The sequence below is a fragment of the Mirounga angustirostris genome, unplaced genomic scaffold (assembly GCF_029215605.1).
Source record: "Mirounga angustirostris isolate CCGP_5_RB_7025 unplaced genomic scaffold, mMirAng1.0.hap1 SCAF_17, whole genome shotgun sequence".
Classification (NCBI taxonomy): domain Eukaryota; kingdom Metazoa; phylum Chordata; class Mammalia; order Carnivora; family Phocidae; genus Mirounga; species Mirounga angustirostris.
In genome coordinates, this window is record NW_026991725.1 from 53,996,032 (window position 1) to 54,123,592 (window position 127,561).

Sequence of the window (127,561 nt, forward strand, 5' to 3'; positions counted from 1 at the left end):
AACTTAGCATACAATTTCAGAATGTGCTGTTCAAAACCAGCAACAGACTTTGTTTGAAAATCACCGCACTATGGTAAAAATTGGCACAGCTCAATTTCACCTGCAAACATATATTGTTTGGTTTCACATGTTTTCTTTTCTTTTTTTTTTTTTTGAGAGCAAGCAAGCACACACAAGCGGGGTTGGGTCGGGGGTGGAGAGAGCAGAGGGAGAAAGAAAATCTTAAGCAGGCTCCACACTTAGTGCAGAGTCCAACGCGGGGCTGGACCTCAGGACCCTGAGATCATGACCTGAGCTGAAATCAAGAGTTGGGGACACTTAATCGACTGAACTACCTGGGTGCCCCTCTTTCTTATTTTTAAATTTAATTTATAAGCACTAAAAGATCAGCTTTCATGTAAACATCTAGACTTCTCACTTCTCTTGAAAAACCGAAAAATGTAGCAACAGAGGGACCATATTCCTGAGTGGCAACAAACGGCTGGAAGTGAGAAGCTTCTGGTCCCTCAGATGGTGAGTGGACTCTCCTAGTTGGCAGTTTTCACCTGGTCAGCTTCACCTGTCTGGTCCCACCTGCACTACAGGACAAGGAATCCAATTTCTTGCAAAAAGAAACAGCATGGAGCAGTTGAATTAGGACTTAAAGTTTTCTAAGTGTGACTTATTGTTTGTGCAACTAGTAAGTGAAAGTAGGCTATTACGTCATGTTGTGGAAACAAATTAACCAGGTAATCAAGTGGCTTAACACACCAAAAGTTTCTTCCTCACTCACGCTCTATGTCCCACAGGAGTTGGCAGGGGGATTCTGCTCTACAAGTCACCTTGGGACCCAGGCTGGCTGAGGGTCTGCCATCTTGAGCACCACTAGTTGCCCTCAAAGAGGAGGAAAGATTAGAGATTCCCCTTCTTCACCCAGAAATGACACTGGCCACTTTCACTCACATTTCATGGCCATAACTACTCACATGGGCTCAATTAATTAAGGGAGCTGGGAAATGTAGAACAAATGGACTAATTGGTGAGCATTACTATCTCTACTACATGCAACCTTCAGTAAATTATTTTACTTATGGGGCGCCTGGGTGGCTCAGTCGTTAAGTGTCTGCCTTCGGCTCAGGTCATGATCCCAGGGTCCTGGGATCGAGCCCCGCATCGGGCTCTCTGCTCAGCGGGGAGCCTGCTTCTCCCTCTCCCACTCCCCCTGCTTGTGTTCCTGCTCTCGCTATCTCTCGCTCTGTCAAATAAATAAATAAAATCTTAAAAAAAAAAAAAATTATTTTACTTATCTCACGGGGCACCTGGGTGGCTCAGTTGGTTAAGCATCCCCACCCTTGATTTCGGCTCAGGTCATGACCTCAGGGTCCTGGGATTGAGCCCAATGTCAGGCTCTGTACTCAGTGGGAACTCTGCTTCTCTCTCTCTCCCCCTCTCACTCTGTCCCTCCCCCTGCTCGCACATGCTCTCTTCTCTCTCTGTAAAATAAATAAATCTTAAAAAATTTACTTTACTTATCTCAGTCCTAGTTATGCATCTGTAATATGAGGCGATTAATGGTCTTTCCTCCCTCTTGATGTTATGAGGCAAATCAAATGAGATCATATATGTTGGCGAGGATGCGGATAGAGGGGAACCCTCCTACACTGTTGGTGGGAACGCAAACTGGTGCAGCCACTCTGGAAAACAGTATGGAAGTTCCTCAAAAAGTTAAAAATAGAACTACTGTACAACCGACCAATTGCACTACTAGGTATTTATCTGAAGGACACAAAAATATTGATTCGAAGGGGCACATGCACCCCGATGTTTATAGCAGCATTATCAACAATAGCCAAATTATGGAAAGAGCAAATTATGGAAAAATGTCCATCACCGATGAATAGATGAAGATGTGGTGTATATACAATGCAATATTACTCAGCCATAAAGAAGAATGAAATCTTGCCATCTGCAACAACGTGGATTGGAGCTAGAGTCTATTATGCTAAGTGAAATATGTCAGAGAAAGACAAATACCATATGATTTCACTCATGTGGAATTTAAGAAACAAAACAGATGAACATAGGGGAAGGACAAAAAGAGAGAGAAAGAGAGAAGGGAGCTAACCATAAGAGATTCTTAAAGACAGAGAACAAACAGGATTGATGGAGGGTGGCGCGTGAGGGATGGGTTAAATGGGTGATGGGCATTAAGGAGGACACTTGTTGTAATGAGCACTGGGTGTTGTATGTGATGAGCCACTAAATTCTACACCTGAAACCAATTTTATCATCTATGTTAACTAGAATTTAAATTAAAAATTGAAATTAAAAAAAAGGGAGATCATACATACAGAAGAATTTTGATGAGCTCTAAAGAGTTATACAAGGGGCGCCCCTGGGTGGCTCAGATGGTTAAGCGTCTGCCTTCGGCTCAGGTCATGATCCCAGGGTCCTGGGATCAAGTCCCGCGTCGGGATCCCTGCTCAGCGGGGAGTCTGCTTCTCCCTCTCCCTCTGCCTCTCCCCCTGTTCATGCTCTCTCTCTCTCTCTGTATCTGTCTCAAATGAATAAATAAGAAATCTTAAAAAAAGAAAATGGGACTCCTTTAAAAAAAAACAACATAAAGAGTTATACAAATTTAAAAGGATCATAGTATCTACACTATGGTGGAATATGCTATCTCACACACACACCGGCCTATTTATTTCAGAGGTGTGGTCCAAGCATAGGTACTCTGGGAGCTATAAAATGCAATGTTGCTTTCATTTTAATGGCACCATGCAGCCAGTTCACCTGTACTCAAGGCTGACCCAGGGAAGAGAAAAAAGAAAATAATGCTCACTACGGCCTCTCCCAAGTAACTTTTCAGTCTTGATGAAATGATTAAAGTAGATGTGGTAGATTTTACTTTCCAAAGAAGGCTCACAGTCTCTCCAAGCCCACATAATCTTGTTTATAATGTAATCTTACAGTCCTCTCATCAAGCTTGGGTCCACCACGTACCCTTCTCTTGAACTCAGGGGGACCTTGGCGACCGTGTCAACCACCAGAGAAAGAGCAGAGTGATGTTAGGTGGAGTCTCAGACTAGTCGTAAAAACACCATGTGCTTCTCTTGCTCTCTAGGGAAGCTTGCTCTGAGAATCCAGCTACCAGGTTGCGAAGAAGCCCAAATAAGCCTACACAGAGACTACACAAAGACGTCACAGATGTAGGTGTTCCTGGGGCGCATGAGTGGCTCAGTCATTAAGCGTCTGCCTTCGGCTCAGGTCATGATCCCAGGGTCCTGGGATCGAGCCCCGAATCAGGCTCTCTGTTCAGCGGGGGCCCTGCTTCTCCCTCTCCTTCTGCCTGTCACTCTGCCTACTTATGATCCCTCTCTCTCTGTCAAATAAATAAAATATTTAAAAAAAAAAAAAATGTAGATGTTCCAACAACGTAGCAGAGGTCCCAGCCGACAGCCAACATCAACCTCCAGACCCTTGGCTAAAGACACCCCCGAGTTTCCTGCCCCTAGCCATGTGTAAAGACGGGCCTACAGCTGAGCCCCAGATACTGTATAGCAGAGAAAAGCTGTCCCCACCAGGCCATTTCCAAATTCCTGTCCCACAGCACGTGTAAGCGTAACAAAATGTCTTATACCACTAAATTTTTATGCAGCAATGGCATCTGGAACCGCTGAATTCAGTAGCACCAGTAACAGTAGCTTAATTACCACACAGAGAAAAGGACAAGTATGTGTTTACTGAATTACTACATCCTAAATGCTATACTTACAGAAACCATTATAGAGGATGCTAAAAATATACTGTACTGATAAGAATTCCGTTAAGCTATAGGAACAGAAAAGCCAAAACAGTAACACTTGAACAAGAGAGAAGTTTGTTTCTCACCTAAAAATTCAGACAGGCAGCTCAGGGCTGCTATCCCTGTCAGGGAGAACTCAAACAATCCCTACCTTATTTCTGTTATTCATAAAAAGAGGCTTCCATCCCACAGTCCAAGATGGCTGCTCAAGCTCCATCTATCATGTCTACATTTCAGCTAGCAGGAAGGACAAAAGGGGATGGGATGAGTAGGCCCCTCTTTATTTTTTTTTTTTAAGATTTTATTTATCTATTTGAGAGAGAGAGAGAGTAGGGGGTAGAGGGAGAAGGATAAACTCAAGCCGACTCCCTGCTGAGCGCAGAGACCCAAGCAGGGCTCAATCCCAGGACCCTGAGATCATGACCTGAGCCGAAATCAAGAGTCGGATGCTTAACCGACTGAGCCACCCAGGTGCCCCTAGGCCCCTCCTTTTAAGAATGAATCCCTCCTGCAAGTGCATCCATGGGCCAGAACGCAGTCACACGGCCATACCAAGATGCAGGAAAATCTGAGGAAAGCTGTCTGTTGCCTTGTCCCTGCTAATAAGGGGGAAACCTGTTGAAGAGAAAACCTGAATTTAGGAAATAAGTGGTGGATTGTGCCACAGGCATATTCCAAAACTCAATTCCTGTTTGGCTTAGGATTACAGGTTCAAATAATGACACAGCTACCTCAGGTACCATACCAGTGTGGCCCCGATCAGACTCTCAGCACCAAAGATTTGGTTTAGAGCTTTCCGATTCAACACACGTCTTTACACGGTATCAACTTGCCTCACCAGACGAGTATAAGCAAAATGGCAAATAAACACTTAATAAATTAATGATTCCTAAGAAAGCAAAAGACATTCAGAGACAAATATTTCCTCTAAAAACCATAATATATCCTGGCGGGTCTTCCTATAATCTGTGTTTCCTTGGACAAGGCACTCGATAAACCTAAAAGCCAGTTTCATAAGCTGTAAACACGTATCACACAGAACCGGTTTGTCGTGAGGATGAAAGATTACACATGTTGAAGTGCTTTGTAAACGGTAGGGTTTTATACAAATATAAAGTTATGCACCTTCAAAAGCTATCACTCCAGTAGATACTTAATCAATTAAACATCTTTTTAAAATTTTTAACAATGTATAAATACATTCCACAAAATAATCTGCTGGTTAAAAGACACCAACAAAGTTTACAGAACCTGCAACAGAATTTATAGACTCCTACAGCCCCTTGTAAATTGTGACATATACTGCTTTAAGAAATACCATTAATACAAAGGCATGATTTACAATATCCCCATTATAGCAAGAAAAAAAAATAGATTCATACAATAAAATGTCTTTTAGGCATTTATTATGCCAAGTATTTAAATGATTATTCTCACTATGACATAAGAATAATACTCTTTTAGTGATAAAAGATAGATTAGGCCAAGCCCCACTGAAGAGCTTCCAGGAAGTTCTAAAGTAAAATCTGGCTTTCCCTTCCAAAAAATAAATAGAACAGCAGCAATCTCTAAGGAATCCCCTAACCATAAACTGTGAAAATTCCATTTGTATTAATTGGGCCTTAAGGATACTAGTTATTACAAATAAAAATAAAATTTACAAACTAGTTAAACCACTGGCCCAAATTTCTTTTTACCTGCCTGTGAGTAACTAAGACGTTTCATTGCGAAGTATACGTTAAGTTGTAAAATTAGCAATTATCTCTAACTTACACGTGAGCCAAAGTGCTCACTCTTCCCATGGAAGCAAAACTTTCTTCTGACAATAATCTACAGAAATAATATGTACACACCTAGATTTCTGAGACAGACCGAGAACATCCTCCTATATTCTACGGATCCAAATGCAAAGGTCTCCATTACGTACGTACACAAACACACTTTCAGTAATTTGGGATATACGGACATTACAGGGCTATGTGCATTTATGTATAAGCCAGGAACCAATTTGGACAATGTTCCTGGCCACACCATACTTTCAATCCCCAAAATGCTAGAAAGAGAATAAAAACTTGGTATGAAAACTAAACTTTCCATTTTTTTAAAGTAAATTTTAAACCGGAAAAACAAACCCAACACTCCTCTTTGCAGCATGTACTGAGTTCCAAAAGCCTCAGAGTCAAGAATCTCTTCAGCTGTTCCCCAATGCAACAGGACACATGAGCTTGCTCTCGCTCTCTTCAGGAAGTCTGCTCATCTCCGGTGTTCTGCAAAAGAGAAAGAACTCCTTCATAGTGAGGACTATTCTACTTGACATGCCGGCCTTCAAAGCACTAGGAAAACATCCCATGTCTGTAAGCAGGACCAGCTCTGCACTACTACCTCACAGTGCATGGCCCGATTACGTTAAAAACGTTGGCGAGGTGGAGAAGTACATCAAAGGATCCCCCGAGATGTCCAGCAAGCCGGTCCTATGCTAGCTGAATACCGCCAGGTACCATGCAACTCTACTGCCCGACCCGTGTTATGTCAGGGTCAAGGCTCAATTTCCCTGTATTCAATGTCCCTCCCTGCCTCATAAATGCTAAAAATCCAAAGGGAAAAAACTATTCAACACACACTTGACAATTACCATACGGAAGACCCCTGCAAAGGTGTATCTGGGACTGTGCAAAAGTCCTTCAGGCGGAGAATCATGTCCCTACAAGATTATTCGTTTTCTGGACTTTTCATCATTTATACAAGAGAAACTGTACAGCAGAATGGAAAGAAGAATGAATTTCAAGAGAGAAGAGTGGGTTAGGCCCTAGCTAAGTTCCATGTATTAGCTGTATATCCTTATGAAGTCACTCAATCTGTCAGGGCTCTAGCCATCTAACATAGTCCCTGGACCACCAGCATCATAGTCCTGGGACCACCACCCACCTGGGAACTTGCGAGACATGCAAATTGTCAGACCCCGCCAGGTCAGCTCTGGGAGTAGGACTCAGCCATCTTTGTTTTAGCCCTGCAGGGGATTCTTAGGCAGGTTCAAGTTTGAAAATCACTGTCCTGTAAACGTTACCTGCCCAACCTACTGCACTAAAAACAAATGTGAGGTATCATACAAAGTACCTAATCAATTCTCCCAAGTGATTTAACTGTTAACTATTCACCTATGAATAGTACTTATTCCACTGAAATCCCTGATTTAAATCTTCATATTGGGGAGCTATAGTAAAATCTTTATGTTCTAAAAAACAAACAAACAAATCTGAGTACTCTAAAACAATCTTTAATGATACAGTCTTATGTTTCTACTTGTTCTTACCATAAATCCTAAAATCATAATATACATTCTCCAAAACTTCATTTAGAGCCACCAGAATTAATCGAAAGCTACTGAACTTAAGGGACTTTTTTAAAAATATAAGTTGTTATCAATGATAGTTTATTCCTGGTTTTAAAATAATTTCAGGGAGAAACTGCTGGGAAGATGGCAGAGTAGGACGTCCCTGGGCTGACCTCTTGCCGCGTGGCCGCCTAGAGAACACCCACGTCGGTATAAATAACCCAGAAAGCAGCCCGAAAACTGGCAGAACAGACTCTCTGCAGCCCGGCATAGACAAGAGGCCACAGCGAAGCACATCCACCCCCACCGATAGCTCTTGGCAAGATCCCATCAAAGCAGTGCCACCAGCCTGGCAGTGTGTGCGCAGCCCAGACAAGAGCCAGCACTACTCCAAAGTGAGTCCTGCTCCAGGGAGAGGGAAAGATAACCACACACCAGTCTGTGACCCCAGGAGTGGGCTGGCGGCAGGCAGCTCGTCTGACTGGAGGCCTCACCCACAACAAAAGCTTCTCAGGGGACGACACACGGACAGTGCCTGCAGTCTGGTGCTACCGCATCTCTGGCAAACGCCTGGTCTGCCTCAACTCAAGCCCAAGGCAGCCCCGGGCCGGCCCACTAACACCACGGAGACCAGACTCTGCCCACAACAGGCAGAGCGCCATCGCAGGCTGGACTGAAGGCAAACACACCCCCGCCACAACGGGAGCACACCCCTGGGGCAACACACATAGGAGACACCCTTCAGACACCCTGAAGCACCATTGTCTGCTGAAAACGAGACATTGCATCGTAGGACCTCCTCTTCAGAAAGCCACTACTTTCAAGTGCAGGAGACGTAGCTGACTTTCCTAACACAGAGAAACAGACACAGCAATGGACAGATTGAGGAGACAGAGTAGTATGTCCCAAATGAAAGAACAGAATGAAATCAGAGCAGGAGACCTAAGCGAAACAGAGATAAGTAATATGTCTGATAGTGAATTTAAAGTAATGCTCATAAAGATACTCGCTAGAATTGAGAAAGGAGTGCAGGACCTCCATGAGACCCTCCACCAAGAGACAGGAGATGTAAAAAAGAACCAATCAGAGCTACGGACTCACTAAATGGAAATAAAAATAGACCACCTGGAATAAACCACAAACAAGAGGAAGTAGAAGAATGGATCAGCCACCTGGAGGACAGAGTCATGGAAAGTAATCAAGCTGAGCAGATGAGAGGGGAAAAATATGCAAATAAGAATAGGCCCAGGGAACTCAGCAACATTGTCAAGCATAACAGTTGCATGATAGGGATCCCAGAAGAAGAGCAAGGGGGCAGAAGATTGTCTGAAGAAATAATAGCTAAAAATTTCCTGAATCTGGGGAAGGAAAGAGAAATCCAGATCCAGAGGCACAGAGAGCCCCCAACACAACCAACCCAAAGAGGTCTGCACCAAGACACAAAGTAAATAAGATGGCCAAAAGTAGTGAGAAAGAGAGAATTTTAAAAGCAGCAAGAGAAAGGAAAGCAGTTACATACAAGGGAAACCCCATATGGCTATCAGTGGGTTTTTCAGCAGAAACTCCATGGGCCAGAAGGGAGTGGCATGATCAATTCCAACTGCTAAAAGGAAAAAATCTACAGCCAAGAATACTCTATCCAGCAAGGCTTTCATTTAGAATAGGAGAGATCGAGTTTCCCAGAAAAACAAAAGTTAAAAGCAAAACCAGCCACGTCCCTGTCACACAGGAGGCCATTGGCCTAGGGATCTCAAATTCACAGTCCAGCTGCCCTCCTGCCCAAGTCAGCATGCATGGCCTGCTACCTGCTCAATGCCAAGTCAACACGCCTTCACCTCAGACTGCCAAGGGCTCAAACTGGGACTCTTCCCCTCAAATTCCAGCCCCTGTGCTCAAGTTTGTGCACAAAAGTGAGCATAATTATAACAGCAGAATGAAGCAACCCAAACAGTGACACTATTTCTGTAGAATATAGAATGGATAAAGGGAGTGTGCTAGGCTGAGAACATCAACAAGCACATCAAAGAACAATACATACAGCATGATTCTGGTTAGTAAAAAAAACAAAAAAAAACCTGGGACAAATGAAACAAGATGAAATCAGAGAGGGAGACAAACCATAAGAGACTCTTAATCATAGGAAAGAAACTGAGGGTTGCTGGAGGGGAGGTGGACGGGCAGCTGGGGTAACTGGGTGATGGGCATGAAGGAGGGCATGTGATGGAATGAGCACTGGGTGTTGTATGCAACTGATGAATCACTGAACTCTACCTCTGAAACTAATAATACACTATATGTTAATTAATGGAATTTAAATTAAAAAAAGGAAACCATAAAATAAAATAAAATGAAATAAATAAAATAAAACAAAATAAAATAAAATAAAATAAAATAAAAAATTTCAGGGCAGGGTGCCTGGGTGGCTCAGTCGGACTATTGATTTCGGTTCAAGTCATGATTTCAGAGTCATGACACTGAGCCCCCATCAAGCTCCACATGAAGCCTGCTCAAGATTCTCTCTCACCTTCCTGCTCTGCCCCTCCCCCTCCAAATTTTTTTCTTAAAAAAAATAATAAATTTTTTCCAAAAAAATAGTAATAAAGAATAAATAAAATAATTTCAGGGCACTGACAACACATTTCTAGAATGTCCTAAAAGTCAAGAGTAATTAACATAACTTTATCATCATCTCATACTTAAATATGGGCTTTAAAAAACTTATTTTTTAAGTATTTCCTAAAAATCAAACTCTGTAAGTAGAAATGATTGCATTAGTCACTGACCACACCAAAATGAAACATGCAGAAAACACTTACTTGTTTTAAAAACTGCTTTCCGAGATAAGATGTAGCCATGTTGGTTAAATTCTTCCTGCTGCCCACCTTGCACCTGATGTAACCATACAGGTTGGCACCTTGTAGCACCACACCCATGATAACCACTGCCTGGGAAAGAAAAAATGGTTAGTGGTTACTGGCCTAAAACTGAAAGACCTTTTTCCGTGCAACAAACAAAGCAGACTGTCATGGGAAAGAGAAGGAAAAGGAAGCTTGTGGGTGGGGCTTGTGCCAATGAGACTCCTTAACTTGTCAGAACAGACCCATCCAATACCTAATGAGCACAAGGCACTCATCAACCACCCACAAATATTTATTACACAAATACGCTATATACCAGTCCCCATGCTAGCCCCTGGGGATGCAGTGGAGGGACCATTTTCTCTCTCTAGTATTTTCCATGGGTCTGCAAATAAAGATATTAAAAAAAATGAGATTCAGAAGAGACTCAAATGTTAATTATTCCTTTAAGAATTATGAAAGAAAAGGGATGCCTGGGTGGCTCAGTACTTAAGCATCTGCCTTAGGCTCAGGTCATAATCCCAGGGGCCTGGGATGAAGCCCCGCATCGGGCTCCCTGCTCAGCAGAGTCTGCTTCTCCCCCTGCTCATGCTCTCTCTCTCTCAAATAAATAAAATCTTTAAAAAAAAAAAAAAAAAAGAATGGTCAAGAGATTAACCTCAGTAAACCGAGAGCATGCAGAGGAATCTGCTCTATGCTAATGTGTGTGTGTGTGTGTGTGTGAGAGAGAGAGAGAGAGACACACACACAATCGGCTTCTGGGAAAAGAGCCACGAGAGAGAGAGAGAGAGAGAGAGAGAGAGAGACAATCGGCTTCTGGGAAAAGAGCCACGAGAGAGAGAGAGACAATCGGCTTCTGGGAAAAGAGCCACAAGGGCAAGGCAGCAATCAACAGGTGTTTGCCTCCTGTGAAGAACAGGGTGCAGGGGAAACACTAGGAGGAAATGCACTTTGGCAGAGTGGCTTCTTCCTTGTGGCCACATCTGGGAACCTACAGGTGATCCCACTAAGAACATTAAAGACTGAAAATAAGAAACTCAAGCCTACTCTTTAAATATAATGGAAGAAAAGTTAATTAGGACAATGTAAGGAGGAGGTCCCACGGTAACTCTAGAACAGCGGTTGGCAGTTTTTCTGTTAAAGTTAAAGGCCAGATAAATATTTTAGGCTTTGCAGGCCATGTGATCTCTGTTGCAAACACTCAACTCTGCCATTCAAGCCCCAAAGCAGCCACAGACAATATGTAAACAAACAGGAAAGGCTGGGTCCCAATAAAAAGTTACAAAAGCAGGTATTGGGGCGCCTGGGTGGCTCAGTTGGTTAAGCGACTGCCTTCGGCTCAGGTCATGATCCTGGAGTCCCGGGATCGAGTCCCACATCGGGCTCCCTGCTCAGCAGGGGGTCTGCTTCTCCCTCTGCCCTCTTCCCTCTCGTGCTCTCTGTCTCTCATTCTCTCTCTCTCAAATAAATAAATAAAATCTTTAAAAAAAAAAAAAAAAAAAGCAGGTGTTGGGCTAGATTTGGCCCACAGGCCATAGTTTGCCAACCCCTGCTCTAGAATAAACAACTCATCAACCCATCTGTTGTTAAAAGGATTACCCTGGAAATGTTTCTATCCCTAAAAAGCAACACAGCTAAACAGAGTATTTCTCTCCAATCCAGACTTACTCTCCTTAACCCTTAACAAGCTACGCAGCTGATTTTAAGGAAGTTAAAGGGTTTGAATGTTTAAGGAATAGATACAAATTCTTAGTAAAAGTGGAATTGTACTTGCTGTTTAAACTTGTGTTTCACAGAAATAAATACATTAGAATTATACAAGGTTGTTGGTCACCTAAATAAACATAAAACTATATTTTTATTTAAATAAATCTCTTTCAACTTCTCCTGCTTCTCAAACTGGGACACTCCTAACATGCCAGGGACCACCTGAATTCACAGACTGAGCATGGGTCCCGCAACAAATTTTAAAATCTATTTATAAGTTAAAACAAGCAGACATCTGGTTTAAGATGGTGTAGTGAAACCAGACATCAAGATCTCTCTATCCCTAATATGGAATATATTTTAAAATATACAGGTTTAAAAGAGGTTTAAAAAAAGAGGCTAAAAAAAGAGGCAAATGAGCTGGTACTAGTAAACATTTAAAAAAAAGCGGGGGGGGGGATGTTTGCTGGTGGTCGGAGAAAAAGCCAGCTTGTTTTGCTCTACGCAACTCCTAACTCTCCAAAGACCCTCTAACGGAAATTTCACTGATGATCACCACCCCCAACACCTTGGAGGCAGAAGTCCAAAGGATACAGACAGCCCTGAGAAAAAATGCAGAAAGAGACATGACTCCCAACCGCTAACCACACAACACAGGCAACAATCCCAGCAGCCTGCAATGAGATGCCCCGCTGGTAAGGAGAAGGAGAAGCACAGAAGGACCAGCAATCATCAAGCCCATGTTCTCAGCGGGACAGGGGTAGGAAGAGGTTCCTGGAGAGGCTGAGTGATGGGATCCCAAACCACCTTCCACATAACCCTTCCCAGCTCTGTTTTAGAGAAGTGGAACCAGGGCTAGGGAAAGACGGGGCTGACTCCCCCAGATGGATGCTAAGGCTCCGGGGCCTCACAAACGATCTAAAGCAGGAGGGTAGCACCGGCATGAAGCACACGCCCACCCAGGAGAAAGAACCACACGACCTAAGAGAAGGCAAAGCCCAAGCAAGCTAGTGAGGCAGCCGGAGGCCGGGGTGTGGCCCTTTCCTCACATCTACACCGCAGGCCATGAAAGCCAGGGTTCTCGCTCTAGCCCAGAGCAGAGCCCTGACGTCTCAGACACCACCCGGAGGCAGTCAAGGAGAACTCACCCGCACTAAGCCAGCATGGAGAGGAGATCTGGACAGAGCTGCTACTGCAAGCATGAGCAAACTGGAAAGGGAAAGAGGGAAAGGCATCCATGCAAAACTATGGAGGAGGAGGGGGAGGGGGAGGAGGAGGAGGAAGATGATGATGATGAAGAAGAAGAAAATGATGAAAAAGAAAAAAATGAAGAAGATGAGGAGGAAGATGATGATGATGGAGGATGAGAAAATAGTAAGAAAGGAATATAGCATGTAAAAGGTGAAGAATCGGGCGCCTGGGTGGCTCAGTCGGTTAAGCGACTGCCTTCGGCTCAGGTCATGATCCTGGAGTTCCGGGATCGAGTCCCGCATCAGGCTCCCTGCTCAGCGGGGAGTCTGCTTCTCCCTCTGACCCTCCTCCCTCTCGTGCTCTCTGTCTCTCATTCTCTCTCTCGCAAATAAAAAAAAATATAAAAATAAAAAATAAAAGGTGAAGAATCTATTCTGAAATATAGCCCCCCAAAATAAGAGCATTTCTGGGAACACTTCACCCTATGGAAGAACTTAAAAGAATCCAAAGGAGCGTGAAGGTAACGCAGGGCAAGAGGTGGAGAGGAAAATGGGGCTGGCCGAACTAAGGAAGTGCACATGGAAGCTGCTGCCGCCCACCCACTGGGAGTGACCACTACTCTCACCCCTGCCTCTCCAGCGTGCTCCACCAGCACAGAGGCTCTACCAGAGCAGTGACCTTGTCTAGCTGGTCACCAACCGCACCTCAGGGCCTGGAACAGCTCTGGCATCTGGAAGTCCTAAGGAGACTTGCTGATTGAATAAGCAGGGGAAAAGATGAACGATGACAGAGGAGAACAGATAAAAAAAATGACCCAACAGAGAGATAACTGGTCCCTCAGAATCAGAGAAGCCCAAAAATAAAACATAAATGAATGTGAACACTTGACAGAAGACAACTGTCCTGATTCAAGGCAAAACCTGCATCTACATATTCAAGGAGCACATAATTTCCTAAAAAATCAATATAGAAAGATAAACACAAGGATACTATGGATTTTTTTAAAACTCAAGAATTAAAAAAAATTTCTTCATTCAGGGAGAGAAATGATGCACTCACTTACATGCAGGTTAAGTGAACCTGGCCTCAGATTTCTCTGTATTATTCAATATAAAACAATAATGATGTAATGTCTTCTAAAGCTGCGAGAAAGAACCTGTGACCCACCCTGCCACATCACTGATCAAGAAGGAAGTCAACAGGAGGGCGCCTGGCTGGCTCAGTTGGTAGAACATGCGACTCTTGATCTCGGGGAGGTTAAGTTAGAGCCCCCTTGTTGGGTGTAGAGATTACTTAAAAATGAAAATAGTAACAATAAAAAAATTTTAAAAAATTTTTTAAAAAGAATGAAGTCAACAGGTTCATATTCTTTTTTTTTTTTTAGGTAGGCTTCAAGCCCAGCATGGAGCCCAACACAGGGCTTGAACTCACAACCCTGAGATCAAGACCTGAACTGAGGTCAAGAGTCAGACGCTCAACCAAATGAGCCACCCAGGCGCCCCAACAGGCTCATATTCTTAAATATGACAGAGCCAAAGGAAAATAACATCTATAAGTTTTTTGGAAAAAAAAAAATCACCCAACAATGAAATTTAGCCAACCAGGAGGTAAAAGGAAAAGGTGCAGTTAATAGAACTGAATCAGTGTATTTAAATAGATCAGAGAATGAACACCCAGTAAGAAACATCATTTCAAAAGGTAATTGTTAAACCTTGATGACAAAACTAATACTGGAGGCAAACAGAGTTTGGGCAAGAGGAAGGGAAGAAACAACAGAAGGGACAGAAGAGTGTTTCTCTCGTTCCCTTTCTAACAGACTCTAGAGATCAAGAAACAGGCTTAAGTACAATTAAAACAACTAAAATAAGCCTATAACCAACAGAAATCCAAAGGCAGAAGCAGGGAGGAGAGGTGGGAAAAAGCATGGGTGTTAACTGTGCCATCCTTCACAGCAGGAAACCAGGACATACTCACTACATTTCCCAATCCATGAAAGAGGGTGTGATACAAACTATAAAAGAGAGACCTACAAGAAAAACTAAAAATACACAATAAACCTCCCAAATCCCAAAAGGGAAAGCATATATGTGCACCCACAAAGAAAAAAAGAGCCTATATAGCAAAACAGAGACAAGAAAATATTCAAAATATGGGGGAAAAACATAATTAAAGCCAAAATATACCTGGTATCAAGAAATGTTATGTGAGATAAACTCAACTATGAAAAGAACAAGAATCACGTTTGGGTCAAGTGACAGATCATATTTTCCAAACATGGTAGTAATATCTGTTTCACATGCTTTTCTAGAACTTTCTTATTCCCCCCATCAGGCTACAGAGCTTAATTCCCATTCCCCTGAATGTGGTCAGGTGACAAAAGGATGATTTCTGAGCCTAGATTGTTGCCATGGCCTGAGTTGTATCTCCCCAAAATTCTAATGTTGCAATCCTAACCCCAGCACCTCAGAATGTCACTGTATTTGGAGACACGGTTTTTAAAGAGTAATTAAGGTAAAACGGGGTCACTAGGGTCGACCCTAATCCAGTATGACTGGTGTCCTTGTAAAAAGAGATTAGGACACAGACACGCACAGAGGAAAGACCACATGAAGACACAAGGGAAAGACGGCCATCCACAAGCCAATGAGAGAGGCCCCAGAAGGAAGAAATCAAACCTGCCAACATCTTGATCTGGGGCTTTTAGCCTCCAGAACTGTGAGAAAATGAAGTTCTGGTGTCTCAGTCCCCCAGAAGGCAGCTGGAGCAAACTCACACAGCTGTAAAAGGCAATTCAGCGTCTGAGCTGAGCCACTCCCAGTCAGAGCTCTGACCCTCCAAGGAAGCATTCTAACTGCCATGAAGCCTCCATGCTGTGAGGAAGCCCTACATGGCCATGTGGTGAGACCACATGGAAAGGCCATGGGACTTCACAAAGAGGAGATGCCTGAAGCTGCTCCAGCCACTGCCTGACTGCAACCACATGGAACCCAACCCACAACCTCCCAGACCAGGCCCCCCCACAGTTCCTACACCAGAGAAACTGTGAGAGATAATAAATTTTTTTATTGTTATTATTTTATTTTATTATTTATTTTATTATTTTATTTATTATTTATATTTTATTTGTAGCTTGATGAGGGAAATAAAAATTTATTTTTAAGCCACTATGTTCTAGGAAGATTTACGATATAAGCAACAGACAACCAGAACAAGTTACCAACTAATATTTTCAGAGAACACCCCTCTGTTAGTTCCAAACTAAGCTAAACATGTTTGGAGTTTACTGAACATCCAACAAGATAATACTGTGATAAATAGATGGTAACCTCTGTACGAAGTGGGTTAAATCAAAATTCTGCTAGGCACTTGGGGAATCGGTGAAACTGGGTGTTTAAGAGGATTCTGCTCCCCAGCTTTTAGAGAAAAGCAGAGTTGGGGAACAGAACTTGGGAAATGTGTAATGGAGCTGCCTATTCAAGACAAGCCCCTAATGTTAACAAAGATGGTTGCTTACGGTGATTACCCATTAGACATCCTAATGAATTAGTTGGTACATCCTCACTGATACTCACCAACCACTTCACTCTGAAGGAGAAGAGCGCGCTAAAGGCAAATATCACCCACAGCACTGGACAGGCAATAAGTCCTAACCAAAAGATTCTTGATTCAGCCTCGGAAACAGTTTTACTCTCTTGAGCAGATGCCTAAGAAAGAACATGAACTTAATAACCAGTATTGTAGTATTCATCAGTAAAAAGTTTCTCATTTTTCATGAAAAACACCAAAGTCTAAAATCTGAATAAATTAATAAAGATGACCCAAGCCCCAAGTTAGAAGCCATACCCCCCAAAAAACAGTTAGTATATCTACCACTATTTAATTTTAGGAACTGGCTTAAACATGCTTTAACTCAAGAATTTTGTATTATCTGCCCATTCAGGGCAGAACGGACAGTCTGTCATGACCCAAGACATGGGTAAAGGTAAAGGTTGTTTCTGACAGGCTTCTACTCAATTCTTCCTGCTCTTATACTGTTTATTCATAAAGAAGCTTTGAATCACACCGTATGAGCTAAGGATCAAGGAAATCAAGGCTATAGTCATCCCGGAGACTAAAAAGTCAAGTCAGGGCACAGGAAAAGAAATGGAGTCAGGGGATCTGGGACAATGGCCAAAATGTCTTAGCAATACCCAGAAATCTTAAAAGGGTGGTGAGTTGCTTCCATATAGTTTGTATAATATAAGGGAATATGGGCTTATCACTAAGCACAATACCGCTTTCTCAGAAGTAGAGCTCGTCAAGGCCCTTCCAAGCAGAAGGCAAACAACTTAATTAGTAGTGTTCTGCAAGAATTCGGCCCTCTGCCTCCCATGCTGATTCCACAGGGAAACTGAATGTGTGCTACAGATAAGGTTAACCCAAAACAGATAAGCATCCCCGAGGGCTCCCGAAGGCAGGGGCTTAAAGAACACTGTACTGGCTGATCCAGATTTTCGGTCTACTTGTAATCCCTCTTTTTCTTTTTCTTTTCCCTACCCACATGTGGAAATGAACCACGGGAGCAAGGACAGAAGGAGCTGTTGGAAGCAGCTATCTGCTGACAGGGACAGATTCCTGGAGAGACCAGGCACAGCAACACAAAGCTGAGGGTCCTCAGAGTCCTTTATCAGCAGCCCCTGATAAGCAGCTTAGCACACAGAACACACTTGGACCCAAAATCCTTTCTCAGAGGCTTCTTTCCTGTACCTGCCTTACTTCCAGTCTCAACTAGACAGAAAAATGCAGCTTTAGAAGGCCATCTGGTTTAGTGCTGACATGCCAAGTGATCTGGGGTAGTACTTTTTACTTTTACTCCTGAATACTTCACCCATAAATATTCAAATGTAATCTGCACATAATTTATTGAATGACATTTGGGGGGAAAGAAAAAAAAGGGCAGGGGCGCCTGGGTGGCTCAGTCGGTTAAGCGTCTGCCTTCAGCTCAGGTCATGGTCTCAGGTCATGGTCCCAGGGTCCTGGGATCGAGCCCCACATCAGGCTCTCTGCTCAGCAGGGAGTCTGCTTCTCCCTCCCCCTCTGCCTGCCGCTCTGCCTGCTTATCCTCTCTATCAAATAAATAAATAAAAATCTTAAAAAATAAAAATAAATTTAAAAAAAAAAAGGGCAGTTTACCTTCCTGGACTCAAACACCCAGTGGCTTTTTCCATCTTCATCTATATGATTCCACCAACGCAGACCAACCATGAGTCTACCTGTGACATTCTGGTAAAGATTAATATAAACGCACGCATTTTAAAAGCATTGTTTAAAGACCTACCATAAGGTCTTATCTTAGTGTAACATATCACAAACCAAAAAAATCTTCAGCTCTACCTCCCATAATATCCAGTTAACAAAGACCACCACACACCAGGCCTGGACAAAAAAAATAAAGATAATGCAACAGCATGACCAGCAGGAGTGGAGGTGACAGGGTAAGCCTATCAATAAACATCACCCTTCTCTTTTTTCTCATGAATTCCTGTCCTTTCTTCCAATTCCCTAAAGTGTTCCTTTTTTTTTTTTTAAGATTTTATTTATTTATTTGGAGAGAGAGCGAGAGAAAGAGAGCACGAGCAGGGAGGAAAGGCAGAGGCAGAGGGAGAAGCAGACTCCCCACTGAGCAGGGAGCCCAATACGGGACTCAATCCCAGGACCTTGGGATCATGACCTGAGCTGAAGGCAGACGCTTAACCGACTGAGCCACCTGGGCGACCCCCCCTAAGCCCCGTGTTCCTAAGCCCGGTGCTCTTTAGCTACCAAGACCTACTTGTTCCTATATATCCTGACTGTAGCTACGTTTATTTTATAACTGTGTATCCCTAAAAATGGTTTCTCTGGACTCAATGTTTGTTTCCCCCCGAAATTCATATGTTGAAACTCTAACCGTCCGCCCCACCCCCCGCCGGCACCACATGATGGCATTAGGTCAGGCCTTTGTGCATTGATCAGGATTAGATCAGGTCCATAGCATGAAGCCTTCTTGAATGGGATTGGTATCTTTCTAAGAGTCAGGAGAGCTTTCTTCCTCTCTCTCTGCTCTGCTCTGCCATGTGAGGATAAAGTGAAAACTGCCAGTCTGGAACCCAGAAGAAGGCCCTCACCAAAAGCTGACCATACTGGCACCCTGACCTGGGACTTCTGGCCTCTAGAACTTGAAAAATAAGTTTCTGGGATGCCTGGGTGGCTCAGTCAGTTAAGCGCCTGCCTTCGGCTCAGGTCACGATCTCAGAGTCCCGGAATCAAGTCCCACATCGGGCTCCCTGCTCAGTTGGGAGTCTGCTTCTCCCTCTCCCCCTATGCTCTGCCGCTCTCTAAATTAAATAAATGAAAGAAAGAAAGAGAGAAGTTCCTATCCTTTATAAGCCACCAGGCTATGGGACTGTTACACCATAGCAGCCCAAACTAAGACAATGCTCATAGGCACTAGCCCTCATTTGGTACCTCAAAGGTACCAAGCCCTTTCCTCTTACTAACGCAACAAATTACTGTGATAGCTCTCTCAAGGTTTATTTACTCAACTGGTATTTATTCAGCACCTACTCTGTGCTGCTAGTAAAATGGTGACTAACAGATACCATCCCTGTCCTCATGGAGCTTCAAGCGTTACGGGGAAGAGAGGCAGTCAAGCAATGCACAAATGGGCCGCCACCAACTACCTAAGTGTGGTGAGGGAGAAGCGCAGGACGCCTTCAGAGGCTAACAGGGAAATCTGATCTAATCTGGGAGTCAGAAAATGTCTCCCCGAGGCGTCAACCTTGGGGATGAAATTTAAAGGATAAGCAGGAATCACTAATGCAGAAGATTTTTAGTTAGAGGTGTCCACTAACAGATCCAGGGGTTCTGTGAACTTGGGTGAGGAAAAAAAATTCTCTTTAATTTCACTGACTTTGGGCTAAAATTTAAATTATGAATGGAGACAATAAACCACAGTAGAATTAACAGCACCTGTGACTTGGACCAATAAAACCACGGATATTTTTCACATTGTATTACACCTGGTGCAGAGACCACAAAACAGTGCTTATGCTCATCACAGCTTTGGAAGGAATTAGATCTGCCTCTGGATCTTGTTATTCAATGCATTCATAAAGAAGCACATAGGACAGGGGCGCCTGGGTGGCTCAGTCGTTAAGCTTCTGCCTTCGGCTCAGGTCATGATCTCAGGGTCCTGGGATCGAGCCCCACATTGGGCTCCCTGCTTAGCACGGAGTCTGCTTCTCCCTCTCCCACTCCCCCTACTTGTGTTCCCTCTTTCGCTGTCTCTCTCTCTGTCAAATAAATAAATAAAATCTTAAAAAAAAAAAAAGCACATAGGACAAAAGCAGAAATTTGACTTTTTAATGTTTTCATTATATTTCAATATAAGTGACTTCCTTTGTAATCTTATGCATTCTCTTTCACGTATTTAAAAGCGCTCCTAGCAGGGGCCCCTGGGTGGCTCAGTTGGTTGAGCGTCTGCTTTCGGCTCAGGTCATGATCCTGGGGTCCTGGGACAGAGCCCCACGTCAGGCTCCCTGCTCAGTGGGGAGTCTGCTTCTCCCTCTCCCTCTGCTCCTCCTCTCTACTGGGATGTGCTCTCTCTCAAATAAATAAAATCTTAAATTAAAAAAATGCGCCCAGAGCTTCATGAGACTGTGAAACCAGGCCACGGCACAACCGCTTAGAATATTTTCAAACTCTTTTCCCATTTTCCCATTCTTTACTTTTCAAATGCTTTGATCATTAGAGGATTTTCCAAATTTCTCTCTGGCCTATTGTTTTTGAAGCTTCTGGACCTCTCTCTAATAATAAAAGCCTTCAGTCTACTGTTTTTCCTCCGAGTTCAGCCTTAGACACATTCTGAAAGTTTCAACATAGATGATCATCATCACTAATGCATAAATAACCTGCATTTATAGTCTATTTCCTGTTTAAGCCAACAGTTCTCAGCAGGTTGGCTTTTACTTGTAATTCAGATTTTGAAAACCATTTTTTTAAATTAATTTTTAGTTTTACTGTACTGGACTAGAAAATAGAGCTGCTCTGAGGAATTTCAGTCTTCTTCACAGTGATACCTGAAATCAACTTTTGTAAATGTTCCACAGGAATGGAACAGGAAAGTAGTCTCCATACGTACAAAGTTCCACAATACCGCTATTAAGTTGACCTGGTCATTTCATTCAGATCCTTTAAACTTTATTTATTTTTGTTCTTTTGATCTGTTAGACCCCTGTCACAGCAGTTTTTCCCACCTTCTCCTAGTGCTTCTAATAGTTTTTCGCTACACGTGGTCTGAAGGAAGGCCATTCTGTGAATGGTCCTCACTGTGACTGACAAGATGACCTTTTTTGTTCCCTGTCTATCCCTTACCTTACTCTCTATTTTGTCTGGTAATATTACAATGCTAGGTTTCTTTTGTTTCAATTCGGCTGATACTATCTTTGTGTCCTTTTACTTTTTCTAATGCTGCCATTTTAGTTTGATCTTTTGGGTGGGACTTTCGATTTTTGACCCAATCTTCAAATTGTTATCTTTAAAAACAGAGTTTAATCAAATTACATTTACTGTTATAACTAATTTGCTACTACTTCCATCACCTTGTACTATGCCTTGTGATATTTAAGCTTACTTTGCTTTCCTTCTCTTGCCAAGTGAATTATGCTCTAGTTGATCCTATCCTCTCCAACAATGTGGAAGACACACAACTTATTTTAAATTTTACTAACAGGTACTATTAAAATTCTAAAACCATTATTTAACCTTTTTTACACTGTGAGAAAAAGGATAAAACAAAAGCCCCACAGAGGCGATTAACATTTAAAATTTTTTAAATAATTTTATCTTTTATTTGCCTCGTTTTTATTAATAGGTTAAAATAAAATAATAATAGAATTAAAAATAAATCTCCTTTTGCTAAGTGCACTGAGATTTATAATAATTATGATGCATCTCTGTTCTAACAAGGTTCCGAACTGGATCTACTCCTTTTACCAAATCCATTTAATAATTTCCCTATTCTTGCCCTCTTCATTTTGCATCACATCTCAATGGTTTGGATATCTGTAAGTAATTGTGCCACAGATAAAAGAGTGACATTTTTTAAGCCCTTGTTTAGAAAGAAAGAAGGAAGGAAGGGCGGGAGGGAGGGAGGAGAGGGGAGAAAGGGAGAGGAGAGGAGGGGGGGAGGAAGGGAGGGAGGGAGGGAGGGAGGGAGGGAGGGAGGGAGGGAGGAAGGAAGGAAGGAAGGAAAGAAGGAAGGAAGGAAGGAAGGAAGGAAGAAAGAAAAAAAAAGGAAAGGAAAGAAAGGAAAAGTTTATCAGAAAATATACTTTTGGGTCACATTTTTTAAAACCCTAAATACAGAAGTATTTATTTATTCTAAGAATTTGGAAATGACCAGGAAGAACTGACCAAAGGCCGTGTTCTACCTGGCTAAACAGAAATTACATGAACAACAAAAAGAAATATTCCCCAAAACAAAATTGTGACCAGAATACAGTAAACACTGCAGAGCATAGAAGAAATTCAAAGAAATACAAGCCAAAGACAGTACAAAAGAAAAGCCTAAATAAAAGAGACCTTTATAATCCTCATTCTTAGCGTTCTATGGCCTGTGGAAGCTGACCACCACCAAGCCAGCCACTTCTGGTGTCTCTAAGAATCAAGAGGTCTAAAAATGGCAGGGCTGGTGGCTGTGAATAGATCTGTAACATCTTCCTGGTCTTTGAATCAATACACATCTCTGAAATCCCAAAATTAGCTGTTGGGGGTTTTTTTGTTGTTGTTACTTTTGATTTCTTTTCCCCATTTTACTATGAAACTTCCATACACACAGAAAAGTCAAATTTTATAGTGACCACCCACATACCTACCACCAGAGTCTACGTTTAATATCTTACTATAGTTACTTTAACACGTCTCCACCTACCTAGGTACCTGTCTATCCATCCATCTCTCTATGCATCACTGCATTTGAGTTTAAAACCATTTCTTACTCCCTCCTATCCCTTACAATAGGGTTTCTCAACCTCAGCACTACTGACATTTTGAGCTAGATAATTCTTTGTTGTGGCAGGCTGTCCTGTGCATCTTAGGATGTTTTGCAGCATCCCTGGCCTCTACCTGCTAGATGTCAATAAAACAGCTCCCACAACCCCAGCTGTGACAACCAAAAATGCCTTCAGACATGGACAAACATCCTATGGGGGACAAAACTGGTCCTGATTGAGAAACACCACCCTAGAACACACACAGGAGCCTTTGTGAAGGGTGGGCACCCCTTAAGAATCTGTGCATGATCTATCCTGAGCTCTTATCTAGAAATCATACACAGCACACCTAGAGGTGTGGTATGAATGAGAAGCAGTATACGGGATCTGTGGTTGCTAGTACAATTTGTCTGTTTACTTTTAAAGCTGACGTAGGCTGACATAAGGCACAGACAAATCAGTGGTATAATAACCTACATGTGATCTGAAGATATTAACACAGATGAGGGCTGAGGTAGACAACAAAAAGATACATTAACACAAATCCAAATTCCTAAGGGTCATTTTTCCCCCCACAGTTCATGCATCATTCAATCTTATCATATTAAACACAATGTTAAAATAAAAACGATCAAACCTACCTTGACTGCCCAAAAGTCACATGACAACAACAAGATAATGGTCACCATACAGGCAATAAAGCTGCTGCTGAACAATTCACAGAGAAGATAGACTACAATTGCACTGACTCGAAAGAATAAATGGAAAAATGATGCCACTGGGTGTCTGAAAACCAAAACATAATAAAAGAAATGCAATTACATTTCACGACAGGTACTGTAGACAGAGATGAACAATGTTTCAGCCATAACATAACCATGCAGAATTTTGTCAAAGCAAAGGTGATGACCTGAGGAAGAAGCAAACCGCCTACCTCTCCTCTTTGTTCATAACTTCCCAATATTTGACTAAGCCGTGTTCTCATAGAAAATATACTACGGAAACAGGACTTTAACACCTCACTGAATATAAACTTTCACAAAATATAAAATGAGAAACTTTGCCAAGCTTGGAGAATTAAGGAAACTATACTCTTGGGATTAAATCCTATTTGCACATAAAAAACTAATTCGGGAGTGCCTGCTGGCTCAGTCGGAAGAGCGTGTGACTCTTGATCTGGGAGTCATGAGTTCAAGCCCCGTGTTGGGTGCAGAAATTACTTAAAAATAAAAAAAATAAAAATAAAAGAATTCTTGGGCCCTCAGAAATCACTTCAGGCTTAAGGCAAAGTAACTATCAGGTAGGCTTGTTTTTGCTTTTTAACAGCTTTATTGAGACATAATCCACATACCATACGATCATCTATTCAAAGTGTATAAACCAATGGTTTTTGGTGTATTCACAGAACTGTGCAATCATCACCGCAATCACTTTTAGCACCTTTTCATTACCCCAAAGAGAAACTCTATACCCACTGGCAGTCCCTCCTCACCCACCCCAACCCCACCCCTCTTCAGCCATACGTCACCACGGATGTACTGCTGTCTCTATAGATCTGCCTATTCTGGACAATTCACACAAATGAAATCATACAGTATGCGGTCTTTTGTGCCTGGTATCTCTCACTGAGCGTAATGTTGTCAAAGGTCGGGCAGAATTTGACTGCAGTAAGTGAATTTCTTTAGAGGGAACTAAATTTGGAATCGAAATATGTCTGGCTTGACGTGTTCATGTTATTTTACAGATAAAAGATGTGATTTTGAAATTTGCACAATAAATCAAAACGGAACAGGTCTATAGAAACTAGAGAAATGGTGTATTCTTGGGAAACAGTAGCTAGAAGTAAAAACACCAGTGTTCACAAAATCGGATTCACAGATGTGAAAACTCGGCATTGAGTACAATTCCATATGCCATTTATTCCCAAAGAAAATCTGAAATGTCCTCTTTGTCTCAGACCAAAGCTCAAACTAGCCATGTCCACTACTCACAAGTGCAGAACCACCGCTCCCTCTTCCCTGAATCCCATCAGCTGGTACCCACCTACACATAAAACAGCGCTGGGCTCTCACACACTCTTACAACGTGTCCTCTTACCTGATCTTAGATTTTTTTGGTCTGTTAGTTGTCTCCTCTTCCGCATCAAACAGGGAAACATCCTCGGTGTCATCATTACTGTCCTAGCAGGAAAATTGAATATCCATGAAGCAAGACGAAATTCAGTACCTGCATGCCTCCTACACAGAAGGCAGCGCGCTAGTCCAAATGGAAGACAAAAGACACGGTCACGGACACTGGGGAATTGACAACCTAGGGAAAGGGCACTCCGGGATCATCCGGCAACGAGCCATCGCTCCCCCGCTGCTGAGCCCTATGAGAAACCCCAGGGGTGTCGATGGCGCTCCTGCAAACTTCCCACGTGAGCTCTCGGCTGCTCTTTCACCAGTCACAGAGAAAGCAGAGACTGTTGGGGGACACACTCGATGCTTTTGGCTCCTTCACGAAATCACCTGCCTGCATCCTTGTTTCCCTGACCCCTTCTCACCATTCACTTTGTATCCAAGGTGAAAGCAACTGTTGGGCTTGGAACCTCTTTTCCTGCCTCCCCGGGGGCTTCCTCCATCCACTTCCCCCTTTACTTACACTTTCTTGTATCTTCAGGTCTTTCTATTGGATCTTTCCAATCAGCAAATCAAGTTTTTCAGAGGTCATTTATTGCTTGAAAAAGATGTTTTAAAAACCCTGATCCTGAACCTCCCCTTCTATCTTTTGCTCTCATCCCACGGCATTCCTCCCCTTTCACAGCCTTAGATTTGAAGGGTGGTTCACACCTTAACTCACTGCTTCAGCCTCAACCACAACAAACCTGCTTTTACACCTGGCCTAGGGCCAGCCACCCACCACTCACCTGCCTTTCTTTACCTCATCCCTGCCCGACTCCAGCCCCTCATTACCCACAGAGCCATCCTCCTAACAGGAAGGTCACACCAGGTCGTTCCCCTCTGCAAATGTTTTCAATGGCGCTCCTACATGTATAGGATGTAAGTTAACTCCTCCATGTACAGTACAAGACCTGTCATGATCTTCTGACTCTCCCTTCCACTGGTCAGGGCCACACCACCGTTGCCGCGTGTTCTCTGAAAACCCCCCAGATTCCCATCTGTCTGCCTTTCCCGTGTGTTCCCCGCCCAGAAAGCTCCTCCCTTCACCATCCCCTACGTAGCTCGCCATCAGGCAACACCAGATCTTTCCAATTTCAGCTAAAATACTGAAAGGGCTGAGAGACTCTCCCTGCAATCCCCAGGCTTCCCGTTTCCCATGATCCCACGGCACCAGGACAAATGTCCACTCGCACAACTATCTCAGGCGATCTGCAGGTCTCCAACGACTACCGCCATCTAGACTCCGGGCCACTGGAGGGCAGGGAGTGTCGCTGCATTGTAGTAGGTCCTAGTGCCCAGCAGAGCACCTGGCCAGGTGGTACAGTATTTATCGAAGGCACGATCAAACGCACAAAGGAGGCAACTGCAGACTGTGATCAGAGCCAGGAGAAATACAAGTACAAATGGGAGCACAGGGAGGAAGAGAACCGTTCCTACTCGAGGGCTCTGGAGGAGAGCTTCTGTGCTGGGTGCGGACAGAGCAAAGAGGCCTTCTGCTCACTCCAGTCCCTTGACGAGGTAGAGTTTCAAAGGCAGAGAGTGGAAACACACAGGTATATACAGGGAATGGCGAAGGAGTCCAGAGATGCAGAGCAGGAACTAAAGCTTTAAAAGGAAAGTGGACTCGGAGATCTGAGACCAGTGGTTCTCAACTTTGGCTTACAGGCTGGAATTGCCTGGGGTGCTTTAAAAAAGGCAAAAAAAGGGGGCGCCTGGGTGGCTCAGTCGGTTGAGCGGCTGCCTTCGGCTCGGGTCATGATCCCGGGGTCCCGGGATCGAGCCCCGCATCGGGCTCCCTGCTCCGCGGGAAGCCTGCTTCTCCCTCTCCCACTCTCCCTGCTTGTGTTCCCTCTCTCGCTGTGTCTCTCTCTGTCAAATAAATAAAATCTTAAAAAAAAAAAGGGAAAAAAAGAAAAAAGAAAGCCCTGATGCCTGGGTCTCCACCCAAGACTCAGATGTAAATGATCTGGGGTGTGGTCTGAGTATCTACTTTTTTTTTGACGCCCCCCCAGATGATAATAATCTGCAGCCAAGACTGAGATCCACTGTATGATGCTGTGGACTGAAAAACTGAGACTTCTGCCCTTGATCCCAACAGTCCAATCTATACCCAGCAGCCAGGGTGACCTTTCACACTTAGATCATATCATCCTCCAACTGAAAACCTAGAGGACTTTGACTGAAAGACTGACTCCCTATCAGGACCCGTCATAATCATGACCCTGCCCACCTCGAGGTACCTATCTCAGGCGACCTACTCTCCCTCCAGGAACTGTGATGGACTGAATAATGCTTCCTCTCCCTCCTGCCATAGACATCCTGGTTCTAATGCCTGGAATTTGTAAATATGTCCATTTACTTAGCAAAAAGGTTTTTTGCAGATGTGACTGAATTAAGGATCTTGAGAGGGGAAAAGCATCCTATTCAGGTGGGCCCAATGATGTCATTACAATGTCTTTTAGAGGAACACAAGAGGGTCAGAGTCAGAGAAGACACTGAGACCGTGAAGAACAGAAGTCAGAGAGAGAGAGATTTGAAGATGCTATGCTGCTGACTTTGAAGCTTGAGGAAGACCACCAGCCAAGGAATGCAGGTGGCCTCGAGAAGCTGGAAAAGGCAAGGACAAATCTGATTCTCCCCGAGAGCCTCCAGAAGAAACACAGTCCAGCCAATACCCTGATGTTAGCCTTTAGGACTCCTTTTGGACTTCTGACCCAGAACTGTGATATGATAAATTTGTATTAAGCCACTAAATTTACGCTAATCTGCAGCAACAGGAAACCTATATAGTAACTAAGCCCTTGCCTGACTAGTCTCCTTTTTAGTTCCTTAAACATGCCAAACTTGCGCCCCACTGGGTTCTTTTACATGTTCTGTCTAGTTCTACCTAGAACACTCTTTTCTCTTACCCTGTTCTTTGAAAGACTGGTTTATTCTCAGTAAATAAATACTGAGGGCCAGGCACTGTTTTAAGTGCTACAGCCTCACACAAGAAAAAAGACAAATAGTTATGCACTTTTGGAGTTGCATTTACTAAGATGGGGAAGACTGAAGGCACAACATTAGGGTGAAATCAAGAGTCTGGTTTTAGACATTTAAGCTTAAGATGCTGGTATTAAGACTTTTTAAAAAAAAAATTGAGAAGGGGGACCGTTAGTGTGTTCTGCGCATAGGACTATCACGTTCTAATTTAGGTGTTAAAAGGAAAATTCTGGCTACTGTATGGAAAATCTGGGAGGGAGAGGGAAAGATAAGGGCACAAAGCTGTAAGGCTGGTTTAGGAGGCTAATCCAATAATGGAGCCAAGAAGTAACGGTTTGGTCTAGGGTGGACATATTGGAGGTGGTGAAATACATCGATTCCAAATGCACTTTAAAGTAGAAATGGGGGCGCCTGGGTGGCTCAGTTGGTTAAGCGACTGCCTTCCGCTCAGGTCATGATCCTGGAGTCCCTGGATCGAGTCCCACATCGGGCTCCCTGCTCGGCAGGGAGTCTGCTTCTCCCTCTGACCCTCCCCACTCTCATGTGCTCTCTCTCAAATAAATAAATAAAATCTTTAAAAAAATAAATAAATAAAGTAGAAATGGTTAAGCATCTGCCTTCAGCTCAGGTCATGATCCCAGGGTCCTGGAATCGAGCCCCGCTTCAGGCTCCCTGCTCAGCAGAGAGTCTGCTTCTCCCCCTGCTCATGCGCCCTCTCTCTCTCAAATAAATAAATAAAATCTTCAAAAAATAAAGCAGAAATGACAGGATTTGCTGATGGGTTGAATGTGGGGTAAGAGAAAAGGAGTTGAGGAAGATTCCAAAGTTTTTGTACTGAACGGCTAAAAATGAAGGCACCAAAGACAGACTCTGAGCACATCAATATCTAAAGGTCAGAAAGACGAAAAGAAATAAGCACTGGAGTTGAAAAGGAAGTGCTAAGGAGTAGGAGCTGAACCAGGGGGTGGTGTCCTGGAAGCCAAGGGAAGAAAGTGTTTCCAGAAGGAGGATCTGATCAACTGTGTCAAATGCTGCTCACAAGTAGGATGGAAACCACAGAGACCACTGTTTCTAATGGGTTATCAGTGACCACAATAAGAGCAGTTTCAGGATGGCAGGGGGAAGTGGGAGAAAACCAGACTAGAATGGACACAAGAGAGAAGAGAAGTAAAAGACAAGTATAAATAAATCTTAAGGAACAAAGAACAGGGTGAGAGCTGAAAGGGTATATAGAATGAAATTTTTATTTTTCAAGACAACAAATTAAAGCACATTTACCTGTTAACTTAAACAAGCTGTTGTTTTGGGTTTTTTTTTTTTAATGTAGGCTCCACCCAGAGTGGAGCCCAACTCAGGACCCTGAGATCAAGACCTGAGCTGAGATCAAGAGTCAGACGCTTAACCAACTGAGCCACCCATGTGCCCCTTTAAGCTTTTAAAAACGAAAAAAAAGGGGCGCCTGTGTGGCTCAGTCGTTAAGCGTCTGCCTTCGGCTCAGGTCAAGATCCCAGCGTCCTGGGATCGAGCCCCGCATCGGGCTCCCTGCTCGGCGGGAAGCCTGCTTCTCCCTCTCCCGCTCCCCCTGCTTGTGTTCCCTCTCTCGCTGTGTCTCTCTGTCAAATAAATAAAATCAAAAAAAAAAAAAAAAAAAAACCTGATGCAGAAGAGCAAAGGGAGAATTGCTGGAGCACTGCCTTCCAGCAGACCAGAGGGCATGGAAACAGCGCACAAGTAGAGGGGGTGGCCTAAGGATGGAGCACAGACAGGAAAAGGAAGACAGAGTCTATGGGAGATCATGAGCACAGATGTAGATGGCAGGTGGTGTGACATTCTCTTCCGATGGCCTCTACTTTCCCCGTGAGATAAGAAGCAGAGAGAGGCCAAGGGAAGAAATGTGGAAGGTCTGAGGAAAGAGAAATCTCAGTAGCGGCCCAGGAGGGTGGGAGGGTGAGGAGCCTATGGGAATGTGGGGATGACTGCCTGGCAGCATTAAGAGCCCATCTGAGGTTCACCACACACTTCAAGCGGGAATGGTCAGTATGGTTGTGTGGTTTTCTCCAGCCTCCTCCAGCCTGGGTGCAGGTTCTGAAAGCCGACTCTAACCACCACTGTATCTTCCCCACTCAAGCGACCTCCTCGGAGTGTTATTTCTGACCATCAACTCTAAGCTTGTCCTATGTCTCAGATACTTGCTATCACTTTGTCTTTGCTATCCTCACCTGAAAACATCCTCGGTTATGTAACTTACTCTCTCTCCCCACCCGAGCCCACCCACAAGCCCGCATCCCCTAGCACCATAAACCTGTCTGTATTGTTCACAGCCCTATCCCAGGGCCCAGAACAGTGAGTGCCTGGGCCACAGTAATCCCTCACTAACAAAAAATACCTACATCCTTGAGGAAAAGTGCACTCTAAACAGTAAAAAGCTTTTAAAATGACTAGAGATTATTGAATTAGTCTTACTCATCTCTGGTCGTAAACCTGCAAACTGTAATTAACTCTACGGGCACAGACGTGATGACCGAAGTGATCAGCAATCACCATTAGTGTCACTTCGGCAACGGACACTTGAGTGCAAGGCCCTGGCGGGGTCTCCTACTCCCACAGGATCGCGGTGCATCCCTCAGAGTCTCCGAACGGCTGGGGAAAGCCAGACCACCCGCCACTTCACACCGAGGGCGTCTCCGCAGCACGGCACCCGAGCCACCCAGCGCCCGCGTCGGCTGGCACTGCGCTCTGCACACCCCGCAGCTGTCCCTCCGACGGGCAGCCGGCCACGCTCCTCCGCAAGAGGCCTCGGGGCTGCCGGCCGCGCTCCCCGGACAGCCGCCCGCGGCCCTCCGCCCACGCCCCCCACCGACCCGGGCGCGGGCAGCGAGGGGGGCCGCGGGCACAACTGCCCCGGGCCGCCACAGTCGCGCCCCTCGGACCGGGCAGGCCCGGCGCCCAGCCACACCCACCCTCGCAGCGCGCCCTCAGCCCCTCACCTGCTGCAACATGACGGCCCTGCGCCAGCCCCACTTCCGGGAGCCACGTCAGCGTCAGCGTCGCAGCTGACGCAACCTGATCGCCACGGGAGGGGAGGAGCAAAGCACAAGCCCAGCCCGTTCCCACTTCCGCTTCCGGGTGCTTCGCCGGGGGGAGGGGGAGTAGCTGGAGGGGTGGAGCAAGCGTGTGGGCGGGACGAACTCCGGGCGGAGCGCGAGGAGGGCGGGCGTCTCGTGAGCGGAGCGAGCTTATGGGCGGAGTGTCCGGGGCGGGGCGAACTCGGGGACCGGGAGAGATCAGGGGCGGGGCGACAGCGGCGGGCGTCCCGGGAACCGGGCGAGCTGGGGGCGGAGCGCGAGGGCGGTGGGCGTCCGGGGCGGGGCGAGCGAGGAGGGCGAGGCGCGAGGGAGGTGGGCGTCCCGGGGGCGGGGCGAGCTGGGGGCGGGGCGCGAGGGCGGTGGGCGACCCCGGATCCGGGCGGGCAAGTGGACGGCCGGGGGGGCGGGGCGAGGGGCGGGGCGAGCGGGGGCGGGGCGAGCGCGTGCCTGGACTGGGTTCCCCTTAGGGGGCGGGGAAGCGCGGACTGTGCGGGGGTGGGGGCTGGTCCGAGCTGGAACGAAATACTCGCTCGCTGCTTACAACATCCCCGAGGCTCGGTCGACTTCAGGGTGAAAGCTTCGTGGTTTGCCACGTAGGGATGTTGTTGCCCGCATGGGTGTCCTGAGAGTAAGGGGCGTGGGGGACGGGCCTTATTTTAACACAGTTGCATTTTGTTTGAATGTTTTACAATATGTGTTCATGTATTATTATATGTGTACCTTAATCGTAGAAGCAACTGAAAAAGATAAACGTGCTCTTGCTAAGAGGTGGAAAGGCATTAAGAAGAAACAAGGCGGAGGACTCTAAACAATGGGGACTTTTATCGTGGGAGGATAACAGAGGCCAGGAGACAGTAAGGGATAGAGGTTGGGAACATGGGTTTGAGTCCCCGCTTCTCCAGGTACTAGTTATCCCGGTAATCTCTATGTACGTCTTTCCTCAGTTGTAAAGAGGGGATGATAATGGTATCCAAACAGGGTTAAATGTGCTTAGTAAATAGTAAATGTAATTCTTACTACTGTTTCAAGTTTAATCGCTGGAGATGTCGTGTTGCTCCATGAAGGACCTGAAATTCAGGGACTTTACATTATCTTTGAAACTGTGATTATAACAATGTGACTGTAACGATGTCCTATCTGCCTGGCCTACGTCAAACTGGCCTACATCAAAGGGCTGTTGGGAGACTCATGGAATAATGTGTTAGCACAGTTCCTTCATTGAGGGGATCCTTTCCATAGAAATTACAATTTTTACATGGCTATTTACTAGTGCTGCATTAATTTTTTTTTAAGATTTTATTTATTTATTTGAGAGAGAGAGAGTGAGCAGGAGGAAGAGGGAGAGAGAATTTGAAGCTGACCCCACACTGAGCACAGAGCCTACTTGGGCTCCATCCAGTGACCAGACTATAGATTGAAGGTTCCAATGACCCCCTTCTAGGATTTAATTAATTTGCCAGAGGGGCTCACAGAACTCAGGGAAACACTTACTTACATGTACCAGTTTATTAAAAGACAGAGATGAACAACCAGATAAACACACAGGGCCAGGTCTGGGAGGCTTCATGGAGTTGGGGTGCGTCACCCAGTACATGGATGTGTTCACCAACCTGGAAGCTCTCTGAACCCCATGCTATTGAGATTTTTATGGAGGTTTCATCACCGTAGGCACGATGGATCATTAACTCCACTTCCATTAACTCCCATTAACTCCATCTGGAGGATGGGGGGTGGGGTTAAATTCCCAAGCTTCTAATCCTACCTTGGTCCTTCTGGTGACCAGGCCCCAGGCAGGAGCCATCCAGAAGCCCACTCTGAGTCCCCTATTAAAACAAAAGATGGGATGCCTGGGTGGCTCAGTCGGTTAAGCGGCTGCCTTCAGCTCAGGTCATGATCCCAATGCCCTGGGATGGAGTCCCACATCTGGCTCCTTGCTCAGCAGGGAGCCTGCTTCTCCCTCTGCCTGCAGCCCCCCCTGCTTGTACTCTTGTTCACTCTCTCTTGCCCACGCTCTCTCTCTAACAAATAAATAAAATCTTTAAAAATAAATAAATACATAAAACAAAAGATAATCATAGTGGTCATATCAGCTAGAAATTTATAAGAGTTTCAGAAGCTCTGTGCCAGGAACTGGGGGCAGAGACCATTATATATTTTCTATTATCCCACACCATCCTGTGGTCATGCTGAACCACTGAGGAGAAGCTACCCGTTTGGATAGGGCTTGAGTTCTCCAATGGGCCATAGCTCCCATGTTGTGCTGCACTCTTTTCAATTACCTGCCTGGTCCCTGACACCATCCTTGGGAGGTCTAGGTGGAAACATCAACACACTTGATATTAGTGTTCCTCCTTGAAGAAAAGATGAATATGCTTAATTCTGTTCCATAGGAGTTAGCCCTGAGAAGGAAAAGAACACATAATGTTCTCAAATCCAATAGGTCAACCCCATTGAGGGCTTCTCCTTTTAGATTCTTAACTGAAGTCATTGAACTTCATCAGGCTTTGGTGCAAAAATACCAGGGAATTCCAATGCATTCTTCTGATACAATCCCATCAGTTCATTTGCTACCAGAATGATAGCACTAAATTGGTGGTGATGGGTGGTATTTAATTTCCAAAGATCACTTTCCCATCACCCACCAGTGAAGCTGGGCTTTCATGTTTCATTAAATGGTTTTCGGTGGGAATACAAATGCCAATCTCTCCCAGCAACACCCCCCCACCCCCACCTCTGTTTTCTTGATTCGATCATATCAATTCTTTGGCTTATAGGAAGATCAGTAAGACTCCCCACATGGCCAAGGGACAGCTCAAAACAAACAAACACGCAAAACAAAAGGCCAAACACCAACATCCACTTGGGTTCTCTGTTTATTGTAAGACGTTCATTTCCCAAGGCTGGTTCAGATAAACACGTTTTGCCCAAGTTCCGGGGCTGCTGTTTTTCCTTGCTTCATGAAATGATCTATAGGCAGGCCTTTGATCTTCCTGATCCAGGCAGCTCTGCTGGCTTTTTCTGGATTGACCACTTCACTGGGCTTCCTGGCCTGAAACTCCTTCATCTTGGCTTCCGCATACTCCTTCTCCTCCTTTACGGTCAACAACATGAACTTGGTGTTCATTCTAAAGGGATCAAGTGTTGTGTAGGAGCAAGGTCGTTCTTTCTTGACAGACTTGGTTCTCCTGTCCACGGGTGGAGCCAGCATGCGGTTCGGTTTAATTACCTGCAGGCTGGTTAACGGGCTGCAGGAGCGCACTGTCCCGTCGATGGAGCCGGTCGCTTGGCCTTCATCCTTGAGGGCGCCTGCGAATCTGGGGCGGATAATCGCAGGCTGGGGTATGGTGGACTGGACTCGGGGACTGTGCAAAGAGTTCTTCAGGTTGGGCTGCAGTTTCTGGATCTCCAAGGGAATACTGGTTTGCTTCACATCAATGGGAGGGTTACTCCACCTCAACCTATCAACTGCCTGTTGGATTGATTTTCCTTTGAAACTCAGGACCTTCCTTGGGTGTGAAATTGAAGGTCCCCAGGCATCAGTGACTTGGGTTTGGGGCCTCCGGGGATAGGCAAACTCCCCTGAATTATGGGCTTGCTGCAGGGCATTAACCGTCAGAAGGAACTGGTCGGCCGACATAGGGATTTGCCAACGCTTTTTCTTTGAGCGCTTGATCAAGTCTCCAGGTGGTACTTTCTCCTCGTCCTCTGATTTTTCAAAAAAAGAAAACAAAAGCAGGTCAGAGTGTTCCATGAAAACTGGTAAGTAGTTATGCATGAAACTTAAACCCATTCTAACGGCGATGCAAACTGAGGTCTTTGTGGTCCAACAGGCATGCCAAGATGTGCAAAAAAATCCTCTATGACACTAGAAATTATGACATATTCAACACAAGTTTTGAATAAATATATAGGTACTCGAGTATTGTGTGTGTGTATTAAACAAGTGTGTATTAAAGTGTGTATTAAAGGGGCACCTGGGTGGCTCAGTCGTTAGGCGTCTGTCTTCGGCTCAGGTCATGATCCCGGGGTCCTGGGATCGAGCCCCGTATTGGGCTCCCTGCTTGGTGGGAGGCCTGCTTCTCCCCCTCCCACTCCCCCTGCTGGTGTTCCCTCTCTCACTGTGTGTCTCTCTGTCAAATAAATAAATAAAATCTTTAAAAAAAAAAAATGCAAAAGCGCGCTAAGCATATAATTTTCCTTGACAAAATGGGTTTTATCCCAAGATGTTTGTGTATGGGCATTAAGATGGAATGAAGTTTCAGATATCTCCGTTTACTTTGTTAAATAAATAATATTTCATTAAATTATTAAATTATGAACTGTTGTTAAATCATTAAATTAAATATTATTTAATAGCTATAATATTAATGATTACATTACATATTATTACATTGCAATTAAATAGTAAGATATTATTTTTACTAAAGCATACAAAACTAAATTCAGATGTCAAAATCTTCCCCACTGTCCTTCTAATCCCAGAATAAACCACTCTGCCTGTGTATTAAAAAACACGCACAGTTTTCTTCCTTTGAAAAAAAAGAATTGTGTCAGGGCGCCTGGGTGGCTGATTCAGTTAAGCATCCAACTCTTGATTTCAGCTCAGTTCATGAGATCGAGCCCCACGTCAGCTCTGAGCTCAGTGCAGAGTCAGCTTGAGATTCTCTCCTTCCTCTGCCCCTCCCTACCCCATCCCCCCCCACTCATGCTCTCTGTCTCTAAAATAAATAAATAATTTTTTTAAAAAAAGGAATTGTGTCAAGAAAGTGGGTTAGAGAGAACATACCTCAACATAATAAAGGCCATATATGAAAAACCCACAGCTAACATCATACTCAATGGTCACACACACACACACACACACACACACACAGGAATATTATGTGGCCATAAAAAGGACGAAATCGTGCCATTTGAGACAACATAGGTAGACCTGGAGGGTATTATGCTAAGTGCAATAAGTCAGACCAAGAAAGACAAATACGTGATTTCACTCATAAGTGGAATCTTAAAAAAAAAAAAAAAAAAAAATGAATAAACAAAAAATAGAATCAGACCTATAAATACAGAGCACAAACTGATGGCTGCCAGAGGGGAGGAGGTGGGGGGGGTGAGTCAAATGGGTGAAGGGGAGTGGGAGATACAGGCTTCTGGCAATGAAATGAATAAATCATGGGAGTAAAAGGCACAGAATAAGGAATACAGTCAATGATATTATAATAGGGATGTATATCGGGACAGATGGTTAACTACACTTGTGAACACAGCATAATGTATAAACTTGTCAAATCATTATGTTGTACATCTGAAACTAACGTAACATTGTGTGTCAACTATACTCAAATTTTTTTAAAAAGGAATTGTGATGACTCATTTTGCATTAAGGTGTCTTTTTTTTGTAGAATAATATATTTTGAATCTCTTTCCAAATCACTATATGTGGGTCTGTCCTCATGATACAATTTTTAGCTATAAGATAATAATATTCCATAGTATGATTTTTTCCTTATCTACTTAGTCATTGCCCACTGGTGGACATTTTGTTTGTTAGTGACCAGCTTTAAAAAAATGTAAATACCATTTTTATTTATCATATAAGCAAGTTCAAAATGATGGATAACACCCATTTGGGCATGGGTATAGTGGGAGCTCTCATGCATTGTTGGTGGGACTGTAAATTGATATATCATTTTTTAAGGGTGACTATGGTAATATCTTTCTAAATTTTTCTTTATTTTTATTTGTTCATTTTTTAAGTAAACCCCCTCAAGGCGGGGCTTGAACTCATGACCCTGAGATCAAGATCTGAGCTGAGATCAAGAGTCAGATGCTTAACCAACTGAGCCACCCAGGTGTCCCTCTAATTTTTTTTTTAATCCAAAGAAAATTTATCAGTTATGCTAGTGTCCTCCTCTTTTTTTATTATTTAAAAAAATTCTAATTCCAGTATACTGAATATACAGTACTATATTAGCTTCAGGTGTACAATATAGCAATTCAACCGTTCTATACGTTACCCAGTGCTCATCATGACAAGTATACTCTTCATCCCCTTCACCTGTTTCGCCCATCCCCCACCTCCCCTCTGGTGACCATCAGTTTGTTCTCTATAGTTACGGATCTGTTTTTGGTCTTTTTTTCTTTGTTCATTTGCTTTGTTTCTTAAATTCCACATAGGAGTGAAATCATATGGCATTTGCCTTTCTCTGACTTACTTCACTTAGGATTATATTCTCTAGATCCATCCATATTGTTGCACATGGAAAGATTTCATTCCTTTTTATGGCTGAGTAGTATTCCAGTGTGTGTGTGCATGTGTGTGCATGCACAAACTCTTCTCTTTTTTTTCCAATTTAAAAAAAAATTTTATTTATTCGAGAGAGAGCGTGAGCGGGAAGGGCAGAGGGAGAGGGAGAGAGAATCTGAGGCAGACTCTGTGCTAAGCATGGAGCCCAATGCAGGGCTAGATCTCGCGACCCTGAGATCGAGACCTGAGCCAAAACCAAAAGTCAGTCACTTAACCAACTGAGTCACCCAAGTGCCCCTATACCACCTCTTCTTTATCCGTTCATCTATTGATGGACACTTGGGCTCCTTCCATAGTTTGGCTATTGTAAATAATGCTGCAATAAACAGGGGTGCAATATCTTTCTGATTTTCTTAAAGATCTATTTATTTATTTCAGAGAGAGAGCATGAGCAGGGGGAGAGGGAGGAAGAGAGAGAAGTGGATTGCCCGCTGAGTGCAGAGCCTGATGTGGGGCTTGATCTCATGACCCTGAGATCATGACCTGAGCTGAAATCAAGAGTCAGACACTTAACCAGCTGAGCCATCCAGGCTCCCCAATATCCTTCCAATTTTTAAAGGCAGTTATCCTTTGGCTCAGCAATGCCACTCCTAAGACTTTACCCTAAGGTATACTTATAAAGGTACCTAATCATAGGCATATTCAAGGATGCTCATTGTTAGTATAGCCCTCCTGAAACTTAACTGTTTTACCCTCACCTTGAAGCTGGTCTCTACAGGGAGTTTGATTCAAAGAACCACTATTATATTAGCCAAAAATATTTGAAAGGCATTTTAAATCTTTACCAAAATCTCCCTCAAAAACAACAACGGGACATCCTCTTCATGATGACACACCAGTCCAAGAAGTGCGAAGTCTGAGTGGCAGACATGGGAGGCAGGCTGTGAGCCCAAAACTGGAAACACAGCTCTTACAAAGGTTGTTCGTGCTGTGGCCTCAAGTTAGTAAGGGGACAATTAAGGAAAACCAATCACCCTTAAGAAAAGTCAGACATGTTATCCTTTCTGAATTCTCAAAGATGAGCAGTCATTGACTTGCTGAAAAACTAGATGGAACACAGTGAGCGAGCAACAGAGAGAGGGGGGAGAAGAGAGAGAGAGGATCTTGCCCCTGATCTGGAATAAAATATCACCGTTTGTTGTATCTCCTGCGAGGGATTTTGCTTCCAAACTCTGTTGCCCACCATCTATGCTGCTTGCTTCCTTAAAAACAGGACTTGCTCTCTTCTTGCCATCTCTTCGGGGTGCTTTTGACTTTCCTTGACTTGGAGGTCCCTCGAATAACACTTCTAAATGAAGATTGAGAAGGAAATCTTAGTAATGACATAATTCAACAAGGTCTAAATAATGGGGGCATAGCTGGGAATCTGGCTTATTTGCACCCAAACTATCACCTTTCTGTTTGTTGTCGTATGACACCAGGTAAGCGATCTGGAGCCTAAGGTCTACACCACCTCCTGCCTTTCCTCTCACCCACTTTTTCAACTGACTGTCAAGCTTTAGGCATTATCCACACCCGTTGGTCTCTCTCCTCCAGAGAGAACTGATCATTTATCTACACCTGTTGGTCTCTCTGATCATTTGTCCATGTAACATACCTGGATGTGACCTCTTGATGTTCTCCATAGACCTGTGGATCCAGTTTCACATGCCAAACATGGGAGAAGCGAAAGGAAGGAGTCTGGCTACTCCAGCCCACGCCTAACTTATTCTTTGTGTGTCTTAAAATGGCATTCCATATGCCACACACCCACACCCACATTTCTGCTTCATACTAATATTTTCTGGGTATGCATGTTATCAATCAGCACTTAGAGATAATACCTTCTGCCTAGAACATTTTTCTGTGGAATAGTAATATCCTGTCTCTGTTCTAAGGAAATAATTATGTACTATATGTTTGGATGGGGATGGAGAGTGTTGGTGGGTTTTGGTTTGAATGGCAAGTGGTAAAGGCCAGTGTTATCTACTGTACAAAGATTCTAGTATGTTCGGTAAACGCAGGCCTTGAAAATCAGGAGATTCTCTTGAGCTGGAGAATGGTATCCCACCTTCCTTAATGGTTAGGATTTACATCATCAAGAAATCATTGGCTAAAATATCCTACAAAGAAAGTAGTCCTGCCACCACCACCACCACCTGCACCCATTCCTGCTCCATCAGGAACCACCGAGGTGGCCTGGGATTCAGCTCTCTTACCTGTAGGTACCCTGGCAGCCCTCAGGAAAACTCGGGACCTGTATGGTTTACTCAACAGGGACTCCTGGGCCACAGTTTGTTTACTGGACATCGAGTCCCTCAGGCTGAAAGCCTGAATGCTAGACCTGGAGGGGATTTCGGTGAGGCCATTTTCTTCCCTGTCCTCCTCTTTATCCTTCTTCTTTTGTTTGGCCTGGTCCAGGGAGTACTGCCACTTTATATTCTCAAACTGGAACATGAGAATATTGCTCTCCGTGTTGATCACCATCCTGGAACCAAAACAACAAGATGGCCCACAAAAGGCAAGAAGGCCACTGCGGCCCGGCCTCCAAATATGCATGTCAAATACTGTCCCATCCAACCATAAGCCTGAGGGAACAGTGCCCGGGACACGACTGTACAAAGAGGGTGTTGGAGGTTGTTGGAGGGTCTGGAGCGCTGAATGGTCACAGGCAGGCAACAGGGAGGGGTTCTCTTGAAAATTAACTGTAAGCAGGGCACGTACATTCTGATTCCCTCACCTTTCAAGGTAAAATATTTTTAAATGAATTTCTGTTCATAGAGTTGAGTGTCACGTCCCTAGGGTGCCCAAAGCAGAAAGGTTAGGTACTCTGCACACTGATGTCTTGAAATTCACTTTTTTTTTTTTTTTTTCAAAGCACGGTATCCAAATGCCATGTTTTATTGCTGTCCTGGGGATAAGGAGAACTCTGTAATGGGGAGGACTCTGCTCCCTCACTGACTCTCCAGCCCACCCTCCATCCCTCTATCCTTCCAGGATCTCTGTGCATGCTCTGCATTTAAACAAAACAGCTGTACTTTATAAAGCGGGATGATTTCCATCCTTCCTAACCCACACTTTAGGCCTTGGTAGAAAGAGTTCCAAACCTGGGCCCCCCAACAGGGAACCCCAACCACTCACTGGTTTCTGTCATTCACAACGTCCACAGAGCACGTTATCCACCCTAATCTGTGCCTAGATCTCCCAGAACCATAAACGAGCCATGGAAATACCATGTGAAGGTTCCTTTCTGCTCCAAAAGGCTGAATTTTAAGGCCTTAACTGTTAGCGTAAATCCTCGTAAGAGTGACTGGTTTTGGTTAGAAATGCTAGAATGGAATTGGGGGATCATTCCAATCAGGAATCCCTTTCAGACTCATTTTTACTCAGGCCCAAAGGAAACTGTCTCTCTTTGGATGTCATAAAAAAGAAAAGGTCAGAGGTGATTTTTTTTTTTAATGGCATTAGTACTTTGAAAGTGAAAAGGCGTCCCTTTGTTGAGACTTCTTAACCAGTCCTGCCCCTTTAAGATGGGAAATAGCCCTAGTATAGTTCCATTAAAAGGAAGACAATATGGTTGGGGAAGATTCACTGATATCTCAAGTGAGCCTGTGCAAACGTTAATTCTCTTTGGGTATTTTCACATCATAACGCCCTGAACCTAGCCTATGACAAATACAATACTACATACAAATGGTCTCGGTTCTGGTTTCTGTAAACTCACCTGGCTCAGCTCTGCCCCACCAGACCCTGGACCCCCGGCTACTACCATCCCACTCCCCTCCTGTAAGTCTCCTTGTGTCAGAAGTGAGCATCAGGGAGCAAACAGGGGCTGCACATTTAGAGCAGAGCCATACTGTACTCTCTGCCTGATTTGCCCAGACATCCAGAACAAATTCAGAGTGACGTGAGCCCTGCTTGCTAAGTTTTGTGCAAAGTCCGATCCGCCCCCCCGCCCCCGCCATATGATTATTGACGCTTCTACAGCCAAAATTGGAGGGGACCACTGCCCCCTCTCTCCTGCTGCCAGCAAATGCAGGGCTGGTATCCCAGAGGAGAAGAAAACCAGCCAAACCGAAGAGCCCACGGCCCTGACCTCCACACCTACCACCCACCTGTTGCCCTGAGTAAAGAAGGACAGCACAGGATCACCTCTGCCGTTGGCTTTCATCACCTTCAGACAGTTCCCATTGAGGAAATTGTAAATGCGGATCTTGCCATCTGCACAGGCACTGATGACCCGGAGGAAGACAAGAGCCACATGGAGCACCTCCCTGGAAGGGAACAGAGCAAGAGGCAGGACGTGTCTTCTGGGAAGCTGCTTGGATTTGTTTGTAGCTCGGGGGGATTAGGGGTGCGTGCTTGGGAGGCATTGGTCATGACTGCCCTTCCTGAGATGTTTGCCATCATTTCATAATTCTGGACAGAAGCCATTAACCCTCAAGACATGGTTGCGCCCTCTCCTCCCATTCTGCTGTTATGTTTCCTGCAAACTGGTCACAGTGCCACATGATGGCAACAGGCAAAGGCTTCCGTTGTGGCTTTTTGTTTTGTTTTGCTTTGGTCTGATACATAGACGATTGTGCTTTTCTCTTACAATTTGGCTCCTACCTACGGACTTCTACAAAAGCCATGCAGAGAAGTACTTAATGTTGTGATTCCTTTTCAAATAGCATTATTAGATAAAGAAAGAACAGAACAGATGGGAAAATGATCATCTTTATATGAAGCAAGAACCTGACATTTCAGCAGTTTCTTCTGGGTCTTAAACTAGTGGCTTTCATTCTTTCAGTGAAACTTTCTGAAGGAAAATTGTACCCAGGGATGGGATGTAGGACTTCCCTTTTGTGGTGACCAGCAGAAACAGAGAGAGGACCAGGAGACTTAGATGCCTCCAACAAAACCTTCCTGCAATGGCTGTGGCCAAGTGGGACTCCAGGTGTGTGGAGTATTCAATTCTACAAAATGTAATTCCCCCATTCCTATTAATGATACTAAAAAGTTGAATCTGGTGCCACCAATTAGTTAGATCATATGTGCAAAGCAAGTCCTTCGATCCCTGCCATCTGTACCTATCCAAGTCCATTCATGGCCTCGTTCATATGCTACCTTCTCTATAAAACCACCTTTTATCTCCATCTCCCCTTTCCCACGCACATATACACAAACTTCAGGTACACTGTGAGATTCTCTTGGGCAGAACACACGTCTTACTCATCTTTGCATGCCCAGCACCTAACACAGGCCTAGCCCATAGAAGGTCCTCAATAAATATCTGTTGAAATGGCGAGTGTCAGCTCAAGTTTCAGAACATGATCACTGATACAGTGGGTTAAAAGAATGACATCCACCCCATAACATGTGGCCTTAGCCCTGATCAGATCCAAGAACCAGATTAAGATGTTTCAAAGCCCCAACCACTAGCAAAATAGAAACAACAAAGACTTTGAAAGGCAAGAACATACTTAGCATGTTCAAAGGACAACAAAAAGGCCAATGTGGCTCGTGTGATGGATAAATCAATCAATCAACTGATCACTCATTCTGAAGTGTAAAATAAATATAAGAAAGTCCAACAAAGTTCTAGTTTTATTTCAAAGATGGAAATATAATACATTTATTGCTGCCTTAAGTGCATCTTAGTCTACCTGTAGGGGAATCCAGAGCTAGGAGAGATGCCCTGTGATAGAAGGGTTTGCGTCTCTACTGGGTATTTACCCCAAAGATACAAAAGTAGGGATCCGAAAGGGTACGTGCACCCCAATGTTTATAGCAGCAATGTCCACAATAGCCAAAATGTGGAAAGAGCCAAGATGTCCATCGACAGATGAATGGATAAAGAAGATGTGGTATATATATACAATGGAATATTATGCAGCCATCAAAAGGAATGAGATCTTGCCATTTGCAATGACGTGGATGGAACTGGAGGGTATTATGCTGAGCAAAATAAGTCAAACAGAGAAAGACATGTATCATATGACCTCACTGATATGAGGAATTCTTAATCTCAGGAAACAAACTGAGGGTTGCTGGAGTGGGGGGTGGGGTGGGAGGGAGGGGGTGACTGGGTGATAGACACTGGGGAGGGTATGTGCTCTGGTAAGCGCTGTGAATTGTGCAAGACTGTTGAATCTCAGATCTGTACCTCTGAAACAAATAATGCAATATATGTTAAGAAAAAAAGAAGAAGAAGAAGAAGAAGGTAGCAGGAGGGGAAAAATGAAGGGGGGGAAATCGGAGGGTAGACGAACCATGAGAGACTGTGGACTCTGAAAAACAAACTGAGGGTTCTAGAGGGGAGGGGGGTGGGAGGATGGGTTAGCCTGGTGGTGGATATTGAGGAGGGCACATTCTGCATGGAGCACTGGGTGTTATGCACAAACAATGATCATGGAACACTACATCTAAAACTAATGATGTATGGGGATTAACATAAGAATAAAAAAATTAAAATATATATATATACATAAAAAAAAAGAAGGGTTTGCGTCTTTCTGTACCTCTTTTGATCTTACAGAGCTGGACCTGCACTTCTCATAGGTTCCTGTGGCATTTGATAGTTCAGCCTACACCATTACAGGCTAGTGATTGAAAGCACAGGCTTGGGGCGCCTGGGTGGCTCAGTCGGTTAAGCGTCTGCCTTCGGCTCAGGTCATGGTCCCAGGGTCCTGGGATCGAGCCCCGCATCGGGCTCCCTGCTCCCCAGGAAGCCTGCTTCTCCCTCTCCCACTCCCCTTGCTTGTGTTCCCTCTCTCACTGTGTCTCTCTCTCAAATAAAGAAATAAAATCTTTAAAAAAAAAAAAAAAAGAAAGCTCAGGCTTTAGGATCAGAAAACCTGGGATCCAAACTTGGTTCTACCACTTACTGACTGTGTAACCTTGAGAAAGTAACATGAACTCTCAGTCTTTAGTTTTCTCTTCTATGAAAAGGGGATAGTGATTTCTGCCTCAGAGATTAAATTAATGGAGGTACTTTTCAAACAGCCCAGTACCTAATACAATAATGGTTATTATGATCCTGTCATAATGCGGTCTGCATTCAGGTTTTATCTCTGCCCTAAAAAAAAAGTCATTTCTTTCTTTTTTTTTTTTTAAGATTTCTTTTTTTTTTTTAAGATTTTATTTATTTATTTGAGAGAGAGAATGAGAGGGAGAGAGCATGAGAGGGGGGAGGGTCAGAGGGAGAAGCAGACTCCCCGCCGAGCAGGGAGCCCGATGTGGGACTCGATCCTGGGACTCCAGGATCATGACCTGAGCTGAAGGCAGTCGCTTAACCAACTGAGCCACCCAGGCGCCCCAAAAGTCATTTCTTTCTTACGTCTCCTTCTTTGTTCCTTCTTTATCAAAAGACACTGCAGAGAGTGTTATCAGGGAGAATGGTGGAAGAAGGAACTCCAAAATCCCACCCTTCCATAAAAGCAATGAAAAAACTGACAAAAACCATTGCAATTTTTTCAGAACTCTGGAAAACAACCAAAGGCTTGCAGGAACCCAAGGAGCACTCAGACAAAAAAGAATGGCTTTGTCTCAATAAGAAGAATGAACTTAATGACATATCAACTTACCTGAGTCCCATTCCCAACTCCCCAGCTCATTGGTAACCATGAAAATAACAGCCCACATTCCTGGTACTGGAGGAAACAGAACAAACCTCTTTCACAATGAATTATTTGACCTCTCTCATGGCTTCCTGGAAAACTGGCTCAAAAACTTGTCTTTATTTTGCTTTAGTAGGAACTCACCCAATGCTAAAGCGGCTACCTGGGGGGTATTCGTAGAACACCTTCATAGGCAAATCTTGTAGTCACTGCTGCCTGAGGCAATAGATATCAGTTGGAGCAAACAATACACTAACCAAAAAGCTTTAAAGTTAAAGCTGGGGAATAAAATGTCCATAAGGACTTTGAAAAGCTCAGATGTATTCCTGGGACTCTATGTGGCCATATACAGGGTTATGCACACACTGGTGAAGGACCTGAAAAAGCCCTAAACTCTCACTCTTAGCTGACCTTGATGTTCTCCACAAACAAAAGTGAGAGCTAAGGCAGAGTTGTAAACTGTCTAGCTGAGTGTTGAAAGTTTCCCTCAATAGGCACACAGAGCCCCTTGGCAAAGAATGGGAGATATTTTACTTCCAGGTGTTCAAACCTTATTCCAGTCAGTGCACCACCAAGGTAGAAGAACAGAGACTTCAGCAGCCAAACAAGACAACTATACAGACTCACTAAACAAACACACAATAAAAACCACAACAAGCAACAATGAAAACAAACCCTGGGAATGGGGAAGAATTTGATTTCCAGAGATGTCATATTAAAATATCCAAAATGCCCAGTTTTCAAATAGATATATAAAACATAAAAAGATACTAAAGAGTATATATACAGGGAAAAAAGCAACTGTCTGCCAGGAAACTCAATGGTTGGACTTTCTAGACAAAGACTTTAAATCTGTTCTAAACATGTTCAAATAGCAAATACAAACCATGTCTACAAAGCAAAAAGAAAGCATAAGAACAGTGTCTCACCAAATAGAGATTACCAATAAAGAGTTAGAAATTATTAAAAAATAAAAAGTTCAAATAGAAATTCTGGAGTTGAAAACTACAGGAACTGAGATGAAAACTCACTAGAGGGGCTCAACAGCACATTCATAGAGGCAAAAGAAGCAAAAGACTTAAAGAGAGGTCAATTTAGATTTTCCAGTCTAAGAACAGAAAGAAAAAAGAATGAAGACAAATGAACAGAACCTCAGAAGCCTGTGTGACATCATTAAACCTCAACACATGCCTAATAGGAGTCCCAGAAAGAAAGGAGGGAAAGAGGCAGAAATATTTGAAGAAATAATCGCCGAAAGCTTTCCAAATATGATGAAAATCATTAATCTACACATCCAAGAAGCTCAACAAACTCACTGTGGTAAACTGAAGAGATCCACACCTAGACATTTCGTAATCAAACTGTAAAAGGCCAAAGGTCAAGACAGTATTGAAAGCATCAAGAGAGGGCGCCTGGGTGGCTCAGTTGGTTAAGCGACTGCCTTCGGCTCAGGTCGTGATCCTGGAGTCCCGGGATCGAGTCCCGGGATCGAGTCCCGCATCGGGCTCCCTGCTCAGTGGGGGGTCTGCTTCTCCCTCTGACCCTCTTCCCTCTCGTGCTCTCTGTCTCTCATTCTCTCTCTCTCAAATAAATAAATAAAATCTTTAAAAAAAAAAAAAAAGAAAGCATCAAGAGAGAACCAGCTCATCACATAAAAAGGATCCTCAATAATATCAACAACTGATTTCTCATTGGAAACCATCAGAAACTATGGAGGCCAAAGGCAATGAAATGACATATTCAAAGTGCTGAAAGGAAAAAATAACTGTAAACCAAGAATTCTATATCCATCAAAACTATCCTCAAAAATGGAGAAATTAAGATATTCCCAAATAAACAAAAAAATGAGAGTTCACACTAGCAAGAAATGCTATACAGGCTCCTTCAGGTTGGAATGAAAGGACACTAGTGGTAACCGAAATCCACATGAAGAAATAAAGAGCATCAATAGAGGTAACTACCTAGATAAATATAAAAGACAGTATAAATGTGATTTTTGTTTATAGGTCTTTTTTTCTATCTCGTTTAAAAGGCAACTACATAAGCCAATAATTATATGTATGATGATGTATACACAGGATATAAAGATTTGGTTTGTGACAACAGGGTATAAAGGAGGGAGAAGGAACTCTATAAGAGCCAATTTTTTTATACTATTGAAATTAAATTGATATTAATATGAACTATAAATTAAGATGTTAACAGTAATCCCCAAGGCAAGCATTAAGAAAATAACTCAAAAATATAGTAAAAAAAATGACAAGGGAATTAAAATGGCACACCAGAAAATATCCATTAAACACAAAAGAAGGCCATAATAGAAGAACTGAGGAACAAAAAAATTACCTAAGACTATAGAAAATAGAAAAATGGTAAAGTAAGTCCTTTTTACCTTAAATATAAATGGATTAAAATCATCAATTAAAAGGTATAAATTGGAAGAAAGGATAGAAACAACATAATCTAACTTTATGCTGTCTATAAGGGACTCATTTTATTTCTTTTTTAAAGATGTTATTTATTTATTTATTTATTTATTTATTTATTTATTTATTTATTTGACAGACAGAGACACAGCGAGAGAAGGAACACAAGCAGGGGGAGAGGGAGAAGCAGGCTTCCTGCAGAGCAGGGAGCCCAATGCAGGGCTCAATCCCAGGACCCTGGGATCATGACCTGAGCCGAAGCCAGACGCCCAACGACTGAGCCACCCAGGTGCCCCAAGAGACTCACTTTAGATTCAAAACTACAAATAGGTTGAAAGCAAAAGAATGGGGAAAATACCAAAACAAAGCACAAAGTAGAGACAAAATTTAGACAAAATTTTAGACACACTTGTTAGTAGAGACCAAAAAAATTATATGATGATAAAAGGGCCACTTCATCAAAAAGATATAACAATTATAAACATGTATACACCTGACAACAGAGCCCCTAAATACCTGAGGCAAAACTCACAGAATTAAAGGGAGAAACAGACAACTCAATAATCAGAGATGGAGACTTTAATACCCCACTTTATTTTTTAAAGATTTTTATTTATTTATTTATTTATTTGACAGACAGAGAAACAGCGAGAGAGGGAACACAAGCAAGAGGAGTGGGAGAGGGAGAAGCAGGCTTCCCACTGAGCAGGGAGCCCAATGCAGGGTCATGACCTGAGCCGAAGGCAGATGCTTAACGACTGAGCCACCCAGGTGCCCCAATACCACACTTTAAATGATAGAACAACTAGACAGAAGATCAGCAAGGAAAACAAAAGACACGAACTAACATCATAAACTAACTAGATCTAACAGGCATGTATAGAACATTTCTCCCAAATAACAGCAGAATACACATCAATCTGAAGAGCACATGAAACAGTCTCCAGGACAGGCTTCAAGTTAGGCCAGAAAGCAAGTCTCAATAAATTTTGAAAGACTGCAATCATACAAAGTATGCTCTCCAACCTCAATGGAATTAAATTAGAAATGAATAACAGAAGGAAATTTGGAAAAATCATAAATACGTAGAAATTAAACATGCTCTTAAATAACCACTTAGTCAAAGAATAATTCTGAAAGAAAATTAGAAAATACTTTCAGATGAATAAAAATAAAAATACAACATATCACAGCTTTAAGGGTGCAGCTAAAGCAGGACTCAGAGGAAAATTTATAGTAGTAGATGCTTACATTTCTCCAACCAGTAACCTAGCCTTTCACCTTAAGAAACTAGAAAAAGAATGTCAAACTAAATTCAAACCAAGGAGAAGAAAGGAAAATAAAGCTTGGAGCAGAAATCCATGAAATAGGGGCGCCTGGGTGGCTCAGTTGGTTAAGCGACTGCCTTCGGCTCAGGTCATGATCCTGGAGTCCCGGGATCGAGTCCCGCATCGGGCTCCCTGCTTGGCAGGGAGTCTGCTTCTCCCTCTGACCCTCCCCCCCTCATGTGCTCTCTCTCTCATTCTCTCTGTCAAATAAATAAATAAAATCTTAAAAAAAAAAACAAAAAAAAAAAAAACAAAAAAAAAGAAATCCATGAAATAGAGAATTCAGAAACTATAGAGAAAAGTCAATGAAAACAAAAATTGGTTCTTTGAAAAAATCAGCAAACCCTTAGCTAAACAACTGACAAATATTTACTTAGTCTAAATAAGAAAATAAGAGAGAAAACAGAAATTACTGAAATCAGAAATGAAACAGAGGATATTACTATTGATTGACAGAAATGTTCTGTAATTAGATAGTGGTGATGTTTGCACAACATTATGAATATAACTGAAACCATTGAATTGCACACTATAAAATGGTGAATTTTATATCATATGAATTTTTAAAATATTATCTTAATATTATCTTAATACTACTGGTGGAAAAGTCACTAAAGGCTAAAATTTAAAAAAAAAACTACAGAGTACAGAAACTTTTTCAAGGATCATCATTCTTTTCAGCCCTATTTTGTATCCTATAAGTTTATCCATCATATTCTCTCCCACACTATATGAAGAATCTTAATTTGGGGTAAAAAATTTTCAGATCAAGAGGACAGAAGGAAGACCCCTTTCTTCAGTCCTTCTTCCACCGAAGGACAGACAGCCATGATACCTGTTTTTTCACATACAACATATTCAAAAGATGGGTAGCTGCCCCATCATTAGAACTCTCCAGAAAGGCAATCTGCAAGTTGGTCCTCATTACCAATCAAGTAGAAATATTTATTGAGCACTTCCATGTGCACACCACTACTACAGATGAGTAGAGGAGGGGCCTACAAACAAGAACATCGACATGTCCTCCACATGTCTATGGATTTGCTGTAACTGTGAAGGGATCAAGAACCAATGTGAATGAGATGGTGGGGCCATCAGTCAGTAGCAATGAGAATGGTCTGAGAAGGTCTCATTGCTGAGATGGAGAAGGAGGCTCCTGGGTTGACAGAATGGCAACCAAACTGCTAGGTTTGCTGGGAACAGATTATTGTCCAATATCTAAACTAAGTCCTACAGAATCATGCTTAGAAGGCTACAATTTTCAGGTGATATCATAAAGTTTCACTTTTTTGAGTTTGAGAATCCAGATGACATGCTAAGAAGCTTACTGATAATCACATAAGGGTTGGATAAAGCACCAAACAGAAGCCTTGCCCAGCACCAATAATAATGCAGTCACACACCACAATGAATAAACATACACATATGTAACCCAAATCCTCTTCTACCTCCCACAAAGTCAGTGTGTGCTCAAGAGGTTCCTATGAAGATATGAGGAAATCTGGGCCATATTTTACTAAATAACTATCCCCAAAAGACCCCTTAGAAGATCCATTTACTCTTTTAATCAATTAGGATAGCATTTTGTTTTCCTAGAGTTTTTTATAGCGCTCTTAGGGGAAGAAGCATTATTCACGTAGTACAAGAGTGACCCAGAGCAGCCTATAAAACCCATGGCCATGGAAAAACCATTAACTGGCCACAATATCCCTTCCAAGTAAGCTCAGATGTGACCTCAGGCTACTTCTCAATTGGCTCTCAAGCATCACCACCCCTAAATCAGGATTGGAATTATAAAATGAGATCCATTTGCTGTCCTGGAAGAGAATGTAGCCAGCAGACTTGTAAGAAAGCCCCTTCTTTAAGCCCTTAAGTTATTTTTAAACTTTTGGCACTTGATGATTTTAAGCTTTTGTGAACACAAGCCTCCTGGCGTAAAGACCAACTCCAAGTATTTTAAGTTTACTGGACCTGGCATTACTTGGGACAGTTCTGCCAATATTCCTAAGGTTGGTAGACAACAGATATAAATGTATCAGGTGTGTCATAAGCATAACATTTCAATAACTTCTCAAAATCCACATCATGGACTGTTATTTCTTTTTTTTTTTTTTAAGATTTTATTTATTTGACAGAGAGAGACACAGTGAGAGAGGGAACACAAGCAGGGGAAGTGAGAGAGGGAGAAGCAGGCTTCCTGCCAAGCAGGGAGCCCGATGCGGGGCTCGATCCCAGGACTCTGAGATCATGACCTGAGCCAAAGGTAGACGCTTAACGACTGAGCCACCCAGGCACCCCATGGACTGTTATTTCTTAAGAGAAATAAGTGACATTGGGAGAGGGAATGGCCAAATGGGGTGGGGTTGGGGAACATGTAGAGGGGACAAAAGGTCAGAAGAGCGGAAGGGACTGATCTGCCAAAAACCAAAGGCTAGGCAATGAGGGAAAAGAAGAGAGCGCTACATTCATCAATCAGGGCTTTCCTGCACCTACTTTGGATGCTTGTAGGCCATGAGGCACCTCTCATACTTTCCCACCATGCTCCAGGCCATGACCAGGCCATCAGTACTTCCTGAGAGGAGATGCCACTGGTCAAAGCACAGACACTTCACGGCTCCCTCGTGGCCACTGAGAGTCTGCAAGAGAAAATGGCTCTGTTTTTACCCCATCTTCAAGACAGATTGTGAGTCCTCCAAGGACTCCGAAGCTGGAGGCTTCTTTAGATGAACTGCAAAGCCGCACTCCGCCAACCCATGACACCACTAACTTGGTATTTACCTGAGCCGACTTTACTTTTGTTCTAAGAAGGCCAGTGGTGTTCATGCCACCCTCTCTCCAGAGCTCTCTCCCTCTCTCTCCCCAGTGAAGGAAGAATGTGGTCAGGGGGAGGACTTGCTCCTGGTGGGTCTGTGGCTGGGGCACGCCTCATCTTCCTGGAGTACAGGGAGGGCCAGAATTCACCATCCTCTGCTGCCACAAGGCGTAGGGGCAGGCATTCCATCCCCAGCTCCTTGCCAAGACCAGAGGACACCTGGGCCATCACTGTACCTTTAACTGCTGGTCAGACCATGGTGACTAGATTGATGGGAAACAATCCACCAGCCAGGCCAGCAGCTTCTCACTTTGTCCCCATGCTCCCGGCACAAATGTATCTCACCACTGCCCACTAGGGCCAGGGGATTTCAAATCCAGCAACATTTTTTCATGTGAACATTCAATCACTTTCAAGACAGAGGATGTTCTGTTTTTATCAGAGAGTTAAGTAGAAAAACCACTGTGACTTTTTCCATTCCCTTACCCCAGGCAAGAGTCAGGGTAAAATATTCTGGAAAAGGAAAAGTCACTTTACTTCTGCAGCTGTTAAAAGACCCTGAGCCCATATATCATGCTGAGTCAGAATGTAGCCTTCTACCACCACCTCCTTGACAATGTGGGTCACATGATCCCTGACCCTCCACTGACTCTGAATGGCCCTTTTTTGGGGGAAGCGAGGAGGGGCTTCCCCATCAGCTCTTCAGGACCATCCTTTTGGTGACCAGAGGTTGGTAGCTTTAGGGTGGTCTGGGGAGCTCCACGGGGGAGACCGTAAGTCCATCACCACCAGGGCCCCGTTCCCCCAACAGCCCACCACCCTCTCACCTTTACCAACTGGGCCATGACAATGTGCCACACTTTGACTAACCCCCGCTCACAGCTGCTCACGATGTAGGTGTCATTGATCCTGGTGGCCAAGATGGGGTCTTTGTGTTTAAATGTCTTCAGACACTTCCCTGTCTCTATATCCCACTCTGAAAGGGAGGGGGGAAGAGAAGAGGCGTGAAGGCAAGTTACGGTGGAGTTCTATACTCCATCACAGAAGCCAAGCCCATCAAGTCAGACCCTAGAAGGCCGTCACTGGCCCAGCACCCCTGGAGGCTTGCCAACAGCTCTGAGCTCCTGACCATGGGCCCCCGGGAGAGCCACCAACCATAGACCTTGGCTCTAACCCTAGAACTTAGTGTTGGGGTCCAAGTGCTAGCCAGCTCATCTCTAATAAGCTTCCTTCTTGAGCCTGCAAAATACTTGCTCTTGAGTGGATTTCAAGAAAATCATGGCATGTGTTCCATGGCCTCATTCTTTCCAGACACTATTCTCCTGACTCACCTCTTCTATCTCCAAAAGAAACGAAAGCTGTCTATCCTTATTTACATTTTAAAATATCTCTGAATCTGACTTTTGGATTTTACTAACTGACAGATTGCCAGAGCTGGGGGCAGGCTTAATGCTGCTTCCACATAGATGATGCTGGGGCAACTGCCTAGCACACTGTAAGGGTTGGGAAGATATGAACGTAGGTGGATAGGTGGGAGCACAGAGCTTAAAGGAGAAAACTGAAAGGAGGCACCACAAATTCGGGGATGAGACCATTAAAGTCAGCCTCGTCGGCCCCAAAGTACCTCTCAGGCAACAGAATGTATAACCTAAGACAAAATAATAACCACACCTGATACTTACATATAGCACGCACAATGAGCCGGACACCATCGAGAGTGCTTGACATATATTAACTCGTCTTCACAAGACAGTTGCTATCATTATTCCCCACTTACAGATGAGGAAACAGGGATAGAGAAGTCCAGTAACCTGCTCAAGATCACGCAGATGGTAAGCAGATTGAGCCGGGATTCGAACCCAGGGAGTCTGGATCCAGAAGCCATGCTCTTAACCACATACAGTAGATTAACCCTAACTATGTAAGTATGCTTTTCTTCGTGTATTTTTTATACATACATTGGCCCTTTAATCTGATTAGAAAGGAGGAAGCTGAGGGGCACCTGGCTGGCTCAGTAGGTAGAGCGTCTGACTTCCGCTCAAGCAGTGGTCTCAGGGTCCTGGGATCGAGCCCCATGTTGGGCTCCCTGCTCAATGGAGAGTCTGCTTGTCCCTCTTTGTCTGCCTCTCCCCCTGCTTGTGTTCTCTCTGTCTCTCTCTCAAATAAATGAATAAAATCTTCAAAAAAAAAAATTTAACAAGTTGGGGGTTACATTTCAGGTCTCTTAACTGTCTCTTCTTCCTTCTATTGGTAATCGAGGCAGGTGGGAGGCGCCCAGGGGAAGCAGGCAGGCTGGGGGCTGGGGCTAGGTTTTGGGTAAAGAGAGAGATCTTTTGAAATTTTTTTCGTTGTGTATTTTGTGAATTAATTTTGACCTTTTAAATATTGCTTTAAAATGTGTATCTTGAGAGGCGCCCAGGTGGCTCAGTCAGTTAAGCGTCTGCCTTCAGCTCAGGTCATGATCCCATGGTCCTGGGATGGAGCCCCCCCATCCGGCTCCCTGCTCAGCGGGGAGCCCGCTTCTCCATCTGCCCCTCTCCCCACTCATGCTCTCTCTCTCAAATAAATAAATAAAATCTTTAAAAAATATATATGTATCTTGATTACTAGGAGTTTTGGGTGCCCCATTAAGTTTTACACCTGAGATGAGAGCCTACCTCCCCTTGCCCTAGCTCTTGCCCTGCCATTGGCCCTGCAAGCTCCAAACCCTCATCCTTTCCTCCTTTCTGCTCTCCTCCTCAAAGCAGTCATGGCAAAGAGACTTTCAGTCAGGTCAGAGAGGGCAAAGAAGTAGGGAGCAAGGTTTCTTAAGCAGGTCTGAGGATTTGCATATGGAACAACACTCCATTCTTGCTTTCCCTCACCTTTTTCCTCCGCCTACCCCTAACAGGCTGTGGTTCCCTGGGTCCCTTGCTTCTCTTATCTTTTGACTCTCTCCTCATGCTTTGCAGGGGAAATCTCATCCACACCTGGAGCTTCCACCTTTCATTATAATTGATAACCACCAAATTGATGTATCTGGAGCCCCAAACCTGTTATATGGTAAACTCACATGTAAACTCACACCTGCATCTGCCTCCTGCAATCTTCCCCTGGCTGTCCTCAGGAATCCCATACCCGATGTATTAGCTTTTTATTGCCACTGTAACAAATTGCCACACAAATATATTATCTGGCATGAGCACCTCGCAAGGCTAAAATCAAGGTGTCAGCAGAGTTGTGTTCCTTTATGGAGATTCTGGGGCTGGAGGGATCCATTTCCTTGCCTGTTCCACCTTCTAAGGGCCACCCATGTTCCTCGGCTCATGACCTCCTTCCTCCACCTTCAAAGCCAGCAACGTTGCATATTTCTGACCATTCTTCCATAGTCACATCTCCTTTAGATCACAGACAAGAAAATTTCTTTTTTTTTTTTTTAAAGATTTTATTTATTTATTTGAGAGAGAGAGACAGAGAGAGAGCACATGAGAGGGGGAGGGTCGGGAGGGTCAGAGGGAGAAGCAGACTCCCCGCCGAGCAGGGAGCCCGATGCAGGGCTCAATCCCAGGACTCTGGGATCATGACCTGAGCCGAAGGCAGACGCTTAACGACTGAGCCACCCAGGCGTCCCAAAAATGAACTTTAAATATGATCAAAAGAGAACTCAAGGGGCGCCTGCGTGGCTCAGATGGTTGAGCGTCTGCCTTCGGCTCAGGTCATGATACCAGGGTCCTGGGATCGAGTCCCGCATCGGGCTCCCTGCTCCTTGGGAGCCTGCTTCTCCCTCTGCCTCTCTCTCTCTCTGTCTCTCATGAATAAATAAATAAAATTAAAAAAAAAAAAAAAAGAGTCTGGCCTCATTATCTGCCCTTCTATCTTTCTCACATTTCACATCCACCTAGCAGTGAAGTCCTGCCAATTGTCCCTATGGAAATCTCCCTTCAGTCTGTGCCACGTCATGTAAACTCTTATCTACCTGACTTTCTTCAGGTTTGCCTGTTCTCGGATATTCTGAAGACACCTCAGCAGTTTTCTAGACTGAGTAGTGTCTTCACCTGTCTCCTGTCTCCACAGAGTTTCCCAACTCCAAATCTTCCTTCCACACTATCGCTAGAGTTATCTTTGTCAGATACACATTTCATCATGCCAGTCCGCAGTTCAAAGTACATTTATAGCTTCCTGCATTCTATAGGATAAAGTTCAGTTTCCTACCACGATGCAGAAGGCCCTTGGTAATCTGGCCCCAAACAAACTAACCAGCCTTATGTCCAACACCACAGGCTGCAGTCCAGCCATACCCAAGCAAGGGGAAATTCCCCAAAGACACCATTTTCTTCAACTTTCTGTGAATTTGCCTGTGCTGTGCTTCTACTTATAACGTCCTACATTCTCCCTCTGCTTGTAGAACTACTCATCCTCAAGAACACACTCAAAGAGGGGCGCCTGGGTGGCTCAGATGGTTAAGCGTCTGCCTTTGGCTCAGGTCATGATCCCAGGGTCCTGGGATCGAGTCCCGCATCGGGCTCCCTGCTCCTTGGGAGCCTGCTTCTCCTTCTGCCTCTCTCTCTGTCTCTCATGAATAAATAAATAAAATCTTTAAAAAAAAAAAAAAAGAACACACTCAAAGAGCACCCTCTCTGTGGTACTTTCCCTGTTACTCTTGTTTCCCTGGTCCCCTAGAATTCCACATGTGGGATGCTTGGGTGGCTCAGTCAGTTAAGTGTCTGACTTTGGCTCAGGTCATGATATCAGGGTCCTGGGATTGAGCCCCTGTCAGGGTCCACACTCAGCAAGGAGTCTGCTTGTCCCTCTCCCTCTCTCTCTGCCCCTCCCCCTGCTCATGCTTTCTCTCTCTCTAATAAACTAAAATCTTAAAAAAAAAAAAAAAAAAAAAGAATTCCACATGTTGGGTAGGAGCACATGATTTAGAGTCAGACAGCCCTGGGTTTAAATCCCCACTCCACCACTCAGCTGTTCTGATTTGGGGCAAGGTGTTTTTCTCTCTCAGTTTTGGATTTCTCATCTGCATCCACACCATAGGCTTCTTGTGAGGGTTAAATTAATAAATAATATGCGTAAGGTACCTATGTCAGTCACAAAAGTAGTACTCAATAAATGGCAGCCATTATTATTCATATATTTATTATATCCTCCATTATATATTTATGTATCTATCTCCATTAAAAGATTACGAGCCTCTTGAGGAGATAAAAAGCCATATTGAAAGGGCCATCTCATATCTGTTTTTTTCCTTAGCACCTAGCACAGTGTCTAGCGTATTGTAGGTATTCCACAAATAACTGTTACATGAATGGATCAATAGATATATGGATGGATGGATGGATGAATGAATGGATGAATGGATGAAAGAATGTCTTCCTACAGAAATAAGCAAAACAGTATTTTGACAATTCATGGATTTGGGAAACTTCTGAGAAAGTTTAAGGCATTTCTTTCTCACCTTTCACCTGGCAATCTCTTGCTCCAGATACGAGCCTGTTCTTATATAAATCCATGCAAGTGACTGTCCCCTGGTGGCCATTGAAGATTCGTATACAAGCCCCACTTTTCAGATCCCAGGATCTGCAGGAATCAGGCCAAAAAAAATGTTTTTGAGATTTTTCTGAGGACCCAAAGGGATCATACTCTATACAACTTCCCTTAGATCAACAGGTTGTTGGAAGGCGGCAAAGTTTCATGGTCAAGCTTAGAGTCAGAGGCCTGGATTTGAATCCCAGTTGCAGCACCTATTAGGTGCAACTTTGGGGAAGTTACTTAATTTCTGTGTAAGCTTCATTTCCTCAATGGTAGAATAGAAATGATAACAATAATAGTTACACCTCATAGGGTTTTTGTAAAGAATTAAATACACAAATGCAATGACCGTCAACCAGGAGTGATTTCCACCCCTAGGGGACATTCGGCAATGTCTGGAGACATTTTTGGTTGTCTCAAGTGGGGAGACAGATGCTACTGGTCTCTAGTGTGTAGAGTCCCAGGATACTGCTAAACATCCTCCAACGCACAGGACACCCTTCACACAAAGTACTTTACAGTCCCAAATTGAGAAACCCTGCATTAATTCATGTAACCCTGGAACGATGTTCAACATGTAGAAAATGCTTAATAAATGTTGGTTGGTATTAGGTGGAAGTTTCTAGAATCACCACCAGGCTTAAAATCCATGGCACTGATTCAATGGTAGAGCTGATCTTCAAACAAGAACAATAGAACCATTCAGTCACTTAGATCCAAAATATTTTATGTGTATTTCTAAGACATATCTAAGAAATACATGGGAACATGTATGAGTCACACCATTTTTTAATAAGCAAATTTGCCAGAGGTCTCTCAACTATCACTGATACAGACTTCCACTTCAGCCAGTTTGCTTTTGCGATGGGACAAAGTGTAATATTAAAATAGTGGGTATCTAAGATAGATAGATAGAGCCAGGTGGCCTGAGGTACAATTGCAGGTCCATCACTTACTAGCTGTATGATCTTGGATAAGTTAATGAACCACTCTGTATCCCAGTTTCCTCATGTGTAATTTGGGGATAATAATGGTAGTTACCTCATAGAGTTATTATGAGACTTGGTACATAATAAATGATTAATAAATGTGTCTTTTGTTTTTCTTTGAATGTGCTATGCTTTTCCTTCTAATATTCCCAAAGGTCCTGTGGCTTTAGCTGTTTTTCAGGGCCTACTATGAACCCACAGTTCATTTAAAGATATCCCAGTGATCTGGGAAAAAGCATGCTTTGAATTTCTGTTTCTAGCAACACGGCTGACCATGTGATCAGGTTGTTTTTCTTAAGTTATGTAGAAAAGATATTTGATAAACACTCTTAGAAAAATAGGAACAGGGATGCCTGGCCGGCTATGTCAGAAGAGCATGAGACTCTTGATCTTAGGGTCGAGAGTTCAAGCCCCGCATTGGGTGTAGAGATTACTTAAATAAATAAATAAGCTTTTTTAAAAAAGAAAAAGAAAAATAGGAATAGAAGGAACTTCCTTGATTTCACAAACTTATAAACAAAAAGTCAGAACAGCAAGCATTATACTTAGTGAAAAAAATATATATATACTCCCTTCAAAAAGGATAACAAGATGCCTGCTCTCACTACTTCTGCTTAACTGGAAGGCCTAGGCAAAGTCAGAAAGAAAGAAAAAGAAAAAGTAGTATATAAGCATTAGAAAAGAAGATAATTATTATCATTATTTCTGGTTGAAAGATCATCTACATAGAAAAACCAAATCAGCACATATACTTTTAAAACTGATAAGAGAAGTTAGCAAGGTTGCTAAATACAAGAACAATCTATAAAAATCAGTACCATTTCTCTATACCAGCAATAATCAATTTAAAAATATAAATAAAGATAAGATACTGGGCGCCTGGGTGGCTCAGTTGGTTAAGTATCTGCCTTCGGCTCAGGTCATGATCTCAGGGTCCTGGGATCAAGTCCCGAATTGGGGGAGTCTGCTTCCCCGTCCCCCTCTGCCCCTCCCCCTACTCATTCTCTCTCTCAAATAAATAAATAAAATCTTTAAAAATAAAAAAAGTTTAAATTTAAAAAAATTTTTAAAAAAGATACTTCAGGGGCACCTGGGTGGCTCAGTTGGTTAAGCGACTGCCTTCGGCTCAGGTCATGATCCTGGAGTCCCGGGATCGAGTCCCGCATTGGGCTCCCTGCTCGGCAGGGAATCTGCTTCTCCCTCTGACCCTCCTCCCTCTCATGCTCTCTGTCTCTCATTCTCTCTGTCTCAAATAAATAAATAAAATCTTTAAAAAAAAAACAAAACACAAAAAACAAAAAAAGATACTTCAGGAGAATATCTTCATGACTTTACCAAAGGGAGGGATTTCTTAAACGTGTTAAATCCATGAAGTCAACTGACTTAAAGTTAAGGATTTCTGTTCATCAAAAGACACCACAGTCGGGTGCCTGGGTGGCTCAGTCGTTAAGCGTCTGTCTCCAGCTCAGGTCATGATCCCGGGGTCCTGGGATCGGGCCCCGCATCGGGCTCCCTGCTCGGCGGGAAGCCTGCTTCTCCCTCTCCCACTTCCCCTGCTTGTGTTCCCTCTCTTGCTGTCTCTCTCTCTGTCAAATAAATAAATAAATAAATTTTAAAAAAAGAAAAATAAAGACACCACAGTGAAAAGAGGAGTCTTAAATTGGAAGAAGAAATTTGCAACACAAAAATAAACAAAGAATTAGTATCCAAAAAGTATAAACAACTCTGACGAATCAATAAGGATAAATAAATTAACAGAAAAATAGGCCAAACCACAACAAAAACTGAACAGGAATTTCATAGAAGAAGCACAAATGGGTCTAAAACATATTGTGATGGTTAATTTTATGTGTCAACTTGGAGGGTGGTTTGGGACAAGATCAACATTTAAACCAATGGGCGTCGATTGACAGCTGAATGGATAAAGAAGATGTGGTATATACATACAACGGAATATTATGCAGCCATCAAAAGGAATAAAATCTTGCCATTTGCAACGACATGGATAGAACTGGAGGGTGTTATGCTGAGCGAAATAAGTCAATCAGATAAAGACATGTATCATATGACCTCACTGATATGAGGAATTCTTTTTTATTTTTTAAAGATTTTATTTATTTATTTGACAGATAGAGAGCACAAGTAGGCAGAGAGGCAGGCAGAGGGAGAGAGAGAAGCAGACTCCCCGCGGGGAGCCCGACGCAGGGCTTGATCCCAGGACTTCAGGATCATGACCTGAGCCGAAGGCAGTCGCTTAACCGACTGAGCCACCCAGGCGCCCCCTGATATGAGGAATTCTTAGTCTCAGGAAACAGACTGAGGGTTGCTGGAGTGGTGGGGGGGTGGGAGGGATAGGGCGGCTGGGTGATAGACATTGGGGAGGGTATGTGCTCTGGTGAGCGCTGTGAATTGTGCAAGACTGTTGAATCACAGATCTGTACCTCTGAAAGAAATAATACATTATATGTAAAAAAAAAAAAAAAAGAAGAAGAAGAAGAAGAAGAAGATAGCAGGAGGGGAAGAATGAAGGGGGGGGAAACCGGAGGGGGAGAGGAACCATGAGAGACAATGGACTCTGAAAAACAAACTGAGGGTTCTAGAGGGGAAGGGGGTGGGAGGATGGGTTAGCCTGGTGATGGGTATTAAAGAGGGCACGTTCTGCATGGAGGACTGGGTGTTATATGCAAATAATGAATCATGGAACACTACATCAAAAACTAATGATGTAATGTATGGTGATTAACATAACATAATAAAAAAATAAAAAAATAAACCAATGGGCATCGAGTAAAGCAGATTGCCCTTCATAATGTGGATGGGCCTCATCCAATCAACTGAAGTCCTAAACAGAACAAAAAGACCAACCTCTCCAGCAAATCACCTGCAGACTTATGTCTACCCCCAGCTCTCCTAGGTCTCCAGCCTGCTGGCCCATACTGCAGATTTGAAACTTTTCCAGTCTCCATCATCATGTGAGCCAATTCATTATAATAGATCTCTTGAGATATATATATATATATATATATATATATATATATATATATACATATATATACACACATCTCACTGGTTCTGTTTCTCTGGAAACCTTAATACACACATATGAGAATATGCTCAATCTCATTAGTAATCAAAGAAGTAAAAATTAAAACCACAATAAGGATTTATTTAATACCCATCAGATTGGCACTTAATATTGTCAGTCTTAAAGATTTACTAATAAGTATTAGTGGGGATTTATAAAAGGGATCTTCTCATACCCTGCTTATGAGAGTGTAACTTAATACAACTTTTAAAAAACAATTTAGGGGCGCCTGGGTGGCTCAGTCATTAAGCGTCTGCCTTCGGCTCAGGTCATGATCCCAGGGTCCTGGGATCGAGTCCCACATCGGGCTCCCTGCTCGGCAGAAAGCCTGCTTCTCCCTCTCCCACTCCCCCTGCTGGTGTTCCTGCTCTTGCTGTCTCTCTCTCTGTCAAATAAATAAATAAAATCTTTAAAAAAAAAAAAAACAATTTAGTACTCCTACCTGGAAATTTCACTACAAAGAATAAACCTTAAGAAAAACTCATGCACCATGGCTAACAATACTGCATCATACATTTGAAAGTTGCTAAGAGAGTAGATCTGAAAAGGTCTCATCACAAGAAAAAAATATGTAACTATGAGTAGTGATGGATATAAGTAATCTTACTGTGGTAATCATTTTCCAATATATACATATATCAAATCATTATATCATATACCTAAAACTAATATGTTGTATGTCAATTATATCTTAATAAAAAAATTTTTTTTTACTAATTTTCTAAGTAATCTCTACAGCCAACATGGGGCTTGAACTCACAACTCCAAGATCAAGAGTCTCATGCTCTACCACTGAGCTAGCCAGGTGCCCCAGAAAAAATTTTTTTAAAAACTCATGCACATAGGTACCAGGAGACACATCCAAGAACATCTGGAGCAGAAGATGTTTGTTCTTTGAAAGAATAAAAAACTGGAAATAATGCAACCATCCGTCAACAAAAGATGAAATGAGTTATAATATAGTCACCCAATAAAAGACTATGTCTCAATGAAAATAAATTAATTACTGCTACCTACATCTTATGCATAAATCTCAAAATCATGGTTCAGTGCAAGAATCAAGTACAGATGAATTTTTTAAATGCAACTCTATTTACATTAAGTTTAAAAATAGACAAAAGCTATCAATATATTTAGAGATCTATAAATAGGCAGCAAAACTATAAAGAAATACAAGGGAATAATTAGTATAAAATTTAGGATAACATTACCTCTGCTTGGGAGGGAGAAAGAAGGGGATTTGGGGAATGGTAACAATCTATTTCTTGGCCTGAGTAATAGTACATCGCTGTTTATTATATTGTTTAAAAATATGTGTGTATGTATATATACATTTTTAAACACTATTTTGCTTCTCTACCACATTTCATACCCACAGACAACCACTTTTCCCTGAGGAATCTATAAAAAGAAATATAAATTATGCCACCATCTAAGAGTGCTAAAAAAGATACTTTCCGATTCACAGCCTTCATCTAGAAAACAGATCTGATAATCATTATAAATCAGTCTCATTCAAAGTTTAAACAATATACAAATTATTGGTTTTTACCTTGTCAAATAAAGAAAAAAATTTTACGGGTTATTCAAGAAGTCAGTATCATTTAGGATAACTTTTCAATAAATACTAAAAGGAAAAAGCATGCATGCTTCTTGCACAAGCTGACTTTAGGCCTTGGGTAGGGTAGACCGCAACTCCCTTGGACGATTTACCTGATACTCAGGTCATAACTCCCGCTCAGTAGAAAGTTCTCCTCCTCACACAAGAAGAGGGCGCGGACACTCCCAGCATGGCCTCGGAACGCAATGGGTAACTCCTTTACTTGTATGACATCTAGAAGCTGGATCTTCCGGTTGGATGACACTGCAACCAAATCTCCCCCAGAATAGTGAATGACTCTGTTTCGATCCCACCTGAGTTGCCGGGGGAAAAAGATGATCCATGAAAGAAGAGTTAGTGTCCTACCAGAACTCTCTTAATATGATGGCTGTCACCTGCAGCAATGGTATATGGGAAGCAGATGGCACATCCCTGGTGGACCCCTACCTTACACCATACCAAAAAGTCATTTCAGGTTAAAACCTAAAGACAACAGGCAAAACCATGAATGAAAGAAAGAAAGAAAGAAAGAAAGAAAGAAAGGAAGGAAGGAAGGAAGGAAGGAAGGAAGGAAGGAAGGAAGGAAGGAAGGAAGGAAGGAAGAAAGAAAGAAAGAAAGAAAGAAAGAAAGAAAGAAAGAAAGAAAGAAAGAAAGAAAGAAAGAAAGAAATCTTTCTTTATGATAAATCCCCAAGAGAGGACGGAATAGGCATCATTTCCCAAACTTATTTGACCACAGGTATCTTTTTTTGTGGAAAATCTCAGAGGAACACAGCTGGGAAGCCCTATACCAACAGCATATCCCACTGTTTCTTTCCTTTTTTTCTCTCTTAACCAATAGCCAATGAGTATATATTAGGTTCAAAGTCCTGTGCTAACAGATACCATGGGAAATACAAAGATGAATTAAGATATGGATCTTGCCTTCAATGAGATTGCAGTCCAGGAAAACAGGGGAAGTTAAGTTAATTTTCCAATCAGAAGATTATTAGCAAGTAGATAAAATATGAGCAAGATGACCAAATCATTTATTGTCCAAAATGAGACTTTTTTATTGTGAAGGGGGACACTATTATTAATAATTCCAGGACCACAGAGTAAAGTGGGATTATTTTAGCAAACAGGGATGTAGTCATGTCTGAATATGAGAAGTAATTCTTGATATTTTCATCCTCATTCCCCTTGTTATATGTAGAGTTCAATCAGCCATCACCTCTTCTAAAGGGCACCATGCCGTCCATAAAAACTCACCTTTGCCTTTCCCCTGTCCGCTGTGTCTTCGCCCTACTGACAGCTCAAGATGTAATTTGTAATTAACATTCACAGTCAAAAATAAAATAGAGAGAGACAGCCTCCACAAAGCCTGATGAATAAAGAGTGAAGTCCTAGGCCTAAAGTATGGCAGAAAGTTGATTATTGGGGCACCTGGGTGGCTCAGTTGGTTAAGCATCCAACTCTTGGTTTCAGCTCAGGTCATGATCTCAGGGTTGTGGGATCAAGCCCCGCATTGTGACGGACTCCATGTTCAGCGGGGAGTCTGTTTGGGATTCTCTCCCTCTCCTTCTGCCCCTCCCCCCACTTGGGCTCACGCTCATTCTCTCTCTCAAATAAATAAATAAATCTTGGGGTGCCTGGTGGCTCAGTCGGTTAAGCGTCTGCCTTCGGCTCAGGTCACGATCCCAGGGTCCTGGATTTGGGGTGGCTTTGGGCTCCCTGCTCAGTGGGGAGCCTGCTTCTCCCTCTCCTGCTCCCCCTGCTTGTGCTCGCTCTCTGAAATAAATAAAAATCTTTTAAAAAATTTTTTTAAATAAATAAAATTTAAAATAAATAAATTAATTAAAGTTGATTATTGAAGGTCCTTCTATGGCATATACAAGGGATATCACACCATGCACTTATCATAAATACCATCTTCATATTTAACATGGAAAGATACCCACAGTACTTTGCTGGAGTGGGTTACAGAAATATGTACAGCATAACCCCATTTTTAAAGACTTTATTTATTTGAGAGAGAGAGCGTGAGATAGAGAGAGAGCACAAGCAGGGGAGAGGGTTAGAGGGAGAGGGAGAAGCAAACTCCCCACTGAGTAGGAAGCCTAACATACGACTAGATCCTAGGACCCTGGGATCATGACCTGAACCGAAGGCAGATGCTAAACTGACTGAGCCACCCAGGTGCCCCATAACCCCATTTTTATTAAAAATTTGTAGGTAGGGGCACCTAGGTGGCTCAGTTGGTTAAGCGTCTACCTTCAGCTCAGGTCATGATCCTGGGGTCCTGGGATCGAGTCCCATGTCGAGCTCCCTGCTCAGTGGGGAGTCTGCTTCTTCCTCTACCCCTCCCCCTGCTTGTACTCATGTACTCTCTCTCTATCTCAAAAATAAATACATAAAATCTTTAAAAAATAATAAAATAAAATAAAATTTGTAGGCATACATGCAAAGAAAATTCTAGAATATAAACATACATGAATATTAATATAATGAATATTAATTCATGTATTGATATACATGAAGATTATAGGAGGTCTTTGCTTTTCTCTATACATTTTCTGGCATTTGGTGGATTCCTTCTGCACAATAAGCATATATTACTTCTAAAATTAGAATAAAACAATAAAAATATTTCAAAAAAAAGGAATGCTTTCATGCATGTGACTTGTGTGAAAGACTGTTGATCAGTATACCCAAAATTATAATGGAAGATGTCCTCTACCCACTGCGGAGAATGGTGTCAACATCCAGCACTATTCTCCGAAGGGGATCTCGTGTTTGTGGGGTGCTGGAGCTTGAGGTGAGGAAGGATTGCCTTTCCAAGTGAACGGGGTCATGGGAATCCTAAAGACCCCTAAAGTGTGGGTAATTCAAGGGTCCCTGAAGACCTGGATTCTGACCCCGATACCTACGTGTCAGAGAGAATGCGGATATTATAAGTCCCACAGAAGACATTTCTCTCCTCCATCTGGACCTGCTGAGTTTCCTGGTTCTGGTATGCGGCCCACAGGTTGTAGTCATTCTAACAAGGGAACACTTGGAGTCAAAGCACAGTGGCAACTCTACCCCGGACCCCAAACATGCACCCCCTAAGGTCTTCCCGGGCAGGGACATAAGGGCCCAAGGAATCTTCCTCTTTGGGCTATGGCTGCCACTAGGTGTGGGTAGGGAGGGACCCATGAGCAGGCCCTAAAGAATCCACGGACAGTCAAGGGTCCTGACTCGTCCTCCATCTCTTTGTATTTTCTGTGTGTTCTGGTTCCATGAACTTTCGAGGTCAGTGATCACTCAACTTTTCCAAAAATGAGCTCACAAAGGGTAATGCTTACAAAATAGTCACAGGCTATTTTGCAGAAGTTGGGGTTTCGTGGGTACATTGCATATACCTTACAGTACAGAGCGTATTGATGGGAACTCAAGCCCTATGTGAAATCACAGCTACACACTCTACGCATTTGTGCCTCGAAGTCTGCACACAGAGGCAAGCTTGATTTCTCATGAAGTACATCACTTGCCCCACGAAGTATTCTCATCATTTTAGATATGAGATACAGCTGAGCCCCAGAGAGAAAAAAATCAATTTTATCAAGTCTCAACGGGGGTGTTTTCCTTCCTTTTTTAAGAGTTTCTTCCTTCCTTCTTTCCTTCCTCCCTTCCTTCCTTCTTTCCTCCTCCCTCAGTCCCTCCCTTCCTTCTCCCGTCCCTCCCTCCCTCCACGGCACATGTTCTGAGACACTATGGCCTGCCAGACATACTAAATTCTGGCACAGATGACTCAACCAGCCTCTCAGTTTCACTCCTCTTTCTGGCCATACTCTTCACCCTCAAATAATAGGAAATGATAACCATGCTAGCAGGAAACCAAAAAACAGTGTGAGTTTATCATGAAAGCAAAGAAAACCACAGCATCACGTTTGGACCTGGGAGCCCTCCTGGGAACATCTCTTCAAAGTCTCCTTCCTACTTAGCCCTCACCATGCCGGTCAACTCTTCCTTGGGATGCCTGTTTTTCTCGGCTCAACCTCCTTCTTGATCTTTAGCCCAGTAGTGATGTCCACCTCAGGAGCCCCTCCGCAGAATCTGTCAACCTGCCTCCCCTTTAATGTCCAAGCAGCTCTGATATCCTGCCTTGAATTAATCAAGACTTCCTTGGCTTCTCATGCCTGGGCTGGAATTCCTCGGCTCTTTGTCATCAGCTAGGTTTTGAGAGCCTAGAAGCTCCGTGGTGGAGTCATTGGGAGGAAAAAGACCTGATTCAAATCCCAGCTCTGCCACTGACCAGCTAAGAGACCTTTGGCAAGTTCTGGAATCTCACAGCCTTTATTTCCACATCCAGAAACTGGGAGCAATGATATCCACTCGATCTACAGTGAAGATCAAGTGAATGATGTCTACAAAGCCCTTGGCACCACGCCTGGCACACCATTCAACCTCAGGACCCATGGCAATCATCAGCCCGGAGAAGCACTATACCTTTCGCTAGCAGACCCCTTAGCTGCCTTGTCTTGTTCCTTCATGTTTCTCGTCTGTTGTCCATAGGGCTTTACCTGTTTCTCTCTCTTTTCTTAAATTAGAACATTTCTAAAATCTTAAACGCTGCTTGGGTAGTCCTTTTTTGTCAGGCAATTACTAGCTATGTCACCTAAACAAGAAGGGTGTTAGTTCTGTTATACTTAGAGCAACAAGCTTGGAAAGAACGGGTCAGTGTCCAACTTGTATCTCTGTCACTCTGTCTGGGAGACCTGAAACTCTCTGCACCTCAGTCTCTTCATCTGTAAAATGAGTGAATGGGCCAACTCAAAGATAAAAAGTTGCAGGTCAGATGAAGTCCACAAATGTGTTTTCTTTGGCCCCCACAGTTTAAAAAAAAAGAATGCTTTTAATTGGTTGCCCGCATTTAAGGAAAACGAGAGATGTCACAAGATAATTCAGATTTCTAACTTTTCTTGAAAGCTCAGATGGACGGGGAGGTTGAGGTCCACAGTCTCCCATGGCAATAATTCGCCGGAGCTGAGTAGCAACTGGCCCCTTCAGATGGGGAGGGAACTCTCCAGCTCATGGTGGTTCTGTCACACCCACTCACACCACCAACCTCCCTCATTCCTGTGACCTGTCTAGCTTCTACAGACATATGAACTAGATGGTCGCTCTGGTCCCTTCTACCCCTCAAATTCTAACTCATACTACACAGTTTCCGTATGAGAAGCTACAGTCTGGCCACCCCTCATTAAGTATCCTTTTGGGGCCCACTGAAGAGATTTCAAAAGAGAAGGCCCTTGAGCAGAGAGGAGGGGGCAAGAATCTGATGGTTTTAGGAATGACCACCATGCCTGGATAAGCTATATAGAGAGCTCAGTCTTTCATCAGCTCTTCATCATTGTCTGAGATTTGATAGGGAAGTTTATGGCTAAGTAACTGCCCCCCTTCATTCCTAGAACCAGAATAAACCTGGAAGTGAGAGGGGAGAGAGCTTAATTCATTCGGGACCCTGGACATTCTGGACCCTCCCTGACCCTCACATTCCTGAGCCACAGACTCTTACAGCCTCTGGATGGGTAGACTGACGGATGCTGAGGAAAATCCCAGCTATCACTGACAGCCACTCATTTCACAGATGAGGAATTTAAGGCTGAAGTAGAGGAAGTCATCTTGCTTAAGGACACACAGCACAGAACTCTGGTCTCCCTTAGGGACTGTCACCTCCCAGACCCTAAATCCATACTCTATATCCTCTATCCTCCCATTTCCTCTACCCTCATGTGACAGCTGAGTCTGGACTCCAGCATGGCTAAGGAGAACAGGACATCACAGTGACTTGCCCCAGATGCCGCAACCACCCACCTTTGTTCTCAGTTTCAATTTCTGATTTTTCACACGCATACGCTTCCCGTTATCAGTTATTTTAGGAACCGGGATAAAAAGCCTGTTGGCATAATGAGGATCGATTCCCTTTGTGTAGGATCCCTGAGGGAAAACATAAACAGAAAATGGTTATTACTCTTGGCCCTTACGCTCCAAGAGGAGGGGGAAACTAGTACTTGGCAAGATCTGAAAGGTGGGTAAAGTCTGGCGAAGGAAGGCCCAGGCCTGGCCCGTTAGGCTGGTAGTATGTGCAGATTGGCGTGGGGTGGATGATGAATACCAAATACATACAGGGACACCAGCAGGAAATGGCCAGCAGTCCTCAGTTTCCCAGAGGATGGCCCGCCTCACAATGCCTGCCTCTCCCTGTCTTTGGTTATCTACGTCTGCTGGGAAAAACTCAAGCTACCAGGAACCCATGATGCAGGGTAAGGCTTCAGGCAGGAAACAGAAGTAAAAATGTCAGAGATGGGGGCGCCTGGGTGGCTCAGTTGGTTAAGCGACTGCCTTCGGCTCAGGTCATGATCCTGGAGTCCCTGGATCGAGTCCCGCATCGGGCTCCCTGCTCGGCGGGGAGTCTGCTTCGCACTCTGACCCTATCCCCTCTCATGTGTTCTCTCTCTCTCATTCTCTCTCTGTCAAATAAATAAATAAAATCTTTAAAAAAAAAAAAATGTCAGAGATGGATACTATTCCAGGAGAATTGCATCTGGACCCAAGAATATGCTTTTTGATCTTTGAAACATCTGTGTACCACGTGAGGAGGCTCCAGGAACATACTCATGGCCCTCTTATTGCAAAAGCCACAATATAGCTCTCTGGGGAAAACAATCCCCCGCCCTGCGAGGGGTGATTAACAGAGAGACCAGACACAGAGGAAGCGACTACTGAAGCCTACAAAGCAGCAAACATGGAGCAGAAGGCCAACTAAGGGTCTACGGAATAGACCAGAAAGGCCCCAAATCAGGCCAAGTCCAACACAGAAATGAGGCCAGTCTCCAGATCAACCCCTCCCAGATAGGAAGTACCTGCAAGAAGGTAATATGGCCCTGAATGAAAGTATGCATCGACAGATCCATCTTCACCTGCTGCACCAGCATGGCCCAGTGCCAGCTCACGGAGGCACACCTGTTCAGGCTGTTTTTATCCAGCATACCTGAAACAAAACAAAACAAACCAAAGACATGGACCTGGGAACCTCCCAACCAAGCCACGATGCGCAGCATCTCGAGAAACCCCCCAGCACAGCCCGGCATACTTAGAATATACTTGGAGAGGTGGACGGGCAGGTAATGGATGAAGTCCCGGAATTTGCTAACCCCGGAAGACAGGTCTTTGACAACATCCAAATCAACCAACAGATCGGAGGGGGTGTATTCTGCCTTCGACAGGTCTGCTTTTCTGGAAAACAGCCTATTCATCTCGGAAATACACTGGATCGAACTCTTCCATGGTCCTTCTAGAGGAAAACCAGACAAAGGTGCGGGATGGGGTTGATTTTATGGTAACTCCAGGCCAAGAGAAGCCCTCAGCAAACCCTCTCCCCAGAAATAGAGCTCATCGGAATCCACCCTTAGACCACTGGATTTTTGTCAATATTTCTGCCAAACTGGAAATAACAACCTCCCCAACCAAATGCACAAGGACTTTTCAGCCTTCCCAGTTCCAGGAGATACCTAGAGTAGCAAAGCCTGCCCCACTCAGGTTGAAATGGCCTTGTGCCTGGAATTTCCTTAGAATACCCCAAGGAAAAAACAAATTTAAACAATTTTGTAAAGGGGCAAATGAATGACATGAATGAGTCTAGTGTTGACAATTATCGAAGTTGAGGGATGGTTATGTGCCTAGTGATTACACTGTCTTATCTGTTTATGAAATCTGGAAGTTTCCAGATAAAAAGTGCTTGAGAATCAATGCTTTGTGTTTCTTGTAATTACATCACGTAGAGATTTCGCTTCACAAACCAACTCAGGAGAGCCTTGAGGTTAGGCCCCAGGTCCCCCTACTGCTTTTGTCTCCTCCTCAAGACTGAATCCAGTGCTATAAAAAAATAGGCATTGATGGGCTGACTTCTAGAGGTGCCCACCACACCAAAAGGTCAGGGGTCAGATTAGGGATGGTGGCCCGGGGCAGAGGGAGACTCCAAAGGAAACCCTTTGATAGTTTCCTTTCTGAGCTCTATTTTCAGGTGTCTCTCAGAGGCACCAAGATGGAGAAGTGAAAACATGGACTTTAAGGTGATAATGACTACCTTTAATTCTTGCTTCTCCCATACCGGATGCGGGATTCGATGACGTCATAAGGATCAGTGAGCCCAACACACTGTTGGTGCCAAATGAACGTTCGTGTCCAAAATCTGCCACCGCCAGATGCTACTGCCCTGTGCCTGCCACTCCAACCCCATCGGGACTTCCCAATCTCCTATCTTTTAGCTTTCTTGCTACAAGCTGACTTACCAATATTAGATGCCCCAACTCCCATGTTTTCAAGCGACTTTTCTTTTCCTGAAGCTCTGGACAAAGGGAAGGATGCGTTCTTGGTGCTAGCTGCCCAGAAAACATCTGAGGTCTCACACTGCGCGTTGTAGTCTTTCTCGGGAAAGAAAAACACATCACTAGTGTCTTGATCGAGGCCTGAAAAGCCAATGGCCAAGACAAGGTTGCTCTTTAAGCGGGGGTGTGGAGGAAAGGAGGTGAGACCAACACTTTAATTTCTACTAGCTTCTCTTCAATCTACATGAAACAGACCAGGCCAGTTATGTCTGGTTTTTCAGGGGCGGGGTGAGGAGGGGGCTTCAGAGTTTCTATACAAAAATTGCAGAAAGGGGCGCAGTGGGTTTAACGTCTGCCTTCGGCTCAGATCATGATCCCAGCAACATGGGATCAAATCCTAGGAAGGCATGGGCTCCCTGCTCAGCGGGGAGCCTGCTTCTCCCTCTCCCACTCCCCCTGCTTGTGCTCTGTCTCTCTCTCAAGTAAACAAATAAAACCTTAAAGAGAGAAAAAGCTTAAAAAAAAAAAAAATACAAGAAATAAATAAATAAATGCCTGACAGTTACAAGTTCTGTACTTCCTTGTGTGTGTGCATTTTATACTTTTCTAGAAGGAAGTCACGGTCAATTTCTCCTTCAGTGAACAGGACTGCAGGTGAGGACAAGGAACTCTATCCCGCATTCTGGAAGATCCCCGTCTACCTAAGCTTGTCCACACCCTGGGTCCCTTACAGGCTCCCGAAGTCTGGCTTCCTAGTCCACCTGCGCACTCATTACCTGCAACATTGTTCTGCTGTCTCAGAAACAGGACTCGGATGACATTGGCCGCCGTGAGCAGCAGCTTGGGGTCGCACATCTGCAGTAGCAAGAGCGTGTAATTTGCCTTGGTCCGGTGGGTGCTTCTCCCAAACCAGTACAGAATCTCCCTCATCTTCTGTTCTACGGTTTTATCCAACATCTGGTTCAAGGAAGACCTGACGATTTTCCCCTCCTTCCTGCTGAGGTTGATCCGGGACCGGCTGTAGATGAAATCCTTCCCCTGTGTGGTCTGAAGGATATTCTGAAAATAGTGCAGCAAATAGAAGCTATCCAGCTGCTCCAGGATGCTCACTAGAAACCTCCTCTGGGGCACCTCTCCCACCCTCCGGAACCACTCTTTGGTAGAGAAGATCTTCCAAGCCAAGACACATGTTTCGCACTTTTGGCACACGGGGACAGAACTGTCTCCCCTCTCACAACGAAAATAGGGGGCATTCCTGAGCCTCGGGTCCAGGTTTTCCATGATCCTGAGATGACCAGCTCATTTTATCCTTGCCCGTTGTCAACCCCACTACACACCAGAGGTACAGGAGAAGCTGATAGGTATCCCAGTTGAGCCTTTTCTATTATAAACATTTCCCAGAGGAAAGGTAAACCCCTGCGTTGGATGGAAAGCTGATCTCTCCCAGAAACTGCCAGTAGAAGTCTGGCTTTTTGTACTGACCTCCTAGGAAACATGGCTTTTACCGTAAATCTCCTAAACCGGGCACTGCTTAGCTGCAGGCAGTTGCTGTATATTCTGAAAGAGCTGGTCATCCCATTTCTAGAACAACAAGAATAGGGTTAGTCCAATTGAAGTAATACGTGGAACTCTCTTAAAGGAAAAAAAAAAAAAATATATATATATATATATATATGGTGTTGAGCTTCAATTGTTTTTGTTTTTTTTTTTAAGATTTTATTTATTTGAGAGCGAGAGAGAGAGAGAATGAGAGAGAGAACACGAGAGGGGGTAAGGTCAGAGGGAGAAGCAGACTCCCTGCTGAGCAGGGAGCCCGATGTGGGACTCGATGTGGGACTCGATCCCGATCCCGGGACTCCAGGATCATGACCTGAGCTGAAGGCAGTCGCTTAACCAACTGAGCCACCCAGGCGCCCGTGCTTCAATTGTGATTAATGACTTGTAAATGTAAATGTAAATGTTCATGATGTACTTCTTACATTTGTAGTTGTTTGGCTATAAGGTGGCTATCCCAATGATGCTGAATATGTGTATATTCGTTTTCTAAACTCATCGTCGAACTGAAAACACAAATGCTTAAAATGAACGTAAGTCGTTTTCACTGTTTCAGAATGCTAACCAGTTACCTCTGCTGGGAAGCCCTCCTTTGTGGAAAAATTTCTCTCCGCCTCAATCACACGCAGGAGCATGTGTAGGGTCAGGGTGGCAGTACAGTGACTGAATTTGGCGGGGGTGGGGGGGGGGGGCGGGTGCTGCCTGGGGTGCATTAATTTGAACACAACCCAAGGAAGTGTTTGAAAGCAAAGAACTTTTGATTACCTGATGCAAGTAAGGAGACAGGGAGATCGCTCTCAAAGCACCGTCTCTCCGTGGGATGAGGACAGGAAGCTTTTATTCAGTGTATTAGGGGGCGGGGGCAAGGAGCTTGCATATACATTAAGGAATTGATACATATTCTATTACTTGGGCATTTCGGTTCAATTGCTCAGACCAAGCCCGTCCACATGCTAGTGCATGCATTATGTCCAAAAAATGGCAGACAATTCCACCCATAGGGGGAGAGCTTAGTATTATAAGGAGCTAAAGGTAAGTTCAGGACAAGTTTGCGGGGCGGGGCGGGGCGGGGCGGGGGGCGGGGGAGGAGTCTGTGCAGATTCTCAGCTCCAAGCCCGCTCAGACTGGCTCCGGTAGAAGCTATCAGGTGAAATATCTAGCTAGGGGCTATCAGGTGAAACACCCAGCTGAGCAGCTCCCAAAACACAGCACATTCCTCCCTGGCTCTCCTCCATTCCCCCTCTTCTTCCTTCTGCTGCTAGCTCTCAGCCCCCTGAGTACCTCCCAATGCATCCCAGGCAACAGTGTAGCCGGGTGGAGAAGAGTGAGGGGTCTGGGGTCAGACTCCTGGGTTTGGACCCCAGCCCAGCTGCTTACATAGCTCTGTGTACGCAAGCACATTACTTAATCCCCTATGCCTCCGTTTGTTCATCGTAAAACAAAGGCAACAATAGTTTCTACTTCGGAGTCAGTTTTTAGGAGGGATTAAATGAGATCCTATATGCAAAGCACTTAAAAGATCACCTGTTACATATTCAGCCCTCCATGAGTGCTAACTATTGTCCTATTGTCGTTGTCATCATGGGTGTCATTGGGATCATTTTCTGGGCAGCCAAGGAATCAATGCCCGCTCCAATCTCTACACGTGCGTATGTGCATACATTGAGATGCATGTAAAAAAATGACCCTATGCGTGCATGGTTTTTAAAAGAATAATGACAAAGGAGCACCTGGGTGGCTCTAGGGTCTAACTCTTGATCTCAGCTCAGTTGGGCTCCAAGCTGGGCATGGAGCCTACTTAAAAAAAAATGACATGAAATATGGTGTACCTATTTCGTGAAGTCTTTATACCACTTGCCGTGGCTTATGATCCATTCAGGAGTGATGACTTGGGACATTAAAGCCAACCGTCTGATGCACGTGTTCCCTCAGGTTCCCAAACAGAAGGCTTCTGCTCTCACTTATGACCCAGAAAGAGACCAGGGGCTCAGTGGGCTTTTCAAACATTTTGAACAACAAAATCCTATTAGCAAGTCGTATCTTCTGTAAAAGCTCAATGTGGAACATAGACAAAAGTGACGTTATATTAGCATAAATCTATAAGTTCAAAGTTCATTTGTTAGCAAGGCAATTATGGAGAGCAATGTGGCTATTCTGATGAAGACAAAACCTGGAGACCTGAAGTTAAAGATGACAGACACACCGGACGCCGGGGGCTCAGTAGGTTAAGTGTCCGACTCTTGGTTTTGGCTAAGATCATGATCTCAGGGTCGTGAGATCGAGCTCTGTGCTGGAGCCTGCTTAAGATTTCCTCTCTCCCGGGGCGCCTGGGTGGCTCAGTCGTTAAGCGTCTGCCTTCAGCTCAGGTCATGATCTCAGGGTCCTGGGATCGAGCCCTGCATCGGGCTCCCTGCTTCTCCCTCTCCCACTCCCCCTGCTTGTAGTCCCTCTCTTGCTGTGTCTCTCTCTGTCAAATAAATAAAATCTTAAAAAAAAAAAAAAGATTCCCTCTCTCCCTCTCCCTCTGCCCCTCCCCACTCTCTCAAAAAAGAAAAAAAAATACAGCTTCCTTCTAGGATTAGATCAGATGTGTGAGACCAGTTGTCACTGCTCTTATTGTTGTTATAATGATTTCCCTAGATTAGGCCAAAATGTTTGCAGTAACTGAGCATTTCTGGTGCCCGCGTCTGGAGACCAGTCACAGTTCAGGAAAGATATTGGATACCATTGGTCGGCTTGGTGGTAAAGGCAGTCTCCCACAAGGGTCGGGGTTGGGGACAGGAATTAGGCTGGGAAGGAGATCAGTTCTAACAGCTCGGCCTCTTCTGTCTTGATTAGTATCTGGAGAAGAGGCGAAAGTGGATTAGCATCTAAACTCCCCGGGAAGCCAGGCAGAGGAGGGTGGCCAGGAGTAAGAGTGCCCATTCACAGAGGGCTTGGGTGTGTAAGCAGGAGACGTACTACCCCTAGAACTGCTACAAGCTGAAAGTAGCTTGTGTTTTTTTGTTTTGTTTAGGGGGGAGGGGTGGGGAGAGGCAGAGGGAGAGAGGGAGAGAAAATCTTCGGCAGGCTCCACACCCAGCACGGAGCCTGATGCCGGGCTCCAACTCCCGACCCCGAGATCATGACCTGAACCGAAATCAAGAGTCAGACGCTTAACTGACTGAGCCACCCAGGCGCCCCTAAAGTGGCTTGTTTTTGAAGGTTCAAATTAATCAGTCCAAATTAATCAGACATACATCAAAGCAGTTTTATGCACCCAACTCAGTCTTGATTCCATGCTGAGGGCCAACTGTGGCCCCACAGAGGAGCACAAACCTGGGAGTCAGAGAGACTGGCTGGGACCCCACTACTGCTCCTGACTAGCTGTGTGACCTCGACAAAGCCTGTCTGAGCCCCCATTGTCTTATCTGTAGAAGATACATAATCCCGGGGCACCTGGGTGGCTCAGTCGTTAAGCGTCTGCCTTCGGCTCAGGTCATGATCCCAGGGTCCTGGGATCGAGCCCCACATCGGGCTCCCTGCTCTGCGGGAGGCCTGCTTCTCCCTCTCCCACTCCCCCTGCTTGTGTTCCGTCTCTCGCTATCTCTCTCTCTGTCAAATAAATAAATAAAATCTTTAAAAAAAAAAAAAGATACATAATCCCCACCCTGCAGGGTGTTGTACTATGACTACGTTAATTAAAGTAGGTGAGCATGGAATTTACTTCTGCTTCCTCTCCATTCCACTCACTACCCCTACACACACACACACACACACACACAGCATCTTACCTGCAAGGTGACCGGATGGGATAAGCCAAAGGTGGGGAACTGGCACCACTGGTCCCCAACAAGGCAGGCAGGCAAATAGGTCTCATCAGACTTAAGACCCAGAAGAGGAAAACAGTTCTCAAAGGAAGGCTTTGGGGCTGGGAAGTCCACCTGGGGATTTCTCAAATATCCAGGCTACCAGTAGCCTGGAGGCTTCATGCCAGTCTCCTAGCTGTCCTTTCTGCCCTGTGTTCTTCATGACTCTGATTAAATCATCTTCCCTACTTCCTTTTCCCATCCTCTCGTGCAGTTTGGAGAACCCCAGAGGGTACGGCTGCTTCACCCCACCCAGCTCTGCTGCCTTAGCTAACATTGCACCCACAGCCACCTGCCTGGCTCAGCCAGCATGAAATCAGGAAAGGGCTCGGGGGGCCGGAGTAGGAGGGTGTGGGTTGAAACCAGGCTGTGTTACAGCCAGCTACATGCCCCTCAATAATTCCCTTGCCACTCCGGGCCTGCTCCCCTTCTGTAAAATGGAGATCGTACTTCTGCCCAGCTCACAGGTGAGTGTCAGGGTCAAATGAATGGATGCATTTGAAGGGCATTTTTTTTTTTAAAGATTTTATTTATTTATTTGAGAGAGAGAATGAGATAGAGCATGAGAGGGGGGAGGGTCAGAGGGAGAAGCAGACTCCCCGCCGAGCAGGGAGCCCGATGCAGGACTCTATCCCGGAACTTCAGGATCATGACCTGAGCCGAAGGCAGTCGCTTAACCAACTGAGCCACCCAGGTGCCCTGAAGGGCATCTTATAGTGTGTGAAGAATTACACCAGTGCTGATATCAGGGAAAGCGGGGGGATCTCACATTTTATCCTCACCTCCCCATCATGCGGAGTTACAAAGTTAATTGAGCAAAGTCTCTGTTCCTAAGAAGTCTGTGAATTTCCAGGCGCCGAATTGCCCTTGGACTTTGCAAGAAGCGGGTGGAAAACAAGGGCATTGGCCAGAAATGTTTTATTATCCACAAGCGGGAGAACCAAGACAAGCACGGAAAAGTTTGAAACCTCGCTAAAATAGCTGAATCCCCGAGGAGATAGGGGACCCCCTGGGGTGGCCAAAAAAGTCTTCTGCTTGTACTAACAGTAGCAGGCGCTTGCTATTTGTAGTTGAAGAGCAGAGCAGGTTAAGGAGAAGAGATAGATGTAAGCCCGTGGTTCTCAAACTTACATGGGCTTCAGAATCCCCTCAAGGCCTTAATAAACCAGACTGCTAGGCCTGACCCCCAGAGTTTCTGATCCCTAAATCTAGGCTGGGAGCCCAAGAATTTACATTTCTTTTTTTTTTTTTTTCTTAAGATTTTATTTATTTATTTCAGAGAGAGAGAGCACAAGAGGGGGGAGGGTCAGAGGGAGAAGCAGACTCCCCACTGAGCAGAGAGCCCGAGGATGTTGGGCTCGAGCCCAGGATCCTGGGATCATGACCTGAGCCGAAGGGCTCCCTGCTCAGCCGGGAGTCTCCTTCTCCCTCTCCCTCTGTCTGCCACTCCCCTTGCTTGTGTTCTCTCTTTCTCTGACATATAAATAAAATCTTAAAAAAAAAAATCATGCTTGAAACTGACTGAATAAAAGATGGGGCCAGGATGCAGACAGGAGGGCCTGGGAGGTATAGCTGGAAGAAAGGATTACACGGGTTTTTATGGGAACTTCTGGAAGCATGTTGTAATTTGAAAAGGTTGAGAACACTGAATTGCTAGAGCTCGAAGCACCTCAGATAGGATAAGGGGTTCGTTGCAGTTTGACTATAGTAGCTTAGTAAGATCTTTTAAAAATTATTTGTTTGTATGAGACATAAACACATACACTTTTTTCCCCCAAGTAATCAGGGTCACTACATTAATTAATTTGGGGGGAAAGTTGTTAGTTTGGGGGAAAGGATTTTAACCCCGAATGCCTGATCACTGCTATGCTGACCCTCGGTCTTTGTTAGATGACCTGTTCGCCCTCTTCTTTTCTGGTACCTGGCCTCCTCCCTCCAGGGAGACTGGATTTTCTCAACAAGACTAGAGAACAAACCGGAAATGAAGATAAAGATGAAGCATGTCCCAGCAAAGCCTGGACGACTAGTCACTCTGCCTGAGCCATACACAGTATGTGCCCTGCATGTGCATATCAGGTGCACATGGTATAGTGACCCTCCCTACAAGGCCTCCTCCCCTACCACCGCCACCATGTTGTGGGTGCAGAGGGAGGGGAGTCGAGCTCAAATCAGAGGGCGCTAGAAGAAGCGGGAAATGTGCATGCTACCATTTCTTCCATTTCTGTCTTTGGCTAATGGGGCTGGAGTGGTGAGCCCCGAAATGGGGGCAGTTGGTTGTAGAGATGGGGAGCAATCAGGTGGATGGTCAGTCAATGACACAATACAAAATTCAAGATGGCCCCAGAAGACGTTGAATTAGAGGCGATACACCAGACATGGAATTGAGGGATGCATTCCATACGCTTTATCTGTTCCTGTCGTGAAGACTAGGTTCCTTTTTTATTTTTTTAAAGGTTTTTTTTTTTTTTTTAGATTTTTTTATTTATTTGACAGAGAGAGACACAGCGAGAGAGGGAACACAAGCAGGGGGAGCGGGAGAGGGAGAAGCAGGCTTGCCGCCGAGCAGGGAGCCCTATGCGGGGCTCGATCCCAGTACCCTGGGATCATAACCTGAGCCGAAGGCAGACGCTTAACAACTGAGCCACTCAGGCACCCCTAAACTAACTTTTTTAAAGTTTTTTTTTTCTTTAAGATTTTATTTATTTGATAGAGACACAGCAAGAGAGGGAACACAAGCAGGGGGAATGGGAGAGGGAGAAGCAGGCTTCCCGCCGAGCAGAGAGCTGGATTTGGGGCTTGATCCCAGGACCCCGGGATCATGACCTGAGCCAAAGGCAGACGCCTAACGACTGAGCCACCCAGGCACCCCAAAAAAGATTTTATTTTTAAGAAAACTCTACACCCAGGCGCCTGGGTGGCTCAGTTGGTTAAGCGACTGCCTTCGGCTCAGGTCATGATCCTGGAGTCCCAGAATCGAGTCCCACATCGGGCTCCCTGCTCGGCAGGGAGTCTGCTTCTCCCTCTGACCCTCCCCCCTCTCATGCTCTCTCTATCTCATTCTCTCTCAAATGAATAAATAAAATCAAAAAAAAAAAAAGAAAACTCTACACCCAACATGGGGCTTGAACTCACAACCCTGAGATCAAGAGTCACATGCTCTACCAACTGAGCCAGCCAAGTGCTCCTTGAATAGTAGATTCTTATTTAGTTCTTCAGATTCTATTACTTTTCACTTAAATTTAAATCAATTTTTGGGGGCTCCTGGGTGGCTCAGTCAGTTAAGCATCCAACTTTTGATTTCGGCTCAGATCATAATCTCAGGGTCATGAGATTGAGCCCCACAATGGGCTCTGCACTGAGCATGGAGCCTGCCTGCTTAAGATTCTCTCTCTCCCGGGTTGCTGGAGTGGGGGGGTGGGGGGTGGGAGGGATGGGCTGACTGGGTGATAGACACTGGGGAGGGTATGTGCTCTGGTGAGCGCTGTGAATTTTGCAAGACTGTTGAATCACAGATCTGTACCTCTGAAACAAATAATGCAATATATGTTAAGAAAAAAAAAAAAGAAGAAGAAGAAGAAGATAGGAGGGAAAGAATGAAGGAGGGAAATCGGAAGGGGAGACGAACCACGAGAGACAATGGACTCTTAAAAACAAACTGAGGGTTCTAGAGGGGAGGGGGGTGGGGGGATGGGTTAGCCTGGTGATGGGTATTAAAGGGCATGTTCTGCATGGAGCACTGGGTGTTATGCACAAACAATGAATCATGGAACACTACATGAAAAACTAATGATGTAATGTATGGTGATTAACATAACAATAAAAAAATTTTTTAAAAAACTAATAATGTCATGTATGGTGATTAACATAACAATAAAAAAATTTTTAAAAAAACTAATAATGTCATGTATGGTGATTAACATTAACAATAAAAAAGATTCTCTCCCTCTCCTTCTGCCCCTCTCCCCCTGCTCTCTCTCTAAATAATAATAATAATAATAATAATAATAAGTAAAATAAAAATATAAATCAACTTCTTGTGATCAAAAGATACAGCTAGTTATGTTCTGGGTCACTAAGTGCCTAGCATAGTGGCTTGCATGTTATAAATGCCACATGTGTTGAATCAATTTGATTTGAGGACAGTCATTCCAAAAACATGCTGAACCAGGTTAGAGAAATAAGGACTCCATGATTGGGTCAAAATTCCTGTCTCCTCATTCCATCATGAACCTTGGAAGGATGTGGGAATTCACTCAGGTTCCATAACATTCCTGGAAAAGAATGCCTTACGCACTTGAACTTCAAAAGGTTGAGACAAGAATGAATTACGTAGTGGCTAAAATTACCTTCTGACTCTACAATCACAGGTGGTCTAGTAATGGAACAAAAACAATCACGCACCAGGAGGAGCTCCTGATGAGTTCAGATTTTTTTCCAAATGCATCTACACAACGGAAGAGGAAATAAATGTAGGTAAATACAGAAGGGTGGCGCACACGCACATACACAGCTTGGGGGAAATGACAAATATAAAATAGGCCTTTGTTCTCTTGTTTTATTTTTTTTTTAATTTGTTCATTTTAGGCAATTCCAGTTTGAGGACCAAGAATAAGAAAAAAGATATGTCCGTCAACGGAAGCAATGACAGGCAGAAAGTAGATGTTTCTAACTCTCATTTTTGCTTTGATCTTTTATATCAAGAAAGGAAGTATTGACCCTGAAACTGAATGAACAAAAGGAGCTAGCAGGGAAATGAAGGTCAAGTGAGTTAAGGAGACACACAAGGGGTCCCTTTATAAGAGCTCAGCCTTCTGACCTAAACAAATTACATCTCACGACACTGACACTGTTGACCAATGTGACCAAAAGCCAGGCAGTAATCTTCAAGAAATTAGGAAAAGTGGTAGAGGATGGGGACACATGAAACTGTCTTAATTTTTAAAAAGAAAAATAAGGTAGGTTCTGGAAACAACAGACTCATCAACTTGATGTTGACTCACAGCAGAGGAATCCTAAAATAGTTTAATGGAGCAGTTGGTGAGCATTTAGAAAATAAAGCAGCCAGCACCAATTAACCCACCAGCGGTTCAGTAAAAACGAGGCAGGCCAAGCTGATCTCATTTTCTCTTTTGAGAGCATTGTGAGACAGGCGGAGCAAGGAAAGGCAGACATGTCTTGATTTCTGCCTTTGGAAAAGTTCTTCCTGGTGTCCGGTGGATAAAGGGTTAAAAGTGGGCTATATTAATGTACAGCTTTACCAAGATGTAACATATTGAATAACTAAACCCAAAGGAATCGAATGGCAGCTGCCAGATTCCATATTTGGCCCTCCCCTAATGAATATGTATCAACAAGATTAACACTTCAGAAGAAAAGTTTACCAACTCTGTAGGTGACACCAGGCTAGGAAGGAGTGCTCATCTACTGGATGCAGAATCATGAATCCAAAGTATCTCAGCGGGCAGCAATGATGCAATGAAATTTTAAATTCAAGTAAAAAAAAAATTAACTCAACAAAATTCAAATTTTAAAAAAATCTGATAAAAAATTCAAATCCTACACTGTATAAATCCTTGGATACAAATAGAGGGCGGGGTCTCTGGAAACAAGACAAGCGACATAAAGAAATAGACTCTTGAGAAAAGACCAGCACCTATCGAAGAGGAAGAGAGACTTGCCTGACACAGTTCATAGGAAAAGACCTAGAAGTTATGAAGAAAAGTGGGAAATGGAGCGTGAAAACCAGACTACTTCCCTGGGGGATGTGCGTGAGAACTGCCTCCAAATATCTGAAGGGCTGTCCTCTGAACGAGAAATCAGACAAGCTCACATCTCGAGGTGAGACCCCCCCCCCTTCAGAGGTCATGAGGACTAAGACTTGGACTCTGGAAAGACATTTCTTATCATTTTTACTATCCAAAAAGAGGATGAGCTGCTGTTGAGGTAACGAGGTCTCAGCTGCACGACCCAGCCAGACGGAGTGGGTGCAGACACACTGAGGGTTTAAGACATTGGGTGTCCATGCTGAGGAGGACATCATGTAGCTTATTCCCTTACCCGCAATACCCATGACGGAATGAGGAGGGCAGCATGGTGTGGTGGTGAAAATCTCCGCATCAGCGTGCCCACGTTCAAATCCCAGCTCTGCCACTTGCTCGCCATGTGAGCGCAGTGACTTTGAGCAAGTTCACTGACACTCACACACACACACACACACCCGGGAACAGGGGTTCCCCATCCGCAAAATGAGGATGATAGGAGCTTCTACCCCCAGGGGGCTGCTGTGAAGGTGGACTCAATGGCCACACTGCATCCAGAACAGTGTCTGGGGGTAGGCAATGCAAAACAGAGCTTGCAATTGATTCTGCCATCTTTTTTACTGCTCTGAAGATTCCTGGTCACCGAGCCTGGGCACAGTGTGTTATTCACCTGAGCAGACAGGAGAGTATCACTAGAAGATGAGAAACGGGGTGTACGTGCCTAGGGAGCACTATAACATAGAGAATAGCACAGCAGGGAGCAAAAGGGAAAAGCCAGAGACGTCTCTCCTTGTGCAGGGACCCATGTGACTCCTAAAGCCGGCTCCCACTGGCAAACATTTCCATCCCCAGGTCCCCCTTAAGATGCAGGCTTCTGCCCTGTCTCTGTGGTCAGCAAGAGTCTGGGGTCTAGGGAGCAGCCTCGGCAGAGGTTGCCATTGGCTTCTCAGGCTCCTCTCCCAGATCCATGATCCGGATGGCATTTTCCTTCTTGGAAAGCCAGAAGGCAGGGTAGACCGGCTCTGAAAACTTGCACTCAAACTTGTGAATCAGAATCATGGCCTCGGGCTCTACCCCGTAGAAGGAGAGGATCCCCCCCAGAAAGTCCACGTAGATCCCCAGCCTCCGGAACGGGCTGGCTTTGAGCAGGGTTTCCGTGTCGCTGTGCCAGGCTGTGAACTCCTTCCCGTTCCAGTGGAGGCTCCAGGAGAAGTTGTTTCCAGAAATGCAACCGTTGCGCTCCTCCCCTTTCCGGTCGATGCCTTTGCAGGTCAGGCCAACGTAGGTGCCCGCCCCGGAGATCTCCACCTCGAAATAATATCTGTGCAGGTAGAGGCTCTGTTGGGACAGTACCTGCCGCCAATGCACAAACCTGCTGGGGAGGTCCGGGTAGGGATGCTCCCAGGGCGTGGTGTTGGTGACCCTGCGATTGTCCTCCTGCAGCCGGAGATACCTGTGAGCTGTGTCCGGGTCAAAGGAGATGTCACACGCATCTGAGGGGATACGGAAGAATGGCGGGGAGGCAGGTCAGGAACGGACAGCTGCTCTGGACAGAACTCTTTGAACCCAGCCTGCCTCCCAGCTATGAGAAAACATCTCTCTCCTCTTCTCTGTTTACCCCAGGCCTCTGCTCCCCCCAGAAAAGAGGTGGGCGAAAACCAGAGAACAGAGAACACAAGTCACTCACTCAACTTCTTTCCTTTCTGAAGGTCCAATTGCTTGGCATTGACCATGTGATTTGCGGAATGGAATCAAGAAATAAAACCGACTGATTGAGTCATTCATTCATTCGACAAATACGTATTGAAAGCTGGGCACCGTTCTTCTCGGTGTTGGCAAGGGCTTGTGGAAATAGGCACTCATATACCCACACTTGAGTCTTTCTACTTTTTTTTTTTTAATTTGACCAATATATAGATAGCATGGTAAACTCTCAACCATTCCCTCAAACATATTGTCTTCCCAATCCCAGGGAAGAAAAAAATAATGGCACCTCCATGCCCCCCATTGCTGGAGTCACACTAAAGTTATTTTGGAAATTTCTTTGCTCCCATCCTCACCACCCGCCCCCCACGCACACACACACACATACACACAGGTAGTCTCAAGCCCAATAGATCCCACTTCTGTCCCAACCACTGCTTCACCCCCAATCTAGTCCAGAATCATACAATAGGCTCCTTGCTGGCCATGCTGCTCTGTCTTGACCCTCTTCAATCCCTTGTCCACCACAGAGCCGTGGAGCATGTTTCAGGGTGTAGGCTAAGGTAAATCATGTCACCCCAGCTTCAAGACCTTAGATGGTGCCTCTTGGCCACAGAATAAAGCAGTGACCCCTCACCCCAGCCTGCACAGCCAGGCGTGACTGGCCCTTGCCCGTGTCTCCAGCTTTGTCTCCTGCCCTCGGGCCCTTGATGGCCATGGTCCAGCCATCCTGGCCTCAGAAGCATGCAACACTGAGCCCACTTCAGGGCTTTAGCACAGACCAATCCCCCTGTGACATGATCATCACCCTAACCTGAGCCTGGGGGATTCCTACTGATCCTTTCAAATTGTAGCTAAGGGTCCATGTCCTCAAAGAGGCCCTCTGTGACTTTCCACCACTTTCTCTCAGAGCCTTCTGGCTTCTTAAGCGTCATGGTACTGCACCCAATGTGTATAATCTATTTATTTGTTTGTTTCATGCCTGTCTTCCTTCTAATCTATAATCCACATTTCACATGGGACTCGATCCTGGGCTTCTAGCTCAGAGAGGATGTTCAGTGTATATCTCCCCAATGAATTAGCATATTCGAGCCTATTTAAAATCCATTAATATAAAAAATTATTTTAGATTAACCCAGAGTTTTCCAAACTCCTTTGTGTCTAGGTAAGGAACATTCTTTTTTTTTTTTGTAAGGGAAATTCTTAGTAGTCAATGAGACCACTGTAGAAGGGAAAAAAGGACACAACAATCTAAGAAGTTAAAAGGAAAAATGAAGGAGTGCCTGAGTAGCTCAGTCGGTTGACGGTCCGACTCTTGATTTTGGCTCGGGTCATGGCCTCCAGGTAGTGAGATCGAGCCCTGTATCGGGCTCTGTACAGAATCTGCTTGAGATTCTCTCTCTCTCCCTCTCCATCTGCCCCTCCCCCAGATCTCTGTCTCAAAATAAATAAATAAAATCTTAAAAAAAAAAAAAGGAAAAATGAATGTGAACTGAGGACCATAAAAAGGCATATAGGTGCTCACTTTGGCAGCATCTATACTAAAATGGGAATGATACAGAAATTAGCACGGTCCATATACAGAGGTGACATGCAAATTTGTGAAGCATTCCATATTTCTAAGGCAGTCAAAGGTACAAAGTTCCAGCTGTAAGAGAAGTCCAGGGGATGCCATGTACAGCATGGTGACTATAGTGAACAATACCGTATTGCGTATTTGAGAGTTGCTAAGAGAGTAGATCTCAAAAGTTCTCCTCATAAGAAAAAAGAATTTTGTAACTATGTAAGGACATAGGATGCTAACCAAACTTATTGTGGCGATCATTTCACAATATATGCAGATGTCAAATCATTATATTGTACAAAGTTATCTGTCAATAATATCTAAAAAAATGTGTCTTAAAAGGCATATTTTTTAAAGATTTTTTTTTTTTATTTGAGAGAGAGAGAATGAGAGAGAGCACATGAGAGGGGGGAGGGTCAGAGAGAGAAGCAGACTCCCTGCCGAGCAGGGAGCCCGATGCGGGACTCGATCCAGGGACTCCAGGATCATGACCTGAGCCGAAGGCAGTCGCTTAACCAACTGAGCCACCCAGGCGCCCCAAAAGGCATATCTTTTAAAGATTTATTTATTTATTTTAGAGAGAGAGAGTAGGCACGAGGGGATGTAGGGGCAGAGGGAGAGAAAGAGAAGCAGACTCCCCACCAATCAGGGAGCCTGATGAGGGGCTCAATCTCATGATCCTGAGAGATCATGACCTGAGACAAAAATCAAGAGTCAGACGCCTGAACGACTGAGCCACCTAGGCACCCCAAAAAAGGCATATTGTTAAAACTGTCTGCAGCTCTATGTTTCTAAAAGTTCCCAACAATATCAGTAGCAGACTTTTACTGACCAACTCCTTTGGCAATCCTTAGCATCCAGATATTGAACAATAATATTCTCATCTAAGGGGAACCAGGACTTCTTGGCAAGGAGGTGACTCTATGTCTTGGGACAAGAAAATCAGAGTGGGTCTGGAATATTCTGTTGGCACCAGAAAGCAACGATATTTTTCAGAATTTCAAAGGCAGAATGTCAATGTCTAAAGGAGAAAGAGTGGTGGGGGTGCCTGGGGAGCTCAGTCGGTTCCAAGCGGCCGACTTGTTTTTGGCTCAGGTCATGATCTCAGGGTCCTGGAATTGGCCACACATCAGGCTCCGTGCTCAGCAGGAAGTCTGCTTAGGACTCTCTCTCTCCCTCGCTTTCTGCCCCTTCCTCCGCTCTGTCTCTAAAATAAATACATAAATCTAAGTAAAAAAAAAAAAAAGCTTTAAAGGAGAAAGAGAGGCTCCCACGGGTTAAATCGGCAATTTGAGCCATACGACTTTGACAGGTCAAACAATCGGATTCTAAGTTGTTTTTTTTTTTTTAATTTGACAGAGAGAGACACAGTGAGAGAGGGAACACAAGCAGGGGGAGTGGGAGAGGGAGAAGCAGGCCTCCTGCTGAGCAGGGAGCCCGATGCAGGGCTCGATCCCAGGACCCCTGGACCATGACCTGAGCCGAAGGCAGACGCTCAACGATTGAGCCACCGAGGCGCCCCAAACAATCTGATTCTATAAAAAGCTCAAAGTTCATAACAATACCCAAAGAGACAAAGTTAATATCAGGTATGAAAAAAGACCTCTGTGATGCCAAAGAAGATAGGTTATAATAGAATATATTTCATTTTTATCTTAATGTCAAGAATAAAGGGTGTTTGGTTTCTTGTATTAATCTGTTTATAAAAATACAAATGTGCTTCTGTCAGGAAGCAGGAAAGAATAAATAAAGGAAACTATGTGTAATTGAAGAGGTCCTGAGAAAAAGTAGGAGCTGGGGCAAAAACAGGAAACAGTCCTCGGAACCCGAGGCTCCACGTAAAAACTGGAGAAAAAGGGGGTCCAGCCGTTAGCCAACCAGTGGTCACCCCCAGAAAATAAGCAGTAACAGGATTCAACGGCATGTTCCAAAAAGATTAATCCGCCAAATGTCATAAAAATGAGCCTCAACTGCATAGATGCAGTCCTGCCTCATCCTAGAAGATGAAAGCATGAGGACTGGTTATGTACTGATCGGAAACACGGTGTTTTAAAACATGCTAACAGACCAGGTCAGTACCACATAATGACAGGACAACAGGTTACATAATTCTGGCCAAGCCAGACTTAAAAGGAAGTCATCTGGTAACTAGCCAGGAGCTCCCAAGTGCCAAACTCATGAAAGACAGACTAAGGGACTGGACCCAGACGGGGGAGACTAAGGAGGCAGGGAAACATCTGTGATCTTGGATCAGACTTGGGGCCAGAAAAAGGACATTGGTTGGCACGCTTGGTGAAACACTGGGTAATTCTATAGATGAGTTAATAGCAATGAAGGGATGTTCATTTCCTGGTTTTGGACGATGTACCGTAGTTATATGAAGTGTTAGCGTTCGAACAAGTCAGATGAAAGGTATACAAGAATTCTGTCCCTATTTTTTCAATGTCTTTGTAAGTTTGAAATTGTCTCAAACATGAAAGGTAAAAAAAAAAAAAAAAAAAAAATTAAATATCCCATTTAGGGAGAGACCTAAGGTTGCAAGAGCCTGAAACTTACAGGAAAGACGGTGATCTTGTTCCAGTGAGCATTACGCTGACATCAGTTAAGTGGGTAAAGGAAGCTGTTTGCAACTTACATTGGAGGAACTGTTGCCTGGTGCTGGGCTCAGGTTTTGAGGTCCAATACTTGCGCTCGACAACAGTAGACACTTGAGTGCTGATATCATACTCCTCTAGAAAATCAGAGAGTTACAAATGCATACCTGTCCAGGTGGTCAGGAGAACCTAAGAAGCAGGACTTTCTAGCCACTCTTCCCTGGTCTCCCTGGGGGAAGAAAGGGCTGGACTCTATAGTCACATCAGAGAGAATCATGCTCAATGCATTTCTCCATGGGTGAAACAAAATACGCTGGAGAACGATCCCAAACTGACTTGGATCTCACTTCAAAGTACAGGCATTAGCAACCTCGGAAACTAGTCAGAGAAATTCGAGCCAACGGCGGGATGTAACTAACTCAACTTCTCTGGGTCTCAATCATGAAATCAAATCATCAAGGTAAGTGTCCATTAGCCGCCGGCCTGGCCAAAGGATGGCTTTGAAGATGAGCCATTCCCCCTGATTTCGCCCTCCCTCCCTTAGCTCTTTCACACACTGAGAAACACACATTCCATAGCCCATGGCCCAGACAGTTTTCCTCACCTTCCTTGGAGAAATCCTGGAGCTTCTCCTTGTAGTTCTGCAGCAACTGGATTAAGTGCACCGTGGAGTCTGTGATGACCCTGCGGACGCCCAAGAGCTTGTCCTTGAGTCCGATGTAAACACTAGGGAAGGCACTGTCCTCAGTGTTCTTAAACTTGCAGTACTCCTACAGGAAAGGAAACATGGCAGAACTTGCCTTCATTTCTGAATTTCTGAAACTGGACTACTCTCATTACCACACTGCCTGCATCTGTAAAATGGGTTAATGGTAATGTGCCCTTCACAAAGCAAGCATATGTAACATGACTGGCTCAAGACCCAGCAACACAGAAAGTATTTTTTTTTTTTTTTTTTTTTTTTTACAGTGGGCTTTTAAAAATCAAGAGACACAGGTGCCTGGTGGCTCAGTTGTTGAAGCGACTGCCTTCGGCTCAGGTCATGATCCTGGAGTCCCGGGATCGACTCCTGCATCGGGCTCCCTGCTCAGCGGGGAGTCTGCTTCTCCCTCTGACTCTCCCCCTCTCATGCTCTCTCTCTATCACTATCTCCCTCAATAAATAAATAAAAATCTTTAAAAAAAATAAAAATCAAGAGACACATACAAAAAATAAACATAAAAAAATAAAAATAGGGTGCCTGGGTGGCTCAGTCGTTAAGCATCTGCCCTTCGGCTCAGGTCATGATCCCAGGGTCCTGGGATCGAGCCCCACATCGGGCTCCCTGCTCAGCCGGAAGCCTGCTTCTCCCTCTCCCACTCCCCCTGCTTGTGTTCCCTCTCTCGCTGTCTCTCTCTGTTGAAAAATAAATAAAATCTTTAAAAAATAAAAATCAAGAGACACACACACACAGAAATTAAAATTTAAAAATCAAAATCAAAATCAAGAGACCCAAGAACAAGAACACATTGTATGCCAACAGTCCAAATAGCAACAGTAACATTCCTGCTACTTTCATTCCTTCAGGACTTTTTTTTCTTTTTTAGAGTTTTTCAGAAAGATTTTATTTATGTCTTTGAAAGAGAGAGAGAGCATGAGAGGGGGAAGAGGAAGAGGGAGAGGTGGAAGCAGACTCCCTGCTGAGCAGGGCCCCCCCCCCCAACATAGGGCCCTATCCCAGGACCCTGGGATCACACTCTGAGTAGAAGGCAGGCACTTAACCGACCGAGCCACCCGGGCACCCCTCTTTTTTAGAATTTAAACACAAGTCACATTATAGAAGGGAGGAGTGGAGGAACAGGTACAGCACTAGGAAGACCCATGAACAGATCCTCAGACAAGAATGCTGCCTTTGCCAATTGTTACACTGTGCTTTAGAGTTTGAAAAGTGCTTTCAGGTAGATAAGCATATGAAGTTGCTGAAGCTTCAAAACAAGGCAGTGATCAGGAAAGGTTGCTTTCAGATGCAACACAGTGTCAAAGCCCAAGCATTGCAGGGCAGACTGGATAGAGCCGAAAACTTAGCAATGGAAAGAAAACTGTACCAAAATGGTTAGGCAATTTAATGGAAGAGAAGAAAAGGGCCAACCCAGGGAGTTGATAGAAAGATAAACATTTTAACACTGCATATAGATTTAGCGCCATACCTGAGAAAAGTGATATTTTAAATCAGTGGGGGGGAAAATTGGTTATTCAATACGTGTTGTCATTTCAACTGGCTCACGATTTGGAGAAGAAGTTATCTTTCTATGTGAATAAGTTATCTTATAGAAAAATACGTTTTAGGGCGCCTGGGTGGCTCAGTTGGTTAAGCGACTGCCTTTGGCTCAGGTCATGATCCTGGAGTCCCAGGATCGAGTCCCCCATCGGGCTCCCTGCTCAGCGGGGAGTCTGCTTCTCCCTCTCCCGCTCCCCCCTCTTGTGCTCTCTCACTCTCTCAAATAAATAAATTAAATTTAAAAAAAAAAAGAAAAAGAAGTTTTATACATATTAAAGTTTTTAAGTTAAAGTCCTAAAAGGAGAAAAGAAAAAAGAAAAATTATATATGTCCTCTTTGGGGAAACTCATGATGTGGGAAGCCAAGTATTTGTTCACATTTTCTTTGTTTTGATATTGAAAAGCAAGGGAACTGACAGAAAGAGGGACATTCTTGTATTTTTGTCTGTCATTCTCTGCCTGCTTCTTTCTCTCATTAAAGGGTAACTATGGTTGTTTTGGGTGGTAGGAGTATGGATGATAGTTTTCCTTCATCTTTCCCTGTGTTTTTCAAGTCTTTTTTCATAATGAACATTTATGTTTGTTGTAACTAGAGGGGAACTTTTTCAAAGGTGCAAACAAAAAAAAAATTATTTGTATTTAGGGATATTAGAGCTGAAGGAGCCTTGAAAGTTATTGACTCTGGGGGTGCCCGGGTGGCTCGGTCAGCTAAGTGTCTGCCTTTGGTTCAGGTCATGATCCTGGGGTCCTGGATCAAGCCCTGCGTGTTGGGCACCCTGTTCAGTGGGGAGCCTGCGTCCTCTCCCTCTGCGCCCTCCCACCCCCGCTCATGCTATCTCTCTCTCTCTCAAATAAATAAACAATCTTTAAAAGAAAGAAGGAAGGAAGGAAGGAAAGAAGGAAAGAAAGAAAGAAAGCTATTGACTCCGACCTGATTGTCTGATAAATGAGGAATCTGAGACCCAGAAAGTTTAAGTGACTTGGTTAATAACTACCCAGCTATCTAGTGACAGATCTGGGATGACAGGATTTACACCCGATCCCTGCAAGATTACATATCCTTCAGATCTGGCCCTACTGGCAATGTGGCTTAGTGTATAAGGACTTGCCCTGTAATGAAAGGTCTCTGCCGCGGGGCCTTCTCCATCAACCAGCTACACACGGTCCTCTCTGAAAGGCAAGAGGTCTCCAGCCTCACCCCTGCCAGGCACACTGACCTCAGCTCCTCACTCCCCCACCTGAAACCCTCCACCTGCATCCATCTTTGCTTCCTCACCTCCATCCCTAAGTGCCCAGCAGCCCACGCCCCATCCTGGTGAAAGCGCCTTATTCCCCAAGTCAGTTGTGCTCTCTGAAACCTCTCTAGCTGTGCACAGGCTATTCTCTCTCTTTGGACATGACTTACCTCCCATAACCTGGTTCCAACCTCCCACTCTGGGAAGTCTGGCCTTCCCCTCCGGGGTATTCCTGTACTCTGCTAAAACCTGCTTCTGTCTGTTCCCGTGGCTCCCCGTGCACCCCATTTATCAAAGAGCAGTTCCATTCCCACATTCCCCACATTTGCCACAGGCCTAGCCCAGTGAGGGTGCTCCCTGACTCCTGGCCTGGATGCCTCTGCTTCTGCCCCTGCACTCCCCCCTCCCCACTACCCACCCCCGCCCCCTCACCTCCAGGAACAGGACAGTGTTGCTGAGGGCAGCAATCCTCTCCAGCTCATGCTTGCTCTTCTCCATCTGTGCGCTCCTATGCTCCAAGTGCGTCCTGATGCTGTTGGCCTGGCTCAGAGCGGCTTGCTCCTTCTCCTCCAAGAAGAGCATCACATCGGCCTGGGCCTTCCTCATGGCAGCAAACAGCTCCCCAAACTGCTCCTCGGCCACCACCTTCACCTCTGACACGGACAGCTGGTGAGGGAGGGGGCAGTGAAGAAAAGGTTAGCAAGGCATGCAATGTTTTCTCCCTCTCCCTCTGCGGGAGCTCAGCACACAGGACTGTAAACCGGAGGAACCCGTAAGTTAGGAAGCAATTTTCTATCATAAAAGGAAAATTTTGGGGCGCCTGGGTGGCTCAGTTAAGCATCTGCCTTCGGCTCAGGTCATGATCTCAGGGTCCTGGGACGGAGCTCTGCATCGCATGGCATCGGGTTCCCTGCTCAGCGGGGAGTCTGTTTCTCCCTCCCTGAATGCCCCTCCTCCCACCCGTGCCCTCCCTCCCCCACCCTTCTCTCTCAAATAGATAAATAAAAAAATAAATATAAATAATACATAAATAAAATCTAAAAGGAAGATTTTATTCTCATATGAACCCTGGGATCCTGAAAAAACAAAAAAAAAAGGGATTTACTCTCCAGGGCGAATTTACTTAGTTGCCATCACCAACTTCATCTCTCATACATTTCTGAGACCACTGGCAGCTCTGACAGTCCGGGGTTACGATTCAAGTGTCTGAAATCAATTCTCCCACCAGGGAAATGCATGTACTCAGTACACTCGATAGCTATCTTTCTTGCGGGACATTAATAATTTGGCTTCTTTGCACAAATTGGTAGCATGAATTCGCTTTCTCGGCATTTTATTACATCAGGTTAAACTGCCCACCGAGTCCATCAGAACTGAAAGTTACCTAAATACGGTGTCTCTGCCAGGCACAAAATGTTTTAGGGTGTGGGTAGGTGGCCATGGCCCCTGAGCGTGGCAGGACCCACAGACCTGTGCAGGAGGAATGTGTTGTCCAAATAAAATAGAAAGCAAAGTCCGGGTGATAAACCCTAACGGTTTACATGATGCCATTTTATGCATGTGCACGTGTACTTTGCCCTTTCACAGGACGAACATCCTTTTTTTTTTTCTTTTTTTTAAAGATTTTTATTTATTTGAGAGAGAGAATGAGAGAGAGAGAGAGAGCACATGAGAGGGGGGAGGGTCAGAGGGAGAAGCAGACTCCCCGCCGAGCAGGGAGCCCGATGCGGGACTCGATCCAGGGACTCCAGGATCATGACCTGAGCCGAAGGCAGTCGCTTAACCAACTGAGCCACCCAGGCGCCCAGGACGAACATCCTTTATACCTGCCGTCAGTCAATATCATGTTTATAACATCAATCCAAGTGTAAATGCTTTTCCTCTGTCCTTTGGTAGTCCTTAAGGACCGGTGCTGACAGTTCCCTCGGATACTTCCAGTTTAAACTTCATCTAACCATCTTGGACACACTTTCCCTTGCTCACACTCCCTTCACCTCATCCCACAGCCCAGAGTTTGTTCTCTGCCTGCCTCAGTCTCCCCCACTGTCGCCACCCACACCGATCCCATCTGAGAGCAATCCGAGCAACCCCTCCAGATGCTGTTTTCTGATCCTCCTTCCAAGAGCAAGGGCTAGCCCTGGGCATCCACAAGGAGCCCAAATACCAGACACCTCAGAGGCTGAGGCTGCTAGGGCACCTCTGTCCCCTGGCAGGAAAGATGGGGAGGGAAGGAAGAGAATAAGGGGGGCCTGGAAAGGAAAGGACTCAGAAAGGATGGCACTCTGGGCCCAGGGCATGTGAAAGCCTTAAGGTTTAGAGGGAGATAGGAAGAAATGATGACTCCAGGTAGCAGGACCTTTGCTTGGCTGCTCAGCCAGGGCCCCAGAATGCAAGCCCACAAGAATGGTGGTGGTCCATGGTGGATGAATGGATGGTTGGATGGAAAAATGGATGGATAGATGAATGGATGGAAGGAAGGAAGGAAGGAAGGAAGGATGAATGAATGGTTGGGAAGAATCATTCATGGTATGCAAAGATGCTCCTGCTGACTCATTACCATAACTTAGGTGTTTTGCATTCTTTTTTTGGTGATGGTTTGGCTTTCCACTAATGAGAAGTATTTGTGGAACTGTTTGGGTCTACTTAGAGTTTATATGGAAAGTGGCCATAAACCAGAGAGACTAAAACCAAGTAGCATGGCACACCAGTGGCTTTATCAAGTTACCATCCACTAATCGAGCAGTTCTCCACTCTTTTCTCTGGCTGCCAGGACACAGGGCTGGTGACACTCACACGCAAAACACCCTCCTATGAGAGGAGAAGCCCAAACTCTGCATGATTCCTAGATTTCTAGCTAGATGCCCCCTCTACTCCTCCCCACATGCCTTTTCCCTGGCCAAAAAAGCATATGCAAAGTGGTGGCCCAGTCTTTGATCTGCTGGCAAAGGAGAAAGGAGTGGGGGAAACAAAGCAAGGGGCATCTTTACTGGGGGCAGGGAGATGGGTAGAGACTCTCTACATTGTCATTTTCATGCCAACTGCCCCATCACCTGTTGGCTTCTGTGAGGATGGCTCAGCTGAACAGAACTGGAAATAGGGCGCCTGGGTGGCTCAGTTGGTTAAGCAACTGCCTTCGGCTCAGGTCATGATCCTGGAGTCCCGGGATCGAGTCCCGCATCAGGCTCCCTGCTCGGCGGGGAGTCTGCTTCTCCCTCTGACCCTCCCCCCCTCATGTGCTCTCTCTCTCTCAGTCTCTCTCTCTCAAATAAATAAATAAATAAATCTTTAAAAAAAAAAAAAAAAAAAGAACTGGAAATGAGCTGGTAATGGGGACTAAGTAAGAAGGAGGTGGGAGAAATTGCCCAAATTCCTCAGGCCCAGACCCAGAAGAGCCCATGGAGAACAGCACCTGTCATGTAAGTGCCCAACATTACATTTGTCATCCCTGACGCATCCATTTTCAAAGACATCCATCCGGAATAAACATATTGGCAGCTGTGTGACACAGCTCGGAGCAACACAATCAGATAAGGAATCGGGCCACCCCCACCCAGGAAGCTCCCTCTTTCAGAATTCCCTGGGGGATCTAGATATATGACCCCTGGAGTGACCCTGCTTCTTCCCGAGCCCGAATTCCTGCTCTTATGCTTTAAATAAGCCAACTAAGAATGTGCCCATAAAAACCTAGACACCCACCTTCAACCCCAATAAAGGCAGACCCCAGGTCTGTACTTTCTCCCTCCCTCTCTATCTGCGACCTTGCGATGTGGCTGCGGCCCTCGGGCAGAGTTCTGTGCCCTCCAGGACCTTTGAGTAATAAATCTTGTTCTTCAAAATGCCCTGAGAGTTTCCTGCTGACATGGGTCCTGCAATCACAAGTTTCTCATAGAAGCACAATACCATGAGGCTGAGAAGCAGGAGTCTAAAGAGGGACTTCAGGGTCCACATCCCTTCTCTTCCACCAAGGTCCTCAAGAGGAAGGGTGATGGAAGGACGCTTCAACTGATGTTGGTGGGTTGACTCTTCCACTGTCAAATGTGACCTCTCGTTCCTAAACTGTTTCATGGAGAAATACTTGCTCCTTGCATGTAAATGCAATAAGCAAAGGATATTATTCCTCCCCAAATAATGACAAATAAAGACTAAAGAGGTGAGGGGCCACAAGGATATCAAGGTATCGAAGTTAATGGTTTAAAGAGATTGAGGATGGTGCACATGCCTGTAAATGTCCTGAGTTTCTTAGGTTGAGGGAGCAACGATCCCAAGTTCCTGTTTCATCAATCTGGGGGCCCCAGACAAGTCTTGTCATCTCTCTGTGTGTTCATGTCCCTTGTACATGTTGGCTATTGTGATAACTACCTCCCCAAGTTACCACACAATTATGAGAAAAGCTGAATAGGGATCCGAGTGTTTGAAAAATAAAGGGCTAGAAAAGAGGTAGGAGGTTCCATGTGGTTCTCTAGATTATCTTGAGCCTGGAAATGAACAATCTCTGAAGGTTTACAAGACTTTGAGGGGACAACTATTTTTCTTCTTTCCGTAAGATGATGTGGGTGCAAAAGACGTGTTGATCTTTCACACTTAGGTAGTTGTAAACACTGAGAAGGAGGAAATTAAGTTGAAATGGATATATGTATCAGATATGGATGGATGGATGGACGGACGGATGGATGGATGGACGGACAGACAGACGGATGGATGGATGGATGGAAGGATGGATGGGTGGAAGAATGGATGGATGGAAGAATGGATGGATGGATGGGTGGATGGATGGATGGATGGATGGATGGATGGATGGATGGATGGAAGGAAAGATGGATGGATGAATGGTTGGGAAGAATCATTCATGGTATGCAAAGATGCTCCTGCTGACTCACTACCATAGCTTAGGTGTTTTGCATTCTTTTTCTGGTGATGGTTTGGCTTTCCACTAATGAGAAGTATTTGTGGAACTGTTTGGGTCTACTTAGAGTTTATATGGAAAGTGGCCATAAACCAGAGAGACTAAAACCAAGTAGCATGGCACACCAGTGGCTTTATCAAGTTACCATCCACTAATCGAGCAGTTCTCCACTCTTTTCTCTGGCTGCCAGGACACAGGGCTGGTGACACTCACACGCAAAACACCCTCCTATGAGAGGAGAAGCCCAAACTCTGCATGATTCCTAGATTTCTAGCTAGATGTCCCCTCTACTCCCCCACACATGCCTTTTCCCTGGCCAAAAGAGCATATGCAAATGTAAAAACAAGAATGCTGCTATTACAGGGCAGATCTTGCTCCTACTCTGTATCATTAAAAAGTAAATCACTTGCCATTTTCATAGTAAAATTTCATAGCAAGACCTGACAGCGATGTGAGGGTTAGGGTTAGGCTCATATCTCTACCTACAATTCTCATTTGCCAAGAAACCCCAAGGAGCCCATGGACACGGAGGCTGGGCCTGTGACCCCACGTCCCACAACCCCAGATGGGCCTGGCTGAGCCTGCAGCAGCAGCTCAGGTGTGCTGGTACACGGCAGGTGACCCAGAGCAGACTTACCAAAACGGATTTGTGATTGGCTTGGAGCCTGGCGATGGCGTTTTCATTCAACCTGAGTTTCCGCTCCAGCTCTAACTGGGTGTCCCGAAGCTCAGCCTAAGAAGAGGGAAGAATGGCATTAAGGAGTGCGCACAGAATGTCCCCAGGAGTGATGGCGCTATCCGCTCCTCTTGCACGGAAAGGAGAATTTGACCTTGGGAGCTGCCTCAGAAGCCACCTGGAGGGCCCTAAATGGACACAAAGGGTCAGTTGTGTGCCAACACCTCCTGGGGCTGAACTCAGCATGATCGGCTGAATATACCCTGAGTTGTGCGGCTCTGGTCATCCCTTCCAGCATTTAGATGGATTACCTCCTATCACCCTGACCACACCCATGTTAGCTAAGTACCGTTATCCCCATTTCACAGATGATACAATCAAGCCACCTAATCAAGGTCACACAGTTCAACAGTGGAGTCCAACCCAGCCAGTCTGCCCCCAAAATAACCTAACAAGCTGGAGCCAAGGGCGGGGACCCCAGCTTTTCTACTTAGCAGCTGATCCTTTGGAAAAATCTACTTAACGTCTCCAGACTTCCATTTTTTCACCTGTGAAATGGGGATAACTAAAGCACCCAACCCATGGGGTTTTTGTGAGGATTGAATGAGATAGCGTGTGTTAATGCAAACTTGCTCCAGAGGCTGGAACACTGTGTGTGCTCTACCAACATCAGCCATCATGGGGGCCCTTCTTCTTGGTTACTGCTACTGATGAGGGAGCAGAAGGCTAGCTGAAGACAAAGCATAAGCTGACACCCTGCAACCTCCCCCCCACCCCCCACTCCTAGGTGGGACCTGTGTGACATTCTTCCAGGGATCTCCCAACTATCTTAATATTAATACCTTGCTAGAGGGGAAAACGACCTTGACAATAGTGAGGGCTCAGGTATCTTGCAGGCCGGTCCTCTTTAGCACATGAAAGTTCTTTTGAAACCTCTCTTTTACTTACTTCCCCCCAACTCCCAAGTATATCATCACCACTCCTCAAGATCCCAGGGCAGCAGCTCTTTCTGCCCACGGGTCCTGTCCCCGTGCTTTAGTAAACCACCATTTTTGCACCAAAGACGTCTCAAGAATTCTTCCTTGGTCGTCGGCTCCGAACCTCACCCCATCGAAGCTCACCTATATTCCAAAACCACATTACTACCATGGCTGCTTTGCATCACACGCTCACGACTCCCGGAGGCAGGCAGAGTTGGCCCTCCAGGCCTGGGCAAGTGCCTGTCTGAGAACCTCAGGTTTGCCTGCTCTGACCCCACTACCTTCTCCACCCTTCCCTTTGGAGACTCCCTAAGCACCTTCTGCCAAGAAGTGTGCCAAGGCATGAGGCCTAAACCTTTGCAGCCTTCAAAGGCCCTCCAAGGGCATGAGTCAGCAAAAAAAGAAAAGAATAGCTCTAAAGGCTTTCAATAGGTCATATCAGCATCGGAAGCTGCATGTTTGCACCCTGAGCGAACTCGGAGGGCATCAGTGGTCTCTGCTTTTTCCCACCGAAGCCTAGGGGGAATTCCAGGCCCCCTGGTGAGGGTAGCCCAGGTGGGTGGCTCACTCTGCAGAAGGCAGGTAACTTCTTAGTTTTGTTTTGTTTGGCTCAGGATCTGGGGTGCTGACTTGGAGCTGAGGGAGCTCTGTGACCCCCACCCCCACCCCTGAAACCTGTTTGGGAGTAAGGGGAGGGTCTGGCCTATTTGGGGGCAGTCGTGGAAGGGGGGAAGGAAAAGGGGGAAATGTGAAGTGCTTGTTTAAAGGTGGTGAAGGGCACAACCGAACCCACCCTGGCAAGGGTCACGGGCAGCCCCAGCAGGATCCAGGGCCATGGGGAGACTCCCAGGGAGTAGCCAGGGAGGGGGCACTTTCCCTTGCCTGTAGATTGCCATAAAAGGAGAAAAGGACTCCTGAGTACCTAATGGGGACCTCTCTGAGTGAGTCACCCCAAAGGAAGGCACTCCGGATTACTACAAGAGGTGGGGCCGCTTTGGGACACCTGTATCTCCAGTTATTCCTGTTCCTAGAAGATGACAGGATGACTCGGGCTCTGGCTTTAAGGTTTCCCAAGATACTGACTATACACATGTCTCAGGCCAGGGTGGACTCAGCACAAAAGCAGGAGAGTGGTGCCAATGAAGGCAAACAGCCCTGTATTGAAGGGCACGGTTAACTGCTCCCCAGAGACCCGTGAATACCTGCGGCTTGCAGAAACTTGGCTCCTGCTCTACAAGAAGACTGTGTCCCCAGGATGCTTCCAGTCCCGAATCTTCTGGAACTGAGGCTAAGGCTGAATGTAGTGTGACCCATGATCTAAGATAGATCTTCCCACCTCCAAGAACCCTGCCCTGCCCTCACTCCTGCTGACAATTCCCTCCTGGACCATGTAGTTCTGTTGCCTCAGCCCTTGGGCACTCCAGGGAGCCATGGAACTTGCCTTGGCTTCCTCATTCAAGTCCAAGCTCCCTGAGGACAGACAGTGTGGTCTTACACTGAGCCCATAGGAAGGAATCGATGATGTCTGATAAGCTGGAGGAAGAACAGGAAAAGAGCCACGTGCACTTCCAGGGTCAGAACAAACAAGGAAATGGCCAAAGGAGTCCAAGTTTTATCAGGCACTGGATGCGTGCAAGCACGTACACAGCAAGGCCAGCTAATCTGAAAAGCAAAGAGGCCTTAGGAAGCTGACCTGGGGCAGAGAGAAGTCCCCATCAGGAAGAGCCGGGATCTGGTAGACCAGCAGGATAGAACATGTATCAAAGAACACCCACTTCCCAAAATCCAGAGGTTCTGCCCACTGGCATAGCTAGAGACCAGAGAAGCTTCAGGAGGGGCTCCCTTGGTTAACTGAGAAGTAAGTGGCTCTGTGGATCTGATGCAGGATCTCAGCTGCTTTGTGTCCTTGTGACTGACACTGCCATTTACATTTTCCTACAACAACATGCCTGCTTGAGTCATTAGCCCTTCGGTGAGTCACTCCAGTAGGGTGGGGCTAGCTGACGGGGATATGAGGCTTCTGGAGCCTTCATTATGCCTAGTAAAACTTTCACAATAATCCTGATGGCATCTGCAGTCTCATCGAGTCACCGTGTCTTCTGGGCTGGTCTCTTGGGCTCCTTGCAAGAAATCTTTTGGCTCCTAAGATTTGGCAGAGCCACCTAGAGTGTGGCTGCACTTACGAAGGAAACTTGCTCTCTGAGCTGAAAACAAGGACACAGGAAAGAAATGGCGGAGAGCTCTCTTAGGCAGAGCAGAAGGGCGGAGGTTTTGAACTGGGGTCCTCACCAAAAATCTGGGGTGTGGGGCTGTTGGATTGTACCTGTGGCCATGATTGCTTTTCAACACCAAAAATAGCTCTGGAGCCCCTTACCCAGTTTTATGTTTTAGCTTACACAGCTCTCCCCGAGGATGCCTGAATTTAGGGTTCCATATATGCTCTGCTCAACTCTTCCTGCTCAGAATTACAATTACCCTAACCCTCTGCCATGCAGCAGTTTACTCTGTGTTTAAAATCCATATTGTATCCATGCCAGTCTTAGTAGCTCTACTATATGTGTGGCGGGATTTTGGTACCAAAAAAAAAAGTAATGTTATAATTTTGTGATCTTAGGGTCCTTCACCCATGTTCCCCGTGTAGGGTGGCTTTCCAAAAGCTTCCATTCTTCACCCCATGACTTAGTTGTCTGTTGGAGTTTGGCAAAATGTGAAGATAAAAAGAATTGCCACCCCATAGTAGAGTTATCTGAGGAATGAGAGTTACCTGAATGAGAAAATCCACAGAAAGCATTTGGCACAGGGCAATGCTCAAGGGGGACGATTTTGCTCAACTCTGTCGAACTTTTCCCTTTGACCTGTCCATCTGTTGATACAGAGCCTCTCCATGGTTACGGAAGAGCATTATACTGAGCCTCATCCTGGTTATGAGTGGCAGAGAATTGCTTTCCTGACAGGACATTTCCCTGATGCCGGAAACACTGGAAAAAGTTGACAAGTGGCTCCCTGCGCTGGGAATGGTGACTCATTGGCATCTGGAATACAGAGATTTCCAGAACAATGGCCACTAACACTGGATAAAATCTGTGCCTAAGAAAGGACATGGAGGAGGGGCCCTGGCAATTAAGTGCCCTTCCCAGAAAGTCCTTCCCTTTGCTGCCCAGGAACCTTGGACAGAGGACATTGGATACAAGGCTCCCGCCCTGTGCAGTGCAAATAGGGAGCTGCTGACGGGATGAACATAAGGAATGTGGGACAGAAGTCAACAGCAATGCCCTACTGAGGAGAAAAAAAAAAAAAATGCTCCTGAAAAGTCAAAGTATGAGAAACAAAGAATACAAAGGAGCTAAATCCATTCCCAAGAACTTCCCCATGCTCTCTCTGCTTTAGGGCAAAGAAAAGCTGGTTGTTCTAGAAACAGTTTCCCTATCTAATGGGAATAAAATTACAGGCTCTGAGCATGGTGTTTCTTAGTCCCTCCTGGTACCTCTATCTGATGAGGAACTTCTATTTTCCCGAAGTTAAGCCGTCCTTGGACATTGTACCTGGAGGTAAGTTTTCAATTCTAGGCTACCTCAGCATTTTTTTCCAAGCTCTCAGATTTCACTCTAGAGGAGCACTTGCTACTGATCTCCCGCTAGGGGTAAAGGGGAAAAAGAGAAATTGGGCAAAAGGTTTGACTTTTTTCTCTTGAGTTTCTGCCAAGGCTTCCACTTCATTAATTGCCACACAGATCCAGCCAGAAGGAGACGTCACTGCCCTAAGCCCCAGAAATCTTGCACCCCACACCCCAACACGCATCCGTCACCTAAAGCGGAGTGACAGATAGGAAGCTAGCAAGAATGAGGTGAGACAGGCACACACAGAGTAAGGATAGGGACAGCCGGATACAGGTGGGAGCAGAGTGACCCACTTCAGTTTCTAAAGCCAAGTGCAATAGATATTTACCCTGGACGGACAGCCAAGTGCTAAGGCTAAAGTGCTTGTCAGGACAGTGAAGTCGGGGAGCCTCAGGAGCTGCGGGGGTGGTCCAGCCTCTCCCTGGGCATGCCATCTCCGTCCCTCCCTCTCCTGGAAGGACCCCAGCACTCACCTCCTTGTCCCTGCGGGCAGCATCCAAGGAGACCGAGGCGTGGCCCTTGTGCTCGTCCTGGCCACACTCCTCGCAGATGCACTGCCGGTCGGGGCGGCAGAAGGCGACCAGGGGGCTGTGGTGGGCAGGGCAGGTGCGCAGGTCCCGGTCCTTCACAGGCTCGGTCAGCTGGTGGCTGTGCAGTTTGCTGTTCTCCTGGTGAGGCCGCAGGTGCTCCTCACAGTAATTCACCATGCAGGTCAGGCAGGACTTCACCGCCTTCACCCTGCCAGTCCCGAGGCAGAAATCACACAGGATCTCTGCCTCCCCCTCTACGTCAGGACCCCCCTGCCCTGCAGAGCCGCTGCCCTGTCCCTCTGTCTCCTCCTGAGAGCTCCCCCGGGAGCCCACGTCCTCTTCTTCAACCGGGCTGCTCGACCCAGAGTCTGGGCTGACAGTGGCCAGAGGGTGAGCGGCGATCCCGGGCGGTGGCCCTGGAGCCATCAGATCCAACTCAGCCATCTGGAAGCCTGGCGCCCGAGCCGTCCTTCCTCTGCCCCTTGGCCCCGGATCTTGTGCGGCCCAAGCCAGGCTAGAAAACCACGCCTAAATGATTGCAGCTGTCACGGGAGTTAACTGTTTCCGCCCTCCCTCCCGGAGGAAGCTCAGTTAATCATTACTCAGTTAATCATTTCTTGGATGGCCGCCGACTACCGTGATCACAAGGCAGCTAGGTTCCTCGGGCTGAGGACAGCTGCTCACAACGTCTCCCCAGGGGCTCAGGCCCCTCCTCGGGTCCAGCCCCGAAACTTCTATTCCTGCGTGAAATCATTCACCCCGTAGGCTGAGCCGAAGACCACGTGGTTCGGTGGCTGCTCTGGAAAGAATTCGAGATTCCCGAGGTCTGCCTTAAAAAGCCTGCGTTGCTTTATGGGGCTTCACGGGCTACATTTTTTTTTTTGCCTTTTTTATTTATTTTTTATTTTTTATTTTTTATTTTTTTTATTTATTTGACAGAGAGAGACACAGCGAAAGAGGGAACACAAGCAGGGGGAGAGGGAGAGGGAGAAGCAGACTCCCAGCTGAGCAGGGAGCCCGATGCGGGGCTCGATCCCAGGACTTTGGGATCATGACCTGAGCCAAAGGCAGATGCTTAACGACTGAGCCACCCAGGCGCCCTTTTTTTGCCTTTTTTAAAGGGATCTAAAATGTAAGGACTTCAGCGATAGGGCAGCCCTTCGTCCCTTCCCATCTCGTAGAACTGGACATGAGGCCATCTAGGAAAAGGAGGATACATGCCCCTGACCCTGACCTTGTCCATACCACCTTCTTGCAAATGGGTGTTCAGGGGGATCAGAGGATCAGGGAAGAACCTGTCTCCTTCCACATAAAAGCTCCATTCAGGGGTGCCTGGGAGGCTCAGATAGTTAAGCGTCTGCCTTCGGCTCCGGTCATAATCCCAGGGCCCTGGGATCGAGTCCCGCATGGGGCTCCTTGCTCAGCGGGGAGCAGCCTGCTTCTCCCTCTGCCTCTCTCTCTCTGTCTCTTATGAATAAATTAATGGGGGCGCCTGGGTGGCTCAGTTGGTTAAGCGACTGCCTTCAGCTCAGGTCATGATCCTGGAGTCCTGGGATCGAGTCCCACATCGGGCTTCCTGCTCGGCAGGGAGTCTGCTTCTCCCTCTGACCCTCCTCCCTCTCCTGCTGTCTCTCATTCCCTCTCTCAAATAAATAAATAAAATCTTTAAAAATAATAATAATAAATTAATTAATAAAATCTTAAAAAAAAAAAAAAAAAGCTCAATTCAGACAGCTCTCCCGGGCTACGAGTCCCGCGTGGTTCCTAGAAAGAGGTGTGTACCAAGAAACAGTCCCTTTGCCCACTTAATAAGGTGTCTGGACACAGTGTTTGAGTTTCTTTGTGCTACCATAATAACAAAGTACCACAGACTGGTTGATGTAAACCACAGAAATTAATTTTCTCACAGTTCTGGAGGCTAAAATCCAAGATCAAGGTGTCAGCGGGGTTGGTCTCTTCTGAGGTCTCTCTCCTTGCCTTATAGATGGCCACCTCCTCCCTGTGTTTTCACATGGCCTTCCTTCTGTGTCTGTGTTCTGATCTCCTCTTCTTATAGAGACACCAGTCATACTGGATTAGGACCCACCCTAGAGACCTCCTCTTAATTACCACTTTAATTGGTCATTGATTGTCTCCAAATACAATCACATTATAAGGTCCCGGGGGTGAGGAGTTCAACAGATGAATTTGGGAAAGAAAGACCCAGTTCAGCCCAGAACACATGGCCAGAGGATGGGACAAGAAGCATCTGGCTCCTTAAAAGAAAGGAGCTCCCAGGCATCACCACTGGATGGGGATGCACAGTATGCTTAGTTTCTGCCAGATGGGCACCAAGGGACACAGGATGATTCTAGGGTGCCTGGACCCCAACATCTGCATCCTGGAGAGGTTCTACAGCTTCCTCCCCCAAGTCTGTAAAAATCTATCTCAGCTGCAGCCCTGTCGTATTTTCAACGTGCATAAAATATTCATATCATGATTGCCTAAAAGCAGCCCTTCTGGAGCGCCTGGGTGGCTCAGTCCTTGGGCTTCTACCTTCGGCTCAGGTCATGATCCCAAGCTCCTGGGATCGAGCCCAGCATCAGGCTCCCTGCTCCCGCGGGGAGCCTGCTTCTCCCTCTCCCAATCCCCCTGCTTGTGTTCCCTCTCTCGCTGTGTCTCTCTGTCAAATAAATAAATAAAATCTTTAAAAGTAAAATCAAATAATAAAAAATAAAAGCAGCCCTTTTTAGCAATAAGAAGTTCCCTAAGTGTCCCTGTCCTGAATGGTGGGGCCCGCTGTTGAAGAGCCCCCCAGAAGAGGTTTCCCTGCATTTAAATTCATGGTTTTTAGATCTCCAGCCAGGAGGGAAAGGAGCTGGTTTCTGCAGGCTCACACTGCTCTCGGGGCTTTATCCAATTACAGCGGATGGGGCTGCTTTACCTTTCCATCCCTTTTTCAGGGTGCTAAAGCTGAGCTGGTCCGAGGACATTAAAACCATCTGGTGTCCACCTGGCCTCTCCCATTCATTCCTTCATCTCATTCCCACGCTCTCTCCTTTCATGAAATTTTTTCCCTGCCGGCCCCTCCTCTACTGCCAATCCTATAGGGCAACTCCCGGGCATACTCGGACCTTCTCTGGTTCCACATGGGGGAGCCTAACCTAGCAGATCGTCCGCAGCAGCTTGGAAAACAGGAAATCTGAATTTCAGTCCCCTCCTGGCCTGAGAAAAGCCTTTGTCCCCACAACACCTGAGTTTCCCCACCCATAAAATGAGCATGTCAGCCTGGTCAGGGCTAGCAAAGGGATTCCTGATTTGGCTCTCTGGGCCACTGTGTGGTCTCTGATTGCATGTCTGAGTTCCTTGGGAGAGTGGAGACCCACCTCTAGCCTTCTGGGGACCACAGAACTCGCAGAGCCTTCCAGAGGACAGTGGCAGCCCTGAGCTCTCTGCCCCTTCTTCCAGGGGATGTAATGCGTCTCATCGTGACACAAATACCCCGGTTCAACACTTCAGCTTCAGAAGATTGGGGCGAGGGGCGCCTGGGTGGCTCAGTCGTTAAGCGTCTGCCTTCGGCTCAGGTCATGATCTCAGGGTCCTGGGATCGAGCCCCGCATCGGGCTCCCTGCTCCGCAGGAAGCCTGCTTCTCCCTCTCACACTCCCCCTGCTTGTGTTCCCTCTCTCACTGCCTCTCTCTGTCAAATAAATAAATAAAATCTTTAAAAAAAAAAAAAAAAAGAAGAAGATTGGGGCGAACGGGCGTGTCTTTGAAACTCGAAATCCCTGTTGCACCAAGCGTTCTACAGCCATCACCACCCTGCCCCCTGCTGCAGCCCAGGAGGCCCCCAACATTCTCAGTCTTTCTGAGACAGTTCCCTCTGCTTCCTTGACTTAACAGACGTTTGGCTTCCCCCAAAGTTTCCTGCCACCTCTTGGCTGGCGCTCTTCCTTCTCTCACCCCCTACAAATGACAGAGGCGAGGCAGGGTGGGCGTCCTCCTCACTCCCGATTGCAACGTGCAGGCCGTCCCCCCCCCCCCCCACTTCCAGTGCCCCCCCATCCAGTCGGCTCCCCTAATGCTCATATGTCCGGCCTCTCCCAGCCTTCCTGTCAGGCCCCTTACTTGGGGGAGACTGCAGCTCCTGGACCACAGTGTCTCTCTCCACCCCAGCCCTGTTGCCATTCTCAGGACCTGTACCTCTCTCTACATGCTTCTCGGGGTACCCCATTGCCGAGGACCTTTACCTCAGCCACCCACCCTGTGGTCACATGTGGATTTTTTTTTTTTTTTTTACTGTGGTGAAATATACATCCCATAAAACTGTTTTAAGTATACAGTTAACTGTTTTTTTATTTCTTTTTTTTTTTGAAAGATTTTATTTATTTATTTGAGAGAGAGAATGAGAGAGAACATGAGAGGGGGAAGGGTCAGAGGGAGAAGCAGACTCCCTGTTGAGCAGGGAGCCCAATGCGGGACTCCATCCAGGGACTCCAGGATCATGACCTGAGCCGAAGGCAGTCGCTTAACCAACTGAGCCACCCAGGCACTGGCCATCCCCACCATCCATCTTCAGAGCTCCTTTCCTCTTCCCCCACTAACACTCTGTCCCCATTCAAACCTAACTCCCCATCCCTCCGCCCACCCCACCCCCAGCACCTGGCAGCCACCCCTCTACCTTCTGTCTCTATGAATCTGACGACTCCAGGTACCTCATCTAAGTGGAACCAAACGGTATTCATCCTTCTGTGTCTGGCTTGCGTCACTCAACCTACTTAAGGTCCCCACGGTTCATCCATGTTGTAGCAGGTGTCAGAATTCCCTTCCCTCTTCACACCTGGATTTTGCATTCGCCAGAAATCTCTATCTCCAAAATCATGGATTGGTAGTTTTATTCTCTGACTCTACCTGCAGTTCCCTTGCTTAAATGCAAGGACGGGAGGAAAGTGCCTCAGGTCCAGCATGCCACTCCACATGGCTCCCCACCAGTTCTTTTTGTCATCTTTCCCCTCCTGCCTTCATGTTCCTCTTAGCTTCTTTTAAACTCCACGGCCCAGCATAAGCGTGGTCCCCTTTCCGCCCTCCATCTCACCTTCCCGGCAACCCCAGAATGCTCCCACCTTCCCTGAGCCTGCACCTAAATGCAAGGATCCCTGGAGCAAAATCCCCAATCACAAAGAGAGGTGCCACTCTAAGTTCAAGATAGCTATGCTCCAGTGGTCCCAATATCGCACAGCCCTGGTGCTGTGTTTTTCTAGGGACGCCCTCTCTTCCCTCCCCGGGGACCAGGCTCCTCCCTTCTCAAACCCTCTTCCTTCTTCCTACCTCCCCTTTGTGCAGAGGATCTGGGCTCGTGCTTTCCTGTAAAAAAGAAGCCACTACTCAGGAACTCGCTGATGTCCCCATGACCAGTTTGACAAAGGTGTCAGCATCTGTCGCCTCTCCTCCTCCTCCTCCCTCCCTCTGCAGTGGAAGCAGGGTCCCTAGTCCTTCCCCAAGTGTGTGGGACTCCCCCCCTCTTCTACTTGCCTTAGCGGGAACTCTGCCCCTTCAGTTATGCTCCTTCCTGCACCCTTATTCTGTCCCTCTCCACTAGATCGCTCCCAGCAATCTGCAAACATACTCTAGTATCTTCCATTAAAAAAATTAGGGAGGGTCTTGCTTAATCCTTCCAGCAGCAAGAAGTGACACCAAAGTTCTGGCTACCATTCCCCTCCCGCTCCTGACTCTGGTCAGTTCAGCTCTAACCTCCAAGTGCTCTGGGGCATTCTGCAGCCTGCTGGTTGGTCTCCATGGCAGCAAATTATTATGTACAATTCACTGAGATTGATTCAGGCACAGGGATGGCCCTGCTGAGAGGAGGCTTGGTCCAGGGTTAACTGAACACCACTCACACCCATTCCAAACTTTCACCCTTGTATAAAATAAAGGGTCCCTCTCTTCTTCACAAAACTAACATAATTTCACCGAGGTATCCTTTCCTGAGCCAGACCTGCCTCCAGGAATGTGAGGGCCAAGTGGTGGTTTGGTATTCCTTTCCAGAATTAGGGGAGGTTTCCCTACCCCGAATTTGGAGGACTCAAATTCTAACAAGCTATGTGGTAGGTGATTTGTAGGTAGGCCGTTAATTATTAATCTGTCATCCAGTTGACTTTGTGACAACTAGTCCCAGAAACTGGCAAACTCCCTAAAAGGTACAGAAACATTAAATGCCACTGGACTCCCTCTGATGTGAGGAACAAAGGCATAAGGGAATGTAGATAAAATTAAATGTCCTTATAACCTGCAGCCCCCTTGACAAATACTTAAGGCAGGCAGAGTATAACATTCCTCCAGGACACTCCCAACTGTCTTCATGTTAATGCCTTGTTAGAGGGAAAAACAACCCTAGCTTGATGATAGCCGGGCCTCCAGGATCCTGAGAGTCTTCTTTAGCATACCAAAGTCCTTTTGGAAACCTCCCTTTGTCCTCACCTCCCCCAGCTCCAAAGTATATAGTCAGTCACTCCTCACACCCCCAGTGCAGTTCTTTTTGCCCACAGGGTCCTGTCCCCGTGCTTTAATAAAACCACCTTTTTGCACCAGAGACGTCACAAGAATTCTCTCTTGGCCATCAGCTCCAAACCCCAACACTCTAAACCACATCACCTCGTTTGTAGGTTTCAGGTCATCACCTTGAGGAATCTGGAACAATTCAAGGAGAGCTTTCTTAACCTCAAGACTCTACATGGCAGTTTCTGGCTAAAGACGCTCCTCAAGTTTTTCTCCAATCAAACAGCTTCCTGTCTGTCTCTTTAAAAATCTCACCAGATTTTTTTCAGTTGTGTCTCTGCTGAGCCACGCAGAGCTGTGATTCACAAATGTAGATAATATCTGTCCGTGAGCCTACAAAAATTAAGAAAAATCAGCCCATCAGACTGAGAAAATGAGAATAATATAATAAAATGGTAATAAATCTGAATTTGATTGATTTTTTTTATTTCCATCTTTTTTTTTTTTTTAAGATTTTATGTATTTATTTGACAGAGAGACACAGCGAGAGAGGGAACACAAGCAGGGGGAGTGGGAGAGGGAGAAGCAGGCTTCCCGCTGAGCAGGAAGCCCGATGTGGGGCTCGATCCCAGGACCCTGGTACCATGACCTGAACGGAAGGCAGACGCTTAACGACTGAGCCACTCAGGTGTCCCTGAATTTGATTGATTTTAAGGGATTATACTTTACTGAGACTGTGTCCTGCACCCTTTTCTGGAAAAACAAATGGTTAATTTATAGAGATTACAGTCCTGCAAGACATGAGTCTCCCTCAGTTCACAAATGTCTTAGTGATTTACAGGGGAAAAGCATTCTTACCAATAACCTAACTTCCAGAAGGAAATACAGATAAAATTAAATGTCCTTAACAACCTGCAGCCCATTGACAAATACTTGAGGCAGGCAGAGTATAATAATGTTCCTCCAGGAAACTCCCAACTGTCTTTGTGTTAATGCCTCAAAAGAGGGAAAAAGGACCTTAACTTGACAATGGCAAGGTCTCCGGTATCTTGTTGGTATCTTGTAGGTCGGTCCTCTTTAGCATATGAAAGTTCTTTTGAAAACCTCCCCTCTTCCTTACCCCCAACTCCCAAGTATATAATCAGCCACCCCTCACAGCTCTTTCTGCCCACAGGGGTCCTGTCCCCACGCTTTAATAAAATCACCTTTTTGCACCAAAGATGTCTCAAGAATTCTTTCTTAGTCATTGGCTCTGGACCCCACCTACATACCAAAACTACATCAAAATGACCAAGGCAGGCAGTTTTTATATTTTTTAGACAGAGACAGTAAATCTGTGAGGAAGTGCCTGGACAAAGAAAACTTAACTTTGGGAGCTTCAGTTAGTGAGGGATTCTAAACAGAATTTGGGCTGGAGGGGTTTAATTAGTACAAAGTAACAAAGGTTGTTTCTACAGCTTTTTCAGCCCTCAATTCCCACCTCTGAGGGTAAGGATGCCTCTTTACCTCCTGGTACAGGGAGGGCACCTTTCCCATGGGAGATTTATTCCTGTTTTCAGGGGGACAGAGGAGGGTCTGAGATTCTTTCTTACATAGGCTGTCTCTTAAGTAACTTTCACTTAAAATAATCAATATGTCAAAGTGGCATTTATCGGGGCAGCCTGCCCCCTGGCTGCTACAGTTGTCTACGAAGAGAGCCAGGCACTACACAGACAGGCAGAGGGGCTTCCCAAGCAGAGAGGAGGACTGGGAGAAATGGGGTTTCTGCAAGAAGCTGGAGCTGCCAAAAGCTCCAGAACCTTCCTTCATTAGCTCAGGCCGAGAGTGGTAAAGTGGGCCATGAGTGGGCATGAGCAGCACAAATAGGACATTCAAAGCAATCCAGAAAACGTTCAGCCCTGAGCTGGCTGATGCATCTCTGCACATGGGGTTTGATAAAGCTCAAAGGCATATACAATTGATAATACTCATATCAATATCAGTGCTAAGGGCTTTACATATAACATATGGGCTAATCTTCACAACAACCCACAGGGAGAGATGCTATTACTATTCCTACTTAGTAGAAGAAGAAACTAACTGGGCTTAAATAACTTGCCCAAAGATGCTGGATTCTGCACCAGCTGGGATTTGAACCCAACGGGCTGACTCAGAGCCTGTGATGCTCATGATCACGTCTACAGTTTATTTGAGAACGTGCATTTTATTAACTCTCCCCCAGAAATCTTGGAATCAGCTCCTTTTATTTATATTATTATTATTACTATTTTGAATAAGAAGTAAGGACTACTGACCTACATCCCTGAACAAAGGAAGGAAAAAAACATTTCTGTTTCTAGGGCCAAAACCTGCCCCTCCCTCCAAGGATCTCTGTGGCCAGGATCAGAGGACAATGGTTTGGTTTCTCTATAAACAATATCCTCACTGCCTCAGGGAAGTCTTCTCTCCCTGGGGGAAGATGCTTTGTCTCAGGAGCCCCTGACAATCCATTCTTAGTTCCACTCCTCCTGGGGACACCCATTTGCTCAAAAGTTTTCAATTTCTACCTCATTGTTGCAAACCAGATGGCAGAAGAATGCTCTGTATTTTTGTACCCTGATGGTGGATGAAGCTAACTTCTGTGTATATGGATTTCCTGGAATGAGGGGGCAGCCTTCCTTCAAAGCATGATGCAGACTCAGGAACTAAATAAACCTCAGGAGTGCTCAAAAGAAGACATTGGAGCTATAACCTCTGTGAGAGTAAAATAATCACTGTCTTGCCAAGAATTTTAGTAGGAAGGAAACAAGCTTATTAAACAGGAGACTTGAGTGTTTTTGTTATGGGAGGAATCCAGATGGAGTCAGAGAGAGAAACTGCAGTTAGAAGTGCCAGGTGGTGAGTCTCTATCACTCTGGCCTAGCACCTACCAAGCTAGCTGCGTGACCCTGTTAAGTATCTTAACCTCTCTGAGCCTGTTTCCTCGCGCATAAAATGGGGATGATGCAGTATCTGCTCCTACTAATTTACATTTTGTGAAGAAATTGAAAGAGAAGACATCCTATAAATGCAAGCGGATTTGTAAACCAATAATATATGGTCACAAATACACACCAGGTATTTGATGAGCTGAAGACTTCCTCAAAGGAGTTTTCTTAAGCTGTGAGACAAGAAACAGGCCAAGGATAACCCTCTGCAGGCCAAGAGGGTTAAGGATCCCTGGAAAAACGAAGACGAGGCATAGCTTTCTTAATATTTGAGGTCCCCAGCCATTTTGGTGCACTTGCTCAATCACAGTTCCCCGTGGAACTTCCTGGAAAATGCTAAATTTGGGGGGAAATAGACCTCAGTAGTTAATGAGTTTAAGGGCACAGAAAAACGTGAAAACAAACACCCACTCCTGGGCCAGGAGATAGCCTAACCCTATCAGAGATAATAAATTGGTGGTAAGACCTGTTTCAAAAGCAAAGACTGACCCTGATTCTTCAGTCATTTTTGCAGGATTTAAACCCCCCGGAGAACTGAAACACCAGACTAAACAGGAACCAGAGAATTGAGGGGGCCGGCCCTTGCTGGCCCCATGACTTCAGTCTACCAGGACCTGGATGAATTTCGCCCCAATTCTGGATAGAACTCTCCTGTGCCAAAACCCCACCCCACTCCATGAATATCCATGCACCCTTAGCTTAAAACTCCCCAGTTTTGTTGTCCCAGGAGACACTGCTTTGGGAAATAACCCCGGTGTTCTCCTTACTTGTCACAAGTAAAACCCCCTTTTTTTTTTTTTTGTACTCTTTGGCTTGGCTGTGTCTTTTGGCTCCACACCCACCAAGAGGTGAACCTCATTTCAGGTTACAAAATCCAACAGCCCAGATGGGACCTCCTACCTAACCCTTCAGAGATTCCCCCAGCTCACACCACATGGGCAGCGGCAGGTCACTGGGGCAACTGGTCTACGCTGCTGGGGAAGCTGGGGGAAGGGCATTAAGAGAATTCCTATTGGCACCTGATGTGTTGGTTGGTACAACTGAATGGATTCAGCAGCTGCTCTGGACATTGTAATCAGAGTCCCTTCAGAGAGGTCAATGGCAATCACCCCACAAATCGGCTTTCTGGCTCTGCCCCTATTTCAAGGGGGGAGAAAAGGAAGGGCTCTGGTCTGGTCTGGATGGGAAGCCTGGGGGATTATCCCTGTGTCCCTGAGTCCTGGAGGCTCATCAGGGATACCTGATCCTGAATACCTAAACCTGGAGGCCTCAATGAGATAAAACTCTGGTTCTGGAGATGATAGAGAGGCCCCAATTTGGTATAGCCAAACAACTGAGTGTGCACTTTTAAATTATCAGTCTTACGAGCTTACTTACCAAATCTCCAGAGAAGGAAATTTTCAGTTGGCTAAGAACAGCCAAATGGATGGCTCCACCAACACTTATTAGAGAGACCTCTGGGCAGGTGGAGACAAATCCTTAATGGAGACCCAAGGTCAGGGGAAAGGTTTTAATCAAAGAAGAAAGGCCCCTTTAGTAAATGCTCTGGTGAACTGAATGCCCTTTAGAGTTGAGCCTAGAAGTCCCCAGCAGAAGGAGGTGACAGCGTCCTGGATCACTGGAAGCATGCACCCTGTACAGATTCCTGGGATAAGAAAATTTTTAGGATCCTATTAAGGATGGTTTTAAATTTTTTTTTAAGATTTTATTTATTTATGTGTGAGAGAGAGAGTGGGAGCCCAATGCGGGGCCTGATCCCAGGACCCCAAGATCATGACCTAAGCCAAAGTCAGATGCTTAACCGACTGAGCTACGCAGGCGTCCCTATTAAGGATGATTTTAATGTTCAAATGGCCTAAATGAGGATCCTTTGGAATACCTAATTAGTGTATTTGTGCACCCAAATCCAGAAAGTGGCTATTAACTAAACAATCCGAGTGGGGTGCATATTCTGATTGGTGTTTAGAAGCTTTTAAAAAAACGCTGACCATCCATGCAAGAAACTAGTAAGAAACTTTCTGAAATAGTGACAAAATTGAGCCCCCAAAATATCAACTCCTGAAGAAATACTTCTTACTGCTCTACCTTCATCTTACTCTTTAAGTGAGATGCCAGGGAACAGGGCATTAAAATCAAGACCCTCCTTGTCCTCACCATGGTAAAGCCCTGATAACTGTAGCCAAAAGTTGGCCAGATTGGAAGCTGATATTCAGGTATCAGTCTGATAGGAATTCTTTTTAAGGCCTTCTCCCCTAAGTCCAAATGAACTATGTACTCAGAGGGAAAGAAGCAAATTGAGGAAAAAGTAAGCAGATGGGTAAATCAACCTACGATGTCATTTAAATTGCAACCCAAATCCTTGAGGGGTTCAAAGCAACTGTCCTTACCTTGCACATCTCTGCAAAAACTAGAAATATGGCCCCAGAAACAATTCAAAGTCCTTCAGCTTCTCTGGGAACTCTTATCCAAATCATTCTCCCTTCTTAAAACTGAAGGGAAAAAGAGGTGAGGGGTGGGGAAAGGGGACTTTTAAAAATGGCTAGAAAAGCACCCTTGTTCAAAACCTAGCACCCAGCTTCCATAAGATTATTTGTCAAGGATAAATACAAATCTCAACTATGAGGTTTTTGTTTCTGTCTGTGGATATGTGGTATTTTCTACCTCCAGATGGTATTGCTAAATTCAATTGTAAAAGAGCTCTGTAATTAGGTGGTTTGAAGACAAATGCTTATATAAAAATTGAGGATTCTAAAGCTCAGAAAGATAGAAACTAATCCAAATGTTTTTTAGGTTCACGTGATCTGGGATAATCTCTGGTAAATTAAAGTTTACGTCTGTTGGCTTAATTAAAATAGTCATGTCTTTTGGAGTTACCAATACATCAAACATAATACAGATAATCAACCTTTATTCTACCTGAATTTATTAGTTAAATCCATGTTGTATCTGTTGCAATTCACCACCAAAGATGACTTAAAATAAGGGCTGATTTTGTCTGTCTCGTGAAGTTTCTAGGGGTAATGATGTGGGAAACAAAGGAAAAAGAAAACTTAAGTGTCCTTACTACTTACAGCCCATTGACAAGTCCTTGAAACAGGCAGAGGGACCTTCCTCTAGGAGGCCAACTGCCTCATTGTTAATACTTTGCTAAGGATGAAAGGCAATCTTAGTAAAATATCTCAAGGGGGGAGGGGATTTTGCAGGCAGATAGGGCTAGGGGGTCCCCCGAAAAAGGAAGACAAGACACAGCTTTCTTAACCTAAGAGAAGAACATTACTTCCACTGACCTCTCGAGAATGCATCCCCGCCCCCCAACTCTGGATTCATGTATGCATGAGTTTGAAACCTGTTTGAAACTCTACCTTGCCTGGTACCCATCCTGACATTCATACTGATCTGTTAGTTTTGTTTCCCTCATTTGAGAGGAGGGGCATTGGTAGCTTCATCTTTGATGTATGGTATGGCTTCATCTGGAGGATATGGGAAGGATTGTGTTCATTCTGTCCCCCTAGACTAGAAACACATGCCTGTGAGGTGGGCCCACAGGCCTGGGTAAGGTCACCTGGTTGAGGTATACAACACATACCCTCCAGGGTTACGTGAGACCAGCAAGGATTACAGATCAAGTCATGGAGACTTTAGCTCCTGCACCACTATTCATTCCCAAAAGGGGACTCGTGTTTTGGCATTGGGGCCACCAATGCTGCATTGGGGCACCTGGGTGGCAGTTGGGTAGGATTGTAAGTCATCTACCCAACATGGCTTGTCTGCTTCTGGCAAGGTGTTCTGTTTGCTCTCCTAAGATTCTGCCAAACAATTCATTCGAAACCAGGTTTTCATTATGCAATGGTATGAGGAAAGGATCGCAGTATATTATGTTTCTTCTGGAGGAAGATTATAAAATGGACTGTACACCACGAGCCTAATTATGTCCAAAAGAATAGCTCGTGTGTGTGTGTGTGTGTGTGTGTGTATGCAGGTGTGTAGCAGGAAGAAAGCTACATGAAATTATTGCTGGCAGTGACCTTTTCATGCCTTCTCATATCTTCCAACTTTCAAAATAACAACTCATCATTTACATAGAGAACGGCACCTTTAAAAAAACAGATCTGTCTGTTGGCACATCTCCTGTGGCAGTTCAGTGATGGTGTTCACAAGCAGAGCTGCCTGGGGTTTGGGAGTCAGAAGACTTGGGTCTGCATTCCAGCACAGCCCTCGATTGGCCACTTATGGGTGTCATATTTCTTATCAGCCCCAAATCTCTTCACCTTTAAAATCAGTAGGACTTGCTTTGTGTAATTCTCGAGGTTACTGTAGGAATGTAGATTTTAGAACAAGATAACACATCAGAAAACTAGATCATGAATGGGTAATTTTCAAAGGACGTCACATTCTCTGGGTTGCCTTCATCCCTGTGGACATCTTTTTTTTTTTTTTTTTAAGATTTTATTTATTTATTTATTTGAGACAGAGAGAATGAGATACAGAGAGCATGAGAGGGAGGAGGGTCAGAGGGAGAAGCAGACTCCCTGCCTAGCAGGGAGCCCGATGTGGGACTTGATCCTGGGACTCCAGGATCATGACCTGAGCTGAAGGCAGTCACTTAACCAACTGAGCCACCCAGGCGCCCCACGAATGGATAATTTTCAAAGGACGTCACATTCTCTGGGTTGCCTTCATCCCTGTGGACGTTGCTCTTCTCCTGTTACCTGGCTGTTAATGTGAGAAGTCCTTTGAGGTCTTAACCCAAGACCTCCTCCTATTCCCAACCTCCTCTCTCTCCCTAGATGATTCATTCCTAAGACTTCAGTTTCCACTGGTAGAAATGACTCACAAATTGGTATCTCCAGCCCAGACTTGAAATAGGAGGTCGCATAGGAAATATGAGAACTTGACTTTCTTATAGCCACCTCAAGCTTAACGTGTCGAAAATTAAACTTGTGACCTGTCCAGATCCCACCACAGCAAAGCTGGCCCTCTTCCTGGTTCTTTTCTCTGAGATTGTGACCAGCCAGATGTACAAACAGAAACCCAGAGAACATCCCTAACTCTTCCCTTTCCCTGTCCGCCATACCCATTCCATCACCATTCTACAACCCAGATATCTCCAGAACCTTTACCCTTCATATCTGCACTGCCATCCCTGTAGTCCAAATCACCATTGTCTCTTTCTTATCTGCAGTATGACAATAGCCCCCAAACTAGGATTCCTGCATCCATTTGTTCTTCTATCCGGTCCATTCTCCATATTGCATCCGAAGAAAGCTTTTTAAAAATCAACTGCATTGGGGCACCTGGGTGGCTTAGTCTGTTAATCATCTGACTTTGGCTCAGGTCGTGATCTCAGGGTACTGGGATCAAGCCCTGTGTCAGGTTGCCTGCTCAGCGGGGAGTCTGCTTGTCCCTCTGCCCTTCCCCCCACTCATGCACACTCGTCTCTCTCTCTCAAATAAATAATCTTTTTTAAAAAAAGAAAAAGAATATTTCCAGCACTTTAGAAAGTTCCCTTTACAGTCAATCTCTCCGCCACCCCCGGTCCCAGGAAACTGCGGATCTGATTTTTTTAATCTCTCTATTTTTTAAAATTTATTTATTTGAGATAGAGAGCAAGCACACAGAGGGAGAGGGGGAGGGAGAAGCAGACTCCCCGCTGAGCAGGGAGCCCAGCACGGGGCTTGATCCCCAGACCCTGAGACCACAACTGAAGCCAAAGGCAGACACCCAACCGGTCGAGCCACCCAGGCACCCTCTGTTGTTTTGGGGTTTTTTTAATCACTATAGATTAGTTTTGCTTGTTCTAGAGTTTCATATAAATGGGAATACACAGTAGGTACTCCCTTGTGCCTACCCTTATTATTCATTCAACAAAACAACAACGAGATTCATCCATGTTATTGTGTGTCACTAGCTTGTTCACTTTTATTGCTGAGTAATATGTCATTCTATGACTACATGCCACAGCGTATCTATCCATTCACCTGCTGATGAACACCTAGGTTGTTTCCGGGTTTTGGCTATCTGGTATTACCTTTTCCCTATCCTTTTAACAACCTACCTAGGTCTTGATATTTAAAATGCACCTCTAGGGGCACCTGGGTGGCTCAGCCAGTTAAGTGTCTGCCTTCGGCTCAGGTCATGATCCCAGGGTCCTGGGATCGAGCCCCGCATCGGGCTCCCTGCTCGGTGGGGAGCCTGCTTCTCCCTCTCCCTCTCCCACTCCCCCGGCTTGTACTCTCTCTCTTGCTATCTCTCTCTGTCAAATAAATAAATAAAATCTTAAAAAAAATGAAATCTTTAAAAAAATGAAAAAAATAAAATGCACCTCTTGTTAGTCATCATATAAGTGAGTATAATTTTTTAATCCAGTTAAATGATCTCTGCCTTTGGCAGTGAAGAGGAGGGGGTGAGATGGCAAGCCGTGGAGAAGAAAGCTAATGGATTTCATTAATGGGATAAGTATAACAAGCGTAAAGTATTTGTATGCACTTGCCTTCATCTTCCAAAAACTGGATGCCTACCATGAGCCCAATGCTTCTAAAAGTGTGGTCTAGACTCCTGGGACCCAGTGAGACCCTTTCAGGGAGTGTGTGAAGTCAAAATTATTTTCATGTTGGGGTGCCTGGATGGCTCAGTCAGTTAAGCATCCTACTCTTTTTTTTTATTTTTTTTTTAAGATTTTATTTATTTATTTGACACAGCGAGAGAGGGAACACAAGGTGGGGGAGTGGGAGAGGCAGAAGCAGGCTTCCCGCGGAGCAGGGAGCCCGACGCGGGGCTCGATCCCAGGACCCTGGGATCATGACCTGAGCTGAAGGTAGACGCTTAACGACTGAGCCACCCAGGTGCCCCTTTACTAACTTCCTAATACACTTCTACAATACTTTCTTCTTCCTATATTTTTGGCTACCTCTTCTTTGAATGCTTATTCATATGAGATTTTTATGATTTCTATAGAAAGGATAAATTTCGCTACCATGGTGGATCAAACCTTTTTTTTTTACAGAGTTCCCGTATATCCCCCCACCCAACTTCTCCTACTGTTAACATCTTATGTTGTTAGGATAACTCATCACAGTTAATGGCCCCATATTGATACATTATTAACTAAAATCACTACTTAGATTTTCTTAGTTTTTACAGAGTGTCCTTTGTCTGTACCACAGTCCCAACATTACATTTAGTTGTCATATCTCCTTAAGTACCTTTGGATTGTGACTGTTTTGACTTCCCTTGTTTTTGATGACCTTGACGGTTTTGAGGCGTACTGGTCAGGAGTTTTGTATAATATCTCTTAACTGAGATTTGTCTAATGCTTTTCTCATAATTAGACTGGGGTTATGGGGTTTTTTGGAGGAAGACCACAGAGGTAAAGTGCCATTCTCATTACATCATACCAAGAGCATATACAATCAACAGGACTTATCATTGTTGTTGTCAATCTTTTTTTTTTAAAGATTTTATTTATTTATTTGAGAGAGAGAGAATGAGAGAGAGAGCACATGAGAGGGGGGAGGGTCAGAGGGAGAAGCAGACTCCCTGCCGAGCAGGGAGCCCGATGTGGGACTCAATCCAGGGACTCCAGGATCATGACCTGAGCCGAAGGCAGTCGCTTAACCAACTGAGCCACCCAGGCGCCCTGTTGTTGTCAATCTTGATTACCTGGCTGGGGTGGTGTTTATCAGGTTTCTCCACAACACCATTTCTTGAATAGTCTCCTTTTTCATTGAAATGTTTAGTCCATTTACATTTTTTTTTAAGATTTTATTTATTTATTTGACAGAGAGAAATAGCGAGAGCAGGAACACAAGCAGGGGGAGTGGGAGAGGGAGAAGCAGGCTTCCTGCCGAGCAGGGAGCCCGATGTGGGACTCGATCCCAGGACCCTGGGATCATGACCTGAGCCGAAGGCAGACGCTTAACGACTGAGCCACCCAGGCGCCCTAGTCCATTTACATTTAATGTAATTATTGATATGGTTGAGTTTAACTCTACCTTCTTGCTATTTGTTTTTCCTTTACTCCTACTTTTTCTTTTCTTTTTTTTTTTTTAAGATTTTATTTATTCATTTGAGACACAGAGATAGAGCATGAGCAGGGGGAGAGGCAGAGGGAGAGGGAGAAGCAGGCTCCCTGCTGAGCCAGGAGCCCAATATGGATCTCATCCCAGGACCCCGGAATCATGACCCGAGCCAAAGGCAGACGCTCAACCACCTGAGCCACCCAGGCACCCCACTCCTACTTTTCTTGTTTCTACTTTTCTGCCTTTCTTTGAGTCAATTCAATATTTTTTAGTGTTTAATCTTATTTATTCTATTGCCTTCTTAGTTACATTTCTTGTTATAATATTTTTAGTGGTTGCTCTAGGATTAACAATATGCGTCCTTAATAGATCAGCATCTCTTTAGAACCAATTGTACCTTTTTCCTCTTCACACTTGACACCTCATGTAAACATTCCACATTTCCTACCTCATTTCACACTACACACTTCACACCTGACTCTTTACATTTCACAAATGGATATTGCTGCCTGTCATCCATTGCCTAAAAATTGTTATCTCTTATGTTTTGTCAAGTTTTATAGGAGTTTATGCTGGGCAGGCTTGTCTGGTACCAGTGAGTCCATCATGGCTGGAAACAGAAGTCCAAAGAATGCTTTATAAAATATAAATCTGATCGTGTTATTCCTGTGGTTAAAATCCTTCCATAGCTCAACCACTCTGAAGGTAAAAATCCAAATTTTCAAATGGCCTGCAGGATCTCGAATGATCTGAGCCCCACCTACACTCCAACGTCATCCCTCCTTCTCCCTTACCTGCATTTCTTCTTTAGCTTCTGGCTTTCTTCCAATCTCTTGCCATGTTTTCTCCTACTATCCAGCTTTTGTATCAAACAGTATATCACCTAACATTTTCCCATCCTCTTCACTAGCTACAAACCTATAATAAATAAAACACTGTGAAACTGGCACAAGATTCGCTAGAACAGAGTCCAAAAACAGACCCGTGTGTGGATGCATTTTAGTACAATGAGAAAGGAAGGGGATTATGTACTAAAGACTATTAGTTTGATTGGCTAACTATATGAGAAAATACAGTTTTATCCCTAACTCATCCCTTAATTAAAAACAAACTTCAGATAAAGTATTAATAAGCAAAATGTATAAAATGCTACTTCAAACTGATAAAAAGAAAACAATATAAAATGAGAAAAGGAAATGAATGGGCAATTCATGGGCTGATAAACATGAAAATATAGATAAGTATATGAAATGATGAATCAGTAAGAATACAGTGTAATAAAATATAAATTAAGATAAAATATTGATAGTATCCAATGCAGGAAAGAGTATGGGGAAATAGGTATTCCCTTGCACTATGGGAGTACAGATTAGTACTGCCAATTCATCAGGATTCTAAATGTACATACACTCTGACCCAGCTTTCGCATTTCCAGGAATCTATCCTACAGAAATAACAGCAAGACCATAATATTGCTTGTATCAGCAAAAAATTGGAACGAACCCAGATGCCTATCAAGAAGAATATATGTAAATAAATTACAGTCCATATCAGAACGCTATGCATCCATTTAAAAAATGAGGTAGGTCTAAATTACTTATGTCCACAGTATAATGCTGAGAATTAAAAGTGAATTGCAAAACAAAAGCAACAGTATGAGACTAGTTATACATATGTGTACATACGCACATACATAGGAATCTGGCCAGGTCCACATCAAACTTAGTTCTAAAGTGTAGGAATTGAAGGGGGAACAGAAGAACCCTTATTTTTTTTTTTAGTTTATATACTTATTTTTATTTATTTATTTGACACAGAGAGAATACAAGCAGGGGGAGAGGGAGAAGCAGGCTCCTGCTGAGCAGGGAGCCTAATGTGGGACTCGATCCCAGGATCCTGGGATCATGACCTGAGCTGAAGGCAGACGCTTAACCGACTGAGCCACCCAGGTGCACCAGTTTATATACTTCTATATTATTTGAATCTATTGTGAAAATTTTTTCACTTTTGTAATTGGAAAACAACTTGTGTGTGTGTCTGTCTGGGTTAAGATAGACTATTCCGATCAACTATGCTCCTAGTGAACTCCTTTACTATCCCAGCAGCATGTATCATGACTGCCACCTGGTGGTCACACAGAGCCATGATAAATTGCGTCTCTGAGGTTTCTCCAACGTCAGGACTATTGCCATTTGGGGCCAGATAAATGGGGGTGGGATGGTGTAGGAGGCTGTCCTGTGTATTGAAGGGTGTTTAGTAGCATCCCTTGCTTCTATCTTCTAGAGGCCAGTGACACCCCCTCCCCAAGTTGGGACAACTGAAAAGGTCTCCAGATGCCATTCTACCCCCCAGGGGGTGGGGCAAAAAGAAACATGGTCGAGAACCCCTGATCTAAGAGAATGGAAGTCTTGTGAATGCACAGAAATGTGCTCATTCATTCACTCACAAAAATATCACAGTGACAAGGTATCTTTACAAGATCTGTTTCTAATGTCTGTTGGAACTAGCAATCTCTTAGCCATGGTTGCTCTCACGCAGAATTCTTTTCACAGCTTTGCAATATTCTGAGGCTTAAATTCAGTAGCAAGCAAAGCCATTCTTGGGCGCCTGGGTGGCTCAGTCGGTGAAGCATCTGCCTTTGCCTCGGGTCATGATCTCAGGGTCCTGGGATGGAGCCTGGCCTTGGGCTCCCTGCTCAGTGGGGACTCTGCTTCTCCCTCTCCCTCTGCCCCTCCTCCCTGTTTGTGCTTTCTCTCTCAAATAAATAAATAAATAAGATCTTTTAAAAAAGAAAGAAAGAAAAAGAAAAGTCATTCTTATCCAGTGAATCCCCAGCTGCTCAGGCAAATCCTAGCATGCGTGCCCCACTCCCCACTCCCAGATCTACAGCATGGAATTCACAGCACCCTAGGTTATGGCCTCAGCACAGTGCCCCAGTCAGTAAGTTCCACAAAACGGTAAGCCAGTCCCCTCCTGTCCCTCACTCAGCCCACCCACTTACCCCGTTTGGAAGCCTCCCTATGTCCACTGGACTCACGGTATTACTGCCTTATAGTCTACAGGTCACCAAGAAGTATTTGGGGGAGGTGGGGAGGTCTATGGAAATTCATCTCCGCTATTGATTACCCCCACCCCGAAAAAACTCACAGAAACAAAAACATAAAACGAACATAGGCTGGGCATATCCGTTCGTCTCTCCCGATCTCTATCTCCTTATTTATGAAACAAAAGACCTGTACTAGATATTTGTAGCTCCCTTTCAGTTCTAAAATCTCTGATTAGAGACGACTAGAAATGATCCACAATTCCGATTGCAATAGAAGTATTTTCTCCAGGAAGGATTATCCTATATAAAATTAAGCTGGTGTTACTGGAGTCTTTTTATTTATATGTTTATTTAAATTCCAGGATTTGGGGTTCCTATAAAAAATTGTAATTACTGAGTAAGCATAGAATTCTAAGCCACGGGCGCCTGGGTGGCTCAGTTGGTTAAGCGACTGCCTTCGGCTCAGGTCATGATCCCGGAGTCCTGGGATGGAGTCCCGCATCAGGCTCCCTGCTCAGCGAGGAGCCTGCTTCTCCCTCTGACCCTCCCCCCTCTCATGTACTCTCTCTCTCTCTCATTCTCGCTCTCTCAAATAAATAAATCTTTAAAAAAAAAAAAAAAGAATTCTAAGCCACAGGTTCACAATACATTTATTGTATTTCTGGGGCTTTGTTGTTTTTGCCAGTGGGCATTCTCTGATATCGATAATATATGAATTGTATTCCTGCTTTCATTATATTAATATATTCATATTTATTACATGCATAATATGTAAATTATCTGATGCTGATTAAGGTTAACCGAAAACAGAAGGCTGCTCTGTATTTATATGATCTCTCTAGGGTGAATCTGCAGAGGTAGAGTAAAAGCTCGGTGATGACAGGTCCCCACAAATTCACAGCATTTGTAAGGTTTCTTTTCAGTGTGAACTGTCTGATGAAGAGTAAGGGGGGAGCTAAGACCAGAGGCTTTGGCATATTTGTTGCATTCACATTCTTCTTTCTGGTGTGTTAGAGTGAGGAGTAAGATATGTATCATAGTCAAGGGTCTTCCACCTTTGAAATATTCAGAGGGTTTCTTTCAAGTATGGATTATCTTTTATCAAATTAGGTTTCAGTGATTACTGAAGGCTGTTCCATACTTATTGCATTGTATGGCTTCTTTCTAGCATAAGTTTTTTGGCTTTTTTTTTTTTTTTAAGAGAGAGTGGGAGAGAGAACATGAACAGGGGTGAGAGGGATAGAGGGAGAGAGGGAGAGAGAGAATTTTAAGCAGGCTCCGCACTCAGCACAGAGCCTGACGTGGGGCTTCATCTCATGGCCCTGAGATCATGACCTGAGCCGAAACCAACAGTCAGAGGCTTACCCGACTGAGACACCCTAATGTCATTTTATTTTAAATCCTAGTATATTTAACATACAGTGTTATATATATATATTTTTTTTTTTTTTAAGATTTTATTTATTTATTTGACAGAGAAAGACACAGCGAGAGAGGGAACACAAACGGGGAGTGGGAGAGGGAGAAGCAGGCTTCCTGCCGAACAGGGAGCCCGATGCGGCACTCGATCCAGGGACTCCAGGATCATGACCTGAGCCGAAGGCAGTCGCTTAACCAACTGAGCCACCCAGGCGCCCAACATACAGTGTTATATTAGTTTCAGGTGTTCACAGTCTTCTTCAAACATGGACGTTCCCCAGAACAGACATTCCCCATAAATCTTTCCACTACTATTTTATGTCCTCTATGTAACTCGGCGGGGTGGGGGGCACTATTCACATAGACTCTGTCACTTGGAACCCTTTAAAAGTGGTCCTACTGGGGCGCCTGGGTGGCTCAGGCGTTAAGCGTCTGCTTTCGGCTCTGGTCATGATCCCGGGGTCCTGGGATCGAGCCCCGCAGCAGGCTCCCTGCTCAGCGGGAAGCCTGCTGCTCCCTCTCCCACTCCCCCTGCTTGTGTTCCCTCTCTCGCTGTGTCTCTCTCTGTCAAATAAATAAAATCTTTAAAAAAAAAAAAAAGTGGTCCTATGAACAGGATCAGTTGGGAGTCAGAAAACAGAAGATCTTTGAGAGTATGGGTTATGGAGACACTCGGGAAAATTTCAAGATATTTGAAATGCCTATGAAACGTTGCCCTTGTTTTCCTCATGGTAAGTAGATGGGACTGACAGAATGTGACTAATATCTATTTTTCTGATGAAATAGAAAAATCCCCCAGGACTGTGTTGGAGCTGTCCTGTACCAATCATGCCCATTTCTTCCCAACTCAGTGCTGTTGGTAGCTTGAAATCAGGCATGATGGGATTATTTACACCACAGAAAATGGCTAATACTACAAATCCAGACTCTGTCCGCTCTCCCTCCCGAAAGCTAGTTGTTGAGAATTTACCAGCATACCACTGGGTGTACCAAGTTCTACACGTGCCTCTCTGAGAGAGGCTGCATCTCTGCAATGAAAAACATGTAAAATCAAGTTTCTCCAGCTCATATGGGGAGTCTAAAAACACAAAACAAACAACAAAACAGAAAAAGACTCACAGATATGGAGAACAATCTGGTAGTTGCCAGAGGGTAGGGGGATAGAGGGACAGACAAAACAGGCAAAGAAAACTACTTCCAGTTATAAAATAAAGAAGTCACGGAAATGAAAAGTACAGCTTTGGAAATATGGTCAGTAGTATTATAATAGTATGGTGATAAATGGTAACTACCCTTATCACGATGAGCATTCCATAATATATATAATTATCCGATCACTATGTCGTATACCTGGCACTAATATGTCAACTATCCTCCAATTTAAAAACAATTTTAAAGATTCCCTAGCTTAAAATCCCCCTTTTAAATGGGAATTATGCTTGCTTTATTATTTTCCTAAAAAATATCAGGAAGTTTGTCCCTCAGTGTCTAAATAAGGTGAAAGAAAATTGTCATTGATATTATTTTAGCTTGCCATTTCTGTCGTCTGTGAACAGTAAGAGATGAAACCACTCTTCCCCTCAGCCTAGCCCCAACTCTCCCGGTGGCCTGGCTTACCCACTGAGATTCTCTTGTCACAAGCAGCCCTTCCATTTTCTGCCCACATGGCCAAGCTCTGGGGGAAGGTAAACAGGTGGCTTTTGGGTGGGCAACTTGACAATATGTGTTTAAAATATGGATATAATTTGACCAAGAAATTCCACTTCTGGGACTTTATCTTAAAGATACAACCAGTCAAGGGGTTGCGGGGGTGGCTCAGTCAGTTAAGCATCCAACTCCTGATTTCAGCTTAGGTCATGATCTCAGGGTTGTGAGATCGAGCCCCACCTCGGGCTCCACACTCGGTGTGGAATCTGCTAGGGATTCTTTCTCTCCCTCTGCCTCTCCCCCCTTTAACATGCTCTCTAAATAAATAAATATCTAAAAAAAAAAAAAGATAGGGTGCCTGGGTGGCTCAGTTGGTTAAGTGACTGCCTTCAACTCAGGTCATGATCCTGGAGTCCGAGGATTGAGTCCCACATCGGGCTCCCCGCTCAGTGGGGAGTCTGCTTCTCCCTCTGACCCTCTCCCCTCTCATGCTCTCTCTCACTCTCTCTCAAATAAATAAATAAAATCTTTAAAAATAAATAAATAGATAGTTATATTGCAAAGATGTACAGAAGTGCCAGTTATGGGGGTATAGCTCAGTGGTAGAGCATTTGACTGCAGAAGTGCCAGTTAATACTCCAAAAGCAAACCTCAACCAATGAGGAATGGAAGTTGGTGAATAAATACCCAGGTTCTTGGACCCTCCTTGAGCAAGGGAGGGATGTAGTCTACACAGTCTCTCAAGGGGTCCACAGAGCAGTGAGCCTCAGTGGTCACCTGCTCACTAACTGCCCTTTATTGACTTTCTTTCCCCCCTGTTTCACTTCCCCATTCCATCACCATGCTTCTTAGGATCGCCTCCAAATTAACTACTTGCCTCCAAACTCTTGTCTGAGTCAGCTTTGGGGGAAGTCCATGCTAATACTGTGTGTGTTTAAACCCAAACCACTAAGTTATTTGTGGGTCCTCATATTGACTTACCCTTCTCACCACACACACACAGGAAAAAAATAAGAAGGGAAAAAAATGAGGGCCTTTTTTTTGTTTTTTTTTAAGATTTATTTATTTTAGAGAGAGAAAGAGAGCACGTGCACAGGTCGGGAGGGGCAGAGGGAAAGAATCCTCAAGCACACTCCCCCGCTGAGCACACAGCGCTATGTGGGACTGGACCCCAAGACCCATATCATGACCTGAGCAGAAACCCATGAGATCATGACCTGAGCCCAAACCAAGTGTGTTGCTTAACCGACTGAGCCACCCACGGGCCGTTTTTTAAAACAATAATTAACTGTTACAAAAATGCAAACTGTTCTGTGAAGTTTTGTAAAGTTTCTCCCTCAAATGCAAAATGTTTTGTAAAGTTAGGCATTTAATAGGTTGGTCTTGGAGTTCAGGGTGAGCACTTTTCCTTTTGAAACTGATTCCTTACGTCTACTTAAGTGTTTCTACTAGAAAATTCATAACGGTTTTGTAAGTCATTTTAGGTCTTTCATGGAAGAATATGATTGTGAAGGAAGGTCTGAAAACCTAGGGACATTAATTCATGGCTCCAAAGGCTCTAGACTGAGTCCCGCGCCCTCTCTAACGTGCCCTAGGCTGTGGAGTCCACCTCTTCCGTGCTCCCTCGTCCTCCCTCCTCCCTGGGCCGACGGTCAGTGGCTCCCCGGGC

At 44.9% G+C, this 127,561-nt stretch overlaps 3 protein-coding genes and 1 non-coding gene across 15 annotated transcripts; 1 reads left to right on the forward strand and 3 right to left on the reverse strand.

The window, feature by feature from the left end:
• Window positions 1-4,867: 4,867 nt before the first annotated feature.
• TVP23C (trans-golgi network vesicle protein 23 homolog C) lies at window positions 4,868-31,162 on the reverse strand. 3 transcript variants are annotated; one of them, XM_045889816.3, is made up of 7 exons: window positions 31,013-31,161; window positions 24,979-25,061; window positions 23,523-23,667; window positions 18,044-18,133; window positions 16,444-16,575; window positions 9,932-10,060; window positions 4,868-6,051 (listed from the first exon to the last, which is right to left on the reverse strand). In XM_045889816.3, the coding sequence occupies exons 1-7, from the start codon at window positions 31,022-31,024 to the stop codon at window positions 6,025-6,027; spliced, it is 618 nt and encodes a 205-aa protein (XP_045745772.1). In that variant the 5' UTR covers window positions 31,025-31,161; the 3' UTR covers window positions 4,868-6,024. The 3 variants fall into 3 exon arrangements, with proteins under 3 accessions (XP_045745772.1, XP_045745773.1, XP_064439004.1); XM_045889817.3 differs by lacking the exon at window positions 31,013-31,161 and adding an exon at window positions 30,567-30,590; XM_064582934.1 differs by lacking the exon at window positions 18,044-18,133 and having other exon boundaries at window positions 31,013-31,162.
• Window positions 31,163-33,856: 2,694 nt separating this feature from the next.
• On the reverse strand, window positions 33,857-80,891 carry FBXW10B (F-box and WD repeat domain containing 10B). 10 transcript variants are annotated; one of them, XM_064583088.1, is made up of 16 exons: window positions 75,383-80,891; window positions 74,487-74,709; window positions 72,609-72,684; window positions 71,880-72,162; window positions 71,068-71,199; window positions 69,640-70,070; window positions 68,591-68,713; window positions 65,662-65,771; window positions 62,866-63,066; window positions 57,005-57,126; window positions 52,392-52,540; window positions 51,246-51,388; window positions 41,513-41,671; window positions 39,617-39,885; window positions 38,551-38,706; window positions 33,859-34,816 (listed from the first exon to the last, which is right to left on the reverse strand). In XM_064583088.1, the coding sequence occupies exons 3-16, from the start codon at window positions 72,675-72,677 to the stop codon at window positions 34,017-34,019; spliced, it is 3,147 nt and encodes a 1,048-aa protein (XP_064439158.1). In that variant the 5' UTR covers window positions 72,678-72,684; window positions 74,487-74,709; window positions 75,383-80,891; the 3' UTR covers window positions 33,859-34,016. The 10 variants fall into 10 exon arrangements, 8 of the variants coding, with proteins under 8 accessions (XP_064439156.1, XP_064439158.1, XP_064439159.1 ...); XM_064583089.1 differs by lacking the exon at window positions 74,487-74,709; XM_064583093.1 differs by lacking the exon at window positions 74,487-74,709 and having other exon boundaries at window positions 33,861-34,816; window positions 72,586-72,684.
• A 563-nt stretch (window positions 80,892-81,454) lies between these two features.
• TRIM16 (tripartite motif containing 16) lies at window positions 81,455-103,044 on the reverse strand. Its single transcript, XM_045889815.3, has 6 exons — window positions 102,267-103,044; window positions 97,158-97,253; window positions 92,050-92,283; window positions 88,731-88,896; window positions 88,168-88,263; window positions 81,455-83,757 (listed from the first exon to the last, which is right to left on the reverse strand). Exons 1-6 carry the CDS (start codon window positions 102,765-102,767, stop codon window positions 83,174-83,176), a joined length of 1,677 nt encoding a protein of 558 aa, XP_045745771.1. The 5' UTR covers window positions 102,768-103,044; the 3' UTR covers window positions 81,455-83,173.
• LOC123854870 (U6 spliceosomal RNA) lies at window positions 85,486-85,589 on the forward strand. The gene has a single exon (XR_006793416.1). It is a non-coding gene; the product is annotated as a U6 spliceosomal RNA (small nuclear RNA).
• Window positions 103,045-127,561: the final 24,517 nt, after the last annotated feature.

Excerpts from the sequence above, each read along its gene's own strand:
- TVP23C (XM_045889816.3), bottom strand. Across the intron at positions 23,668-24,978 it reads CCAAAAAAATCTAAGATCAG|ACACCCAGTGGCATCATTTT; the intron begins GTAAGAGGACAC and ends TTTGGTTTTCAG. Across the intron at positions 18,134-23,522 it reads GTGACTTTTGGGCAGTCAAG|AATGTCACAGGTAGACTCAT; the intron begins GTAGGTTTGATC and ends AATCTTTACCAG.
- FBXW10B (XM_064583086.1), bottom strand. The coding sequence starts at position 72,384 with ATGGAAAACCTGGACCCGAGGCTCAGGAATGCCCCCTATTTTCGTTGT. Across the intron at positions 70,071-71,067 it reads AGTTGGGGCATCTAATATTG|AAGGACCATGGAAGAGTTCG; the intron begins GTAAGTCAGCTT and ends GTTTTCCTCTAG. Across the intron at positions 39,886-41,512 it reads TTCTTTACTCAGGGCAACAG|GATGGTGATCAACACGGAGA; the intron begins GTGGGTGGTAGG and ends TTTTGGTTCCAG.
- TRIM16 (XM_045889815.3), bottom strand. The coding sequence starts at position 102,767 with ATGGCTGAGTTGGATCTGATGGCTCCAGGGCCACCGCCCGGGATCGCC. Across the intron at positions 88,897-92,049 it reads ACACTGTCCTGTTCCTGGAG|GAGTACTGCAAGTTTAAGAA; the intron begins GTGAGGGGGCGG and ends CCTTTCCTGTAG. Across the intron at positions 88,264-88,730 it reads CCAGGATTTCTCCAAGGAAG|AGGAGTATGATATCAGCACT; the intron begins GTGAGGAAAACT and ends CTGATTTTCTAG.